Source organism: Lactuca saligna, chromosome 8, assembly GCF_052625555.1.
Source record: "Lactuca saligna cultivar CGN05327 chromosome 8, ASM5262555v1, whole genome shotgun sequence".
Taxonomy (NCBI): domain Eukaryota; kingdom Viridiplantae; phylum Streptophyta; class Magnoliopsida; order Asterales; family Asteraceae; genus Lactuca; species Lactuca saligna.
Window position 1 is genome coordinate 204,481,594 of NC_136424.1, and position 144,179 is coordinate 204,625,772.

The following is a 144,179-nucleotide window of genomic DNA, read 5'->3' on the forward strand; positions in this document are numbered from 1 at the left end:
CGGTAAAACCCAACACTCCGTAAAAAAAAAATGTCTTCGGGCCTTAAGATCAGGTCATTGAGCTAGCTAGGCTCAACGAACAAGATTTTACACTTGTGGGGCCCAAAGATGGTGCATAGACGTCTGCGCACACTCGTATGTGTATGTATAACCAAACGTTACTTGTATGAGTTGTAGTGTTAGTAGTTGTAGATTTTTATTGGCTCGAGACCGAGCCAATTCGTTTAACAACGACTTTTGGTATTGTAATGTTTTGTATTTCGTTGATAGTCGCGATGCCATTATTTGATCAAATTGTGTATATTGAACTAGCCTTGAAATATTTCTGTTTTCAGCCCCTCATCATTTGTAAAAATTACATTTTTAACCCTTTATATAAAATACTTCCCGGTTTAGTCCTTAAACTATTTTTCTTGACATTTTAACACCAAAAATTATTGAAATTAATATTTTTCAACATATTTTTCATAAAAACAGTTTAAGTTCCTGGAAATGCAGTTTTTACGGTTTTAACCCCTTCTTTTCGCAACTTTTACAATTTTGGCCCAATTTGGAAAATTTTTGCAACTTTGGTCCTTTTTAAATTTAAAAAGCATTTTTAACCTTTGAAAAGGAGTTGGAACACTTATAGTCCACTGTTTTACAGAAAGTTACAGTTTTGGCCCTCCAAAACAGAAAAATTTGCATAATGGGCCTTATTGGGCCGAAAATTACAATTTTAGCCCATTAAGCTTAAAATTTGTGATTTTAGTCCACTAAATGAGTATATTTCCAGAAATTTACTTATGAAAACTATTTTAGCACACTTCATCCATCAGAATCTGTGAAATGTCGTTTTGGACCCTTATTTTTGCATTTTTCACATTTTAGGCCCAAAATTTGTGTTTTTAACCCAAAGAAATTATCATTAACTACTTAGCCAATTTTTCTTGAAGCACTTAGTGTTTAGAAATATATTTGAAGTTAAAATCATGTAGCACAAGTTACATCTCGGTTTTGATGAGTTTTGAGGCTAGATCCAACATAAAAACACATAAAAGCATACATATAAGCATAAAAATCATACAAGGCACACAAATACATATAGATCTACACATATGACTTGTATTCTCCCCCCAAAAACAAGTAAAAACAGAAAAGAGGGGGTATGAAGCTCACCTTGGGGTGTTGGTTCGGTTTTTGCAAGGAAAATGGAAGGAAAAATGAAGTGTTTTTGGCCTTGGCTCCCTTTGATGAAGATCTCGAGTTTGAGATGGTTCTAGGATGCTAGATCACGATTTTTGCATAGATTAGGGAAGGATTTTGATAATAAAAGAATTTAAACCATAGGTCTATGCATAATCTTACCTTAGGAGATGATTTACTTGCAAAATCCCTTTGGAAAGCCTCTAAATTTCGAGATCTTTGGAGAGGGGAAGGAGAGAGCTTCTTGAGTGAGTCTAGAGAGAAATGAGAATATTTTGTGTGTGTGTGGTGATGCTCTCGGCCGAACAAGGAGAGAAGAGGGAGAAGAAGTGATTTTGATATGATGTTTGCTTGGAAACATGTGTGGCATGCATGGGAATCCAACATGTAAAAGTGAGGTGTCAACCCAAGGTCAACTCCCCCTTTTTCCTTGGGCTTGGGCCGAGAATGGAGAGAGGAGAAGGAAAAATTTGGGCTTTTGCCCCTAAGCCCAACATTAGAGGTAGTTTAGGGTATTTATTGGATTTATAAAATAAAATTGTGATTTTTATGCTTTATTAAGCTAGGTTAGGTTAAATTATGGATCAAAACTTGTGTTTTATTTCATCCTAGGTTCTACCTAGCCCAAATTATTGAAATAAACGAGTGTGGGTCTAATTAGAGCCCAATTAGGGTCCTAAACCTATGATAGTCCAATTGGAAGGTCATTGGTCCATTTGGATCCAATAAGGAAGTCTTAGTCCAAAATGGACTTAACAAGAGCTTCTAGAGTCTCCAATTGTTTGATGACTACTTATAGTACTTGTATTTGATTGAAGTTTTTGATTCACATTAGGTTGAATGCATAGATTACACGGCTCAAAATTTACAGTTGTGACATCATCCCCCCGTTAGAGGGAATTTCGTCCCGAAATTCTGTTTGAAAGCTAGATTTGAGAAAACTAGAATAGGTGAGGGTACTTTTGCTTCATTTGATCTTCGCGTTCCCACGTGAATTCTGGCCCACGCTTTGCGTTCCACCGTACCTTCACGATCGGGATGCGACTCTGCTTAGTACGCTTCACCTCCCTGTCCATAACCTCGATTGGTTCTTCGACGAACAGGAGATTCTCATTGATTTCGATTTCGTCGAGAGGGATGACAAGGGTTTCATCCGACAGGCACTTTTTCAGATTAGAAACATGAAACACGGGGTGCACACCATTTAGCTCTGGGGGTAGTTGTAGTTTGTATGCTACTGGACCTACTCGGGCGACGATTTCGAAAGGTCCAACGTATCGCGGGTTCAGCTTTCCCCGTTTTCCGAAACGTATAACCCCTTTCCAGGGTGAGACCTTCAACATTACTCGATCACCGACCTGGAACTCTAAGGGCTTTCGCCGTTTATCAGCGTAGCTCTTTTGCCGGTCACGCGATGCCTGTAGTCGAGCTTTGATCTGGACAATCTTTTCTGTAGTCTCGCGAATGATTTCCGGTCCCGTTAATGCTCCGTTCGACGTATGTGTTCCTGCCAGCTGGGTGTCACCTACTTCGGCCCAACATAACGGTGATCTACATTTACGCCCGTACAGTGCTTCGAAAGGGGCCACCTTAATGCTCGAATGATAACTATTGTTATATGAAAACTCGATCAACGGTAGGTGGGTATCCCAAGACTTTCCGAAGTCTATCACACATGCACGAAGCATGTCTTCAAGCGTCTGAATGGTTCGTTCGCTTTGCCCGTCCGTTTGTGGGTGATACGCCGTACTCATATCGAGATGAGTTCCCATTGCCTTGTGGAGCGACTGCCAAAAGCGTGACGTGAACCTACTGTCCCTATCCGAGATGATAGATTTTGGTACTCCATGAAGTCTTACAATCTCTCGTAGGTACAACCGCGTCAGCCTTTCCATCTTGTAAGACTCTTTGATTGGCAGGAAATGGGCAGATTTCGTCAGTCGGTCGATTATTACCCATATGGTGTCCAAACCGTCTGACGTCTTAGGCAGCTTGGTCACGAAGTCCATAGAAATCCCCTCCCATTTCCACTCAGGGATTTCCGGTTGTTGTAACAATCCGGAAGGTTTCTGGTATTCCACTTTTACTTTGGCACACGTAAGGCACTTACTAACATAAGTTGCGATTTCCGCCTTCATGTTAGGCCACCAATAGTGCTGCTTAATGTCCAAATACATCTTGTCCGAACCAGGATGAATGGAGTATCGTGTCTTGTGGGCTTCCTTCATAACGATCTCCCTGAATCCTCCGATTTTTGGAACCCAAATACGGTTCATGAAGTAGTATACCCCATTCTCTCTGACTTCCAGGTTCTTCTCCATTCCGCGTAATGCCTCGCTGGTTCTATTTTCCGTTTCCATAGCCTCGGCCTGGACTGATGCAATTTGAGCGGTCAGATGAGACTGGATGGTTATCGAGTGCGTTTTCGTACGGCGATTTGTGTACTCCTTCCGACTTAATGCGTCAGCTACCACGTTGGCCTTGCCTGGATGGTACTTGATCTCGCATTCGTAGTCGTTTAACAACTCCACCCATCTTCGTTGTCTCATGTTCAGCTCCTTCTGATTCAAGATGTGCTGGAGACTTTTGTGGTCCGTGAAGATGGTGCACTTTGTACCGTACAGGTAGTGCCTCCAAATTTTTAGAGCGAAGACCACAGCTCCCAGTTCTAGGTCGTGGGTGGTGTAGTTTACTTCGTGCGTCTTTAGTTGGCGGGACGCATATGCTATCACTTTTCCACGTTGCATGAGAACGCAACCTAAGCCTTGGTTCGACGCGTCGCAGTAAACTACAAAATCTTCCGTTCCTTCGGGTAGAGATAATACAGGAGCGCTACAAAGAGCTTGCTTCAGGGCTTGAAACGCAAATTCTTGCCGGTCTGTCCACTTGAATGGCACACTCCTTTGCGTAAGTAAGGTAAGTGGCTTGGCGATTTTTGAGAAGTTTTGGATGAATCTCCTATAGTAGCCTGCTAGGCCTAAGAACTGACGAATCTCTGTGGGCGTAGTCGGAGTTGCCCATCCTTCCACCGCTTTGACCTTAGAAGGATCCACATGAATTCCGTCTTGGCTTACTACGTGGCCTAGGAAATTCACACTCCGGAGCCAGAACTCGCACTTGGAGAGTTTGGCGTACAGCTTTTCCATTCGCAGGGTCTCTAGGATTTGTCGGAGATGTTGGCCATGCTCCTCTTTGCTTCGAGAGTAGACGAGGATGTCATCGATAAACACAATGACGAAGTTGTCCAAGAACGGTCTACAGATTCGATTCATTAGGTCCATAAATGCGGCGGGTGCATTTGTTAGACCGAAGGGCATTACGACGAATTCATAATGTCCATAGCGGGTTCGGAAAGCGGTTTTTGGGATATCTTCTTCTCGGACCTTGAGTTGATGGTATCCGGACCGTAGATCAATTTTAGAAAAATAGCTAGCTCCTTGGAGCTGGTCGAATAGATCATCGATTCGTGGAAGTGGGTAGCGGTTTTTAACAGTGAGTTTATTCAACTCTCTGTAATCGATGCACATTCTGAAAGATCCGTCCTTCTTTTTGACAAAGAGCACCGGAGCTCCCCATGGCGAGTAACTAGGTCGGATAAATCCCTTGTCCAGAAGCTCACTGAGTTGGCTGGACAATTCCTGCATTTCAGCAGGTGCCAATCGATATGGTGACTTAGCGAGAGGAGTTGCTCCTGGGACGAGGTCTATTCGGAACTCAACCTGTCTCTCTGGGGGTACTCCTAGAAGATCTTCAGGAAACACGTCCGGGAATTCGCACGCTACCGGAATGTCTTGGATGTTAATTTCTTCTTTGGCCTTGTCCACTATGTGGGCCAAGAACGCTAGGTTGTTCTTTCGCAGTTGTTTTTGTGCTTTGATGCACGAGATAAGACGAAGATTCGTGCTAGGTTTGTCTCCGTAAATTACTAGGGTTTCGTGATTCGGGAGACGAAGGCGAACGGCCTTCTCGTGGCATAAAACCTCAGCATGGTGGGGACTTAACCAATCCATGCCGATAATCACATCGAAACTCCTAATTGACACTGGCATCAGATCTACTCGTAAGACGTGTTGATTAAGGGTTAGGGTACATCCAGTGTAGATTTCCCTAGTGGATTCGGTCTTCCCATTGGCCATTTCCACCGTATAGGTTTCATTTAACTTTTGGGGTTGTTGTTTTAATAAGTGTTTAAACTTATCGCTTACGAAACTCCGCTCCGCTCCGGTATCAAATAAGATGCATGCATAAGTGTGGTTTAGGAGGAACGTACCGGTCACAACTGCGGGGTCCTGAACTGCATCACTCTGACCCATAGTCAACATTCTTCCTGCTCCTCTGTTTCCTGAGTTGTTGTTGTTAGGGCAATCTCGGCGGACGTGTCCAGTTTTCCCGCATCCGTAGCAGGTGTAACTAGGTCCTGCGCTGTTGCCGCTGGCATGAGGGTTGTTGTTGTGGCGAGGGTTATTGTTGTTCTGGTTGTTTCCCTGACTCTGGTTCTGAGAAGGATAAGTCCTGCAGTACTTTGCAGTGTGTCCCCTTCGGTTGCAACTGGTGCAATGGAACTCCCTACATTCTCCTTGGTGATGGAAACCGCACTTGTTGCATTTGGGATGAGTACCGGAATAGGGTCTTGAAGCATTTGTAGCAGCTGAGGCTGGAGCATGTGGTGTGGCTGGAACCGGTGCAGTGACAGCGTTAACTGCCACTGTTTGCTGCTTTTTAGCGGCCTCGGGGCCCTGACGCCCCTTTCTCTTGTTGTTCCATCCTTTCTTACCATCACCCTCCTTTTTCTTCTCAGTCTCTACCGGTTTCTCTCCCTTCTTGTGGTTATGGTCATATAGCCTCTTTGCCAGTCTCTTCGCACTGTCAAAAGTTTCAGGATTCGCAGCTATCACATTTCCTTGGATGGGGGATGTCAGTCCCCAAACGAATCGTTCAATCTTCTTTCCCTCTGATGTGATCATACCCGGGCACAAAAGAGATAGTTCGCTGAATCTCGATATGTAAGCATCGATGTTCCCATTCTGCACCGTGAGATTCCATAGTTCCTGCTCCATCTTCTGTATTTCGCCTCGGGGGCAGTACTCAGCCGTCAGCATCTCTTTCATCTCTGCCCAGGGAATAGAGTTGGCTATAGGGAGTGTCATAGCTTCCACATGACCATTCCACCAAGTGAGTGCTTGGTCCACCAAAGTGCAGGCCGCGAACTTCACTTTCATCTGCTCGGGGCACTCGCATATCTCGAATACCGATTCTACCTTCTCGATCCATCGCTTTAGGGCGATCACTCCTCCGGTACCGTTGAAAGTTCGGGGTTTAGCGTTCGCAAAATCCTTGTAGGTGCATGCTCTAGTGAGTCCTTGGTTCGTCCCGTTGTTCGAACTTCCAGATCCTTGCCCGTTACCTCCTCCGTTGTTCCCTCGGTGGAGTTGTGCCATCGCTGCTGTGACTGCAGCAGACACAGCTGCCTGGAAAGCAGTGGAATCAGCTTCGGGCGGGGTTGGTCCTGGGTTTCCGCGAGTAGTTGGGCGAGGCATCTTTCTGTCATGAAACGGAAAGATGTTGAGTGTTCGTGGTTTCTGAGAGATTGCGACCCTACTATCTAGGTGTATGGTGCGAACCTAAACATTACTATCATCAAGCATGCAATCATAATGTCTCAACACATAGCAACTAAGAATAATTTAGCAAAACACACAAAAGTTCATTAATATTATCCGCATTTAGTACAAGAAAATTTGCTCGTAGGAGCATACATAGATAACGCTAATCCGACAGCATAACGGCTCCATGAGTAGTGTAGTCACTTAATCATAGAGCCGGAGTACATAACATAGTTCCTAATAACCTACTATGATAAGTCTATTTCTAACCGCGATGAGCTGCGTCAGGAGGTGGTGCCGAAGATGTGGATGCTCCCTGAAGACGAGCAATCCAGCGTTCCGCGTCCCGGAGTCGAGACTCCCACCGAACCTGTCTCATGTGAAATTCTCGAAGGACGTCACGCGTCTCCTGTTCCGCACGTTCGACCCTAGTCCTCAATTGGTGTACCTGATCCGCAGTGTCCTGGGCAAGATCGCCCGTATTCCGTAACCGTTTCACCATGACTGGGAGGGCTCGATCAGCCGGTCCTCCATCCCTCAGGTCAAAGAACTCGCGTGACATGCCATACGGGGGTCGTTGTCCCTGCTGTCTGCTCCATCTCCAGAGGTCCATACCCCAGGGAGGTGTAGGGCCAGTGGGACCCACACGATATGCAGGCACTCGGATCGGGTAAGGGGGGTCGATGACCTCGGACTCTGCATCCGAATCACCCCCTTCGCTGTCATCGAGCTCCTCTTCGAAAGGTTCTTCGTCTTCTTCGGGTTCGACAGGCTCGCCCTCGACTTCTGCCTCCGGTTCCCCGTCAGGTTCCTCTTCGGAGTCCTCCTCGGGTTCCTCTTCAGGCTCTTCCTCAGGTTCCTCCTCAGGTTCCTCCTCGGGTTCCTCCTCGGACTCCTCTAGCCACCCGTTGTTTCCCTGATTAGGGAAGTAGGGGTCTCCCGAGTGATGAAAGCCAGTCATGCTGTCTGCGCGAGTACGTAAATATACTTCGTTATCCTAGGATGCCCTATCTATCATCCATACTAAGCAATATTCTCTTTTTGGGTGATAAGGGTATAGCTTTTGGTTACCTGACTATCCCGATCTCATCAAGACGTGTGTTAGTTTTACCTTGGAGAGAATGTAGTTGATCAGGTTACATTCACTCCTCGGTATCCCTAAGAACAGTCCCGATTTAACCAAGATACCAGTATTATTGTGTTTGATTCAGCGTTGGATCTTTATTCCTAATGCAAGCAAGTGTGTTTTATTTACTTGTTCTGTTCAGAGTTATGTTAGTCCCTCTTTTTGGTTTATAGTTGCATATCAATGTATGGCTCGACATGCTAGTTCACTATAAACAAAGCTCTGATACCAACCTGTCACACCCCCGAACCAGACGGCGGAAACGTCCGGGGGCTTGCCGTGACTCAATTGTATACCATAACATTGAATATATAGGAAACATAACAACATTCGTCACCATTCATCAACATAGTACAACCAGTAGTGTTTACATATCAAACATTGTTTAAACATTACATTCAAAAATTAAATTGTTTGATTCGTACATAAATAAACTGCAACCGTCACTGAATGTGATTTCCTTTGACTCACTGGTTCCCTGAGAATACAAGTATTTTGAAAAACGTCAACATATGAAATGTTGGTGAGTTCATAAGTAGTGTTTAAAATCGAATGTTTGCATTGTTTGAGAAACCACCAGAAAATCCGATATTTTCTGAAAAAGGAAAGCTTTCGAAAAAGGTTTGTGAAGATCCATAGGTATGCTTTGTTTGTTTCTATACAAAAAAAAATGTTCATTTAAGTTGTATGCCTTTCAAATTGTATGTGTTAAAAACCCTAGGAAAACCCGATGTTCTCCTAGTACTTTGAGTTACACGAAGTTACATTGAAACCATTGCATAGCGTAGAGTGTCAGTCCCGGGCGACGTTGGAAGGTTCTCGAGCATTGATTATTTACTACAAACCCGCGTTACACAAACACCCAGTTTGTAGTTATACTAACGACTCCGAAGGTGTCGTCAGTACTAATCACGTTATCCAATCGCCCTGACTATGAGTGGTCCCACATCCGAAGAGAAAGAGGTCACGAAGACCCCGGTAACTCCATTAGCCGGTTGGGGATAAAATGTACGAGGGGTCCCAGACCCGCCTCGCAAAAATGTAGACCTTACTAGCAAGACCAAAGGACCCTTGGGGACCGGTGGTAAACAAGCCATTGAAAGTCCATTTACGTTGTGTCGGATCGGTAAAACCCAACACTCCGTAAAAAAAAAATGTCTTCGGGCCTTAAGATCAGGTCATTGAGCTAGCTAGGCTCAACGAACAAGATTTTACACTTGTGGGGCCCAAAGATGGTGCATAGACGTCTGCGCACACTCGTATGTGTATGTATAACCAAACGTTACTTGTATGAGTTGTAGTGTTAGTAGTTGTAGATTTTTATTGGCTCGAGACCGAGCCAATTCGTTTAACAACGACTTTTGGTATTGTAATGTTTTGTATTTCGTTGATAGTCGCGATGCCATTATTTGATCAAATTGTGTATATTGAACTAGCCTTGAAATATTTCTGTTTTCAGCCCCTCATCATTTGTAAAAATTACATTTTTAACCCTTTATATAAAATACTTCCCGGTTTAGTCCTTAAACTATTTTTCTTGACATTTTAACACCAAAAATTATTGAAATTAATATTTTTCAACATATTTTTCATAAAAACAGTTTAAGTTCCTGGAAATGCAGTTTTTACGGTTTTAACCCCTTCTTTTCGCAACTTTTACAATTTTGGCCCAATTTGGAAAAATTTTGCAACTTTGGTCCTTTTTAAATTTAAAAAGCATTTTTAACCTTTGAAAAGGAGTTGGAACACTTATAGTCCACTGTTTTACAGAAAGTTACAGTTTTGGCCCTCCAAAACAGAAAAATTTGCATAATGGGCCTTATTGGGCCGAAAATTACAATTTTAGCCCATTAAGCTTAAAATTTGTGATTTTAGTCCACTAAATGAGTATATTTCCAGAAATTTACTTATGAAAACTATTTTAGCACACTTCATCCATCAGAATCTGTGAAATGTCGTTTTGGACCCTTATTTTTGCATTTTTCACATTTTAGGCCCAAAATTTGTGTTTTTAACCCAAAGAAATTATCATTAACTACTTAGCCAATTTTTCTTGAAGCACTTAGTGTTTAGAAATATATTTGAAGTTAAAATCATGTAGCACAAGTTACATCTCGGTTTTGATGAGTTTTGAGGCTAGATCCAACATAAAAACACATAAAAGCATACATATAAGCATAAAAATCATACAAGGCACACAAATACATATAGATCTACACATATGACTTGTATTCTCCCCCCAAAAACAAGTAAAAACAGAAAAGAGGGGGTATGAAGCTCACCTTGGGGTGTTGGTTCGGTTTTTGCAAGGAAAATGGAAGGAAAAATGAAGTGTTTTTGGCCTTGGCTCCCTTTGATGAAGATCTCGAGTTTGAGATGGTTCTAGGATGCTAGATCACGATTTTTGCATAGATTAGGGAAGGATTTTGATAATAAAAGAATTTAAACCATAGGTCTATGCATAATCTTACCTTAGGAGATGATTTACTTGCAAAATCCCTTTGGAAAGCCTCTAAATTTCGAGATCTTTGGAGAGGGGAAGGAGAGAGCTTCTTGAGTGAGTCTAGAGAGAAATGAGAATATTTTGTGTGTGTGTGGTGATGCTCTCGGCCGAACAAGGAGAGAAGAGGGAGAAGAAGTGATTTTGATATGATGTTTGCTTGGAAACATGTGTGGCATGCATGGGAATCCAACATGTAAAAGTGAGGTGTCAACCCAAGGTCAACTCCCCCTTTTTCCTTGGGCTTGGGCCGAGAATGGAGAGAGGAGAAGGAAAAATTTGGGCTTTTGCCCCTAAGCCCAACATTAGAGGTAGTTTAGGGTATTTATTGGATTTATAAAATAAAATTGTGATTTTTATGCTTTATTAAGCTAGGTTAGGTTAAATTATGGATCAAAACTTGTGTTTTATTTCATCCTAGGTTCTACCTAGCCCAAATTATTGAAATAAACGAGTGTGGGTCTAATTAGAGCCCAATTAGGGTCCTAAACCTATGATAGTCCAATTGGAAGGTCATTGGTCCATTTGGATCCAATAAGGAAGTCTTAGTCCAAAATGGACTTAACAAGAGCTTCTAGAGTCTCCAATTGTTTGATGACTACTTATAGTACTTGTATTTGATTGAAGTTTTTGATTCACATTAGGTTGAATGCATAGATTACACGGCTCAAAATTTACAGTTGTGACATATACTGTGATGCATCCAATCAGGGGCTCGGTTGTGTCTTGATGCAATGGGGTAAGGTTATCGCATATGCCTCGAGACAGCTAAAGACCCATGAGGCGAACTACACTACTCACGACCTCGAGTTAGGAGCAGTTGTCTTCGCACTAAAAATCTGGAGACACTACTTATACGGGACGAAGAGTGTAGTGTACACTGATCATAAAAGCCTTCAACACATACTGAACCTAAAAGAACTCAACATGAGGCTGCGGCGATGGGTCGAACTACTTAACGATTACGATCGGGAAATTAGATATCACCCGGGAAAAGCCAACGTAGTAGCAGATGCACTGAGTAGGAAGGAGTATACTGGTCGAAAGGCCAAGTCGTTGACGATGACTATCCATTCGCATCTATCCACACAGATCAAAGAGGCTCAGCTGGAAGCTTTAAAGCCTGAGAACGTGACGGGAGAATCCCTGCGAGGAATGGATAAAAATCTGGAGGTTAAGGGTGACTGAGCCTACTACTTCTTGGACCGAATCTGGACTCCACGCCATGGAGGTTTTAGAGATTTGGTTATGAGGGAAGCACATAACACTCGCTACTCCATCCACCCGGGTTCAGATAAGATGTATCTGGATCTCAAAAAGCTATACTGGTGGCCGAACATGAAAGCGGAGATCGCCACCTTTGTGAGTAAGTGCCTTACTTGCGTGAAGGTCAAAGTCGAATATCAAAAGCCATCAGGACTCCTCCAACAACCTGAGATACCAGAATGGAAGTGGGAGTGGATCACAATGGACTTTATAACCAAACTGCCCAAGACAGCGGGTGAATTAGATACCATTTGGGTCATCATTGACAGGTTGACCAAGTCCGCACACTTCCTACCTATCAAAGAAACGGACAAGATGGAGAAACTCACTATGACATACATTAAGGAAGTAGTATGACAACATGGAGTCCCTATATCTATTATCTCAGACAGAGATAGTAGATTCACCTCTAGATTTTGGCAATCGTTGCAAGAGGCACTAGGGACGAGGCTGTACATGAGTACATCCTACCATCCGCAGACCGACGGACAAAGTGAGAGGACGATTCAAACCTTAGAAGATATGCTGCGAGCTTGTGTGATCGACTTCGGCAAATCATGGGACACACACTTACCTTTTGTGGAGTTTTCTTATAATAATAGTTATCATACGAGCATCAAGGTAGCCCCATTCGAAGCCCTCTACGGCCGTAAGTGCAGATCCCCTCTGTGCTGGGCTGAGGTGGGCGACACTCAGCTAGCTAGAGGAAGAGTTCCTGATAGCTCTCTCACTGGTCTGGAGATCATTCGAGAGACGACCGAGAAGATTGTACAGATACGTGAACGACTAAAAGCCGCTAGGGATCGACAGAAAAGCTACGCCGACAAACGCAGAAGACCCTTGGAATTCCAGGTGGGAGATCAAGTACTGTTGAAGGTATCGCCCTGGAAAGGCATGATACGCTTTGGAAAGCGTGGAAAGCTGAACCCAAGGTACATAGGGCCTTTTGAGATTCTCGCCAGAATCGGCCCCGTAGCTTATAAACTCAACCTACCTCACGAACTAAGCAACATACACCCTACCTTCCACGTCTCGAACTTGAAGAAATGTATGTCAGACGAGACACTCGTAATTCCCCTTGACGAGATTGAGGTCAATGAGAGCCTCAACTTCGTGGAAGAGCTTGCGGAGATTATGGATCGGGAAATAAAACGAACGAAACAAAGCCGTATCCCAATTCTGAAAGTTCGGTGGAACGCCAAACGAGGACCAGAATTCACTTGGGAGCATGAAGACCAAATGAAACTCAAATACCCCTATCTCTTCGCGCAGTAGTATTGTAATTCTTATCTGTATGAATTCTAAATTTCGGGACGAAATTCCCCTAACGGGGGGATAATGTGACAACTCCAAATATATTGCCGTTACAAACCCTATTTTCACTAACGGAATACGTCACTATATGTTATTTTCGGTAATGTTTGGAGTTGTCAATAAACAAATATCTGGTTATTTATAGGTTCCGATATTATCATAAGTAATTATAACTTGTAAATTGTTAACCCCGTTTAACTAAATAGAGTTATATTACTTATCAACCACTTCACCCAGGTAAAAAGTTTTAACTCCGTTAAACTTTAGCATCAGGTAGCCGTGTATCGGGTGCAATACCCGAGACATATATAAACAAATAGACACTACAATTGAACTCTTTTACCACACCTTCACCTCTCTCTCACTACTTTCTCTCTCTAGACCCGAAATCGACCCCAAATCCGTGAATTTCCGGCTTCCAAACATAAGGACTCATTCCCTATCTTAATCTAAACATACTTGACTGTATTTAGAGGCCAAAATCATAGAAAACAAGGACCAAAAAGGAGTTTACGGACTAAGAAGCCCCTTAGGCCGTAAACCCCTAAAAACTTGCCAAAAACCTCATTTTTCCTTCCTTTAAGCTTATGGACTAATTAAGACATATACCTAAGAGATTTTGGACATTAAAACACAAGGATTTGAAGCTTAAAAAGGAGTTTACGGCCCAAGCTTATGCTTAGGCCATAAACACCCCAAAAACCCCAAAAACCCTTGTTAAAAGCCCCAAAAACTCATCTAGGGTGTTTGGTAATTTAGTCTTGACACTAGGGAATGTTTAAATGCATTAAACAACATCATTTGAGGAAAAAAAGAGGAGTTTACAGCCAAGGCTAAGCTTGGGCCGTAAACACCCAAAATTTTGTGTCAAACAAGTCCCAAAACTTATCTAATGCATGTAAGGAATTTAGCTAAGGCCCTTGGATGTGTGTTATACCATTAAACTTCCCATTTTGAGGCCAAAAGAAGAGTTTACGGCCAAGGATATTCTTGGACCGTAAACTCCCCAATTTTTATGCCAAAATGTCCCAAAACTCCATCTAAGGCCTTCTAGAATTTATCTAAGGTGAATGAGAGTGTGTTGTACCATTAAAACATCCGTTTTGAGGGATTAAATGGATTTTACGGCCGAAGAATAAGTCTTGGCTGTAAACTCCCCAAAATGTCACAAAATGAGGGTTTAATCCCTCCATACTAGTCCAAGACACATACCATTAAATTAAGGAAGTGAAATAAGGCCTTAAACATGCATTTTGGAAGACCACATGAGTTTACGGCCAAGCCTAGGGGGCTTACGGCCATAAACTCCCAAGGAGTGGCCTTTGGGCCTTAAACTCCAAGGAGTGAGCTCATGGACCCTCCCGTAAATCCTTCTTAGCCTTAAACCACTCCCGAGAACCCCTTCTAGGCCCTAAAACTACGAATTGATGCTAGAATGCCTCAATACTTAAACGGAAAGCATAAAATGACTAATTTCTTGTAAAAAACATATTTTCATATGACATTAGGGTCCTAAAAGGTGTACAAGTCATTATTTGGAACAAAACGCTCAACCGACACTTTTACCCAATTTACCCGATTCACCCGATTTACCCAAATTCAAGTGAGTTCATACCCCTTTAATGAACCTTTCAAATGTTTTATATGTTTTAGGGGGGAGATACAAGTTGAATATACATGTTTATGAAAAGTTATACAAGACAATTTTTCATATTACAGAATTAATCACATGTGATTCACTACCTGTAGTTCAAATCACATGTGATTTATCACTATGCCTTATAAATCAATCATTTGTTTTCAAAACTATTTTGAATAGAGTAACAAGTTTTAAATGTCTCTTTTGTACAATACTTTTATTTAATAAATCTCCTTATAAAAATGTAATCACACTGATATATTTATATAAGTAAGACTTGAAGGACTTAGGACCGATAGCTCGCCTTATTTCCTGTTCTTGTTTGATTGTGGGCTTAGGGTAGTGGTTATCCGTCCGACTGTCATTGATTTCTTAGTTATATATCTCGTATATTAGTACAGATTACGAGTACTTCTTATTTCATTAGATGCCTAAATTACTAACCTGACTAGAACCACATACACTAAGTTAACTATAATAGGTATAGTTAAGGTCTCTATCCCTTGTTTTAACTACTACTCTACACTACTATAATTCCTTCTATTATGAAACTATACACCAATAAGAGAATACAATACAAGTTATACAAAAGACTACTCCACTATAACACAAGAGAAATTACAAATCATAAGATAACTCATTTACCCACTACGAGATACTCTATTCGCTACACACTACGCCCGAAGTTTTCCGATAGGAAGACGACACTATATGTATAGATCTATACGGGGCAGACGCTATTACATCCCGACTGATAACTTCAGTCCGAGCCGCACAGGTCCAGGGATGCCTTTACTCCACTTCACTATACATGACCGGGAAGGTCATGGGGGTCCGCTATTACTTACACTATTGGCAACATACAATAAATACACTATAACCTTACTAAAACACTAACCAAAAGATAAAGTGAATATCCCGAAGTAAACAAGTATCTAATGCATAAAGGAAGCTGCACCACTATTATTTACTTCAAGTATAACTTACCATACTGCTTTACTTATTGGTGAGTCACTATTATACTTCTACGATAAATGGTGTTCAAAGATGGAAATATCATATTTCTTAAAGGTTTTCACTTACTATATATTTCTGGAAAATATAGGATTTTCTAGGTTTTACCACTACTTATGACTATAAACTTCAGCTTTCATACTAATGATTCTAATGCTTTTTATATAAGAACTCACACTAAACTCTTATGAACTCACCAGCTTTATGCTGATATTCTTTTCAAAATAACTTGTATCTTCAGGTCAAAGATAGATAAGTACAACTGCAACATTTTTGGAGAAGATGGAGCATGCAAGACCCACCTCTTATTTTTGTTTACTTTTGGTGTTTGTCAAACATTACAAAACACACTTGTAAATACACTTACTATGTAAATGAAATGGTTGTATGTTTCTTGCTTTTACTATTATGCAATTGTGATGATACCGTACACTACGTCATCCACCCCGAAACGTATTCCGCCGTTATCAGTTTTGGGGTGTGACACCCGGGGGTTAGCCCTAGGTACTGTTTGCTAGTATGATAGTATGATATTCCAGACCAAGGTTCGATAAAGGGCGGGTTCCCAAGGAATGGTTTGCATGATAGAGTATACTTGTTATCCGTGTGATGCATGTATGTGCCTGGTAGGAAGGTGAGTATGGCCGAGGTCTCGTATCTCACCAATAGCAGAGTACAGACGGTGTTCCATATCTCATTAGTAGTAGAGTATGGGCGAGGCCCGAGATAGACATGGAGTGAGTGTAGGCGAGGGCCCGTATCTCACTTACCGTAGGAGCTTGGACGAGGTTCCATGACTCACTAGTAACAGGATAGGGGCGAGGCCCAAGACAGGCAAGGCCTAAGGACAAGAATGCAGTAGGGTATGTTCAGTTATGTGTTATATGCTATTTTTACTATATGTGGTTAGTGGGCGGGGCCTAGAAACAGGCGGGACCTAAAAGAAGCAGATTTGTATCTGAGCGGGGCTTGAAGCCAGGCAGGGCCTGGAGCGGCGGGGTCGTTGTAGCGGGCGGGACCCGAGGTAGGGGCGAGGCCCGAAATAGCGGGTGTGTCCTAGTATATGTTGTATGTGTTTGTGCAGGGTATGTGGTAGGTTGGGGAACTTACTAAGCTTCGTGCTTACGGTTTTCATTTTTGGTTTCAGGTACTTTCGGTAACGGAGGGAAGAGCTCGGGGTGATCGAATGGCCACACCATTAATTAGTCAGCATGGGATGTTTTACTCTGATAATGGAATTATGTTTTAGAATTAATACTCTGAATTGTGTCATGCTTTATGATATGTTTTTATAAAAATGGTATTAGTAATGATTTAAAGAAAAAATTTTGATATGGATTTTTGGGATGTTACACCTGTGCTTCCGGTAGTATAGGCCTCTACTATCATTCACACCTACTCAGACTCATCCCAAGTATTGTCTCGGAGTTTTCCAAGTTACCATTTAAAATCATAAAGCAATTTATCACACATGAGTGTGTTCAAACAAGTGCGTACAACAATTTCTTTTAGGCTCAATTAAGGATTTCACATTTCTATCAAACATATCTTGGATTTCCAGTATTCGCCTTCTAGTATTCTTCTCATGCATATGCTTAATCTATCATATTTTAATACTTTTTCTAGATCAGTATGGATTTTACTTCCAATCTTCTTATAAATTCTTTCTCGGGTAATGTCTACTCTACTAGACATGCAATACCAAAATTTACTCTTGTAGCGTGATGAAAAACGGTTTCCAAATACCTGCATCATCTCCTAACTCATGTAATTCACCATGCACATTTCTTCATTTTATTATCCTTCCATGATATCGTGATTATTACATATGAGTAATTCTTCTTCTCATGAGTGTATCTTTTAAATCTACTTCATAGGAGCCTATTCTAAGAAGTCTGAATTATAGCTGCATCTTAGCAAGCTCCACTAGCTTCAACTTGGTTATGTGTCATTTCTAATTACAACATCTTTTCACATACAATACTATGAGTTTATTGCTTCCTCAAGTAAGCATTCTACCGTACTTAAACAAGTAAGTTGCTTAACCTTTTACTACTAAATGACTCAATTCACCATCCTAATCTTGTATGTTAAAGTTGGCTTAACACACAATGGCACTTCAATAAGGATGTGATAGAAGTCAATCATCACTCAGTATTATTAAATACTAAGTTTGAACATTCTCTATAGGATTACTACTTGAATTACTTACTACATCACATAGTTTAGCAAAGTTTTGGCCTATTGAGTCTGAAAACTTCATTAGCCTTTCCTTTGATCTTCATTTAATTCTTCTAAATATTGCACAACATTAATTGTGATACTGCCGAAATATTGATCACCATCTTTAGTTCTTCCAACTCTATTAATCAATCACTGCTTCATTATAGACAGCGGTGGAACAACTTCATCGATTGCATCAACACATTTATCTTGACCAAATGTGTTTCAAAAGCACATTATTGTTCCAAAGATGTTATTATATCATCAAAAATACTTTGAAGGTATAATACCACTCTATAGGTATAAATACACTATTTACGATAACACTTCATAAATATGATTCTACTATATCTTTTGATCATTTATCAACAAACTTACCAATATCGACTATCATAAGTCTCTTTATCACTTCGAAAAGTTTAACGTAAATTCTAATAAAGAAATTCTTAAAAATCTTCACTTCTAAACCAAGGTCGACATCAAATCTTAAACTTTCTCAAATAATAGCAATTATAGATAAGCACTCTAAGGCATGCTATGTTCATTTATCATTTAGCACATATTATAATATAAGGCATATATCTTCTTAATATTCTAGTGCTTGACTCCATTTAGGTATTCGACCTAAAATATACCGGACACATATCATATCATCTTCACTTAACAATTTCATGCTTAAGTCTAGAAATTATCAAAATTCCTAGTTCACTTAAACTAATTTTCTGAAAAATCAGAAGTAACTTAATATCTTAGAATACTAGGGTTTATCACTACCCAATACCCCACATAAGTATTTCATATGGTTTGTATCCATATATTTACTATGAATCCGTTCATATATTGAACTTCCAACAGGTTAAGTCTAAATACCAATATGTGATATTTAGTTCACTTAAACTGTTGCTCTGATACCATGATTGAAAGACCCTCACTTTTGTAATTCTGAAAGACCCAAACTTTCATACTATTCCAACATTATTCTTAAGTTATTTCCTCAAAACATGCTACATCCATATTTATTAAACAATATTTTATATTGATAAAGTGATTACAAAAGATTGGATACAAACCGACTAATTTTTATTACATTACATATCTACCCATGAATCTGCTATTCATATACATACATGAACATTAAATACAGAAAAACAGTATTAATTATTCTAAATCTTTCAGGAGTATAAAACTATACTGGATACTCATCACCTGCAATCGGTAAACATTCAGAGGGATAAGCGATAACGTTTAGTGTATTCAATAAATAGATACAATATAATCTTATGCCTTTTATATACCAATATGACAGAAGCATAAACGAACAAGAACAACAATAGCATATGTGTATCATATGTCAGACTTTCATATCAATCAAAGACTCTATTCAAAGATATACAGTCAAAGACACTTAACAATATCAATAATTGGTAGGCATCAATAACGCTTCGTCTCAAATGGCACTAAACACAATCAATTTTCTGATTGATACTTTGCTAGAATATACAAGCTTTCAGCCCTACATAGCCCTTTGTCAATACCGAAAGATACGTGTCTGGCTTTACATGGTCAAAGGTATGAAGTCGATATTAGAAGTTATACAAGCCATGAACTTTAATATAAATGTAGATATCAGGTATTCACGCCCTGTCTACCCTTCTGCCAATGCCATAGAATAAAGTCATTCACTTACGGGGGACATGCTCTACGTGGCCAGAGGCTACATACCAATACCACTGTGAATCTGAGTTCTTAAACTGATCACATGGTCAGAGGTATAGTTTTGCTATCAAAATAGCGGAAAATATAACATAGGAAAGCATCTCTGAATAACCACATGCTATTAAAATAGCAAATAAAAATTACACAGGAAAATAACCAAGAATAATATTACTAAAAAGCACATAGCATATATAACACATAACATACAATTGTTCCTATATATTGAACTCACCGTGAATTAATCGGGGGTTAAAATAATAATTTGAGCAGCACTTCAGCTCTAAATAAGACTTTCTTCGTTGAAAATCGGGAGATTTATTGAAAACTGGGTCTTGCGAAGGTAGAGCTTCAAACCGAAAAGATACATTTCTCAGGCTTCACGGGCACTTCGGGATGTGTTTCGGCTGTTAAAAATAATATCGGGGCTTCGGGGGAAGTGTTAATAACCAAAATATGGAATAAGAGGTGAAAAAGTGCTAAAAATCCAACATTAGCCGGGAGGGTTCGCAAGCCTCCTATTTATAGGCGAGGTCCGAAATCGGCCGAGAGAAGGGAGTCAGCACCGAGGAGGTGACAGCCAGATGCGACGCGTCTTAGGATGCATCTTAGACGTCGCATAGGATGCCGAAAGTCACGTCGGAAGCTTACTAGACCAAAGTTCAGTCCATTCGGAAGTCGACATGCGGCTACTGTTCATGCCAGGTGACATGGCTGGTTCTGGATAAGGCTTATCCATGCGAATTTCTAGGAAATTAAGCCCAAATATTCTAAAAACCATAACGTTCGCATACGATCTCCATTTTTGAGGTTCTTTATATGCACGTGTAGCTAAAATTATGCTCTACAACTTTCGTTTAGACTTCGTCGGCAAATTTTGATTTCAATTTTAATATTTTTATTTTTAACAGACCGGGATAGAAAAATCCGTTAAAAATACATAACTTCTTCATCCGACATGCGTTTTCGTCAGACTTTTTACCGTTGTACTACTAATGACGAGACCTTCAATTCTCGTTTAGGTTGTGTTGGCTAAAAATCACTTGATCTATAATTTGAGTTTTTAGCTATCTACTATTAAGCTTCAACTTAGAAAAATCATAACTTCCTCATACGAAGTCAGATTTTGGCGTTGTTTTTATCGAACATCTTGGTTTAACGAATACTACGACTTTCATTTAGATTACTAAGGCTAAAAAGTAGTTTATAAAAAACTCACTTTTTACGTCATTCGGTGCCGTGCTGGTTTTGTCGCGGATCTTTGATTGGTCATAACTTTTTTGTTATAACTCGGATTTCAATGAGGTTTTCGCCTAAATGTTTTTAAAGAGATTCTCTATAACTTTAAATAATAAAATTTCACTTATTTTAAATTTTATATTTTCACTAAATTTCACTATTTGACTTTTAACTGTAATCTCATAAGACTCCCAATATTTTATGAGTGATTGTAAACATAGTTTTACTTTATTTCTAGTAAAAACTATCTGTTAAAACTCAACACTCAATCTTATTCACTTTTAATAATTACATAACACGATAACAGAACGTGTATGTTACATTCGTCTTCTTCTTTTTGACCTAGATATGAGGAAGGACATACATGGGGCATGCATGTCGGTAGAGCTACTTTTTTTAGGGATCAATAGGACCCGTAAAAGCTTTCTTGAAAGTTTACGATAGTATCTCTTGTGATTAAGAACTTAATGGATGAGTTATACCCCATAAAGGACCTTTATGACCCAAATTATAAGATCTTGTCTTAATGGATAAATTTGGAGACTTTATCCTTCAAGGCGTTAGGAAGGAGTAGATCTGGGCTTTTGAGCCCGTAAAAATGAGTTATGATCAATTTAAATCGAATAAGCCATTCAGTTTGGTCCCTACGACATGGCGACCATAAACCAGTCGACAATTTCGTCTTTTTGTGCCCATGTCGTGGCAAAGGAAGACCACAACTGTTGGATTAGTGTCTAAGGATGTAACTATATTTGGTAAGTATTTGACCCGGTTGTGCATGGTCCTTTTGGGTTGCCTTCACCATAGCAACTTGATAGGGTGATTTAGAGAAAAGAGATATTATTATTAATGTATTATAGGAATAATAATAATATTATTTGATTAATATAAGTCATAAATTAATTAGGAATTAATTTAGTGACTTAAAGAGCTTAATTGAATAAAGGGGTGTAAACTGCCAAATGTGTGAAAGTTATATTTTGAGTTGATAACCCTTATTGATATGAGTTGGATGATTTTAGGGATGTGGATCACCTAGAAATCGTCCAAGGCCTAATCTAGGAAAGGATTTAGATTGCTTTGAGGCTAAGTTATCCAATTAGGGTTTTAAGGTGAAACCCTAGGAGCTTACAGTATAAATAGACCCATAGGGTTGAGGAAATCGGCTAACCTTGTGATTGGAGTAACCCTAGAGCGGATGTCCCTCTTCCTCATCTCTCTTAAATCATCTTCTTGCTAATTGGTGTTTGTAAGCCATTAGAGGAGTGACATTTGCGACTCTAAGCTCCAAGAAGAAGAAGATTTCCAAGCAAGTAACTCAAGGTATTATTCTAGATCTGTTTTCATATGTTTTAATCATTTGTTTACATTAGATCTAGCCATGAAAGTCTTGGATATGTTACATCTTAAATTAGTGAAACATAGATCCAAGCTATAGTGTAACGACCCAATTTTCACATCAAAATTTTTTTGTTTAAAAACGTTACTTTAGAAAATATTAATAACTAAAACATCATTCGACCATCCATAATATAAACTGAACCATGTCTGAAAATCAAAACATACAACTAATTAGAATATCAGAGTATTAATCCCAGAAAAGCTCGTAAATGCGGAAACCGGAGAGTGTGTGTGTGACGTGCTGCTACCGCACCGGCTCCTTTCCCCTAGCTGAGGAGGTACCTGAAACCAAAACTGAAACCGTAAGCACAAAGCTTAGTGAGCTCCCCCATAATACCCCATACCATGCAAGCATATAACAAACAACATTCAATTAGGAGATACGGGCCACACCCACACTCGTGAAGATACGGGCCCCGCCCACACTTCGCTTTCTGAGAGATACGGGCCACGCCCACACTCGTGAAGATACAGGCCCCGCCTACACTTCGCTATCTGGGAGATACGGGCCTAGCCCACACTCCACTCTCGGAGAGATACGGGCCTCACCCACACTCAACCGCCAACTCATATCATACAAGTATCGCACAGACAACAAGTGTAAATAATTCTATCATACTGGCATATATCATAATCAACTCAACTAAGAGATACGGGCTCGGCCCACACTCTAATACTAACGTCTCATCTATACGGGCTGGCCTTGGTGCCTTAGACCCGTTACTACTGGAAGGAAACTCACCTCGAAATAGCTGCTGGTCTGTGTGGGAATTGATCACCTACTACTGCTGCTGCTGCTCCGGAAACTCCCCGGCTGCAATTCCCACAATATACTTAATCATACACTGCTAACTGTCCTTTGGGTTAAAAGACCATTTTACCCTTGGTCTAGCCCTAAGTCAATTCGGAGTCAACTTTTAGTTGACCGACTCGCCGACTGGATCTCCACTCGCCGAGTCCCTGTCCAGACAATTGTCCTGGGTCCCTGATTCTACTCGTCGAGTTGGGCTATGACTCGACGAGTTCACCTTCTAAACTGACATTCAACTCCTTCATCCAACTCGCCGAGTTGTATGAACAACTCGTCGAGTTCATCTTCATCCGAAGAACACATATGCTAAGACTCGCCGAGTTGTATGAACAACTCGCCAAGTCTGTTCTTGATCTATGAAGATTGCCTTGGATTCGCCGAGTCAGGGCATTGACTCGCCGAGTCCTAACATGGGTGAGTTCAGCTCCCAACTCACCGAGTCACCCCCTGTGACTCACAGCTCAACTCGATACATCATGAAGGGACCAATTCGGTGACTCGCGACCAGACTCGCCGAGTCACCTGTACGACTCGCCGAGTCGCCGCCATGCATCCACCAAATACACCGATTTGCTCGATTTCAGTCCATGCCATTCATAGATCTGGACTTCTAGGACACGAATCACACGTAAAGTTTCCAACTTTACGTGTGGATATTCACCAATATGGATTTTAGGGCTCAAAATGCCTTAAAAGGGTAGATCTACGGCTAACAAGTAACATGGGTCATAAAGCTAACAGATCTAAGCTCCTGGAGCTCAATCTTGCCTAGATCCAGAGGCCAAACATCTTAATACGACATATAATGCACATACAACCATGGGGATTTGACCAACAAAGACCCAAATGAAGTTTTAAGCATAGAATCATGGGGAAAACGAGTTATTCCTCAAAGGAACTGCTGGAAGAACACAATAGTTGCTTGGTTGGCTTTCCTTCTTCTGGATCTACTTCTTTCCTCCTTCAAAACCTTCAAAAACACCCACAAAAGTCTCAAACTCTCAAGGAACGGCTTAAGACGAGGTATACAGGGCTCTAAGGGTGAATGGGGGCTGGCTTGGGGCAGTTAAGTCGTTTAAATAGGGTGCAAACCCCTGAAACTTAGGGTTTCATCCAACAGCGGCGACTCGCCGAGTCTAGGATATGGACTCGCCGAGTCGCCAACTTAAAACGTGACCTGGGTCGCGTCTCTACTCGGCGAGTCGGACCCATGACTCGCCGAGTCCAAGGCTAAAATGGGAAATGTTCGAATAAGATTTACATACCAGAAACCAGGTGCTACAAATCTCCCCCACTTGTTTTAGAGTTCGTCCTCGAAGTCTGCTGCTCGATCCTGAAACAGCTCGGGGTAATGCTCCATCATCTCGTCCATAGGCTCCCAAGTCCATTCTGAACCCTTGCGGTGCTGCCACTGCACCTTCACTAATTCCACTCTCTTGTTCCTCAAATCCCTCGACCTCCTGTCGAGGATTGCGACTGGGCGCTCAATGTAATTCAGGCTGTCATCAACCTGAATATCCTCCAAAAGGCACTACTGCTGAATCGTCCACTAAGCACTTCTGCAACTGTGAAACATGGAAAGTGCTATGGATCTGGCTGAGCTCGGCTGGCAGATCCAACCTGTACGCCACCCTGCCCACCCGGGCTACGACCCTGAACGGTCCGATGAATCGCGGGCCCAACTTGCCCCGCTTCCTGAATCGAATGACGCCTTTCCAAGGCGACACCTTCAGGAGAACCATATCCCCGACTTGGAACTCCAAATCGGATCGACGCTTGTCGGCATAACTTTTCTGCCGACTCTGAGCAGTCTGAAGCCTGCTCCGGACCTGCTGGATCCTCTCGGTCGTCTTGAGCACCACTTCGGTGCTCCCCATGACCCTCTGGCCAACTTCACCCCAGCATATCGGGGTCCTACACCTCCGTCCGTACAGCATCTCGAAGGGAGGGCAGTCAGTACTCGCGTGGTAGCTGTTGTTGTAGGAGAACTCGGCCAGGGGAAGATAGGTATCCCAGCTACCACCGAAGTCTGGCACGCACGCCCGCAGCATATCCTCCAGAGTCTGGATGGTCCGCTCGCTCTGGCCATCCATCTGCGGGTGAAAGGCAGTGCTAAAATGCAGACGAGTGCCCAACTCGTCATGGAATTTCTTCCAAAATCTGGAAGTAAAACGCACATCCCTATCCGAGATCACTGATACTGGCACCCCATGCCATGCCACAATCTCCCTGATATAGATGTCGGCCAATTTTTCGGCCGATATGCTCTCCTGAATCGGAATAAAGTGAGCACTTTTGGTCAATCTATCCATGATGATCCAAATCGAATCCACTCCACGTGCGGTCCTGGGAAGCTTCGTGATAAAATCCATCGTGATATCTTCCCATTTCCACAGTGGAATATCCAACGGCTGCATCTTGCCATGCGGTCTCTGATGTTCGGCCTTGACCTTCCTGTAGGTCAAACACCGCTCAGCGTACCATGCCACATCCCGCTTCATGCAGGGCCACCAGTAATCCGGACGAAGATCCCTATACATCTTCGTCACCCCGGGATGAATAGAGAACCGGGACTTGTGCCCCTCCTCCATCAAAATCTGGCGCACGCCTCCGCGATACGGCACCCACACCCTACGGTGTAGTGTCAAAAGTCCTCGGCCATCATAATCAAAGGAGGAAACCTGACCCACCACACGCTCGCTCTTCCGATGCTCCTCCTTGATAGCCCCCTGTTGAGCCTCCTGAATCTGCTCCAACAGGGGAGTCACCACGGTCATCCTCAAGCAGACGTCCCTGATCGGCGCCGCCTTGCGGATAAGCGCATCGGCCACCACATTGGCCTTCCCCGGGTGGTAAAGGATCTCGCAATCATAATCCTTCACCACGTCCAACCACCGACGCTGCCTCATGTTCAGATTCGGCTGGTCCATGAGGTACCTCAAACTCTTGTGGTCCGTGTAGATGGTACACCGAACCCTGTAGAGGTAATGTCACCAAATCTTGAGGGCAAAGACCACCGCCCCCAACTCCGAATCGTGCGTCGGGTAGTTCGCCTCGTGAGGCTTGAGCTGCCTTGAAGCGTAGGCAATGACATGCCCCCTCTGCATGAGTACTGCGCCCAACCCAGAAACGGACGCATCACAATATACTACTACAATATCCTCTACGCCCTCTGGCAGGGCTAAGATCGGCGCCTCACACAGTCTCCGTCTCAGCGTCTCAAATGCAGCCTGCTGCTCGAGTCCCCACCGAAAGACCACAACTTTCTTCGTCAGCCGTGTCAGGGCTACGGCTATCTTGGAAAAATCCTGGATAAATCTCCGATAGTAGCCCGCCAATCCCAGGAAGCTCCGAATCTCAGATGGAGACTTCGGGACCTCCCATCTCATCACGGCCTCGACCTTGGCCGGATCAACCAGAATCCCGTTCTGGTTGACGAGGTGTCCAAGAAATTGCACCTCGCGCAACCAAAACTCACACTTGGAGAACTTGGCATACAAGCTCTCCCTCCTCAGGGTCTCCAATACCTCCCTCAGATGCTCCTCGTGTTCCTCCCGAGTCTTGGAATAAACCAAGATATCATCGATAAAGACTATCACAGACCGATCCAGCATCGGTCTGCATACGCGGTTCATGAGGTCCATGAACGCGGCAGGAGCATTGGTGAGCCCAAATGGCATCACCACGAACTCGTAATGACCATAGCGCGTCCGAAATGCGGTCTTCTGCATATCCTCCTCCCTGACCCTCATCTGATGATAACCCGAACGCAAATCAATCTTGGAGAACCAAGATGCCCCCTGAAGCTGGTCAAATAGGTCATCAATCCTCGGAAGCGGGTAACGGTTCTTCACCGTTACCTTGTTCAGCTCCCGATAATCTATACACATCCGATACGACCCGTCCTTCTTCCTTACAAACAGAATCAGGGCTCCCCAGGGTGAACTGCTCGGACGAATAAATCCCTTGTCTAGCAGCTCCTGCAGCTGCGTAGACAACTCCTGCATCTCGGGGGGGGGGGGGGGGCAACCGATACGGCGTCTTGGCTATCGGAGCTGCGCCAGGGACAAGGTCAATCCTGAATTCCACCTGTCGCTCCGGAGGTATCCCAGGAAGCTTCTCTGGGAAAACATCTGCAAAGTCTCGAACCACCGGAACCTCGCTCACTGTCGCCTTACCCGCCTCCCGGGTATCCATCACATATGCGACATATCCTGCGCATCTCTGCTGGAGGTAGCGCCTAGCCCTCGCAGCTGAACATACAGTGGGTCCACGCTGAGGCCTCTCTCCATGAATCACCAGCTCTCCCCCGCTTGGGGTCCTGACTCGTACTAGCTGCTGCGCGCAATCTATCATCGCCCCATTGGGGCTCAGCCAATCCATGCCTATAATCACCTTGTTCCCACGCAACGGAATGGGAACCAAATCTACCAAATAGCGCTCCTCGAACAAACGCAGCACACAATCTCGGAATATCATCGATGCTCGCACCGATCGATCGTCAGCGATCTCCACTTCCAAAGGGCAATCTAACTCGCCCGATGGCTCATGAAACTTCTTGCTAACTGCAAGGGAAATGAATGATCGTGATGCTCCTGAATCAAATAACACTTGAACTGGGAGGCCGTTCACATGGAACGATCCTAAAGCATACATTTACATATAGAGCACATATCAATAATATAACATCATAATATAAAATAAAAAAAATGGGAAGAATCATACGCGTCACCACATCGGGTGCGGCGCGTGCCTCCTCGGCAGTCAACTGAAATGCCCGACTCCTCACCACTGGAGCCTTTGCCTTGCCCTACCGACCATCCGTGATCCGCAGGGTCACTGGAGCTGGCGCCTTCACTGGCACTGTAACTGTCAACTGGGGGCAATTGGCCTTCTTGTGGCCCCTCTGGTTGCAGTGAAAACACAGCAACTCGGATGTCTGAATAGCTGAAACTGGAGCAGTACAATCCCTGCTAAAGTTCCCTGTCTTGCCGCACTTGTAGCAGCCTCCTGATCCCATCCTACATACCCCCACGTGCGTCCTACCGCATTTCCCGCAGCGGCTCGATCCTGACTGACCTTTCGGCCTACCATCTGATCCCTTGGGCTTCTTCCCCGAAGCCCTTCCTGCCTGACTGTCCTCTAGTTTCCTTTTCCGGATGTGCTCCAAATCTATCTCCCTCTCCCAAGCCCTGGCAATCATAGAGTCCAGGGTAGGGCAAGCCGAAAAGCTAACATGCTCCCGGATGTCAGCTCGTAGCATATCATGGTAACGAGTCCTCCTCATGTCCTCGTCACCGGCATACTGGGGCACCAATAAAGCCCTCTCCCGGAACTTGGCGGTGATCTCCGCCACAGTCTCCGTCGTTTGTCTCATGTCTAGAAACTCCCTGGCCAGCTGCTGAAGCTCGACCGCCGGTGCAAACTCTGCCCTGAACCTGGTCACAAAGTCCGACCAGGTTATTGCCTCGATAGCTGAGGTTCCCAACGAGTCACCCACTGACTCCCACCAATCCCGGGCTCGGTCTCGTAAACACCCTGCTGCGTACCTCACCTTCGACCCCTCGGGGCAGAAGCTAGTCAACTGGGCAGACTCAATATCTGCAATCCATCGCCTGGTGACAATGGGGTCCTTCACCCCATGGAAATCCGGTGCACCATTGCCCCTGAAGTCCTTGAAGGACAGTGTGCGAGATCCTGACTGGCTAGAAGCTAAATCGCTCCTGAATGCTTGTAGGCGATCCTCCATCAACTCCATGATCCCTTCCTTGATCGACCCAAAGAGAATGGGGGTCGACTCAAGGATGCCCCTGGTGATCTCCGACGTGATGAACTCACGTAGCCTCTCATCAATCGGCTCGGAGCCTGATCCCGAACCTGACCCCTCTCCTGAACCGCCATCTGCCGGTCTCGATCGATGTACCACCATTCTGCAATACATCATAATAATCATTAGTGATACTGCTACTTTCTGAGGGATCTTAACTACTTACAGGTTCCCTGGTCTCATCTTGGCCTTCCTTGGTTCGGGTACGGATCCTCTGCTTTCAGTAGTATGAGCCCATACTACCTTCCACATCTATCCGTACCTTCTCCAAGGAATTCCTCGACTCCACCAAATCCCCTTCACTACTGCTGATCAAAGCTATACTCATCCTAGGCTTGCCCTAGGGAGATCTCTAATTCTACTCTAACCAGTCCTCAGCTGTTGCAGGCCTCATTACAATGCCAATTGGCCATTACCCGAATGCCATCACATGTGACGAGGCCCAGATAATCCTTCGAGTACCAGACTCGTCCCTACAACAGTTGGACTCAAACAAGAGCTGCGCAGTAGGATCAAATTCGGCACTCTAAGATTATCCAATCCTGATTACATGTGACGTGACGCATTCGACTAATGGCTAACTCCCATTATTCAGAGTCCCATGAAGCACAAAGCAAGCAGCATTCAGACAAGGGTAACAATCCCAATTAACTCTATCCACTTTCAGGCACTGAGCTAGCATATAGTGCTAAGCTCATACTACCAGGCATAACCTATTCAGGCTATCCTACTTACTGTCTACTCCGTAACTAGCATGCAATTTCTCATACAACTAAAACACGAATAGTAGGCACATAAGGCACCACTCCTAGATCCTTAGTCCTATTCTAGCATGCGGTTCTACGAAAGCTGATAAACATAACATAAACTTGTATGGGTACTATGGGGAATACTCACTTGAGCTCGGCCGTCGCGCACGTCACACACTTCGCTCTTTCTTAAGACTCTTTTCTAAATTTTTGAGAACATTTTCTTTTAGAAAATCTTTCAATCCCTCGATTTGAGTTCAGACACTCCCGAAGACGTGTCCGAATCCCTCAAACCAGGGCTCTGATACCAACTTGTAACGACCCAATTTTCACATCAAAATTTTTTTGTTTAAAAACGTTACTTTAGAAAATATTAATAACTAAAACATCATTCGACCATCCATAATATAAACTGAACCATGTCTGAAAATCAAAACACACAACTAATAAGAATATCAGAGTATCAATCCCAGAAAAGCTCGTAAATGCGGAAACCGGAGAGTGTGTGTGTGATGTGCTTCTACCGCGCTGGCTCCTTTCCCCTAGCTGAGGAGGTACCTGAAACCAAAACTGAAACCGTAAGCACAAAGCTTAGTGAGCTCCCCCATAATACCCCATACCATGCAAGCATATAACAAACAACATTCAATTAGGATATACGGGCCACACCCACACTCGTGAAGATACGGGCCCCGCCCACACTTCGCTTTCTGAGAGATACGGGCCACGCCCACACTCGTGAAGATACGGGCCCCGCCCACACTTCGCTATCTGGGAGATACGGGCCTAGCCCACACTCCACTCTCGGAGAGATACGGGCCTCGCCCACACTCAACCGCCAACTTATATCATACAAGTATCGCACAGACAACAAGTGTAAATAATTCTATCATACTGGCATATATCATAATCAACTCAACTAAGAGATACGGGCTCGACCCACACTCTAATACTAACGTCTCGTCTATACGGGTCGGCCTTGGTGCCTTAGACCCGTTACTACTGGAAGGAAACTCACCTCGAAATAGCTGCTGGTCTGTGTGGGAATTGATCACCTACTACTGCTGCTGCTGCTCCGGAAACTCCCCGGCTGCAATTCCCACAATATACTTAATCATACACTGCTAACTGTCCTTTGGGTTAAAAGACCATTTTACCCTTGGTCTAGCCCTAAGTCAATTCGGAGTCAACTTTTAGTTGACCGACTCGCCGAGTGGATCTCCACTCGCCGAGTCCCTATCCAGACAATTGTCCTGGGTCCCTGATTCTACTCGTCGAGTTGGGCTATGACTCGACGAGTTCACCTTCTAAACTGACATTCAACTCCTTCATCCTACTCGCCGAGTTGTATGAACAACTCGTCGAGTTCATCTTCATCCGAAGAACACATATGCTAAGACTCGCCGAGTTGTATGAACAACTCGTCGAGTCTGTTCTTGATCTATGAATATTGCCTTGGACTCGCCGAGTCAGGGCATTGACTCGCCGAGTCCTAACATGGGTGAGTTCAGCTCCCAACTCACCGAGTCACCCCCTGTGACTCACAGCTCAACTCGATACATCATGAAGGGACCAATTCGGTGACTCGCGACCAGACTCGCCGAGTCACCTGTACGACTCGCCGAGTCGCCGCCATGCATCCACCAAATACACCGATTTGCTCGATTTCAGTCCATGCCATTCATAGATCTGGACTTCTAGGACACGAATCACACGTAAAGTTTCCAACTTTACGTGTGGATATTCACCAATATGGATTTTAGGGCTCAAAATGCCTTAAAAGGGTAGATCTACGGCTAACAAGTAACATGGGTCATAAAGCTAACAGATCTAAGCTCCTGGAGCTCAATCTTGCCTAGATCCAGAGGCCAAACATCTTAATACGACATATAATGCACATACAACCATGGGGATGTGACCAAGAAAGACCCAAATGATGTTTTAAGCATAGAATCATGGGGAAAACGAGTTATACCTCAAAGGAACTGCTGGAAGAACACAATAGTTGCTTGGTTGGCTTTCCTTCTTCTGGATCTACTTCTTTCCTCCTTCAAAACCTTCAAAAACACCCACAAAAGTCTCAAACTCTCAAGGAACGGCTTAAGACGAGGTATACAGGGCTCTAAGGGATAATGGGGGCTGGCTTGGGGCAGTTAAGTCGTTTAAATAGGGTGCAAACTCCTGAAACTTAGGGTTTCATCCAACAGCGGCGACTCGCCGAGTCTAGGATATGGACTCGCCGAGTCGCCAACTTAAAACGTGACCTGGGTCGCGTCTCTAGTCGGCGAGTCGGACCCATGACTCGTCGAGTCCAAGGCTAAAATGGGAAATGTTCGAATAAGATTTACATACCAGAAACCAGGTGCTACATATAGGGTTCTATGTGCACATAGGGAAAGTTCTTATGTATAAAACTCATCAACAACATGGAGTGGTTCTGATGGCATTTTGACTTCCTTGCCTTTGATTGTTGACTCTTTGACACGTGTTGACTTTTTGTCAACTCTTAGTTTTGGAAAGGTAAACTAAGGGATTACCCCATATGAATGTCTGTGTGGGGTATAACACCTGTGATTCGGCGGTGAGAGCAGTAGCAGTTGATTTTCATCTAAGAGACAAGTCTTCTCACTATATTATGTATGATGCTAGTTATCTTTGTGATACTTCCATGAAAGACCATGGGGGTCGTCCATGACACTTGACTGTAAGAGCATGGGGGTAGCTGATGGAATTTCAAGGAAAGATCATGGAGGTAGTCCATGGCACCTGGTTGTAAAACCATGGGGTAGCCTATGGCATTCCAAGGAAAGACCGTGAGGGCATCCTATGCCAATGTATGCACAGTATGTGGTATTTTGGAGAACTCACTAAGCTTTATACTTACGGTTTTATGGTTATGGTTTCAGGTACTTCCAGTTCGAAGAGGGAAGGTTCCGACATGATTGCACCACATCCACCAATGTTTCGCATTCTATGATTTCGTTTTGTACTCTAATAACATTGATACAATTTACTTACACATGATTTTTGGAAATTTGAAATAATGAATGACTATTTTGGTTGACTCAAATTAAAATTTTTGTAATGTCTCATTTTCATAACAAAAAATTTCATTTTATTCATGTAAAACTTCCCAATTATAAATCCATCATTAAGAGAACCGTTTATCCCTAAATACATTTATTGAAAATCAGAGTATTAGAAGAAATGCGGAATCCTCAATGTTGCTGATCAGTGTGTACAGTCCGCCTTCACCTTCCTATGATCACCAATAATGCCTGAAAAACATAAAAAAAAACTAGGTAATCACAAAGCTTAGTGAGATCCCCCCAAAATACCCCATACGATAAACATACAAGCATGAAAAATAGCCTACAATCATTGAATTGGAATGTGAAGGCCCAATCAGTCCTCGGACTGGAATGCCAACATGCAACGACTGCAATTAGCCAATGGGCTAGAATAACCAGGTTTTGTTGGCCAACCCCCTCAACACGACCGCTCTTCTAGAGAGTCTGTGCCTACGTCTTACAACCGACTCGCACCGAGTATCTTGGCCTACAACAAAAAGCAGGACCGCCTCAACCTACGACCACCATATCTCAACATATAAATAATCAAGGATCATGTAGGCACATAATACAGACAAACATCAATCATACAACTCACTACCACCTACTAGTCCTCATACAACACATTGTCCCGCTACCACCTAACCTTCATGAAATACATAACCATAAGTAACTAGAGGTAAGATAGCCACCTAAAAAGATGATCTTACTCTAGAGCCACAACCAAAAATTGAACAGAAAAGAAAGCATAGATCAAGAGATCTCATGCTATCCTACATGATTACATACAACTCCTAAGGAACTCCACTAGATGATAACTAGTCTACTAGCACTCTAACCGACATCCTATCATATAAGGATGTATGTATAGATCTGGTAAGCCACTACAACACAACAACATACTATACATTAGGATACATAGTTAACAATCCAAGGAATGCATAACTGTATATACTCGGAAATGATATAGACACTCGGACAAGTGATCCTACTCTAGAGCTAGAACTAAACAAGGAAAATGCAAGAAATCCTAGATCAAGAGTCCTCAGTCTATCCTACATGAATACATACAATCCCTATGGCCTCCTTTTACTAAAAGATTACCAAATCTAATGGGTCGACATTGGTTCCATCAACCCATGGTACAATGAGGCTAGAAAAGTTCCAAAAGCCAAAAACTTATTAATCCATTAAGACATCATAACTCTTGCATGGAAGGAATAGAAGGACGAAGATTACATTTTTATGGTTCCTACTAACTCCATAATGGAGAGAGTTTCCAAATTTATCCATTAGAATGGTCCAAACAACCAAGATCTAGTCTTTAAGTCTCAAAGGGACCAAAAGTGCATATTTTTAAACTTAATCCATTAATTTCAAGTCTCCAACCTTTATATCTGAATCAATATGATGTTTAGATGGGTAAAGTTTCCAACTTTATCTATAACAAGGTCACAAACTTTCAATATCTAAACTTTATGCACTAAAGTGACCAAAAACTCATAAAACCCAAAACTAACTATATCTAATAAATACATCATCAAGATTGAAGCTTTATACCTCCTGAAGAAAGATCAAGGTGTACAAGGTTTGGATCTACAAGGTCCAAAGCAACCAACACTTCTCCAATGGGCTCCTTCTTCTCCAAGATGCACTAAGAACATTCTAAGCACTCAAAAACTCCTTCTTTAGCTTTTAAGGCTCAAATTAGGGTTAGGGTTTCAATGGAGGGTGTTGAAGGGATGCAGGCTGAGAATGGAAAGGGTATGGGAAGCTTAGGAGCTTAAATAGGGATCAAAACCCACAAATTAGCATTTGGGTTGTAATCACATACACCAAACGTACTCCTGGTACGCCCATCGTACCAGATTGAATCATGGTATTAGCCATGCATATTACACCTAACATACTCCCTGTACGCCCAACGTACTAGGCCAAACCCAAAACCTTCCTAACTTTTAACGATTGTAACTTCTTCGTTCCAACTCTGTTTTCGACGAACTGTATATCCATGGAAAACTATTGAAGATCCCTACGATATTATCAAAATATCTTGGACTAAAAGCTTCTCGAATGAAATTCCATATTTCTGTTGGGTTTTGAGCAATCTAACACTTCCTAAGTGTGCATGCAACCCTAATAAACCTTGGATCTATGTTTGTCTAAATACATGCAAAATAATAATTTTCCAAGGTTTATAACCTATCTAACATGGCATGGGGAACATTTCAACATAAAAGAGTTAGAAGAGATTACATACCTTTTGGTGAGTTTGGTTCTAAGGAGTTTGAGGGCCAAGCACCAATAGTGTGAATGCCTCAAATGGAATCACAAACACCACAAACTCTTGGAAAACTTTGAGAGAGTATACACCTTGTATAAAATCGGCCACACACATGCACACACACACTAGTTCACTAGTTTTCTCTTAGGCTCCATTTCATGCTCCATAAGCATGCTTATATAGTGTGCATGGTTAGGGTGAAACCCTAATAACCCATGTCTTTTCCTTTTCCAAGGATCCATGGGTTAAAAGCTCCATGGATCATCCATGGACTTCCACATAAGCCTAGCCCATTAACAAATGAGTATTAGCCCACACTATATAAAACAAATAGCCCATAATTTAATTAGTATTCCTTTTAATCTCTAAATTAATTCATAATTATTTTAATACTAAAACTAATTAAATAACGTAACTTCATATTAATATATTATAACTCATAATATATTAATAAACATATGTGTATAACTCTCATAAAATTATCCATAATAGTTTGGATGAGATGCAACCCAAATGGACCATGCCGGTCGGGTCAAGTATATACCAAATAAGTTATGGACTTAGACACCTTATCCAACAGACTCCCACTTGGATAAGTCTAATAACTATATTTGCCTATAACTTCAGGAACCAACCAACAATCGTAGCTCTCGAAAACTCCCTCGAACAATGAAGACTCTGTCGAACTATGAAGCGCCATTTTAGATAAGTGATCACATAATCCTCTGTTCTCATGATATCAGCCGGACAAACACATGGAACTATGTCTTGCTTATTGTCTAGCAGTTGTTTCTCGATTTTCCGATTTGTTTGACGAAGAACTTCACTGAACACATCGGTTTAGTTCTGACCAGGCCTGGTACATGGGTCAACACAAAATCATCGAGGGGCCTAGATATTGCTTCTATTTCTAGAAGGAACAGATAAACTTCGACTGATATGCTTGTTCTACTACTTATTGAATTGTACACAAAGGCACGTTTTATAACATCAAGTTACTGATGCGTTTACGTGTAATCAATGCACAACCAACTCATAGGTAACAACTCATATCTCTAGGTTTAATGATTTATATGATGTTATCGTCTCACGATCACTCGAGATAAATTCCATGAAGTGATACAAGTGAGCGTGGGTTTATACCAATACTCATAACTTATGAGTACTCATGAATGTTGCAGCAACCATTGCCATGTCTAAACACCTTTAAGGAGTCTACAAACCCAATTCATGACAATCTTGATTCATACCTACTTCCGACGTATGATCGATTGTGGAGGTTTGAATAAATTAATTATTCTGGAAGTAAAAACATGCAAAACTGAAACAATAGTAAATAATTGACAATGATAGTAACACTTTACTCATAAATAAATCACAAATTTTATTCATCATCAAACGTCGATTACATTTTACAAGTTTCAGGAAAACTATCTAATCTGTAAAACTAATATTGTCCCTCAGCCCGATGCGTCTTGCATGCTGAAAATGCTTAACCCTCGTCAGTCCCTTCGTAAGGGGATCTGCAGGATTCTCATCCGACGATATCCTCCTTGTCACAAGGAGTCCTTCTTCAATCTTGTGTCTTATGAAGTGATATTTTCTGTCAATGTGTCGGGATCTGCCATGATCTCTTGGTTCCTTGGCTAAGGTAACCGCACTATTGTTGTCACAGAAAATCTCTATAGGTTCCTTAATAGCTGGTACAACTCCAAGGTCTCCGATGAAGTTCTTTAGCCATATCTCCTCCTTCGCTGCTTCACTCGCTGCTATATACTCTGATTCACAAGTCGAATCAGCCACCGTCTCCTGCTTGGAACTCTTCCAAGAAATTGCCCCTCCATTTAAGGTAAAGATCCAGCCCGACTGAGAGCGGAAATTATCCCTATCAGTATGAAAACCAGCATCACTATACCCTAATATTCTCAAGTCATCACTGCCACCAAGGGTAAGGATCCAATCCTTAGTCCTCCGCAGGTACTTGAGAATGTTCTTTACCGCGGTCCAATGAGCCTTACCAGGGTTCCCCTGATACCTGCTGACCATGCTCAAAGCAAATGCCACATCAGGACGGGTACAAGTCATAGCATACATGATCGAGCCAACTGCGGAAGCATATGGTAATTGGCTCATCTCAGCTATCTCTGCCTCTGTACTCGGACTCTGAGTCTTACTCAGTTTGGTATTGCTTTGGATCGGTAAATCTCCTTTCTTGGAATTCTCCATGTGGAACCTTTTCAACACCTTATCCAAGTAGATACTCTGACTAAGTCCAATTAGTCTTCTACTCCTTTCTCTTAATATCCTTATCCCTAGGATATAGGTAGCCTCCCCTAGGTCCTTCATAGCAAAGCACTTCCCAAGCCAAGACTTAACCTCCTGCAAGGTTGGGATGTCATTTCCTAAGAGTAGTATGTCATCCACATACAGTACCAAGAAGCTAAGTATACTCCCACTAGCTCTGACATACACGCAAGACTCATCTTCACTTCTCAAGAAGCCAAACTCTTTTACCTTCTCATCAAAACAAAGATTCCAGCTACGAGATGCTTGTTTTAATCCATAAATGGATTTCTCAAGCTTGCATACTCTATTAGGGTACTCTGCATTGACAAAACCCTCTGGCTGATTCATGTACACATCCTCAGCCAACTTTCCATTAAGGAAAGCGGTTTTGACATCCATTTTCCATATTTCATAATCATGAAATGCTGCAATGGCTAACATAACCCTAATAGACTTAATCTTTGCTACCGGCGAAAAGGTTTCATCATAATCAACACCTTGAGTTTGAGTAAAACCCTTCGCAACCAGTCGAGCCTTATAAGTATGCACTTTTCCTCCCATGTATGTCTTCTTCTTGAAGATCCATTTGCACCCGACTGTTTTACGGCTTGGTACATTGTCAACCAAGTTCCAAACTTGATTGTCATACATGGACTGTATCTCGCTGTCCATAGCCTCCTTCCATTTAGCAGACTTCGGGCCTGCCATGGCTTCCTTAACACTGCTAGGTTCATCCAAATTTACTAGTGTACTATCACTAATAAACGTATCACCTTCCGTAGTAATATGAAAACCATAATAAAACGAAGGTGTGTTCCTAACCCGTGTGGAACGCCTCGGAGGTACAGACTCGTCAGTTGGATCAACAGGAGTTTCCTCCTCAGGTTGATTGCTAGTGCCTGAGGTTCCTTCACCAATTGATTCTTGAATTTCTTCAAGATCAATCTGCCTCCCACTGTCTCCTTGGCTTATAAATTCTTTCTTGCGAAAGATCCCTCTTCGTGCTACAAAGACCACATTCTCACTGGGTCTATAGAAGAGGTAACCGAAGGATTTCTGTGGGTAGCCGATGAAAATACACCTTTCACTTCGGGGTTCAAGCTTATCATGAGTTTCGCGCCTCACGAAGACTTCGCAACCCCAAATTTTGATGTGGTCCAAATTGGGAACCTTCCCAGTCCACATCTCATGAGGTGTTTTGGTAACCTTCTTTGTAGGGACTAGATTAAGGATATGGGCGGCAGTCTCTAAGGCATACCCCCAAAAAGAGATTGGTAACGAAACTCGACTCATCATAGAGTGAACCATGTCCAACAAGGTTCGATTACGCCTCTCAGCTACACCATTCAGCTGTGGTGTCCTGGGAGGAGTCAATTGTGAGACAATCCCACACTCCTTAAGGTAGTCAAGGAACTCAGTACTAAGATACTCACCACCTCGATCGGATCGAAGCATCTTAATGTTCCTGCCCAATTGATTTTCTACTTCCTGCTTGAATTCCTTAAACCTTTCAAAGGTTTCAGACTTATTTTTGATTAAGTAGACATACCCATATCTACTAAAATCATCAATAAAAGTCACATAATACCAATTAGCATCCCTTGTGGCGGTTTTGAATGGCCCACATACATCAGTATGTATTAGGTCCAACAAACCTTCACCCCTCTCACAAGTTCTAGTGAAGGGTGATTTTGTTATTTTTCCAAGTAGACAAGATTCACAACTATCATCTGATTTGAGGTCAAATGATTCCAAGACTCCACTCTTTTGGAGTTGGCCTATACGTTTCTTGTTTACATGTCCAAGACGATAATGCCACAATGATGCTTTATCTAGGCTAGTAGAAGAATCAATATACAACACATTATTTCCTAAGTTGTCCACAATCGACACAGTTTCATACACACCATCACAAGGTAATGCTTTAAAATAAAACACATTATTAAAGAAAGCATTAATACCACCACATTCATTATCAAACGAAAAGGTAAAACCTTGTTTGTACAAAGCATGAAAAGAAATAATATTCCTCGCCATTTCAGACGAGTACACACATTTATTCAAATCTAATTTTAACCCATTATTAAGCAACAAAGTATAAACTCCAATCTTGGAAACAGGTGAAGCCTTCCTATTCCCCATGATTAAGTTTATCTTCCCGTGCTCCACATCCTCACTTCTTCTTAGGCCCTGCATAGGTGGGTTTCACTTTCCCATCCTTTAGATCCTACAAGTACTTAGGGCAGTTTCGCTTCCAGTGTGCCTTTTCATGGCAATAAAAGCATTCAGCATCCTTGGGAATGGCAGAAGGAGTGACAGAACCGTTCTTAGTCTTTGATGAGGAGCCTTCAAGAGACTTTCCCTTGGTACCCTTCGAAGGGTTCTTCCTCTTTTTCCCTTTGCCTTGCCCAATAGGTAAAACAGGGGTAGAAGTTGGAGTAGGAGTAGTAGAGGTAACAACCGCTTTACCCTTAAGACCGGTTTCAGCGGTCTTCAAGAGTCCTTGAAGCTTGCTGAGGGTAACTTCCTCCTTGTTCATATGATATGTCATTCGAAAATGATCATAACAAGAAGGCAAGGAGTGCAAAATGATGTCAATTGCCAACTCCTCGGGGATGTTAACATTCAGCTTCAGCAAACGGTCCACATACCTTTGCATCTTTTGCATGTGGCCCGTGACGGATTCACCATCCTTCATGCGGGTAGTTATGATGGAGGAGATTATTTCATACCGCTCCTGATGAGCACTCTGATGGTACCTTTCCATCAGGTCTTGGTGCATCTCAAAAGGGTAGAAATCTTCATACGACTTTTGGAGCTCGGTTGTCATCGTGACCATCATGATACATGCCACCTTAGTAGCATCTCTCTCATGAGTCCTGAATTCAGCGATCTCCTCAGGAGTAGCAGTAGACTCATCAAGTTCTTTTAACTCCTTATCGAGGACATATTCCTTGTCCTCGTAACGAGTAACCATCCTGATGTTCCTAATCCAATCCATGAAGTTGGAACCATCAAAAATGACCCTCCCACAAAGATTCATGAGAGAGAAAAAACCAGTTGGGTTAGAGCCTGAAGCATTAGTGTTGGAAGACATTTGAAAGAAGAAAGTAAGTTTAGATTAGATATTTAGGATCCTTAATAAGACACCCTAATGTAATATTAAGGCTAGGATCCAATCACAATATATTACACTTAGAAGAGGGATGCCGTAATCTAAGTAATAATATATTTGAAAGGTAGGTGAATGACGATTCACCAATTTCCACCATGAAAACGAGATGATTTATTAGGTTTAATTGGATTTGAAATTCCAAGATTCTTTTGAGATTCATTGAACTTTTCAATGGCATGTTTCAATCTCGATTGTGCCCTTCAAGTTTTGTGACTGGGATGCCGAGGATCACAAAACAAGGTGTGAATAACCATGCTAATTCACTTGGTACTCTTAATATCATCACCTAATCAATGTGCCGGTTAACCACACACGCTCCATTGATCTATGACAAACATTAAGTCACCCTTCGTGATCCTTACTAGTCCTAGTTATTGTGCCAGTTAACCACACACGCTCCACCAACGACTTGGTAAGGTACAAAGTGTGAATTCCATGGACTAGCACCATGTTCACATTTTTCCTAAAATAACTAAGATTGGGAATTAAAAGAGTTTAGTTATTTTATAATATTCATTATACTTTTAATGAGGATTTAAAGTCATTGTTCTACCCGTTCGGCTAACGACCCTCCACCGATCAAGCAAGCGGTGGGTGAGAGTATACACCCATTAAGTCGCCATTTTATAGGCAACAACCTTATACCCACCTTATAGACCGGCTTCGTGAATGAGGCCTACTAACAGTAAAACGACTTATTCTTATACATATATATAATAATTAACCATTAATGTTATAAATAGTATAAGGGTTGAATTTTAACTATTAAAACTCTAAGGTTTGGAATTAAAGTTTATTAAAGTGTGTGAAACTTTACAAATTCCAAAACTTGAGGGCAAGTTTTGTAACTTTGCAAAACTCTTCATTTCATAACTTATGAATTAAAGGTTCATAAAAATGAAGACTCTTCATTTTCATGTAACTTATGTGTTTTAAGTGTGTGTTAAATGAAAGTGACCTTTGGTAATCCATAACTTGAGGACAAATTATGGACTCCATTAAAACACATAAATGATAAAGAATTAATCCTAAACAATTCAGCAAATAATTCCTATCATTTTCTAAATGCATAAGAACATGAACATGATCATCAAAAATTCAAGAATTATATGAACACATAAAATCATGGAATTTTGATATATGCTATTGCAAATGGATTAGAACAACCATTACACCAACTAAAATAAGTTTTATAACACCAAAACAGTTTAGGGTAATGTTTCTAGTCCATTTCCAGCAGCAAAAGTCGAGAATCTGCACTCTTTCGATCCTACTCGTCGAGTGCATGAACTTACTCGCCGAGTAGGTTGAAGTTTGCCTTGGACTCGTCGAGTCCCCCCAATGGACTCGGCGAGTCCACCATGCTGACAGCAATGATTTCGACTTTTTTCACTATTTTGCATCAAGTATCAAACAAGCAAGCCTAGGCTCTGATACCACCGTTGGGTTTTGAGCAATCTAACACTTCCTAAGTGTGCATACAACCCTAATTAACCTTGGATCTATGTTTGTCTAAATACATGCATAGTAATAATTTTCCAAGGTTTATAACCTATCTAACATGGCATGGGGAACATTTCAACATAAAAGAGTTAGAAGAGATTACATACCTTTTGGTGAGTTTGGTTCTAAGGAGTTTGAGGGCCAAGCACCAATAGTGTGAATGCCTCAAATGGAATCACAAACACCACAAACTCTTGGAAAACTTTGAGAGAGTATACACCTTGTATAAAATCGGCCACACACATGCACACACACACTAGTTCACTAGTTTTCTCTTAGGCTCCATTTCATGCTCCATAAGCATGCTTATATAGTGTGCATGGTTAGGGTGAAACCCTAATAACCCATGTCTTTTCCTTTTCCAAGGATCCATGGGTTAAAAGCTCCATGGATCATCCATGGACTTCCACATAAGCCTAGCCCATTAACAAATGAATATTAGCCCACACTATATAAAACAAATAGCCCATAATTTAATTAGTATTCCTTTTAATCTCTAAATTAATTCATAATTATTTTAATACTAAAACTAATTAAATAACGTAACTTCATATTAATATATTATAACTCATAATATATTAATAAACATATGTGTATAACTCTCATAAAATTATCCATAATAGTTTGGATGAGATGCAACCCAAATGGACCATGCCGGTCGGGTCAAGTATATACCAAATAAGTTATGGACTTAGACACCTTATCCAACAACTTCATGCAAGAACCTGGCCTATGACTTTCCGCTTTCTACCCTTTGGACCAATACACAGTTCAAGGGTTAAATCTTTTAACCATCATTACCTCCTTCCACGAGGACTAAACTTTACCTCCCTAAGGCCTAAATACTATACACAATCGACTTCTGGCCCACGACCCTGAAATAAGAAATGACCGGAAACAGGATGTTACAATTCTCACCCACTTAAAATAGAGTTTGTCCTCGGAATCAGTTCTTTCTTCCAGTTCCCGATGTGAGCTCTTGAGGGTCCTTTTAACATAACCCCAAGATCTTATTCATCTTCACTATAGCATCTGTATCAGTTGACCATCCTTTGACAATTCTGTCCATTGAGAAATTATGGCGATACCACACGGCCTGAAGAGATGTCTCCACACAACCTCCTTAAATCATAACAGAAAGAACCTCTTCCCTACTCGGTACCTGTCCTAAGTCTCAAAACTACCAAACTAACTAAAAACCTGTAGATTTGATCGTCCCAAAACCTTCTTGGCCAAACGTCGTCATGCTAATCCCGTACATAAGTGCACTATCACGATGAAAATATATAGTAACATACCAAACTAAGCCATGCGCCCACTCGACTCCGACAGTCCTGCTTAGCTATCTATTGGCAATACTCGGGCTTACTCCTAATATACTAAATAGTAAAAACACTCAAGCTTACCCCCGATCCAATAAACAATAACAACACAGGCTTACCCCTGATCCACTAACCGATAACAACACTTAGGCACAACAATACTTAACTTACCCTACCAGGTCTTCGGTCCAAGACTCGGACTTCCAAGTCCTAATCAAACAAGAACAAATAAGGAAGCCATCATCAAATCCCTCAACCTGAGCTCTTAACATCCTAGAATCTAAAGCACAATCACGACCTACATTAGCTATCACAACTAAACCAATACAACTCAAAAGGAAATCCAACAGCTGAAGATGATTCTGATGTGGAACCAGAAGGTTCAACAGCTGCACGAATGTCTTAAACTTGGAGAAATCCTAATAAAAAACAAACCTTGGGATAAGGTTGTCTTGTTGCGAGATTCCACTCTCCCCCACTTGAAATATGCTTGAATATGACAACTTCACAATACTCAGACCCACTGGAACTCACCTACTCGATCCCAATCACTGATATCCAGATACATAGGAGAATCTAAACCCACACAACATTCACAAATTCCAATATGCATAAAACCGAGGACAAAGATAATTAATCCATTCATAACAACAAATCAATTTAAACAAAGCTAAATAAGATAATTCCGTTCAACTTATCGTCCAAGATTACAACTGAACTTTGAAACATAAACAGGATTTATATATGAAAACCAATACTGCCACAATTCCTAAATAGAAGAACTGCAAACTCAGATCTTGGTCTCCAAGACTTTGTCCATCCCATGATGACCGTCGGGTAACTACCAAGCTAGGGTTGTAGGATCCAGCACCTCACCGAAAATGATAAAATGATAAAGAGCTCTGATGTGGCCTTCCTGGCGACAAGGGAAACAAACTCGCGTACTCTGCTCCAATCTCTACAAAAATGGCCCTCTTCACCACACATGTAACATACAAAAGATCTGCACCTCCCCTCAACTGATATCAAACTTCGGCCAACGGACTTGAACCACCTGGCCACTAGTAGATACTATCATGAAGTTGTCCCTCCCTCCTTCTTCTGAGTCTCTAACTCAATCTCCCTCCTTGTAGTGCTTGAATGCATCTTAATCAAGGTCTGATCTACAAACTACTGAATCTCCTTCTTGATCATACTCAAGTATCGTGACAACTGCGCCTGCTTTGAAGTGGCATACTCAGGGCAAAAAACAACTCTCTTTGTATCTCAGATGTCTGTTTGAGCAATAGGTACTCCTATGCCAATTGGTCGCGCTGCACAAGAGGAGCATACTTCTTTCAGAACATATCTAGAAGTTGCTCCGAACTCATTGCAGCTTGCTATACATGCGAAAAGTCATTGGTCACAAACTCCCACCAATCCTTCACACCCCAACGAAGAAGATTCAGCAAAAATTTCACCTTCTAGCCCTTAGGACATGAATACATGAAGAAACATCCCTCTACATCAGAAATCCACCTTGAAGCGATGATTGGGTCACTATCGCCTCAAAACTCTAGAGGCTTCATATAATTGAAATCTCGGTATTGCATCGCTTCGCATCTTTACGATCCATCAATGGCGAAGGCTGTTGTGGATGCAGTAGCAGCTACCTGTGTGATGACGGCATAGCACCGATCAAACTCCTCTATCAACATGGTCTTGACCGACCCAAATAACTTCGGAATCGCCTCCCTAATCGCCTCGGCCACACTGGCAACAATGATCATGTGGATCTCTTCCTCACTTAGACCTGCTCCCCCAATGCCACCATTTCCTGATCATCAATTTATACTGAAAAATACACCAAGGAAAGATCAGAAATCAAAACATAGTGATCAACACACCAAACCACCCTCCTATTAGTTCCTTAGTAACCTCAAGATTCTTCTAGAATCTCATACGGACCCTGTTCATTCAGTAGTACAGGCCCATACTACCTTACACACCTATCCGTAGTTGATTCAGAATTCATACTAAGATTCTAATTCACTAAACTAGACCACTCCTAGGTGTGCTAACACATACTTCTCCTATGAGATACAACTAACTTCATAGGCATTCCTCCTAGGATTATTCTCGTTTCCGCACTACTAGTTACTTTTGTGCATGCTTGTTGTACACAAGAGACCGAGCCCATGTCCCTAACCCAACCTTTTTTTGATTAAAACTTCTTTTTTGTTTAAAAAACATTTTTGTGAAAATTCTCGGATCCTAGTATGAGACTGGATTGACACAAGTGTTCCTCCAATTCGCTCAAAGCAGGGCTCTGATACCAACTTGTAACATACCATTTTCATAACCAAAAAATTTTCATTTTATTAGAGTAAAACTTCCCAATTATAAATCCATTATTAAGAAAATCATTTATCCCAAAATACATTTATTGAAAACCAGAGTAATATAAAAAAATGCATAATCCTCAATGCTACTGATGAGTGTGTACAGTCTCGCCTTCGCCTTCCCATGGTCACTAATATAGCCTGAAAGACATAAAAACCTAGGTAAGCACAAAACTTAGTACGTTTCCCCAAAAATTCCCTACACGATAAACATACAAGAATACATAAATGTCCAGGCCCAATCAGTCCTCAGACTAGAATGCCAACATGCGATGGGTCCAATCAGCCATCAGGAGGAAATATATAGGGTTTGTTGTCCTATTGACTCAACCCGACCACTCTTCCCGAGCCTTCGCGCCTACGGCTTACAGCTGGCCTGCAGTGGGTATCTTGGTGACAACACAAAGCAGGACTGCCTCAACCCACCACCACCATATGTCGATATATAAACAACCAAAGAACAAGTAGGCACATAATACATGAAAGCATCAATCATACATCTTACTACCACTTATTAGTCCTCTTACAACACAATGTCTCGCTACCATCTAACCTCCATGAGATGTGTAACCATAAGTAACAAGATGTGAGATAGCCACCGAACATATGATCCTACTCTAGAGCCACAGCCAAACAAGGAACATGTAAGAAAGCCTAGATCAAGAGTTCTTAGGCTATCCTACATGATTACACATAGCCCCTAGGGCACTCCACTAGATGAACCAATTTACTAGCACTCTAACTAGCATCCTCTCATATAAGGATATTGTTGGGTATATGGTGTTGCATTTTGGGCTCGTCTCTTAGCCCTATTTTGTATCCGGTATGGGCCTGTCCATCCGTGATTTGTTTGTTAGGGTTTGAGTATTAATAGATGCTTGCATGCATCTTTTTATGAAGTATTGAATATAGATTTTACGTCTTGTTTTGAGAAGATATCTTTTGTAACCCTAGAATCCTCTACAACGGAAGTTCTTAATCGAGCTCTGCTGGGGATTGAGTAATCTAATCATTCGACTCATTCGGATCCATACTTGTGTTTTATCTCATTGTTTTTACGTTCATTATTTACCTGTTACAAAGATCTAATCAATCAAAGAGTTTTTAAATCGCATCAATTGGTATTAGAGCAGGAGGCTGTGTAATTCATACACATCTCTTCTGTGAAAGACGTTATTAGGGTTTATTCCGCATTAACTGATATTCATTGAGCCGTCACTCCATAATTGACGTATCTCATTACTTATTCGATCTGCCCTAATATTATATATTACAAGTTTGATCTTTCAAATAGGTTAAACGATCAAGCATGGACGGTTCTCAATCTAATCCTATCAACATCTCAAACAGTATTGGATCAACAACAAAGATTCCTATTCTTTACGCTCAAGATTACGAAGTTTGGGCGCATCACTTTGAAGACTACGTCATCGGATCTGAAGACAATGGGTATCTTGTATGGGAAGCTATTGTGTCAGGACCATTCGCTCACTCAGGAACATCTAGAATTATTAAAACTCAGAAAGAGTATAATGATCTGTTAAAAGATGTTAAAGATGTGGCACAAGAGGAAAAGGAAAAGTTTCAGTGCAACATTAATGCATTGAGACTGATCCAATTCGCTCTTCAATCTGATACATTTAGGTTGGTAATTTCTGAAGTACCGCTAAAGAAATCAGGGATAGGCTGCGAGAGCTATATTCCACAGATGAAGATTTGGAGCATTCTATTCAGACCTTGCTTTTGTCTGAGTTTGGTGAATTTAAGCAGAATTTTGATGAAACTGTTACTCAGACGTTCAATCGATTCAATCATCTTCTTAGCAAGATGATCAAACACGATATAGAAAGGAAGCTGATTGAACAGAAAGTCACCTTTTTGAATGGCTTAAGATCTGAATGGAGATCTGTTGTGTCTATAGTCAAAGCTCACGAGCAGTTCAAGTCTTATTCGCTGGCAAAGCTAGTGGGAATTTTGAAATCCCAAGAAAAGATTGTCATGCAAGAGAAGAATGTAGTCTCAAGTTTGGGATCCTTGGCCCTCCTATCTTAAAGCAAAAATGTGGTAGAAGATGAAGATCTGGACCTAGAAGACTATGATCTTACCTCTAAATATTATGCAATGATGGTGTCTAATCCAAAGAGATTTATCAAGAAGAGATTCCCTACTAATAAGAACCGAAACTGGCAGGAAAGCTATAGTCCTGAAAAGGTTAGGGAGGAGCCGAAGACAGAGGAACCAAAGAAAGAGGGGAAAGTTGAAGGAGATTCAGGTGTGAATTGCTACTACTGTGGAGGAAAGAACCACTATGCCAAAGACTGCATTCTAAAGAAAATGACAGAGAAGGATCAGGAAAAAGATGAAGAGGCCTTGTTGATGAAAAAGCTGCAAGAGATCAAGAGAAAGAAAGCTACTGCTAACCCTTCAATGAATGCTTTAATTGTGTAGGGTTCGGAAGCGGATGATGAGTTCGGTGGCGTGCAGGTCTGGTCATCCGACTCGGCGGATGATGAATTTAGGAAACCATCTCATGGAGAGGCATACGTTGCAAGAGGTGAAGAAAGCGGTGGGAAGTGTTTGATGGTGACAGATGTATCTCAAATGAGGCGATACAATACGGATGGTGGGAATGAAGACTCCAAGGAGCGAGAGGACCTATGCTTCACAGAAAAACCTCTCAGCGTGCAGATCAATGAGCTAGATGAATTGATCAAGAAGGTACAATCTGTTTTTGTTTCATTTAAAGTCCAACAAAATTCGTATGAAAAAGAATTAAAAAGCTTAAATTCAAGAATCTCAAATCTAGATAGTAGTTTAACTCAAATACGGGTCACCAATTCTAACCTAACTGACCAAATAAGCAGGGTGTCTTCCAAGAGTGAAGAACGGAGGATGTACATAGAGCTGAAGGAGTCGGAGATGATTAAATCCAAAGATGAAAACATTTATTTGCAAAGAGACAATTTAAAACTTTTGAAACAGAGAAATGTTTTTTGTTTAATTGCTAAACGTCTTTATGCTAACATCACTCAACTTCATTTGAACTGTGAAATAGAGCAGAAAATTCATCGCATGATTTTGCACTTCCTTGAGTTTAAGGGGATGAAATCGATGCTGAAGCATATAATTGCGAAAGTGTTGTATCGTCTGATGATGTGAATCCCACTTACATGTATGGTTTGGACAAAATAGAATCTTTTATAAAGTCCAAGGACCATAAGGACATGCTAAAAAATCTTTTGGATGAAAACGATAGGCTGAAACTAAGGACCGAAACCATACAAAAATTTCACTCATTGAATGCCAATTTATGTTCAGAAAATAAAATTGATGTTAAAAACGCATCTGAACTTAATGAGGATGATGATATGAGTGTAATTTATGTAGAAGATGAAGTCGATTGTTCCGAGTCTGTCAAAAGCGAACACGAAAACCACAAAAATCTTATTTCCGAAAATTCAGTGGAGTTCGCTCGTCTGTCACAAAATAAGTCCCCGATTCTTAAGGAAATGGCTGTTGTGTACCAAAAGGTGAGAACAACACCAAATCAGGTATATAAAGTCAAAGGAGTATCCGAACATCAAACAAACGAACTCACTAGCATTGTAAACGAAGATAACGCAGATGGCTGCGATGAGTTCTTCTGGTCTGCTCCTATAGATAATGCCGATGAAACAGTTGGTTTATCAGAGCGAACGTCTTGGAAAACAAAAGGAAGATATATACCAGAGCCGCTGAACAAGCCAGATAACTTTGACGTGTCAAGTACCAGTGGCACTAAAGAAATTCCTGTAGAAGAAGTCACCTCCACAAACGAAACCTCATCAATAACGAGTGAACCTGTTGTTCAAAAGCCAAAACAGAAGACGAATATTCACAGGCAACCCAGACAGGTGAAAAATCAAAAGCAACAGAGAAATTTGAGATACAAGAAGAATCTCTCGGAGCGAAAACAATTATGGCGATCTGAAAATGCTCATTTTTCTGATCACGATAGAAAGTCAGAGAAAAGAGAAGTCAGGCCGCAAGAAAGTATTAACAACCGAAAGCATAGGTTCGGTTCAGAGAACACCAGCTACCGAAAGCATAGGTTCGGTTCAAAGAACACCAGCTACCGAAAGCCTAGGTTCGGTTCAGAGAACACAAGCTACCGAAAGCATAGGTTCGGTTCCGAGAGCAAAAGTTACCAAGGTTCAAGGTTCGGTCTCACTCATGACCACAAACAAAAGGGTCACCTAGAATCTCAAGTCAAGAAAACTTCTCAGTCTAAATTCTCTCATTCTAATTCTTCTCAACCCCATTCTAAATCCAATTCTGTTCAAACTCAAAATCCAAAATCTTCAACATATTTGAAAGGAAAATCGAAGGTTTCCTCGGTTAAGAGTGATCAAAATCATTCCAAACCGACTGTAACAAATCCCAATAAAATTAAAGTTTTCACTATTAAGAAGAAAGATGAAACAACTTTAGTAAAAAGAACGTATCTCGTTGACATTTCTCTTGCTATTCATGTTCCTGTGAAAGGCTCGCTGGACCCAAGAAACTTTGGGTTCCTAAATCTGCTTGATTTTTGCAGGTTATAAGTGACGAGCAGTTCGACGAAGAATGGTATATTGACAGTGGCTGCTCACGTCACATGACAGGAAGGAAGGAAGAGATGAGGGAATTTCGATCACTTCCAAACAGCGGGAATGTCAAGTTCGGGAACAACTCATATGGCACGATTAAAGCTTATGGGATGATAACAAATGGAGACTTCACGATTAGAAAAGTTGCATACGTTGAAGGACTACAGCATAATCTCATCAGTGTATCTCAGCTTGTTGGAGGTACCGGTCTTAAAGTTTCGTTTGATGATGAGGGTTCGAAAATAATAGAGAAGAAAACAAAAAGAGTAATTCTCAAATCAGAGCGCAAAGGCGAAATGTTTCCTCTCAATCTCAAACCTATCAAAGGAAACCCAGCTATCTGTCTGTTATCCAAAGCACATTCTGACGAAAGCTGGCTGTGGCACCGAAGGCTCTCCCATCTCAATTTCAAGGATATTAATAAACTCGTTACAAGAGGTCATGTTAGGGGTCTTCCATTGCTCAAGTTTGATCGAGAACATTTGTGTGCTGATTGTGAAATGGGGAAGCAAAGTCATCAAAGTCACTCATCCATCATAAACACTAAAGTCGTTGAACCACTTGAGTTAATTCACATTGACTTGTGTGGTCCATCTTCTATTGAAAGCATTGGCGGTAGCAAGTATATTCTTGTTATTGTTGATGACTTTTCACGTTTTACATGGGTGTTCTTTCTGAAGCACAAATTTGAGGCAACTCTCAAGCTGAAGATGTTTATTAAGCAGGTTGAAGTGCAGCTGAGGAAAGTAGTAGGCAACATCAGAAGCGACAATGGGCTAGAATTCAAAAATAAAGAATTTGAAGACTTTTTAGCGGAAAAAGGAACCAATTACAACTTCTTAGCTCCCTACACCCCTCAACAAAACGGAATTGTCGAAAAACGAAACCGATCTTTGTGTGAGGCGGTCCAAACCATGCTAAGTTTCGCTTCTTTACCATTATATTTCTGGGCTGATGTTATTTCTGCAGCATGTTTTACGCAGAACAGGTCCTATCTCAATAAGCGTTTCACTCTCACCCCTTATGAGATCATCAACAACAGAAAGCCAAATGTCAAATTCTTCCACGTGTTCGGCTCACGATGCTTTATCTTCAATTCTAAAGAACATCGTAACAAGTTCGACGTAAAAGCCGATGAAGGGATTTTTCTGGGATACTCTCTTACTTCAAAAGCATATCGGGTCTTAAATAAGCGTTCAAGGAAGATCGAAGAGACATATTATGTGACTTTCGATGACAACTTCATCAAAAGGATAAAGGCTACTGAGCAGTTTGTGGAGTTATTCGATGAACCTGAGAAAGCTACTCTCTCGGAAGCCAAGGCAGAAGACAACAAAATCAACCATCTAAAGCAAATCGTCGATGAAGCTGCCAAACGACTGGGTGAAGGAGAATTAGCTCCAAATAAACCTTCTCAGCACAGTGCTTCAGTTGAGGGGGAGAATTCATATTCTTCATAACAGTCAAGCTTACCAGTTGAGGGGGAGCACTCTATTCCTATAGCACCTGAAAGCTCTACTACACCCGAAGGTACTGTAGCACCCGAACGCTCTACTACACCCGAAGGTACTGTAGCAACCGAAAGCTCAACACTGTCAGAGAGCTCTACACTGCCCGCGAGCACAACCACACCCGAAAGTCCTGTAGCACCAGAAACACCAGCCACACTGGAAAGCTCATCACTCGAGGGGGAGAATCCCGATATGTTTTATGAAGAAGGCAGTCAATCTGAATTGGAAGAGATGGTGAACGCTGAATTGGATTCATCCTATGATCCATATTACCCTCCCCTTGCCAAATGGACTAGAGATCATCCTGTTTCACAGGTTGTGGGTAATGTCTCTGAAAAAGTGTTGACCCGATCTCAACTGAAGGCAAAGCAAACTTCTTCATTTTCAAAAGTAGAGTTTTGTATGTTTAACTCTTTCGTCTCAAAATTTGAACCAAAGACAGTAAACACCGCTCTTGATCACTCTGATTGGGTTAAAGCTATGCAAGACGAACCTAATGAGTTCGAAAGAAATAAAGTTTGGCATCTCATTCCAACTCCTCAAGATGCCTCGATTGTTGGTCTCAAATGGGTCTTTAGAAATAAAACGGACAAGGAAGGCAATGTTATAAGAAACAAAGCTCGTCTAGTTGTGAAAGGATACTACCAGGAAGAAGGAATTGATTACGAAGAGACTTTCGCTCCAGTTGCAAGGCTGGAATCTGTTCGAATATTTCTTGCCTATGCTGCGCACAAAAACTTCGAGGTCTACCAAATGGACGTAAAATGCGCTTTTCTGAATGGAGAAGTTGAAGGAACGGTCTATGTGGAGCAACCTCCTGGTTTTGTCAATGAGAAGTACCCAAATCACTGTTATATTCTGGATAAGGCAGTTTACGGCCTGAAACAAGCACCTAGGGCCTGGTATGAAACACTAACTAAGTTTTTAAAGATGTCTAAATTCAAACAAGGTTTGGTTGACCCAACCTTCTTTCGTAAGAAGGAAGGTAACCACCTTATGATTGTACAAATATATGTCGATGATATCATCTTTGGCTCAACGAATCCCAACTTAATAGCTGAATTCAGAAAGCTGATGAAGACTAAATTTGAAATGAGCTCAATGGGTCCGATTAACTTTTTCCTTGGTTTAAATATCAGACAGGGACCCGAAGGCATCTTTATCAACCAGGAAGCATACACCAAAACTCTTCTTGCCAAATTTGGCATGATGGGAGACTCAAAGGTCAATTTTCCAATGGCATTCGGCACCAAACTCACAACCTCCTTGGAAAAACCGGCAGTTGAAATTACGTTGTACCGCTAGATGATTGGGTCCTTAATGTACCTTACTGCTAGTAGGCCTGATATAATGTTTTCTATATCCTATTGTGCTAGGTTTCAGGCGAATCCTCATGAACCACATATGCTTGCAGTGAAAAATATAATCCGGTATTTGAAACGAACCACCTCTCTCGGTCTATGGTATCCATCAAACTCAGGCTTCTTCGTTCAAGCCTTCTCAAATGCAGACCTTGGAGGATGCGGTTTAGACAGGAAAAGCACCACAGGAGGCTGCCAATTCCTTGATGGGAAGTTGGTCAGCTGGCAGTCAAAGAAACAAACATGTGTTTCTCTTTCTACAGCCGAAGCAGAGTACATCGCAGCTGCCTCTTGTACATCTCAAGTCATTTGGATCCAAAGCCAGCTCCATGATTATGGACTCAACATGACAAAGATCCCACTATATTTAGATTCAGAAAGTGCAATTAAGATCTGTCATAACCCAGTGCAACACTCCAAGACCAAGCATATAGCACTGAGGTATCACTTCATTAAGGATCATGTGGAGGATGGAAATGTCGAAATTCACTTTGTTCAAACCACTGATCAACTGGCCGATATTTTCACCAAAGCCCTACCTGAAGCTAGTTTCAATAAAATCCTTCAAGGTCTAGGAATGATGGAATCAGAGTCGGTACCAAAAACACCATCTCAAAGTTAAAAGTTGGAAGCGAAATGAATCGAACGCTCGGTCTATTTCGGGTTCGGTTCACATGGGAACCGAAATGAACCGAACGCTCGGTCTATTTCGGGTTCGGTCCCATTGCACATGTCTTTGCTCAATCTCAAAAAGGTGTTGTCTACGGGTGTATACATATGTACAGTTGTTTTCCAAAAATCCAAAAATATTTTTTAGGAACCAAAATGAACCGAGCGTTCGGTCCATTTCAGGTTCGATTCAATTTTTTTTTGTTTTTGTTTTGTTTGGTTTTTCTCTTTTCAAAAAAATTTCAAATCTCCAAAAATATTTTTTTTCTTTTTCTTCTATTCTTGTTTAAATATCGATGGGACAGGTATCATTCTCACACTTTATACTAGTTAAGCGTCCCTAGAAGCGTGCTAGTGCATGTTGTCTAAAGCCTCAACTCATTTTGAATAAAGCCTTAATGACTAGGTATATACAAATCTTGTCTTCCCAATAAGGCTGCTACATTTATTCTAATCCTGAGCTACCTTACTCTTTTCTCATATGGGTTAAGAGTTTACTGCTTGGTCACTATTTTTAGCAGAGGTACTTTGGTTTCTTTTCACCACCTCAATATTTTTCTCCATCATATTTCGGTCCCATATAGTAACCCTTGAGACTCAGAAATAACCAATGAGGTTTATGGTTACACAATCTCTGTGTTTATGATCTTAGCCTCGTGTCACTACGTGCTAAGTGAAACCCTAAATTCAATACCTTACATGAATTGACGGTAAACAATTACATTTGTAGTTGTATCATGAAATCTCATTCCTTTGTGTGATTCTTATGAAATTGTTAATCACCATGACATTTCTTCCCTTAGAATCCAATTTTAATCTTTTGAGATTTCACAAACAAATATCTCCAACATGTCACTATTCATACATCCCAACCTACTTGTTCAACAAACCACATCGGTCTCACAGGTACTTCATTTAGTCTCGATCTTATGTCAAGGTCTGGGATTCTAAACTGAAATGAATGCCACCCTTTTAAGCCTTATCAAAAGATGCCTTTCAACATTTCTTAACAAGTGATTGATCGTAATTCAACGGGAATCCATACAGACACTTTAAAGTCTCTCTTGACTTTGAAGGAAGAGATTCGTGCCCGGGATCCACTGTTTTGTGTCTACATTGACATCACATATTCCCACATAGACGTTGTTCTATTTCTTTATCATTTGTCACTCTATGCACGAAAATATTTGATTTTCCAAAAGTCTGGTTCGGTTCCATCCTTATCTCTTGTTTGGGTGATAGCTATTTAACAGATAAGGTGCTGACTCAGCCGACAGAGTAACGACCTAAATAGTGAGTTGACGGGCACGCGTGCAAAAAGGAACAGTTTTTCTCTCTCATGCGTAATCATCGGGGTTGCCAACCATCGCGATTCAGTCAAATCCAGAACTGTTTCGTGTTTCAAGAAGATGTGGGGGCTGATTCTTCTCTCTCCTCTACCCACAGTATAAAAGCAACATTCTTAATTCCTTCCACATTTACAGCAATCAAAAATTACACTAGAAAAATCAGGCGATTCATTATCTACTGTTCATCATCTTCAACCTTGCATTCAACAATGGCGGACTCTTCCTCTGTTCAGGAAATCTCTTCTCGCATCAACATTCTCCCCATTCGCACTCAACAAAGCCTGGTGATCGATCTAAACCCTATCGTCTACGATAATTATATGTATCCCATTGTGGAGTGTCTCAAATACTCTCCACTAGTTCTAGCCCTATTGAAGGTTGAAATTGTGCCTATGGTATGTCTTTCCCAGGTCTTCTCCACTGCTCATTATGACAAATCAGTGGATCGAATCTACTTCGACCTCCTTTCTCACAAGACCTCCATCTCCAAGCAACGATTCTGCTGGCTTCTAGGGTTTGAACCTGATGAATCCAGGGTTAATCCCGACTCCATAATTGTGGGACATTTATTCTCGATGTTCTACAACATGGGCTACACAGAAATCCTCACAACTGTCACCAAGTTTAAAAAGTCGTGTCTTCCTCCTCCATGGAACGACTTCTTCACCATTCTATTCAAGGGGCTATCTGAGCGAAGTTCTGGTTCTGATGGTGTTAGTAAATTGTTCATGACCATTCTCTATCGTCTATACAATGGAATAAACCTCGACTATGGCTCGGTTCTCTGGCAATAACTCATTCAGAGCCTTGCCTCCTCCTCTTGCCATACTGAAGTGTCCTATGCTAGATTTTGGACACTGATCACCAAGTGGGCAATGGATAAACTTCATGTTCCCACCGTTGTCGATTCCCTCCTCTCCTCCATCAGTGTTTTCCACACCACCAAGATCATCATCACTGATCCGACCAAGTTCTCCTTCGTCGGATCCATTCCGGAATCCATGTCCGCTGGTGTGTCCAAGGAGAGTGTCATCATGAAGGCCTACAAGGAGTTTCGTCCTTCGGGTCCGAGGGAACTTTCTGCAGCAATGGTTCAGTCCATCAATGACGCAGATAAACCAGCCGCTACAGGGAAGAAACCAAAGAAAGGGAAGATTAAGAAAGCGGCAAAGGGAGCGAAGGGTCCTTCTCCTAAGAAGCGAAAACCCTCAAAGACAGATCTTTCCCCCCCAGCGAACAAGAAGAAAACTCAGCTGAAGAGGAAACTTGTTCTCTCTTCTTCATCAAGCGATTCAGAGGCTAACCAATCTGACTCAGAAGAGTCAGCTAGAGGCGATACTCCTCCTCACTCGCCTGCAAATGAGGTACCAGTTTCATCAAAACCCCCTTCTCCTTCTCCTACCACCATACCCTCCATTCCCACCATAACCTCCTCCATTTCCATTCCCCCCATAACTAACCCCATTTCGATTCCCACCATAACCTCCTCTATTTCTATTCCCCCCGTAACTACCTCTACTACCATTCCACCCACAACTACTCCTATACCACCACCTATTTTCACTGAAGCCACCAAAACCACCACCAGTAAGATTCAAACCAACGTATCTGATACGGGGGTTCGAACTTCACAACCCGAAACTACCTCTACATCCGAACCTACTTCAGCACCCGAACCCACTTCCACTACCGAACCATCCGCTACACCCTTATCTCCCACTCACTCTGCTGAAACCGAAACCTTTCTGGGAGGGGAGGATATGACCTTTGACTCCATCTACTACAGTGCCGACCAAGTCCAAAGTGATGATGATGATGATGATGCTCTTGTTACTAATAAGCACATCAAGGAACTCCACGAGTAGATTGATAATCTTGTGGCTTCCTTCTCTACCTCAACATCTCACATCTCGGAGGCCGCCATTAAGGGGATCGTGGAAACTTTCACCAAAGCACATGAAGCCTCAATTAGCTCCGCTACTGCTGCAATTGACAACTCTACAAAGGCGTGTGCTGCAGCGAGCGAAAAAGTCGAAAAACTATTTGAAGACGCTAACATTTTTCTTGAGTCTTTACAGGGGGCATCCAAAACCAATACCAAGAAGATTCGCACGGTTGTGGAGAAGCTGGTCCATTCCCTAGAAACAGAAAAAGACCACTTTGCCAGCTTTCGTCAAACCCTCAAAGAAGACAATCAGTCTTTTCAGTCTTCGGTTGCGGATCGTCTACTCAGCTTCCAAGAAACTCTTGCTGTCGATTCTACTGCAAAGGATGAGCTTGCTCGTAAAACTTCTGAGCTCCATCTTGCTAGTCATCAGCTCTCCCAAGCAGAGAAGGAGATCGATTCTCTTTGGTCTGAGAAAGATGTGGTTAAGAGTTGTGTTTCGGATGTTCACGGGGCTCTATCCAACATCATTGAAGCCCATGATCCGATTCTTAACTAGTCGGTGAGGTGCACTCTTGCAGAGAAGCTTTCTCCTGCCCTTGCCTTGCTTAGCCAAATTGAAGGGATTTGCAGGAGGAACATCCGAAACAAGGGGGAGAAGCGAAGGCCACAACTCAATCAAAACCGCCTCCGATTCCTAAAGCTCAATCACTCCCAGTTTCCTCACTAGTTCCTCCGAGAGCACCCAAACCAACAACTGTTCCTGCATTAGGTTTGAGTGCTCAAAGCAAAGACAAACAAATTATCGATGACAGTAATGAAAGTGAGGACCAAGAACCGATTGCCAGCATTCTGAAGAAACAGGCCAGTGAGAAGGAGCTTGATGAAAATGCTCGTATTGCTAGAGAGGCTGAAGCCAAAGAGAGGAAGGTAAAGGAGGCTCATGATCACCTTGAAAGCAGAAAAACTATATTTCCTCCTTAGACTCTTAAAGAGCTTGTTAAAGAAGCTATCGAGTCCCCCAACACTCTTTGGCTTGAACCAGTGATCTCCTTGGACTGGGTCAATTCGGTGGATTCCCAATTTGACATGCCCTTGACGAGAAAAGCTTTTATCTTCCATGCATTCGCCCATATAGCTGAAATCCCTCATCCTCACCCAAAGGTTGATAAGGAACTTATAGACTTCTATATGAGGACAGCTCAACCTCAGTATCAGACGTAGAGCGCACAGAAGGTCATCAATGTTCAGGTCCTCAAACCCGTTCGGGAGGGTAACTTCACCAATGTCAGATTCAAGGTCTTGAGGGGATCCGACTAAACCGAGCATTCCATCTCTCTAGCCGATCTTCCCAACTTAAATCCTCATGACTGGATAATCCTGCACAACATTCTTCTCGTTAATGAAATGGAATATGGTCCGATCATAGATCATTTCAAGAGGATGTTGGTGTGCTATATTTTGGAGGTTGCCAAGTTGGATCAAGAAGTTGCAAACGTTCTTAGAAAGAAGCCTACTATCACTCCAGTCGGTTATGCAAGTGATTTAAATAGAATGCAGATGGGAAAGATTGATCCAAAACGAAACTCAGTCATGTTCGCCAGGGCAGAAGGTCAGAAATGCTTATTTGCTTAGGCTGACAAACATCTTCACACCACTTCCTGCTTGGAGCATGTTCTGGGAATCATCAATCGGTGCAAACAGAACTCGGAGAGTGATAAGAAATACTTCAACAACATGATCAATTGGTATATTCACTTCCGAAAAACACTTCTAGCTATTATTCTTTGCCTGTTCAAAACCGTGAAGAAAGCCGGTGCCGCAGGTGCAAGCAAGCCAAAGTGAGGTCTCGCCCCAATTCACGCAAAGGGGGAGATTTTTGGGTATATGGTGTTGTGTCTTGGGCTCGTCTCTTAGCCCTATTTTGTATCCGGTATGGGCCTGTCCATCCGTGATTTGTTTGTTAGGGTTTGAGTATTAATAGATGATTGCATGCATCTTTTTATGAAGTCTTGAATATAGATTTTACGTCTTGTTTTGAGAAGATATCTTTTGTAACCCTAGAATCCTCTACAGCGGAAGTTCTTAATCGAGCTCTGCTGGGGATTGAGTAATCTAATCATTCGACTCATTCAGATCCATACTTGTGTTTTATCTCATTGTTTTTACGTTCATTATTTACCTGTTACAAAGATCTAATCGATCAAAGAGTTTTTAAATCTCATCAGATATATGCATAGATCTAGCAAATCATTACAACACAAAAACATACTATACATAAAGATACATAGCCAACAATCCAAGGAATACATAATAGTACATACTCAAAGGTGAGATAGACACCCAGATAGGTGATCCTACTCTAGAGCCACAACCAAACAAGGAATAGGCAAGAAAACCTAGATCAAGAGTCCTCAGTCTATCCTACGTGACTACATAAAGTCCCTATGCATCCCCCCTACTAAAACATAATAAAAAATAATGGGTCGACACTGGTGCTTTCAACCCACGATAAAATGAGGCAAAACTCACCTGAATCAAAGATCTTTGAAACACTGTGATACGATCCCTTTTCAGCAATGCTTACACCTGCAGATCCCTTAACACTAGAAATAAATAGAATCTTAATAAATAGCCAAAAATCCTCAAGTTTGACCTAAAGTCAAACTTTGTCAAAAAGTCAATGGTCAAATGAAATCAAAAAAAGTCAAAGTCCAAGGTAGCTAAGTACGCCTAGCATACTCCTCGTATGCCTAACGTACGTGATGTCTTCTTACTTCTCCATTAAGCACTGTATACATTAAGGCCTTTTTTCAGAGCTTAGATCTAGACTCAAAGCACCGACTTAAGTCATAAAGTTTGCACCTTTATGACTTTCCATGGCTAGAAAAGATCCAAAAACTAAAACCCTAACTTATTAATACATTAAGACATCATAACTCTTGCATGAAAGGAATATAAGGACCAAGATTACATTTTTATGGTTCCTAATAACTCTATAATGGAGAACGTTTCTAACTTTATCCATTATAATGGTCCACACAACCAATATTTAGTCCTTAATTCTGAAAGGGACCAAAAGTGCATATTTTTCACCTTAATCAATTAAGTCTAACTCTCCAAACTTTATATATGATTCAATATGATGTTTAGATGGATAAAGTTTCCAACTATATCCATAGCAAAGGTGACAAACTTTCAAGATCTAACCTTTATGCACTAAAGTAGGAAAAACTCTTAACACCCAAAACTAGCTAGATCTAACAAATGCATCATCAAGATTCAAGCTTTATACCTCTACAAGAAAGATCAAGGTGTAAAAGGTCTGGAGCTAAAAGATCCAATGCAACCGACACTTCTCCAATGAACTAATTTTTCTCCAAGATGCACCAGGAGCACTCCACGAACTCAAAAACTCTTACTTTATCTCACAAGTCTCAAACTAGGGTTAGGATTTCAAAAGAGGGTGTTGAAGGGATGGAGGTTGAGAATGGAAAGGATTTGGGGAAGTGAAGGAGCTTAAATAGGCTCAAAACCCTCAAATTAGGGTTTGGGTTACGATCTTTTACGCTCACCATGCGAGATTAAATCCCATGATTAGCCATGCCTACTATGTCTAACATACTCCATGTACACCTAATGTACTTCCTGTACGCCCAACATACTAGGCTGAACCGAAAACCTTCCTTTGACTTTCCCCTTTCTACCCTTTAGCCCAATACACAGTTCAAGGGTTAAATCTCTTAACCATCATTACCTCCTTCCACGAGGATTAAAGTTTGCCTCATTAAGGCCCAAAGACTTTACACAATTAACTTTCGGTTTAGGGCCCTGAAATAAAAAATAACCGGAAAAAGGATCTTTCAAATTGTTACTTAGTATGTTTGAGACATTACACAACAAGATGCCACCGCTCGGTCTGTATACTATTAACATTTTATTTTTCACACACACATTTATGATTAAAACAAATATATATATATATATATATATATATATATATATATATATATATATATATATATATATATATATATATATATATATATATATATATATACACACATTAAAATTGTGAAAAATTAAAATACTTTCAAAACTTGCACTTTTTTATAATTAAATATAAATAAAGTTATATTTATTAAATAATCGTTTTTTATTATTCATTATAAGTGTTGGAAAATAGGTTGTAACGAATTTCTGAAAATGGATTTTCCAATTTTTGAACACAAAATTTGAAATGTAAATATTGTTAAAATTAATAAACGATTATATGTTTGTGTTCTCCTTTGTATACTTCCGTTTTGGTATATCACACGTTCAAAACAAATTTAAAATTAATGAAATATTAATCCTTAAAGTAAGTGTATTGAAAGAATTAAATAAAATAAATTAATGGGAGAAAGAAAATAAAAGTTTAGAAACTTTTTTGTAAATATTCTTTCTTTTTGTAACCGAAAATACACATTACTTACTAAATTAATCTTGTGATTAATGTATGCATTTAACCTCCGTCAGTTACAAATCCGGCCTTTATTTTTTGTGTATAAATAGAGGTTTTTTGTGCTTGATTGAATGATCCCAAAAGCAACCAAAGTTCTCTTTTTCTCCGGTTCATCTTCTTTATTTTCTTGTTGCATAGAAGATATAATTCAGGCTTATTGAGAGTTCATGTGGTCTAGAAGAACGACTTCAGCCTATTATATATTGAGAAACAAACATTTGATAGCGGGTGATTTGTTTTAAGGAGAATGTGTTAAACACATGCCATAACCTTCTCACTTTTCTTTTTTGTTACCGTATATATCTGTAATATTATTCCTACAATCTTAAAACAAATTTGTTTGAAAGAAACGAAAAAAAAAATGTTTTGTGCTTTTTTACTGCTCGACTTTCATAGGAAATAAAAAAGAAAAAAATATATATATTTGAATCAGAATTTTGGACTCTAAATGTCAAAATCAGATTTTAGCATCATTTTTTTTTCTATCGAAAATTTGATTTCAGGAATTTAGTGTATTTTTTTCATCAAAATTATAATCAGGTTTGCATCAGAATTATCCATTTTCTATCTAAAACCAGTTTATACATTGAAATTATTTCTTCATCAAAAATTTATGCACTAGAATTCTTATTTTAGAATTTGGTTCCAGTTTTGTGTCTATAAAATTACAATAGTTAGTTTTCAGAAACATATTGATCATCATTTAATTTATTTTGTGAGGAATACAATTTATGATAAAGATGTAATATTTGTAATGGGAAATAAGTTAGTATTTATAGGTAACCGTTTTTAGTGAATTACAATTTTAGTCATTGTGGTTTAGAGAAATTCCAGTTTTGGTCCATAAGTGCAAAATTTCATAGGTTGCATCCATATGGTTTTATAAATTACAATCTCAGTCTATTTGTTCCTATAATAAAATACTATTTTCCCTTTTCTTATATCAATTTTATTTTGTCTATTATTAATTTATAATTTGTAGTAATAAAAAAAGACCCACTTATTTTCATCATCTTTCTCCTACCACCCATGTTTCATCTTCGACAACCATTGTCACTGTCTTCGGTGACGGTTCAACCAGTTTGGGCGCTCTAAGGGAACCAAAAATATAGAGCCCTATGGTCCTTAATATATTAATGCTATAAACCCTTATCTTTTGTCTGTGTTTGAGACAGACAATAATAAACTAAAAAGTTTATAAATTATAGAGTTAATTTTTTTTATTATGTATATGCTTTCTTTTTCAATCACCTAGAGAATTACAAATAAACAAAATGAGTACTAGAATTAATGGATTAATGGTGTAACATCCCAAGTACGCGGGGTGTACGTGTGTGTACACTCAATGTACTTATGTGCGTGTTTTTTACGCGGAAGCCACCTAGTACGCTAGGCGTACCAGAGGGTATGTTGGGCGTGTTGGGCCTAGAGTGAAAACCCTAATTTACTTTGTGTCCCTATTTAAAGGACATGATGGCCTCATTTTTTTCCACCATTCCTAGATATAAACCCTCTCAAACCCTAATTTCTCGTCCCTTTAGCTTGTGTTTCCATTTGTGAGCTATTAAGTGTTCTTGTGTTTCTTTGGAGTGAAGAAGGAGCTTTGAAGAGGAAGGAGTAGGAATCCACGATTTAGATCTGAGCTTATCTATGGTTGGAGCTTCAATTAGAGGTATAAAGCTCAAAGCTTTCTCACCCTTTTGATTTGTGCATCATTTTAGTTCATTTTAGGGTTTTGGTCCCAAAGTTGGATGCTTTTTGAGATATTGAGCACCAGAGTTTATTATCAGCCCCTTTGAGTGTTTTTAGTGGTGTAGAGTTATAAAAGTCGAGATTTGGATGTTTAAACCAACCAGTGCATGAGATATGAGCATTCTTGAGAATAGAGAATGAGAGTTTTGGTTTTTGTGACTTTATCAGCCATGCAATGGCTTAAAATCACAAACTTTACGGAGTATGAGCCTTTAGGAAGTCCAGATCTGAGATTTGAGCTAAGGTCTTAATGGATTAAGACCAAATGAGTAGGAAGAGCAAAACTGAAGCGTACGTTGAATGTAATCCCATTACGCGTAGCGTAGGGTCGAGAATACATGATGCATGCATGGCAAAAAGTACGACCAACGTAGAGGGCTTGTATGCGCAGCGTACACGCTGCTGTTGACTTTTAGGGTTTGGTAAATCTGTGGACTATTAAGGCCATGGAAGGATAAAACGGTCTTTTATCCTTCTGTGAGTTTGTAGAAGGGTTAGTCTAGCTTCTTTGAGATCTGTTATTAATTAGAGATAATTATCGTATGTGTTAGGCAGAGGGTATACCGGTGATTTGAGTACGAGGTTATCCGATTTCTTACGAGGTGAGTCTTCTCACTATACTTAGCAAGAGTGGTAATCTTTGTGTGATCAGAGGGTATGATGTGTTTATATTGATTATTTTGGTATCATGCATTATGTCTTCGTGATTTATAATGTGTATTATTCTGAGCTTACTGACTTAGGACTGGAGGGTCCACCAGAATTATGGGACCGGAGGGTCTTATTCGAGTATAGCCATGAGAGGCTAATGAGATATGTGTGGTATTTTGGGGAACTCACTAAGCTTCCTGCTTACCGTGTTATGTGTTATGTGTTTTAGGATCGCAAGAAGACACCAGCTTGATTGTACACATGAGGTGGAGTCACATTTTGAGGATCATGGATTGTGTTTAAAATAGTTTTCAGAATATGTGTTTTTGAAAACATTGTCATTTGAGGTTTTGTGAACAATGTTATGAGAATTATGTGATTTCTAAAATGAAAATTTTGTTTGAAAATTTATGGTGTTACAAATGGAAATACATGCTACATGATAGCCTTGACTCGCCGACTACTTCCTTGAGTTCGTTCCAACCCAAATTTGGAAATTTTGAAGGCAAAGTTCACACAAAAGTATTCAAGAGTTGGAAATTATGTATAACTGAAAATAATTTATCCTAATCAGATAACCCTAATAATTAATGAAAAACTTGAAAAGAAGTGAAACACATATCATTTGGCGTTGATGATTTGAACAATTGAGAATCGAGATAGAAGAATAGAAGATAAATGTGGCATTTCAGTTTTCAAGATCGCACTGATGTTCCCCACACGTTTTATTTTCAAGAATCAATATCGCTTATAGTCACGTAGCCTATCGAACAATTACTAATGGACTAATTGAGATTTGAGATATATTAATATTAAGTTAAGTTTTGAGAATTTGGGACCCTTTAGAATTGGAGGCCCTAAGCCCTACTTAGAAAAGTATAAGGTTGAGCCACCCCTGATAAGTCTTCATGTTTAACTGTATGTCCATTATCACATGTCATAAAATTACCAACGATGATCATCTTGACCATATTCACCATCATTCTCTAAGACCACCATTGCTAACCAACCCACCTTATACTTTTCAAAGAACCAATCCCAATCACTTATTGCATGTGAGTTCTTACTTTGAAATAGACCCTCTGTGTCCAGCTTCATGAACCTTGCTCCCCACACATTTCATTTCTTATGCTCTCTAAGCTTTTGACATCAAAATTAACGAAAGTGTGAATGAGGGATTGATTCAATGTTAGTCTAACTAAATGATATTTCATTCATTATTTTCAAAGCCTATAAGCCCAAATTGATTTCCCCCATATAAGGCACTCACTCGATGTACCTACCCAGTTTTCTGAAAACCTCTACAAACTAATATAGATTACAAAATCATCATAATTTCCTTCTTGATCTAGCTATAGAAAACTCAAAAACTCACCATGATTGGATTCTCAAAGGTGCCATTTTTATATCTTGATTGGAATCAAATTTTCTTTAATTACAACACTAAATCAAAATCAAAACAAACCAAATATCAAAAAGACAAATCCCAAATAAACCAAATCATAATCATAGGTGGTGATGCATAAAGAATCTATCATATTAGAAAACGACAATATTAAGTATTTTTTACTGGAAACTATTTCAAGATTTCATGTTTGGTGTGAGGAATTAATTTCTCAAAGATCTTGGTTCAAGACCAATAGCAAAGAATAAAGAGAAAGTGAGAATTACTCATCCTGCTTATTTGTAACAGTCCAAAAATCACCATAAATTAAAATTTTCGAAAATCAACCATTTATCAACATTGTTTACAAATAGTCATTGTTTCAAAAGCGTTAGTTCAAATCAGAGTTTTCCCCAAGACCCAGATATATAAAATACAAAGTTGTGTACGATCACACCTTCGCATTCTCATGATCCTCAGAAGCACCTGAAACCATAAACTAAAACTGTAAGCCAAAGCTTAGTGAGTTCCCTGAAATACCACCACACAAACATATAATCAAACAAATAATAGGTCCACAACCTGCTTGTTGGATTACCCCTGGCCCACAACCTTTCAGTTAGAATACCCCGGCCCACAACCCTTTCGTTTGTCTTTCTCAACACATAACGGGTCCACAACATCCTGGATGGATTACCCCCGGCTCATAATCTTCTGTTTGGAATGCCCCGGTCTGTTGGCTTACAGCACAAAGCAGTATAGTCTAAACCCTACCATCCATGTCAACATATACATAACAAAATATATATATATATATATATATATATATATATATATATATATATATATATATCCATTAACAGATAATCATATAAGCAGTTAACAGACTAGGAGATAGATTTACAGATCACTATTGTATAGCAACATGCTATATATCAGGATACAAAACTAAAGGGGCTGGCATTTGTGCTTTTAACCCACAAGCACAGTGAGGAACTCACCTTGCAGTCTGAAGAATAGTTGATAAGGTTTCGGTTCCGAATCTCATATCTACCCATCAACTATCCATCAAAAGTGACCAAATCTCAACAACAATCCAAAATACCTTTAGGTCGACTTAGTAAAAATCATGGTCAAAGTCAACCACCCCTAATGACAAGTATCTAACCTCACGTCGTGACCAGACCTTGGTTACGCCATGATCATCCAGTTTTTTCGATTCCAACTTGTCTCAACCCAACCTAGACAACTTAGTCAAAGAAATCACCTGAGCTAACATAACGACGTGAGCACCCACTCTCACATCTTGAGCTCCAAGGATCTTAACAGAAAATGGGGGTTATTCTAATCTCACATCGTAAGATCTTGTGTCTCACGTCGTGAGCATTGTCTAAAGCTAAAACTCACCATTTTAAGCCCTTATTTCGTTAGGTCCTCGAATCCATCTCATGCAGAAGTTAAAAGGGACTCTTAAAGACCATAAAAATGTTTCCTTTATGGTCATGCTTGCACCATGCATGATCCAATCCATTCTATATCAAAAGTGAAGAAAATATGTTTCAAACTCCCATGCATGCCTCTTATACCTTACCAACTTCCAGATCTGAACAATATGATGATCAAGGAAGTCTTAGAATCCATTAAGTTGCTAACTTTATGGATTTACTTCAGTTAAGCATGCTAAACATGAAAACAAAGTGGACAAAATCCTAGATGTACCCGTGAAATGTAATAAAGTTTGGATCTTTGATACTTACAATGGTCCAACAGCAAGAAGAGGTGATGATAATGTTGCTACTTTGTCCACTCCAACACTATATTACTTCTTTCCTTTTTTTATCTCCTTTTTCAAGCTAGAAATGGCACCAAAATGATTAAGAACTTCAAGGATGATAAATCTCAGGGTTCTCTGTGATAGATTTTGAGCAAACTACATCCTATGTGATCATGCAACCTTAATTGCTTTGGATCTAAGTTTTTCACTAGTTGAACATGCAATTGAATACCAAAGCAATAAACCCTAGATTTAGCATACAGTTTCCGAAAATCATATAACAAAAGGGTTTTGATGATTACCTTACTTTCTATGTAGCAATAACAAGAATTCCTTGTAGATCCATGACTCTTGAAAGCTTAGTGTCTAAATTGGTTCACCTCTAATGACTCACAAACACCACTAGCAAAAGGATGATAGGAGAGAGGATTCAAGCACTTAGAATTTCAAATAGGGTTCTCTTAGAAAGCCTAGGGCCATAAATCATAAGCCAGGGGTTCCTTATATAGCAGTGGGTTACTAGTGTTTACAGGAGCAAACCCTAATTTCCTGCTTAAGGCTTAAGCAACCCATGGACCTCCCATCAATAGGCCTTGGAAGAAATCTATACGACCTCCCTATATTATTTCTTCCACTAAGGATTCCATCAGCCCAATTTCGCAAGTATCAATGCGTAACGACCCAAAATTCAAGACCAAAAATTTCATTTAATAAAACATTACTTAAATCAAAATCATCAATCCAAAACATAAATAGAGTATTAATTTCCAAAACACATGTTCGTTATCAGAGTAAAATATTCCCATGCTGTCTAATCAATGGTGTATGCCATGCGATCACCCCAACCTCTTCCCTCCGCTACCGGAAGTACCTGGAACGAAAAATGAAAGTCGTAAGCACGAAGCTTAGTGAGTTCCAAACCCTACCACATACCATGCATCACCACATACTACACATACTGGGCCACGCCCTCTATCTTGGGCCTCGCCCCCTGCCTCGGGCCTTGCCCGCTACAACGGCCCCGCCGCTCCAGGCCCCGCCTGGCTTCGAGCCCCGCTCGGATACAGATCTATTTCACTTAGGCCTCGCCTGTCACAACGCCTCGCCTGCCAACAAATAATAACACATAAACATATCACAACACATAAGCTAAACTCATACAACTGATCTTGTCCTAAGGCCTCACCTATCCTGGGCCTCGCCCTTGTCCTGCTACTGATGAGTCATCGGACCCCGTCCACACTCCTACTGGTAGTGAGATAAGGGCCTAGCCCACTCTCACTCCTTCCCTAACTTGGGCCTCGCCCCTGTTATGCTACTAATGAGATGTGGAACACCATCCACACTCTGCTATTAGTGAGATACGGGACCTCGCCCACACTCACCTACCTACCAAGCACATACATGTATCACACAGACAACAAGTATAAACTATCATATAAACAAATCCTTGGGCACCCACCCGCTATTAATAGACCTCGTCCTGAATATCATACTAGCACACTGTGCCCAGGGCTAACCCCCGGGCCTTCTACTCATAACTACATGGGCCGACATTGTGGCCTTAGACCCATTCACACAAAAGGAAACTCACCTGCACTGGCTAAACTTGCTGATGATCTCACTAGCTGCTGCCCGGCAACTCTCCGAACTCCTGCTCCTGAACTACCAATATCAATGCAACACTGAGTCTAACTGACCCCCGAGAGACAACCAAGTCAACTTTGGTCAAAGTCAACCTTCCAGGTCAACCCTACTCACCAAGTCACCCTACTAACTCGCCAAGTTCATATGTTTAGAGTCCTTCCATTCGCGTCTCGACTCGCCGAGTTAGTCCATGACTCGCCGAGTCTACCGATTTCCAAGTCCTGACCTGTCCAACTCAACGAGTCTCCACTCGACTCACTGATTCAAGTCTCAATTCGAAGGGTTTGGGGTTTCACGACCTGACTCGCCGAGTCCAAGAGCAGACTCGCCGAGTACAAGGCAATCTTCATCTGACTCGACGAGCTGTTCATCCCACTAGTCGGGTTGCTCCTAATCCTCATGCTACTCGCCGAGTCCACTCAAAGGACTCGCTGAGTCCATTCAGATCTCCATACATGTAGAGGACTTTTGAGTCATGCATGGACTCCAAACTGTAGATCTACCCTTCCCAAGCCTATTCCTCACGTAAAGTTGCAAACTTTACGTGTAGAGAAGGAGATCTAGGCAAAATACACCATAAACTAAGGTTTAAGGCAAAGAGGCTCCATAATCAAGTCAAGGGCAGATACTTTATGCTTCTCAAGACCATATTATCCTTAGATCCGAAGTAGCAACTTCAGATCTGGCTTCTAACTCAAATGGATACCATTATGGCTATAAAGCCCCAACACCCACACATAGATCTTGGTGCAAAATAGTCCAAGAACTAGTTTATTACCTACAAATGCTCAGAAAAATCTTCCCAATCCCAGATCTATAGCCCCTTCTTCCACCTCCAAGATCCTTCTTCCTTCTCCAAGCTTTAATGCACTCTTCAAGGCAACAACTGGCTCAAACAATGGATATGGCGGATAGGGTTTGGTGTTCTGGGTTAGAGAGGCAGTAAAGGGACCCTAGGGAAGAGAATGAGGCGCTTAAATAGGCTCCAAGTCCCGAATTTAGGGTTTTCCTCGCACAGACCAGACTCGCCGAGTCCCCTTGGCCGACTCTGCGAGTCGGTCTCGTACTCCTCGACCCTGATCACGCTCGGACTCGCCGAGTTCCTCCTTGGACTTGCCGAGTCGCCCCTGAAAATTAGGGTTTTCTTTCCTTTCTTGGCCTTCCAGACTTTGGGTGTTACAACATTCCCCCACTTAAACTAAACTTCATCCTTGAAGTTTACTTTGGCCCAACGCCTGCGATCTGCCTCCAATACCCTACTAATTATTCCAACCCCGGCTACTTACCTTCGTTGGTCTTCCGCCCGGTCATTCAGACTAACATCAGTCCTTGCGAATAATAATCTCAGGTTAACCCTGACACTGAACATCCAGGAAACCCAAATTACTCAACTGACAATCCTTCTGGTACTCTCCGGGTACTGCAACTAAACCCATAGGGGTTTACCCCTTCTTTCATTGCGCGATTTCCTTGCCTTCCCAAGGCAATGCTCCATAACCAACTATTTCCTCTGCCACTGTAAAGATCCTATCTTCACCAAATCCATCACTCCCACTACTTCCAGTACGGGTCACTATCGCCAGTATCCACTGGGCATTTCTTTCTTCTATAAATTGGTGTCAAGCACCCCACGATCAACTAACTGAATTCCACCATACGCTGCATACCCGCACTGCTACCGACTGGAAATTCTACTATTCCTTATCTTCCTTCTAAATGAATAAGACCACCATGGTCCCTACCGTCCTACTGATATCTGGATTATCGGCTCCCCCGGTCGCTAGTCCCAACACAACTCCTAGTCGCTCCCAGCAACTTTTGAAGAAGCTTCGACCACCTATAACTGCTCAATCTATTCTGCCATTCAGGCACTACAATCCTGGGATCCTCGATCCCTATCCAGACGCTAAGATCCTTACCAGGTCCCACCTGTGCTGCTAAAACTCACGGGCCTCGCCCACGGGTCTCACCCGCCTCTATCCTTCTAGTCCCACTTGTCTAACCACTCTTGCTTGGGCCTCGCCCACGTGTCTCACCCAACCATACTATTGAGCAACCCTGCTCTCAGATCTCACCTATACCGCTACTCTCATATGGGCCACTATATCCTGGAGCGGCCTCTCCGAAGGTCTCACCTCTCTAGGGATATACAGGCAACTCCTACCATTCTCATCCACTACCCATTCCTAATCCCTATCTGATCACTAGGAGTTAAGGGCCTTGCCCCAACTCCGCCAGTGAAGCTACTATGGAATGCTACGGTTTCCCCATAGTCTTACAACACTTTCCACCACTGACCGCTAGTGAATGCTATGGCTGCCTCGTAGTCTTACAACACTTTCCACCACTGATCGCTAGTGAATGCTACGGCTGCCCCGTAGTCTTACAACACTTTCCACCACTAACCGCTAGTGAATGTTATGGTTGCCCCGTAGTCTTACAACACTTTCCACCACTGATCGCTAATACGAAAGCACCCCATGCTATCAGTTCTCAAGATCCTCCTTCTGACTCGCTCGAGTCCTACAGGTGGTCCTCCAACCTGAATTCCCAACCACATACTAACCATCACTAATACATGTACTGGTTGAGGGGGAGTTTCTCAAACTCCTAACCCTGAACTCCTCAATCCTTCAAACACTGTACCACTTCTTTTCCTTCTCGGAGGCTGCGCACTCATTCAGGATCTGTGTACTCTCACCTTTGCGCGCTCTGAGGATTCTCCCCCGCTTCGATCCTGCCTAACCCTTGCTGCTCAATGCTCGAAAAGAAATCCTAATCCTCGCTACCATTCTATAATCAACCTGCTGAGGAACCCCTAGCTTACCATAGCTAAGGATCTAACCAGTCCATTTCTACAATTATATGGTTCCAAACTAGCGAGACATACCAAATCCCTCCCAGGCATGCTACAATTACTGCATCCTAAGCAACCTTCCTCAATAGAGTACATCCCTTAACTACCATTCAAATTGATGGGTTTTGGTCATAAGTCATCCTATGTGCTCATACAAACCCTAATGCTTAGATCTAGGATTCTCTATTGTACATGCTTTGAATCCAAGACTATAAACCCTAATTCTAGCATACAAGTAATCATATTAATATGTAATTAGGTTTAAGATCATACCTTGATTGTTATGTAGCAATAACAATCCCAATTCCTCCTTGAATTGACTTTGGAAGGCTTAGAGTCACAAGTGTCACTCCTCTAATGGTTCACAAACACCATAAGCAAGAGGATGAAGAGGAGAGAGGTTGGAGGCTGCCAAAAATGTGTGTAAACCCTTACAAGAACCTTAGCCACGTTTTTTAGCCTTAAGGGGTCTTTATATAGTTGGGCTATTAGGGTTATCTAACAAGGAAACCCTAATTTGGATGCTTAAGCCCTAAGCAACCCATAGACTCCTTTTATTAAGCCCATGGACGATTTCCTTATGGGTTTCCCATTAGAATTCGTCCATCCCTTAATACAAGGCAATCCATGGCCCAAATTGCAATTATCTTATAATTACAATTCCAGTCCCTTAAGTTTAATTAATCTCTTTTATTCACAAAACTAATTACCAATTAATTATTGACTAATATTAATTAAACAATATGATTTCTCCTTTAATATATTATTCCCATAATATATTAATAAATCATATTTAATACTTACTCTCCATAATTCATCCTATCAAGTTGCTTTGGTGAAGGCAACCCAAAAGGACCATGCACCATCGGGTCAAGTACATACCAAAATAGTTATGGACTTAGACACTAATCCAACAGTCTCCCACTTGGATAAGTCTAACAACTATTCTGCGTATGACTTCAGATCCTGATCTGCAATCGTAGCTTTCCAAAGCCGCTGTCAACTTTGATCATATCAGATACGCGTGTCCTTAGATAAGGGATCATATATTCCTCCATCCTAGATATCGTATGAGATATGATTTCAAATCATTCTCTTTGTACTACTTCTCGATTTCTGATTTATGACGACAGACTAATTGAACAAATCAAATTAGTCCTAGCCCGGCCGAGCATTTACGTATGTCATCACTAAACCATCGAGGGTCCCAAAGATATCGCTTTTATCCTACCTTGGATAAAAGGAACGGATAAACTTTGATACAATGCTCGCTTGAACTCACTAATCAAATCACACACAACAATATGTTTTATAACACCAAGTTACTAGTGCGTTTACATATTATCAATGTACAACCAATTAGCAAGATACAACTCACACATCTCGGTTTCAAGAATATAAGATGTTAACGTCTCACTAATCACTCGAGATAGTGATCCAAGTGAGCGTGGGTTTAATCCAATGCTCAAATCATATTCATAAGCACTCATGAACGTTGCATCAAACATTTGCTTATGTCTAATACTCTTCTAAACAATCCACACACCAATTCACGACAGTCTTCATTCATATCTACTTCCAACATATGAACGACCGTGGCCCATTTGAATAATTCGATTATTCTTAATAAACTCAATTATTCTGGAAGTCAAAACATGCAAAGTGAAACACAAGAATAATACTAATCCCATATGGCCTCAAATTTTTGAGTATAAACAAAACATGTTTTATTTATCACCATATCGATTACTCATTATTTGTCGTTTCGGGTAATCAACTTCTTACTTGAGTTATTACACTTGTCCCATGCTCCTAGCATGCACACAATGTTTACCTATGGTTCTTACTTTTGTGAAATAGACAAATTGAACACATTTCCAATCATTCTCATTTTACAACTCCAAATCCATTTTCTTAAGTGTAAGAATATCAAATTCTCGCTACTTATAGAATATGCTAGATTCTAACACTTTATGCAACGATCCTTTCATAATGTCACTGCACCAAGGTCACAAAGACTATTGCCAATGATATTACAAAGTCCTCTATCGGAGATTGTTACAAGACAATTCCTTAGATACGATGTCTCTCACTCAAAGTACATTCCTTTGAACATCCTTTTGCATAAAGGTTTCTAATCTAGACATAGATTTTCAATATTTACTTCCCAATATGGACACGCTTATATATTTTCCATATGACAACTAATTTCTTAATAGAATCTTATCTATTCGTAATGATGTCAATATTGTCCATCCAATATGGAAAGATTTCCATAATTTCCAATACTATACTTCCAACTACTCACAAGCGACCAATCCTCGTCGAACTTTGGATTGTCCTTTGATAGTTGTTTAATTATTTTAGTCAAAACCGATTCTAGTCCCTTTTCCCTCTAAATGCGTTAGACATTTGGAAAATTTTAGAATGGTAAAACATTAAATCATTTGCAATCGATCCTGTACTCGAAGCGTATGGGACATGATGCATAATGTTTTATTTGCTATGTTCTCAAAATTCGAATTGTGAAGAGGAATGCCGTAATCATAATCAAAATTTTAAGAACACACTATGTACCCTTGACTAAATTTATTAACATTCCACAACCTAATCCTTTAGATTTGAAATGAAGCATAATATTCTCTCCCTTAATTATAGCAAAACAACTTTTCAACTCTTATAACTTTGCAAAGTATGACTCTTGTTTTCTATAATTAATATTGCCAACTATGCAATACGTGCCTTAATAATCATACAATCATAACATTTATGCTCCCACTATCATGATGATTATTATAAAACATAACACTTATGCTCCCACTAGCTTCGACATGTATTCATAAACATCTTAACTTTCAGAAAAACAATACTTATTGAATTTCTTAAGTTCATGTTTCTAATACTTAGTGCTTTGATAATCTTTTATCAAGGCTTCTTGAACTTGTACACCTTTGCCTTTGATAGTTGATATGTGTGTCTAAACAATTAAGACTAATTGCCACACTTCACAATTCAAATTATGGAAAGGGATATCATAACCATGATTGAATTCGAGAATGCAATTTTACAATCACTATCTTTTAAAATCTTTCTTAGTGAAAGCATTTCCTCACAATCATTTTCATGAAGGAGGAAATCTTATGACACTTAGATTTAAACGGTGTATGTGTTCCTATCCATGTGAATTTGTTAAAACTAAAGTTTACGACAAATTCAAACTCATATGGATCGAACTTCCTTAATCTTGATTTCTTGCCTTATGGTAGCACAGCTGCCCACCACGTCTTCCAAGTAGTTAAGCAGCTCACCTTTTCCTATCAATGTACTTTCCATTGATCAATGTCCTTGCCTTTTATGCATTCAAATGAGAACTCATAGGACTCACATGCATGATTAGATTGGCACAGAAACAAAATAATGTCTTCACGATAGGTTGTAAACCTCAACTCGTGTGCTAGTGATGATCAATAAGGCTTATTTGATTTGTTCTTGAAACTTTTCAAGACTATTAAGACTCCCACTGACTCCTTGACATATACGATTCTCTTATCAAAACATTTCTTGACAAACAAATATTTCAAGAGTTAGTGTAGCTTATATCAAAACAAAACACTTCATAATTTTGGTCTTAGTTGGTCTTTGTCTTATCCAAGACATCACAACTTTCCACAATTGATGAATGTTATAAACCTTCTTAATACTATTCACACAATGTCACAATCTTCACTTTAAGACTTGTTTTGGAACGAAGTATGATTGACTTCTTGATTTGACCATTTCTTCAATCTTTGATTCCTCTTCTTGGACATACAATTGTACCAAGACTCATTAGAGTATCAATTGAGATATGGTTCTTAATCATTAAGACCTATCATAAAGCATAAAAGCTACTCTCCCTTCTTCTTAGAATGGAGAAACTCTTATCTTTCTGCCTACTTGATTCTTCTTATTCGTTTTGCTATTGATCTAAACTCTTTAATCAATTCAAAATTACACTTAATCTTGTAATCATATTTACTAAGCCTTTAGTAAATCATGACGAATATCTTTGTTACTCTTATGGTGAACTTGATCAACACACAGCTTTGTGTACTCGATCTCCTAGTCCTTCACTTGACACTTTGTCAATGAATTAGTCCAATTTCCAAATATGAAATTTCTCATTCATCGTGCATCCACGTTGCATGATTCCAAGTTTCTGTCCAATTGAAACTTGGGCGATGAGAAACTCTCCCTATTTGGTAAATTCTTGACATTCCCATAAATAACATAACTAAGAATCACATCCATTCGTTGTAGAAATATTCAAACATCAATTTTCATAACAATTTCATTGCAAGGAAGTAAACAAATAAATAAGTTAAACAAAATTTGTTTTATTTATAAAATCAGCGGAAAAACATTTGTCCTTACAATGCAAAATCTATTGAAAACTATGTAAAAGGAAAATTTCTAACAACTCTATCATAACTATCTAAGCTCAAAATCCAATCTTCAAGTCCATGCGATCAAGATCCATCTCTTGTGATTAGATTCATCTTGCTCTCTCATCAAGCTTCCTTTCTTTTCACCGATCCTTCAAAACATTCAAATGCAATCTTATCACATCATGTATTAAGAATCAATGAATAGGAACTTAATGGAGTTAGATAGTGGATTCTTACCTAAAGCGTAGTCATACTTTTGACTCTCCCATCTCTTAGATCTCTTAGGTAAATAGGGCAACTTCGTCTCCAATGCCCCTTCTCTTGGCAATAAAAGCAGACTGACTCTTTTGGAACAACACATGGAACTACCTCAGACATCGCCTTTCTCTTATGATCAAACTTTTCAATCATTGCATGTCTTTCATTGCCATTGTCTATATCCATAGAGGTCTCGAAGGTAGATTCACCAATCAACTTTGCTTTTCTATTGCGCCAAATCATTGCAGATTCAGCAACAATAAGCATATAGGTGAGATTTATAAGGGTCATATCGTAGTTCATCATATAGTACTCTCTTACGAACTCACTATATGAGTTAGGAAGTGACTGAAGAACCCAATCAACATCCATCGCTTCACCGACAACGGATCCCATCATTCTTAATCTATCAATGTGTGACTTCATCCCTAAGACGTGTGCACACACTGACTTGCCCTCTTTATGTTTACTTGCCAAAAGGGTTTGAGTGATATTGAACCTTTCAATTTTACAATCTTGTGGGTTAGGGAGAATAATTGGAGGAGGAGGAGGAGGAAGTGAAGCATGATCTCTTGTTCCTCGATCGAATCGTGGAATATCATCTTCATGTGGAATGCTTGTTCCACGGGATTTGGGAAGACCATAGTTGTCGAACTTTGACTTCGGGAGAAAAACGAATTCAAGTTAGTTGATTGATTGAGTCCTTGGTAAATCACCCAAATGAAATTCCAAGGCTAGGACCCAACACAATATCCTACAACTCGGGAGAGGGATGCCGTAACCCAAATTGCAGAACATTTGAAGGTAAGTGAATGACGATTCACTAGTTTCCACCATGAAAAACGAAAAAGAAATTTAAGTTTTAAATCTATGAAAACTCCTAGATCCTTTGAGATTCATTGAACATTTCAATGGCATGTTTAAATCTCGATATGCCCCTCTTGTTTGTGACTGGGATGCCGAGGATCACAAAGCGGGTGTGAATAACCATGCAAACTACATGGTGCCCTCACATGTTACAATCATCTATTCGATGTGCCGGTAAACCACACACGCTCCACCGAACTATGACAAACATTGAGTCACCCTTTGCTACCTTTGCTTAGAACCATTTAGTGTGCCGGTAAACCACACACGCTCCACTAACGTCTTCGCAAGGGCACAAAGTGTAATTTCATGGAATTGCATCAATTCACTTTTGCCTAAGTAACTAAGATTGGGAATTTGAAAAACATTTACTTACTTTATAATTCATTATACTTATAATGGAAGGTTTCATCCTATCCTACCCGTTTGGCTAACGACCCTCCACTAGTCAAGAGTGCGGTGGGTAAGAGTGGATACCCATTCAATCGCCATTTTATAGGCAATTTCCTTAAACACCCCTTATAGACCAGCTTCGTGAATGAGGCCTACTAACGGTAAGACTGACTTTTACTCATACATATATATAATGTTAGACCTTTAATGTTATATATATAGTATAGGGTGTATTTTACACTTTTAAAATACTATATGGTTAACTTTAACAATTACACTTTTAATTCAATTAAATGGTTAACCTAAACTTTTATGGATTTATTAAACCTCTTTTAATTATACTCCTTAATTAATTAATAAAACCATAAGGGTGTGATTTGAACTTTTCAAAACTTTACTGGGGTTTTAGAATTTAACATTCTTAATTAAACTTTTAATCAACTTTTAAATTCCAAAACTTGATGGCAAGTTTTGAAACCTTTTTCAAAACATTAGGGTTTTAACTATTTAAATTTCAAAACTCCAAAACTTTTGGGTTCAAATTTAAACTATAAAACCTAAAGGGGAAAATATGAAACTTTTCATAACAACAAGGATCAAATAACAAATAATTTTAAATTAACATTTAATCACATAATTATCCATATTTGATTTATTTAATGATTTCTTGCAAAACAATTTATCAATTTACTCAAAATAATTAATCAATTATCTTATAAGGAAACAATTATCTTGTTAATTGATAATTATCTTTAATTAGATCAAGAATATAGTCATATATATCATAAAATCGGATTTATATTGATCTAACATGATAAGGTAACTATCCTAATCCAAAACAGCAAGAAATCCCGAGATAAGCATTATCTGACGAGTTGACTCGTCAAGTCAGGCATGGACTCGGCGAGTTCAGCCATGGACTCGGCGAGTCCAGTCTCCACAATCCAAAAAATCAAATTTTTCAGTTATACAATGCATCAATAAAATTGAAACCAAGCTAGGCTCTGATACCACTGATGGGTTTTGGTCATAAGTCATCCTATGTGCTCATACAAACCCTAATGCTTGGATCTAGGTTTCTCTATTGTACATGCTTTGAATCCAAGACTATAAACCCTAATTCTAGCATACAAGTAATCATATTAATATGTAATTAGGTTTAAGATCATACCTTGATTGTTATGTAGCAATAACAATCCCAATTCCTCCTTGAATTGACTTTGGAAGGCTTAGAGTCACAAGTGTCACTCCTCTAATGGTTCACAAACACCATAAGCAAGAGGATGAAGAGGAGAGAGGTTGGAGGCTGCCAAAAATGTGTGTAAACCCTTACAAGAACCTTAGCCACGTTTTTGAGCCTTAAGGGGTCTTTATATAGTTAGGCTATTAAGGTTATCTAACAAGGAAACCCTAATTTGGATGCTTAAGCCTTAAGCAACCCATAGACTCCTTTTATTAAGCCCATGGACGATTTCCTTATGGGTTTCCCATTAGAATTCGTCCATCCCTTAATACAAGGCAATCCATGGCCCAAATTACAATTATCTTATAATTACAATTCCAGTCCCTTAAGTTTAATTAATCTCTTTTAGTCACAAAACTAATTACCAATTAATTATTGACTAATATTAATTAAACAATATGATTTCTCCTTTAATATATTATTCCCATAATATATTAATAAATCATATTTAATCCTTACTCTCCATAATTCATCCTATCAAGTTGCTTTGGTGAAGGCAACCCGAAAGGACCATGCACCATCGGGTCAAGTACATACCAAAATAGTTCTGGACTTAGACACTAATCCAACACAAATATCCAAGGTATGCAGATAGCATATAAGTCGATCACAAGCAAGCCGCATAAAAATAAAATACTCATACCGATAATGATGCAGAACCATAACAATATAATCATGCACGAATAAAAGAACTGAAAACAGAATCGCATACCTGCAACGTCCGATGCTGCTCGCGCCTCCAAGGTAGTCATCTGAAAAGCCCTGCCTCCTACTGCAGGCGCCTCGGCGCGGCCTTGACGGCCGTCTGTGATCCTCAAAGTTGCAGGGGTAGGTGCCATCACTCGTCCTACTAAAAAACAAACTGGGGCACTGGGCCTTCTTGTGGCCCCGCTGATTGCAGTGAAAACATATCAAGTCGGATCCCCGAGTGGTGGTAATAGTACAATCCCTGCTAAAATGACTAGTCCGACCGCACTTGAAGCAGCCAGACTCACCACCGCTACCACTCCTGCACGCACCCCCGTGCCCCTGCCACACTTCCCGCATTAGCCGCGGTCCTGATAATCCCTCGATCTCGAATCCGATCCCTTGGGCCTTTTTCCCGAACTCGCAGCTACCTGAACCTCATCCGGCTTCCTCTTCCGGATCTGCTCCAAATCAATTTCCGTCTCCCTGGCCCGAGAAATCATATCTTCCAGCGTCTTACAGCCAGACTTGCTCACGAACTCCCTGATGTCAGCCCTCAACATCTCATGATATCGGGCCTTCTTCATTTCCTCGTCCACGACATACTGCAGTACAAGAAGATCCCTCTCCCTGAACTTGGCGGTGATCTCCGCCATAGTCTCAGTGGTTTGTGTCAAATCCTGAAACTCCCGTGCCAACTACTGCACCTCAATAATTGGCGAAAACTCCGCCCTGAACCTGGCCGAGAAATCGCTCCAAGTCATCGCGTCCAACGCGGCATCATTCCCCAGAGCATGACGAATCTCCTCCCACCAATCCCTCGCTATGTCCTTCAGAAGACAGGAAGCGAGTCTGACCTTGTCCTCCACAGGACACTGGCTCGTACGGAACGCGTTGGCAACATCAGCCAACCATCTGCTGCTAGCGATGGGGTCCCTAGCCCCATGATAATCGGGTGCCCCGCAAGCCCTGAACTCCCGAAATATCAAGGTACGCGCTCCCATCAATTCCATCATCTCAGTACGGAAGGCTCCCAACCACTCATCCAAAATCTCCAATATACCCTCCTTGACCGTGCCAAAGATCACAGGAGTCTGATATAGAATACTACGCGTAACCTCAGCGGATATCAACTCCCTCATTCGCTCATCGAGCTGCTCGGCCCCTGAACCTGAGCCTGATCCTTCTCCGGTGCCTGAACTGCCCGCTGGTCTCTCTCGTAACGTCATCATGCTGAAACATATAGCACAACCACTATCAAAATACTCATCACTGCTGCGAGACCAAACATACGCACTACCAGGTTCCCATTCTTGTCTCGGCCTTTCCCGAATCGAGTACAGATCCTCTGCTTTCAGTAGTACGGGCCCATACTACCTTCCACATCTATCCGTACTTTCCTCAAGAACTGCTTTGACTCTACCAGGTCCCTTTTCCACTACTACTTCTCCCAGCACTACCTCATCCTAAGCTTGCCCTAGGGAAACCTCTAACTCAACTCATACCAGGCCTCAGCTGTTGAAGGTCTCCTTGTGATGCCAATTAGCCATCACCTGGATACCATCACATGTGTCGAGGCTCAGATAATCCTTCAAGTAAAAGACTCGTCCCTACAACGATTGGACTCAAACAAGAGCTACGCAATTGGACCAAATCCAGCACTCTGAGATTATTCAACCCTGATCACATGTGACGTGTCGTATCTACCTAATGGCTAAATCCCATCACTCAGAATCCCACAATGCACAAAGTAAGCAGCATTCAGACAAGGAAAAATCTAACCATAACATACTCAAGCAATCATATCCAAATATCAAGAATCTGAACTAGCATGCAACACAAACTCATAGACTCAGGCATAACCTAACTAGGCTATCCTACTATTGTCTAATCAGCACTATCATGCAGATCAAAAGCACATATAACAAGCACATAAGGCATCATCCCTAGATCCTTAGTCCTAATCTAGCATGTTGTTCTATTAACTGATAATCAAAACATAAACACATATGGGTATTTTGGGGTGCTTACTTGAACTCGATTGATTGCATGCACCACACCGCTTTTCTCTTTTCAAAGTTCTTTTCTTTCTGAATTCTTTTTGCTTTTCTAAAACTGTTTTTCGTTCTCAAAATTCTTTTTACAAAACTGTCTTTTCATTTTTTTTTTGAAATTTTTTTTATACGACCCCCTTAGTTTGAGTTCAGGCACACCCGAGAGTATGCCCGCATCCCTCAAACCAAGGCTCTGATACCAACTTGTAACGACCCAAAATTCAAGACATAAAATTTCTTTTAATAAAACCTTACTTAAAGAAAAATCATCAATCCAAAACATAAACAGAGTATTAATTTCCAAAACACATGTTTGTTATCAGAGTAAAACATTCCCAGGCTGTCTAATCAATGATGTGTGCCATGCGATCACCCCGAGCTCTTCCCTCCACTATCGAAAGTACCTGAAACCAAAACTAAAAACTATAAGCATGAAGCTTCGTGAGTTCCCCACCCTACCACATACCATGCATCACCACATACTGCACATACTGGGCCACGCCCGCTATCTTGGGCCTCGCCCCCTGCCTCGGGCCTCGCCCGCTACAATGGCCCCACCGCTCCAGGCCCCGCCTAGCTTCGAGCCCCGCTCGGATACATATCTGTTTCACTTAGGCCTCGCCCGCCAACAAGTAATAACACATAAATATATCACAACACATAAGCTAAAATCATACAACTGATCCAGTCCTAAGGCCTCGCCCTTGTCCTGCTACTGATGAGTCATGGGACCCCGTCCACGTTCCTACTAGTAGTAAGATACGGGCCTAGCCCACTCTCACTGCTTCCCTAACTTGGGCCTCCCCCTGTTCTGCTACTAATGAGATGTGGAACACCATCCACACTCTGCTATTAGTGAGATACGGGACCTCGCCCACACTCACCTCCCTACCAGGCACGTACATGTATCACACAGACAACAAGTATAAACTATCATATAAAAAAATCCTTGGGCACCCGCCCGCTATTAATGGACCTCGTCCTGAATATCATACTAGCACACTGTGCCTAGGGCTAACCCCGGGCCTTCTACTCATAACTACATGGGCCGGCATTGTGCCCTTAGACCCATTCACACAAAGGGAAACTCACCTGCACTGGCTGAACTTGCTGATGATCTCACTAGCTGTTGCCCGGCAACTCTCTGAACTCCTGCTCCCGAACTACCAATATCAATGCAACATTTAGTCTAACTGACCCCCGAGAGACAACCAAGTCAACTCTAGTCAAAGTCAAAGTCCTGGTCAAAGTCAACCTTCCAGGTCAACCCTACTCGCCGAGTTCATATGTTCAGAGTCCTTCCATTCGCGTCTCGACTCGCCGAGTCAGTCCATGACTTGCCGAGTCTACCGATTTCTGAGTCCTGACCTGTCCAACTCACCGAGTCTCCACTCGACTCACTGATTCAAGTCTCAATTCGAAGGTTTGGGGTTTCGCGACCTGACTCACAGAGTCCAAGAGCAGACTCGCCGAGTACAAGGCAATCTTCATCTGACTCGATGATCTGTTCATCCCACTAGCCAGGTTGGTCCTAATCCTCATGCTACTCGCCGAGTCCACTCAAAGGACTCGTTGAGTCCATTCAGATTTCCTTACATGTAGAGGACTTTTGAGTCATGCATGGACTCCAAACTGTAGATCTACCCTTCTCAAGCCTATTCCTCACGTAAAGTTGCAAACTTTACCTGTAGAGAAGGAGATCTAGGCAAAATACACCATAAACTAGGGTTTAAGGCAAAGAGGCTCCATAATCAAGTCAAGGGCAGATACTTTATGGCTAAAAAGCCCCAACACCCACACTAGATCTAGGTGCAAAAGAGTCCAAAAACTAGTTTATTACCTCCAAATGCTCAGAAATATCTTCCCAATCCCAGATCTATAGCCCCTTCTTCCACCTCCAAGATCCTTCTTCCTTCACCAAGCTTTAACGCACTCTTCAAGGCAACAATTGGCTCAAACAATGGATATGGCGGCTAGGATTTGGTGTTCTTGGTTAGAGAGGCAGTAAAGGAACCCTAGGGAAGAGAATGAGGCGCTTAAATAGGCTCCAAGTCCCGAATTAAAGGTTTTCCTCGCACAGACCAGACTCGCCGAGTACCCTTGGCCGACTCGCCGAGTCGGTCACTTACTCCTCGACACGGATCCTGCTCGGACTCACCGAGTTCCTCCTTGGACTCGCCGAGTTTCCCCTGAAAAGTAGGCTTTTCTTTCCTTTCTTGGCCTTCCTGACTTTGGGTGTTACACAATGATTTGCAAAACAACCCCTGCTCTTTTAATCAGTTCCTTTAGTCCTAAAATTAATTCCAAATTAATTTCTGATTAAATAATAATTAATTAATATGATTTCTAATTAATATATCATTTTCATAATACATTAATAAATCAATTTATTATTCCAAATAATAAATTCAACTTCTCTCTCCAAAAGTCATCCTATCAAGTTGCTAAGGTGAAGGCAACCCAAAAGGATCATGCTACTATCAAATCAAGTACATACTAATTATAGTTATGGGCTTAGACACCTAATCCAACAATTTCCCACTTGGATAAGTCTAATAACTATAATTGCAAGTATGACTTCAAAATTTGAGCAGCAATCGTAGCTTTCAAAATCCCCTGTTGAGCTCTAACCTAGTCAGTCGTGTCTCCTTATGATAAAGGATCATATAATCCTCCGTTCTGTAAGATATCATGTGGATAAAGACATGGAATATAATTATTCTCATTTTCCAACGGTTTGTTTCCCGATTTCTGATATGTATGAAAAATACTTAATTCAACACTTCAACTCAGTACTGGTCGGGCCCGACATATAAGTCAACACAAAATCATTGAGGGGCCCAAGATATCGCTTTTACCCCTTGGGATAAAAAAGAACAAGTAAACTTTGACTTATATTCTTGTGCTATTTACTCATCAAATTGTAAACAACAATACGATTTATAACATCAAGTTACCGATGCCTTTATGCATTATCAATGCACAACCAACTTGCAAACAATAACTCATATATCTTGGTTTAAAGACTATATGATATTATCATCTCATAATTACCCGTGATAAATTCCATGAAGTAATTCAATGAACATGGGTTTAATCCAAAACTCAAATTCCCATTTCAGGAGTACTCATGAACGTTGCAGCAAACCACTGTTATGTCTAAACACTTAGACAATCTACAAGCCAATTCATGACAATCTTAATTCAATACTTACTTCCAAAGTATGATCGGTTGTGGATGATTCAAATAATCCAATTATTTTGGAAGTAAAACATGCAAAGTTGAAACACAAGATATACAATTACTTATAAATAAATATGCATTACTAAATCATCAAATGAAATTACATTTATATTGTTACAAGTTTCTAAAATGTCTATCTAATCACTAAAACTTATATCATCCTTCAGACCAATGCTCCTCACATGTTGAACGTGCTTAATCCTACTAAGACCCTTTGTGAGGGGATCTGCAAGATTCTCTTATGATGATACCCTCTTGATGAAGAGGAGTCCTTCTTCTACCTGATGTTTGATGAAGTGGTATTCTCTATCAATATGTCTGGATCTTCCATGACCCTTTGGTTCCTTATTCAAGGCAACCGCTCCTTCATTATGGAAGGAAATTTCAATAGGCTCCTTTATGGATGGCACAACTCCAATGTATCCAATGAAGTTCTACAATCATATAGCCTCCTTTGATGCTTCGATCGTAACTATATATTCTGATTCACATGTTGAATCGGACACAGTCTACTACTTGGAACTTTTCCAAGTCACTTCTCCTCCATTGTGTCTGAAAATTGGCATCACCATAACTAGTAACTCTCAAGTCATCACTGCCTCCAAGTACATAGACCCAGTCCTTGGTTCTTCGTAGATACTTAAGAATGTTCTTAACAGCTATCCAATGAACTTTACCCAGGTTCCCTTGATATCGACTGACCATGCTCAAGGCAAAAGCCACATCAGGGCGAGTACATATCATAACATACATGTGTTAGCTCCGATTCCGGATCTAAAACTGATAATCAAACAAACATGAATCAAGAGTAACACAGTAAGATGAATGAATTGATCTTGCACACGATTAAACACAAGAAATCATCAGGTACAAATCAAGAATGACAGGAAACTTCTAGAGCAACCAACCCTCCAAAAGACAAGATCCTACACTATATATATACCCATCAGGACTGCAAACTGAGTTTACGGCCGTAAACGTGTTTACGGTAGTAAACACAACAAAGTTCAAATTAACATAAAGTAAAATTACAGACATAAAACAAAACACATCCCATGCTAAGCCTAGCCCAAACCATTTACATGGCCCTTCAATCTCCCCCTTGGTTTGGAGTAGGCTTAGATTTAGTCTTTGTCGACAACCAGCACGTCGGACCTCCCCATAGCTCCATTCCATATTCTCTTGTCAATAATTGTAGCCACCATCCTTGTATATTCCTTTACAGCAGGCTCAAACAGCTCATCAGCAACAACAATTTGACAATTTGCAAGCTGATGAATGTCTCATTCACCAAACTTAAGTAGATCCCTTTTGTCATACAAGCGAATACAATCTTCCTTGAGCTTGATGACAGCAGCATCTGATGTTTCATCATACACCCAATAAAGCATAGAGTGTAGAGATCCATCAGGATAATTTTGAGGAACAGGGGTGTGTTTTACTTGAGCAGTTGCTGGCCACAATACTGCTCGGATAGGCTCGCTAGTTTCTTTATCCAATACATGCTTGTGAACTGCAACAAAGGACTCTACAGTTTTCATTGATGGAAATCCTTTAGCGACTTGATCTTCCAAAAATGATTTGAATTGACTGGCCTTGGGATTCATTGACGAATTCGAGAAGGGAGCTTTGGATAGTTCAATGAGATCAACCTTAGTAAAGGAGTTGAAATCATGAGCATCCTTGTACAGTTCTTTATTTCCACTCTTCCTTCGAACCATGAACATGGCTAGTGTATCATGAAATCCCCATGAAATATATCCTGACCTATCACCATACATGTCTCTGAAGGTTTGAGTGCTTAGGTCAGTGAAGATTACTTGAGGTCTGTCCCAAGGAGATTTATGATCCACACTTCTATTAAAGAACCATTTGTTCTTGTCAGTCATCTTATCAACAGCTTTCTTTCGTTTAGCTCCTTTTGCCTTTGTAGCTCTGTAAGCCTGTTCTGGATCCACGTCAAAATGATCAACAACGATGGAGGATCGGATTGGTTGAGAGGAAATGGGAGCATCGACATTTGGAGCGTCTGGAGCGGGGGAATTGACATGAGGTTCATCAACAATTGTCTTGAAATTATCACCAAACCTGTCTTCAAGCTTCTTTTGTAACTCCAGGAGATTTCCAGCCAGACTACCATATTGCATCTGAAGATCAGAAATCTGCTTAGTCTTCAAAGCATTTTCTTCTTTAAGTTCATCCATTTGAAGGTCTGCGATTTTGATTACCAGCTCAATGTTGATCTGGTCAAGCTCAACATTCTTTTGTTTGATAGCATCAATCTGGATTTGGAGTGAAGGGGAGTAATCTCTTGTGTTATCACCTTCGATGATAATTCCCTTGCCACGAGAAGGCGGCGTCGACAATTGTTCCTCAGCTAACAGATGAGTTATCTTGACTGAGGCATCATCTTTGTTTGGCCTTGGCGGTGAGAGATCCGCGTGAAATGAGGAACCACCAACATCGAATACAGTGTTGGGACCTTCACTTATGGGTTTGGCTGAGACAATAGTTGGTGTGATTCTTGGAGGAGCTATAACACTTTGTGTCGTTGAGCGTTGATTTGAAAATCTCAGAACGAGTCTTCATCGCTTTGTCGGAGGAGGAGTGGCTTGGATGGTGGTAAGATCTTCTTCCATTGGCGTGGATGTAGGTAACCCAGTGTCAAGAGGAGGAACTCCTGACACTGTCACCATAGGAGTTGCTGTTTCTACCTCTGGATTGGAAGTGGAAGGAGCGGTCACGAAAATTTATTCTTCTACCCTTGTCTCAGCAGTTACATGAGCTACTTCATCGACATCATTAAGCAAGTTGTCGAGGTTTGCATCTGACAAAAATACATCGTTGTTATCAAAGTTCTGTGGAATATCATCTTGATCAAATCCCAATAAATCAACATTCTCATCCTCATTGTCATCTTTTCTCGATTCCTCATTATAGTCACTCTGAACCTGAACAGATTGCAATTCAGGTTCATCATCAACTTGAATCACATGAGCAGGAGTTTAAAATATTCATGTTCAAAAGCAGTGATAATAAACTCAGAGGACACTTTTTCTGATGAAGTCGATTCTGATAAAGTCTTTTCAGAAGTTCCATGCGACTTAGAAGACTCATTGATCTCTATAAATTGTACGAACTTTACCAAGGGATGAAGACCTTGAAATACCACTTTACCCTTTTTGTTTTGTTTCATGAGTCCAACGGTGTGAGGACCCAAAGTATTTGTGTCCATCCTATCGCCAGGTTTAACCATGTCAGGAAACTGATCATCAATGAAGGTCTGAATGAATCAGGGATACATCAGAAAAGCATCTCTGTACCCCCGAGTTAGTGCACCAATGTTCACAAGAAATTCACCAAAGATGTACTTTGAAAAATTGAACTTGTTGCCAGCTGCCAAGGAAACGATAGCCCCTGTGTTCCTGATTGAGATCTCATCAGCTCCCGATCTCCTTCCTGACACACAACTAATGAACATGTGAGCCAAAAATCACCAGTAAGGAGGCAGAAGCTTTTTCACGGTTGGAGGAAAAGAGCCCTCATATCCCATTCTTTCAAGAATCTTTTGAATTTCTGCAGCATCAACTTCGGTTGGATAGTCAGAATTATCAAGAATCATCAAAGTTTCTCTGATATATTGCTCCGAAATCTGGATCTTGCAATTTTGAACCACAACTTCAATGATCATTTCCTTATTCTTCCCGGATACTTTGGCCGTTTTCCAGAACTCTTGAATACAACTTTCATAAATGATAGGATTCACCGTAATCGCATAAGCCAAGCAGCACTCTCGAAGACGGTACATCATAGACATGAAGTCTCTGTGAGTCGCTGGTGGATCATCCAACACAATTGAAATGTTGTGCATCTTGGCTGTTTTAAGATATGCCATTATCTGCACTAAACAAGCCAAGTAAGAAAAACAGAGTATTTAAAATTTACACACTTAATATATTTCTTAAATTCATCCCAACACAAGAGTTTACGGTCAAAATTGGTCAATGGACCGTAAACAGAGTTTACGGCCGTAAAGCCAAAACCGAGTTTACGGTCAAAAGGTCGAAAGGGAGTTTACTGCCTGTGAGTTTACGGTCTATGAATTTACTCCTTACGGGTTTACGGTCTACGAGTTTACTCCCTATGAACATTCAAAAACCGTAAACTCCGACAGCCTTCAAACCTAAATTATTCCTATGATTCTAAGTCGATTTTGAACAAGAATTACAGTTTCAGAGTCGGAATTTACATACCTTTGTCGTGGACTAAACGATTTTTAGAAAGGATGCACCTGATTTATCCAAAATTTAGATTTGGATAGTTTACGGTTTTGCAGTGAGTGAGGCGGTAAAGAGTATTTACTGCAGTAAACTCTCACTTTTATACTCTGACATTTTTTTTAGGACGCATACACTGTTAAACTTCCAGTCCAATTTTCAAGCAAGTCTTTTCAAAAATAAAACCTTTTGAGGATTATTAAAACAAAGATTTAAAAGTAAAAATTAAAAATAAAATTAAAATTAAAAATAAAAATAAAATTCTAACTAAGCAACATAAGTAAACTTTTTGACTTCATCTTGAGGCACTAGGATCAAAGTTGTTGGACAACCTTTATCCACTTGTCAGTACCTTCCATATTCGCATCTTTGTCTCGTCGATCGTCGATATTGTGGTCCACTTAAACACGAAAAATTATGACAGATTTAGGACATACTATTTGTTACAAGACAAGGTGAGCTTAAAATCCTAAAATTTATATTTGATCCTAATTCCTTAGATACTATATCTTAAGGACCATTCATCTGACGACGACCAGCGATATTGTCGTCCACCTAAATTGAGCAGCGAGATCTATAGACAATTTGTATGAGTTCAATTTTAAGTGTACTGGAACATGTTTCCCGCTTCCAGATATGCCCCAGCCATCAAGAACTTCTAGAGTACTCCTTACACCAGGTGATCAGACAACCATTCAGAGAGAGGATAGATTCAGAATTCTATTACTTATTACTTCATAGAGGTTGAGAAGTAGAAGGTTGCATATGCTGTGTACCAAGTCGGATTAGAAGTCACGCAGAGGAGACAGCATATGGCTAACAGATAAGAAGTATTTCACATATATAACCTGCAGAGAAATAGAGTTGCATATGTAGTGTATCAGGTCGGATTTGAGGTCACGCAATGGAGAAAACATATGACTAATAGACAGAAAGAAAGAAAACGATTTTCTACAAACCTAATTTATCGGAATTTACCAGTCGCCCCATCCAACCGGAATTAAGGACAAAATCCGCACATCGAGGAAAAGTTAAACCAGGGTTCCAAGTACGGGTTCAATTAATGTGACGAGTAGATTCTCATATATATCTCCCTGCTCAACTTATCCGAGCGTCGTATTGTTAGGCTGAACGGATCTAACTAGGTCAAACATTGTCAAGTCTATAAATTTCCTAAGTTCAACTCTGCCTAGTCAAGTTCATTTAGAATCTTTCGTGCCTACCGACGCATCAAACCAAAGCATAGACCCTTCAACTTTGGGTACGTTACGCAGACTCGGGTTGCATGTTATCACTTGATAATATCACTTCCCAAAACATCTCCCTCAAGTACATTTCATAACCAACATATATATATATATATATATATATATATATATATATATATATATATATATATATTGGATTTTCTGATTTTCTAATGTTTTTGGATTTTTGAAAATTTTCTAATTTTTATTTCAATTCCTCCCCCTAAATTTGTGCATAGGAGAGAAACGAAACTAAATGCGCAAATTTAAACTATCCTAAAAACAAAAATTAATCCTCAAAACGAATCATTTTTAAAAATCCTACAAGTACATCGAATCGAGCTTTGTTAAACGGCTTAGTGAACAAATCCGCCACATTGCCAGTGGTGGGAATCTGTTCTAGCTGGATGACCGAGCGCTCAAAACAATCTCTGATGAAATGAATTTTGATGTCAATGTGCTTGATTTTGGAATGTTGGACAGGATTTTTTGTTATTTGTATAGAGGCCTCATTATCACAGTGAATTGGCGTTTCTAGATAGTTCAGACCGTAATCCAGCAGCTGATGCTGGATCCAGATAACTTGAGAACAGCACGCCGAGGCAGCAACGTATTCCGCTTCCGCTGTAGAAATAGATACTGTATGTTGTTTCTTGCATTGCCACGATACCAGTCTATCACCAAGAAACTGACACCCTCCTGATGTTGACTTCCTGTCAAGCTCACAGCCTCCATAATTACTGTCAGCAAAAGCATATAAGTTAAATTTAGAATTTTTCGGATACCAAAGACCCAGTTTTGGACTGCCTTTGATATAACGAAAAATTCTTTTGATAGCAATATGATGTGAAAATTTAGGATTAGCCTGATAGCGAGCACATTGACAAACTGCAAACATAATGTCGGGACGACTTGCAGTGAGATACATCAAGGAACCGATCATCGATCTGTAGTGAGTTTGATCTATTGATTCACCATCAATATCTGCATTCAGCAGGGGTCTTTCAACCATGGGAGTGGAAGCAGGTTTCGCGTCTGAAAATCCAAACTTCTCAAGGATATCTTCAACATACATTGCTTGATGTAGCAGGATTTCGGTTGAATTTTGATTGACTTGAAGCCCCAAAAACATAGTCATTTCACCTAGAGAACTCATCTCAAATCTCTTCTTCATGATGCTTTCGAACTCTTTGCAAAGCTTTGAACATGTGGACCCGAAGATGATGTCATCAACATAGATCTGAACCAGTATCTAATCATCACCCACATGCTTGATGAATAAAGTTTGATCAATAGTACCGCGAGAGTAACCATGTTCGAGAAGGTGCTTTGTTAGGGTTGCATACCATGCTCGAGGAGCTTGATGTAACCCATACAATGCTTTGTCCAACTTGTAGACACGATTAGGGAACTTTGAGTCAACAAACCCAGGGGTTGATCAACATAAATTTCTTCCTTCACCTTGCCGTACAGGAAGGCAATCTTGACATCCATCTGGTAGACCGTGAAATTTTTATAGGAAGTATACGCGAGAAAGATTCGAATAGCCTTTAGACGAGCCACGGGAGCATACACCTCAGTATAATCAATACCCTCGATCTGTCGAAACCCTCGGACCACCAATCACGCTTTATTTTGAACGATTGCACCAGAATCATCTTTCTTATTACGATAGACCCAACGCGTGTCAAGAGACCGTTTTCGTTTTGGTAACTCAACCAGTTTCCAGACCCCCAGTTTGTCAAATTGATTTAGCTCTTCATGCATCGCGTCTACCCAGCTGGGATCATTTAGAGCCATTTCAATATTTTTGGGCTCAATTTGAGATATAAAGCAAGAGTAAAAACATTCATTAACGTCCCCACTCTGACTTCTGGTTTTAACTCCATCACCCAGCCGGCCAATGACATTTTCGATTGGATGATCGCGCTGAATTCGAGAAGGTATGCCTTGGCTAATCTCATTGATAGAAACAGGAAGAGTGTTAATATTGAAACCTCCATCATCTGCTGATTGAGTCCGATTAGAAGACTCTGCTACAAACTCATTTGCAATTTCTTCAGGAAAGAGGAGTTCCATAAATGTTGTATTGACAGCGGAAGCATCTCTAGACATGAACTCTCTTTCGATGGGTGTTAGAGGTGTAGCATCAACATTAAGAGTTGCAGTTGGAATCTCAGACATTGAACTAGTCGGTTGTACATATGACTCCCCCTCAGATTGAACAGGAAGCTCCCCCTCAAGTGAAGCAGAGGATTCCCTCTCAACCGTTGGGGGTTTGTAAACAACCTCTTCATCTTCATCTTCAATTACAGAAACATTCTTCAAACCCAAGGAAGATCCACTTAAATTATTCGAAGACACATTGAGAGATCTGAATAGGGATGTGTAATCAAATAACCAGTCGGGACGCACTCTAGCGTCAGTTTTATTCTCCTCCAGCCAGCGCATGTCATAAGATTCAACGATCTGCTTACTCCTTTGGTTTTAAACCCTATATGCGGTGCGCGCAGCATACCCCACAATGTAGCAATCATCAGTTTTGGCATTAAATTTAGGGTTGGAATCTAAGTGAAGAAGGGTGCAAGGACAGCCAAATACACGGAAGTGGCTTACGGAAGGCTTGTGTCCATAAAGAATCTCGTATGATGTCTTCATATGTCCTTTATTGGTTAGAACACGATTCTGCACGTAGCAAGTAGTGTTAATCGCCTCGGCCCAAAAGAAGACAGGTAGCTTGGAGTCACAAAGCATTGTCCTTGCAACGTCTTTCAATGTTCTGTTCCTCCATTTAGCAACACCGTTTTGTTGAGGCGTGTGAGCAGAACTATATTGATGCACTATCCCCTTTTCTACGCAAAAATGATCAAGAACCAAATTCTTGAATTCAGTTCCATTATCAGTGCGAAGCGCCTTCACTTGATTGTTAGTCTGCTTTTCAATCATCACCACGAACTTCTTTATCAGATCAGCAATCCCTGTTTTGTTGGATAAGAAGAAGACCCACATAAATCTAGAGAAATCCTCAATCACAACAAGACAGTACGAGCTTCTGTTGATGCTTAGGACGTTGACCGGACCAAATAAGTCCATATGCAATAGTTGAAGCACTTGATTGATTGATCTGATTTGTTTGGGCAAATGTGATTTCCGATGATGTTTGCCTTGAGCACAGGAAACACACTTTTCAAACGTGATAAATTCTCTGACAGGAAGGCCTCGGACCATCTCATTTTTCACAAGACGATTCAGGTTTTTCGCATTAGCATGACCAAGTCTTCAATGCCATAACATTGCATTGTGTTCGGAAACCTTTGAGAATAAACAAGTGACTTGTTCAGGTAGGTTACTGTTCATATCAATGATGTAGGCATTCTCATCCCGTTTTGATTTGACTAGAATCCATTCTTCTGGGATGACGATGCCAGGCTTGACAATCATACACTCTTTATCAGTAAAATGAGTTGAGTAGCCTTTATCACATATCTGAGAAATGCTCAACAAACTATGCTTTAACTCGGGCGCAAAGTTGACGTTTTCAAAGCTCAACACTCCATTCGTAATAGTTTTGCGTTGTGTGATCTTTCCACCGTCTCCGCCTGCAAAGGAAACATAACCCCCATTAAAAGATTGAATTTCGCTCAGTTGGGAGATGTCTCCAGTCATATGCCGGGAACAGCCGCTATCGACGTACCAAGGACGCACGATATTCCTCCGCAACTGCCCCTGGAAAATGAGAGGAATCATTTAGACTTAGGAACCTAGGTCATCACTATCATGGGTTTCCTTTTCACCTTTTTTGATTTAGATTTTAAAATTTGCAAATTAGGATCTTCATTTCTAATCACTTCAGAGGGAGGTAACGATGAACTAGAGAGTGATTTGGGCTTCCATTGAAGCTTAGGTTTTACAACAGTCTCTGATGATTTTGAAATAAACTTCACAGGAGTTTTCATAGACCTTCTGGATTTTCTACCAAAATTAGTAGAAGATCTTGAATTGCTTTTTGACGAAACCAATCTTGGCTGAGCCTTGTTCAGTTTTGACACCCTGTTTCGAGTTTTGTTAGTAAAAACCTTTTTATTTGTTTGAAAAACAGCCCCTTTTCTTTTCTTACTATCTTTCTGATCCTTACTTTGAGAGCGAGTTCTTGAGCATTTTCTAATTAAATACCTTCCTCGAGACTCATTCTCCCTTCTTGGTGACAGATAGTTTACAAAGATCCTATTTTGACAATTTCTAGCTATGTGACCACCAACTCCACAATTAAAACAAATCTGTTTATTATTTGAATTTGTACTACATTTTTCAGATTTATTTTCTTTACAGACACTCTTACTCTTCTTAGAAGAAGATGTATGAGAATTAAGTGAGGGTGCCTCATTTGATTTGACTTGTGGAGTTGATGATTCCTCATAAGAATTACAAGCATCAGAATTACCAAACAATTCATCAAACATATCGAAAAAATTAAATTCAACATTATCCAAAGATGAGCTATCACAAGGAGCTTTTTTAGTCTTATCATTAGAAACACACTCAAATTTGTTCACAATAGAAAAATCATAATTAAAAACAGAAACAGATTCTCCCGCTTCACACTTGGCCTTATCTAAGGGTGTATCTGTAGAGGAATTAGAAACATTAGTACTTTCAATGTTAATAAAACCTCTTGAAACAAAACCAACAAGTTTGCCATATCGAAGATGTGACTCCCTGTTAGTTTCGTCCTGTGTCAAAGGGATTGATGTCTAGTTATCATTAAAAGGAGGAGGAACACAATCATACCCTAAACCCTTATTTTGATTTTCCTTAAATTTCAATTGGGTTTCATACAAAGACTCAACTATTATGCTAGAAGCAGAATAATTTTTGAAACTCACATCTGTTTTTCCACTTTTAATTTTTAACTCATCAAGTTCTTTGGTCACAGCATCAAGTTGTCTCTTAGTATAATCATAAATTTCACACTTTTCACTGAATTCTGATTGAATTTTTCTAAAATCTTTTGTTTTGGCTTCCAGTTGGGCCTTAAGTGGTTTCTGTCCCTTCCTAAGTTGATAACCCTCATATTTAAGGTCCTCTACTTCCCTACGTAAAGTTTGAATTTCATTTCGAAGAAGTGTAACAAATTCTTTGGAAGCAAAAGAACAAGATAGTAGATTTACCTTGCTTTTCATGGGCTCAAAGGAGGTAGAAACCATTAGGGCAGAATGCAGTTCCATCATTTCTACCTCGAGATCAATATTATTTTTCTTTGAAGCACCATCATAAATCTGAGCTAGATGAGCATTTTCTGACCCTGTGATGTTTAAAGCTTGAATTTGATCCTCCCAATCAAATGATTGATCTTAGCCACCAATGAGAAGGTCTCATCATAGTCAACCCCTAGGGTTTGAGTAAAGCCCTTAGCAACCATCCATGCCTTGAACGTGTGTACCTTTGCATCCATGTCGGTCTTCTTCTTGAAGATTCATTTGCACCCAACTGTCTTACAACCTGGTACATTGTCAACTAAGTTCCAAACTAGATTGTCATACATGGACTGGATCTTGTTGTCCATTTCTTGTTTCCATTTAGCAGACTCAGGGTCCGTCATGGCTTACTTGTAGTTAGCAGGTTCATCCAAATTTATCAGTGTATTGTTACTGATAAACGTATTATCTTCTGCACGTATATGGAAACCATACAAGACAGCCAGAATGGTCACTCGAGTGGAACGCCTAAGAGTAACGGCTCGTTAATTGGTTCAACAAAAATTTCTTCATCGGGTTGAGCGCTAGTGTTAGAGGTTCCTTCATCGCTTGACTCTTGAATTTCTTCCAGATCAATTATACTCTCATTGTCCTCTTGGCAAATGAGTTCCCTCTCGCGGAAAACTCCCCTTCATGCTACGAAGACCACGTTCTCACTAGGTCTGTAGAACAAGTATCCAAAGGACTTCTGTCCTCTTGGCATACGAGTTCCCTCTCGCGGAAAACTCCTTCATGCTACGAAGACCACGTTCTCACTAGGTCTGTAGAACAAGTATTCAAAGGACTTTTGCAGATAGCCAATGAAAATACATCGCTCACTTCGAGGTTCAAGCTTTTCATGAGTCTCTTGTCTAAGAAAAGCTTCACAACCCTAAACCTTGATATGTGCCAACTAGGGAACCTTCCCTTTCCACATCTCATGAGGTGTTTTGGAAACCTTCTTTTTCGGGACTAGATTAAGGATATGGGGGGTAGTCTCTAAGGAATACCCCCAAAACAATATCAGAAGCGAAGCTCGACTCATCATGGAACGAACCATGTCCAACAAGATTCGATTACGCCATTGAGCTACACCATTCAGCTGCGGTGTCCTAAGAGGTGTTAATTGTGAAACAATTACACATTCCTTAAGATAGTCATGGAACTCGATACTAAGAAACTCAACACCCCTGTCGATAAAAGTTTCTGAATTATGCTTAATTAAGTAGATATATCCATATCTGCTATAATCATCGGTAAAATTCACATAGAAGTTGTCAACATCCCTTGTGGTGGATCTGAAGGGCCCATACACATTTGTGTGTATTAGATTCAACAATCCCTCACCTCTTTCACACAAACCTGTGAAAGGTGATTTAGTCATCTTTCCAAGCAAACAAGACTCGCATATATCATCCGACCTTAGGTCAAATGATTCCTGTCACACCCCAAAACAAAGAACGGCGGAAACGTTCTGGGGCGGAGGACGTCATGTACAGTATCACAACAATGAAAAGTAGTAAACAAGCAACAACATCATCCATTGCATTAAAAATATAATTTTAATACAAGAGTGTTCTGTCAAATTTTGATAAACACTAAAGCATAAATCAAAATGAAAAATGAGTCTTGAACGAGCTCCATCTTCCTTTCTCCTTGCATCGGTGTCTGTCTATAGATGACCTGAGGATACAAGTAATTTTGAAAGCGAGTATCAGCATTGAAGCTGGTGAGATCATAAGTATTTTAGTGTCTTAATTTGTATGTAAAAAATTGTTTGTAAATGAACTGTGAGTATAGAAAAATGTAGATGAACTGTAAGTATAAAAATGTTTGTAAAACAACTGTAAACGTTTGAAAAACCCTAGAAATCTTTATGATTCCTACTTTATATAAAGGTGTCTTCTACCAAGACTTAACTGTTCTAAATGTTCGTTTCTTGTAAAAGTGTGTAATTTTCCCAAGTGTAACTATCAATATCAAAATATAGTTTTTACATTAAATGTTTAAGTGAAATGATCACTAAATATATGAAAAGGGGAAATTAATGTAGTACTGTAGTGTTGTATTATAGGAACTACTGCTGTACTAACTACCTTAAACCGGATTTATATTAAGGTATTATGTGTTTAATTGCACCATACTATTTACTGGTAACAACGACATACGAACGGTCGTAAAACGGAATGACGTTTGGCACCCACAGACCGGCAGGTCCGGCTCTAGCTAGCAGCAAGGTGTAGGATATTCAATCAAGTATAGATCTATACGCAAACTCACGCTCTCCCTCCAAGAGAATTCTGGATACAACTCGGGTCATGACATTTAAGGCATGCTCCGATACAGTGGATCACAATTGTTAACGTATTCATGTATATGTAATGTAATGTTACTTGTTTTAGTATCGTTGTATATGTTCTCTTCCTAGTATAGTTGTATATGTTCTTCTCTAGTATAGTTGTATATGTTCTTCTCTAGTAAGTTTTGACTCATGAATGATCTGACTCATAGTATGATATTGTGTTCTAGTAATTGTTTTAGTATCTTCCTAAACTACCCCTATGGTAGTTTACTAGTAATCTAACTGGTACGTATGGACATGGATGTATACCCTTGCTACCCAAGGTATTGAATGAACTGGAAGAACCTTTATGACTATATATGTACACATGATATATAACTAATATTTAAACGACCTTCGGACGGGTACCCGATATCCCACCAGACCACATCTCAAGCGCGAAAAGGAAATAGGGTGGATAGCCTTCCTAAGTCTTCTAAACATTACTCATATAAATATACATATATAGGCATGCAATTTATAACATAAAAGCATAAAGTAAGTTTTGTAAAACCTTTGAACATAATTATTATCTTAAGAAAAGATCGACTTGATGTCAATCTATAATACGGTTTGAAAGCATGGGTTTGATAAAACAGTTTAAAGTATAAAAGAACATTTGTTTGAAACACAATTGTAATTGAGTTTGAAATGAAGCGTACAGAGTAAAGTGTACAACTTAACAAGGAGTTTTAATCATATAAAATGTTTATGAAAATCATTCGAAGGAAAACTGTTTGGTAAAATGGCTAATCAGTAGCCAATCATTTGAATGCTGCTTACTAATCACATGTGATTGATATAGTAACTAGCATAATTCTAATTGTGTCCCCCCCATAAAACATTTAAAAATAGTTAAAACATTGATTAAGGGGTATGAACTCACCTGCAGTAAGTGACTGGAATTGAACGGACTATTATCGTAAGGAAAGATTGGACAAGTGCTTGGTGTCAAGTGAAGACTTTAAACACACACAATGATCCTAATTACATATGAAGACATATGTATATAAATAATTAGTGATTAAATTACTAATTATACAAGTATAAGCATTTTAATGCAAGGAAAACGCTTTTGGTCAAGTGTTAGGAGGCAAATGGGTTGCAACAAAGGAGTGCAAGACCTCTAATGGGAGTTTATGGCCCAGGGGAGTAAACTCCTGGCCGTAAACTCTCAACAAGGTTCCTAAATGAAGCCTATCATTTATACAACTAGTTTGGTGAATTGTTTCAAGGCTAAATCAAGTGTTTGGGCTTCCTATTAACTCCTTTGAGGAGTTTACGGCCATGGGACCATATCCCATGGAGATTACGGCTGTAATTTCCTTTGGGGGAAAGTTTATGGTGCTTTCAAGTCCATATATTATCAAGGAATGCATCAAGGAAATTGTCCATGGCTTTAGGGGGATTGATGGCACCATTTGGCACCTTTTAAAGGAGTTCACGGCCCTGGAACATCTTGGGCCGTGAACACCCTTTCCTTGGTGTTTTAATGGTGTTTGCTTGCTCCAAACACACTAGGGTACTTTTCCTAATTTGTCTCTTGGCTTAAGGAAGATTTTCTAGGCATTTTGACACCTAAACATGGAGTTCACGGCCCAAGAATCTCCTTAGCCGTGAACTCACTTTCATCATTGATTTTAATTGCTTTTGGTGTCCTAAACATGCAATGGTGGGTTCTAGTTCGAGTTCTAAAGCTTTTAGGGTCATTGGGACTCTTTAGGCACTTAAAATGGAGTTTACTCCCCAAGTGTTCTTGGGCGGTAAACTTCCAAATCTTGGGGTCTTGATCCGATTTTGATGTTTTCTAGTCATATACACCCTAGCATACAAGCCTAAGGTAGTTAAAATTCACGGGGAAAGGACTAGGTAGCGTTTAACCCACCTATAGGAGTTTACTCTCCAAGAACGTTCTTGGGCGGTAAACTCCCGAATCTAGTTGTTTTGTTATTAAATCGATGTTTCTAAACACAATCTAAGCTATATAACATAACTAGATCGAAGTACTCACAATTTGGGATAAAAACCCGAAAATCCGTGAGAGATAATTTTGACTTTTCTCTAAATGGAATGTAACTAATGAACCAATTTGGTTCAGAATTCTATTTATAGTCCTGAGATATTTTTGGCAGAATATATTTTTATTCCTTAAATGAACTCTAATGTCCTAGAGTATTGGAAATAGCAGTATTGCACAAAACCCTAGTGCATCCACTCTCCTAATATCTCCTTAAGTGTAAAATCCTGAAAACTGCCAAACTTATACTCGAAGTCTGAGTTTTCACTGTAACTATTCTACATCTATTGGCTTCAAATGGTTTGTACAGAATGGAAATTTCGGGTTGTCACATCATCCCCCTGTTGAAGGGAATTTCATCCCGAAATTAGAATTTAGGTAAGGAAGTAGGTACGAATGATCGAGTTGTGAGGAGTAAACTTCCTAATCGATTGGTTCTAGCGCTCCTGAGTGAAAATCGGGTTCTCAGTTGGCATCCCAACGAACCTTCACTAACTGGCGTACGCGTTGCTTCGTCCGCTTGACCTCTCGGTCAAGGGTCACTACGGTTCTAATACGAAGGCGAGGATCTCAACGAGTGGACTTACAAGAGTCCTAACGGAAAGGTATGGTTTCACGATCGAGATGTGAAGAGTAGAATGTACGTTACTGAGTTCGTGGAGTAGGTCTAGTTTGCGAGATATAGGACCGATTCTGGTAAGAATCTCGAAGGTCCTAACTATATTCGATTCAGCTTTCCACGCGATATGAAGCGTATTAAGCCATTCCTAGAGTGAGTTCTCCTAAGGAACTTGGTCACACACTTGGAATCTCCAAGGTTTCTTTTTCTTGTTTAACTTCCCAGTCAAGGTCCACCCCTCACTGGGTCAGAGTCGAAAGGGTTTCTGTGGTTTGCGGGGAGTTATGAACGAACTATGACAGTAGGTCTGTAAGACCTACAATTTGGCGAAAGACTGCCGGCGTCTCTGGTGTCGACAATGCTCAACGATTTTGACAAATTGAAAGAGTACTCAAAATTTCCCATATTACTAACAGTGTTTCATAGAAATTCGACTCTTCAATTTCAAACTCGTGCCTAGAGAACTTTGCGAAAAGTACCTCTGAAGGTAATGTTTCCATGGTTTTCTTCTTACTACGAGGGTAGATAAGTAAGTCATTATATAGAGAAATGAAGAACTTATCCAAGTAAGAAAGACGTACCCTATTCATTTAGCTCATGAAAACTATGGGCGTATTGGTCCTATCCGAAGGGTATCACCACAGACTAGAAGTGTCCGCATCGAGTTTGGAAGATAGTCTTACGGACATCGTTCCCCAACACTCAAACTGGCGATATTCGGATCTCAGATCCATTCGTGGAAGTAGTTTCTTTCCTTGCGTTTGCTCAACCATTTCATCTACACGAGGCGGATATAATGATTTCTAATGAAAATCTTGACGGAGTCCTCGATATCCGAGGCACATACGATGCAATCTGTCGATCTCTAGGAGAATAAGATTGGGGTTCTCCAGGGTGAGAAGCCTAGTCTTCTAATTCTCTTTATGTGTAGTTCGTTAAGTTGTCTGTACTGTTCTAGTATCTCCGTAGGTGTTTAGACTATAGGGCGATCTGTTTACAAGGGTCCTAATGGGTTCTAAGTTTGTTCCCATGTCGATGTGATTACTCGTAGACTTAGGCAGTTCTCCATGCTAAAGTTCATATTAGAATTCATACATGGTTTCAAAATCACAATCTCGTGTACACGAGTCGTATATAATTAAGATTGAAAAGGTAGTCGAATAACTGGTTCTTCTTTAAGCTCACATCCCATCGAGGGAAAAGAAGCTAAAGTGGAATCATCAATTCTAAACCTGTAGAACCTTGATTATATATCACTCTTATGCATACATTCCTCAGTGATAGATCAATCGCATGAATCCCTGGATTAAACTTGACGTACAGAATGAATGGTACTTCGGGGGTTTCTTCGGAAAGAAAGGAACTATGAGGTACTCTTGGCATGAGTACTTCGGTGTTATGATATGACGGTTTCGCTAAAAGACGTTTACTGAAAAGGAGACGTATGTATGAAGCTGTTTTTTTTTGTCAGGATCAAACTGAATCTAGTCGTATGATAATGTCGAAATCATACTGAAACTTAAAGACATTAGATTTGAACATAAGATGTTTACAGACAAAACACAACCGTGCAACCATGAACAAAGTTACAGTACTTTAGACTTACAACAAGACCATTGTTGCGAATTAGGTATACTACAAAAGCAAGTATACACAGCACGAGCATCCCTATACAGACAGGATCTCGTAAAAGGTAAGACTCTAGTTGCACAAGTTCTGGATAGTTTATAAGTCTGTTACAACAACACGCCTAAATTACATTGACGAGGGGTTCCAGATGACGATATGATTCTGTAACACGAAAGATAAGGATTTTGTGAGCGATTCTAGTTGACCCTAGACGTAGTTCAACTGTTTATGTAAAGAATAGAAGTATGTTCTTGAAAGTTTGACCTACATCCCTATGATGCAGTCCTAGTACGGAATGGAAGTGTGTTCGCGAAGGTTTGACCTACATCCCTCTGATGCAGTCCTAGTGATGAGTGGAAGCAAGTTCGAACACTGGTCTCAAGACGTTTATCGTTCAAGCCAAGGTATTGTTGGTTGGTGAATAACAGGATCCAACCACTAAAAGAGACTTGTAAATGTCTTCGGAGCTAAATTACTATAGTCCAATGACTTGACTAAAGCAAGTTTCAGATAGACTCCAATGAATGTATGATGAGAGTACTTGAATAACACAGAAGTTAGCCGACTGTCAATATCTTTGATATTCACGACGTAAAGGTTATGGAAAATGACCTTGTAAAGGTCTTACATCATATCCAGAGAAGATAGTTCTTGACAGCATAAAGACCTAACCAAAAGTACTTACGGTACACGATAATTTCATAGAAAATGCCACTTCGGGCATAAATAGGAAAAAACATTCCTTTTTAACAAGGAAAATAAAGTAAAACATTTATTACTGGTGACGGTAATCCCTCTGGTGAACTCTTAGTTCAGCCAGTTGATGCTCTACAACGAGTAGGTGTCTTTCGTACACCCTCTATCGTACTCAGAGTTCTATGACTTCGGCTGGGAATTCAGTTAGTGCCTGTAGCAGGGTTTCATGGTTTCTCTCAGATCTCTCACGAGCATCTTCTAGACGAATGGTGCGGAGGGTATGCATTCTCGCATTGGCAACAACTTCAGTGATCTGATGTAGGGTTGTCCTGCCTTGAATCTCATTTCGGGCCACTCTGCGGACTAAGAATGGCAAGATTCTGCATGCTGAGCCCCCATTGCTCAGGTCGTAAAAGCTTTAGTCGCCATTAAATGGCATGGGTTGATCTTGTCCTTGGCTCCATGTTTCCAAGCATTCCACCCACTCAGGGGTCGGGACATGAAAAGTCGGACGAGGGTTAGGAATTGGAACGGGAGCTGCCTGGGGTAGGTTCTCAACCTCTGGTTCGGAATTAGCATCGTCCGAAAGGTCTTCATCATGGTGATCATTCACGGGGATAGGATGATCACTCCCTGGTTCTTCTCCAAACCAACCAGCTATGACCTCATTTGGAAGATACTGGTTGCCATGGGGATGAAGTCCAACTATGTTTTCTATGCGAGAATGTAGGGTAAGAGAATAATTATTAGACGAACTATCTAGATAATTATTTAGAAAACCTTCATTAGTTACATCGCTATTTGTGAAGTGCATACCGGTTATGTGTAATCTAAACAGGATAGACTTTCGAATAAGTGACCTTAACTCCGTATTCACATAGAATAGGGGCAAAGTAAAATTTTCATAGATTCTAAGTCTATAACATCCTAATTACATATAGCCTTAGTGTGTCCACTTAGCAACTATCAACTTAGTAATGAAGATCCCGTTTTAGTTCTCAAGTATAAAGTACTTATAGTAACACCAAATACTCCTATAGTATTTTAATTTTAATGTTATGTTCTATTGTTCTCATTGTGGTAGGGTTGGTAAGATTTTAGACTTGTTGCAACCACGCAATTAAACTTAGGCACATGCTAGTCAACCCTCGGATAATATAGGTGATCAGGCTATATCTTCCCAGTTTTGACCATATATCTCTAAGCCCACTTGTGTTGTCCAACAATCGTAATTCTTTTGTATTGTCCTGGTGACACTGATTTTAGTATGAATGCAAACTAGTATACTTAAGTAAATATTTTAATATTTAAAGTATAGACTCTTTGTCAGAGTGTTTTAATCCCTTATGTATTTATAGTTAGTATATCTTTTATTGCTTGATATACTTAATTCACTATAAACAATGCTCTGATACCAATCTGTCACACCCCAAAACCAAGAACGGCAGAAACGTTCTGGGGTGGAGGACGTCATGTACAGTATCACAACAATGAAAAGTAGTAAACAAGCAACAACATCATCCATTGCATTAATAATATAATTTTAATACAAGTGTGTTCTGTCAAATTTTGATAAACACTAAAGCATAAATCATAATGAAAGATGAGTCTTGAATGAGCTCCATCTTCCTTTCTCCTTGCATCGGTACCTATCTATAGATGACCTGAGGATACAAGTAATTTTGAAAGCGAGTATCAGCATTGAAGCTGGTGAAATCATAAGTATTTTAGTGTCTTAATTTGTATGTAAGAAATTGTTTGTAAATGAATTGTGAGTATAGAAAAATGTAGATGGACTGTAAGTATAAAAATGTTTGTAAAACAACTGTAAACGTTTGAAAAACCCTAGAAATCCCTATGATTCCTACTTTATATAAAGGTGTCTTCTACCAAGACTTAATTGTTCTAAATTTTCGTTTCTTGTAAAAGTGTGTAATTTTCCCAAGTGTAACTATCATTATCAAAATATAGTTTTTACATTAAATGTTTAAGTGAAATGATCACTAAATATATGAAAAGGGGAAATTAATGTAGTAATGTAGTGTTGTATTATAAGAACTACTGTTGTACTAACTACCTTAAACCGGATTTATATTAAGGTATTATGTGATTAATTGCACTATATTATTGACTGGTAACAACGACATACGAATGGTCGTAAAACGGAATGACGTTTGGCACCTGCAGACCTGCAGGTTCAGTTGTAGCTAGCAGCAAGGTGTAGGATAGTCAATCCAGTATAGATCTATACGCAAACTCACGCTCTCCCTCCAAGAGAATTCAGGCTACAACTTGGGCCATGACATTTTAGGCATGCTCCTATACAGTGGATCACAATTGTTAACGTATTAATGTATATGTAATATCATGTTACTTGTTCTAGTATCGTTGTATATGTTCTCTTCCTAGTATAGTTGTATATGTTCTTCTCTAGTATAGTTGTATATGTTCTTCTCTAGTAAGTTTTGACTCATGAATGAACTGACTCATAGTATGATATTGTGTTCTAGTAATTGTTCTAGTATCTTCCTAAACTACCCCTATGGTAGTTTACTAGTAATCTAACTGGTACGTATGGACATGGATGTATACCCTTGCTACCCAAGGTATTGAATGAACTGGAAGAACCTTTATGACTATATATGTACACATGATATATAACTAATATTTAAACGACCTTCGGACGGGTACCCGATATCCCACCAGACCACATCTCAAGCGCGAAAAGGAAATAGGGTGGATAGCCTTCCTAAGTCTTTTAAACATTACTCATATAAATATACATATATAGGCATGCAATTTATAACATAAAAGCATAAAGTAAGTTTTGTAAAACCTTTGAACATAATTATTATCTTAAGAAAAGATCGACTTGATGTCAATCTATAATACGGTTTGAAAGCATGGGTTTGATAAAACAGTTTAAAGTATAAAAGAACATTTGTTTGAAACACAATTGTAAATGAGTTTGAAATGAAGCGTAGAGAGTAAAGTGTCCAACTTAAAAAGGAATTTTAATCATATAAAATGTTTATGAAAATCATTCGAAGGAAAACTGTTTAGTAAAATGGCTAATGAGTAGCCAATCATTTGAATGTTGCTTACTAATCACATATGATTGATATAGTAACTAGCATAATTCTAATTGTATCCCCCCCCCCCCCCCCATAAAACATTTAAAAACAGTTAAAACATTGATTAAGGGGTATGAACTCACCTGCAGTAAGTGACTGGAATTGAACGGACTGTTATCGTAAGGAAAGATCAGACAAGTGCTTGGTGTAAAGTGAAGACTTTAGACACACACAATGATCCTAATTACATATGAAGACATATTTATATAAATAATTAGTGATTAAAATACTAATTATACAAGTATAAGCATTTTAATGCGAGGAAAACGCTTTTGGTCAAGTGTTAGGAAGCAAATGGGTTGCAACAAAGGAGTGCAAGACCTCTAATGGGAGTTTATAGTCAAATGACCATATGATTTGGAGTTTATGGCCCAGGGGAGTAAACTCCTGGCCGTAAACTCTTAACAAGGTCCCTAAATGAAGCCTATCATTTATACAACTAGTTTGGTGAATTGTTTCAAGGCTAAATCAAGTGTTTGGGCTTCCTATTAACTCCTTTGAGGAGTTTACGGCCCTGGGACCATATCCCATGGAGATTACAGCTGTAATCTCCTTTGGGGGAAAGTTTATGGTGCTTTCAAGTCCATATATTATCAAGGAATGCATCAAGGAAATTGTCCAAGGCTTTAGGGGGATTTATTGCACCATTTGGCACCTTTTACAGGAGTTCATGGCCCTGGAACATCTTGGGCCATGAACACCCTTTCCCTGGTGTTTTAATGGTGTTTTTTTGCTCCAAACACACTAGGGTACTTGTCCTAATTTGTCTCTTGGATTAAGGAAGATTTTCTACGCATTTTGACACCTAAACATGGAGTTCACGGCCCAAGAATCTCCTTGGCTGTGAACTCACTTTCATCATTGATTTTAATTGCTTTTGGTGTCCTAAACATGCAATGGTGGGTTCTAGTTCGAGTTCTAAAGCTTTGAGGGTCATTGGGACTCTTTAGGCACTTAAAATGGAATTTACTCCCCAAGTGTTCTTGGGCGGTAAACTCCCAAATCTTGGGGTCTTGATCCGAGTTTGATGTTTTCTAGTCATATACACCCTAGCATACAAGCCTAAGGTGGTTACAATTCACGGGGAAAGGACTAGGTAGCATTTAAGCCACCTATAGGAGTTTACTCTCCAAGGAACGTTCTTGGGCGGTAAACTCCCGAATCTAGTTGTTTTGTTATTAAATTGATGTTTCTAAACAAAATCTAAGCTATATAACATAACTAGATCGAAGTACTCACAATTTGGGATAAAAACCCGAAGATCCGTGAGAGAGAATTTTGACTTTTCTCTAAATGGAATGTAACTAATGAGCCAATTTGGTTCAGAATTCTATTTATAGTCCTTAGATATTTTTGGCAGAAAATATTTTTATTCCTGAAACGAACTCTAATGTCCTAGAGTATCGGAATAACAGTGTTGCACAAAACCCTCGTGCATCCACTCTCCTAATATCTCCTTAAGTGTAAAATCCTAAAAACTGCCAAACTTATACTCGAAGTCTGACTTTTCGTTGTAACTGTTCTACATCTATTGGCTTCAAATGGTTTGTACAGAATGGAAATTTCGGGTTGTCACAATTCCAACCCTTTATCCTTTTGGAGTTGGACAATGCGCTTCTTGTTGACATGTCCAAGATGACAGTGCCACAAGCATGCTTTGTCTAAACCGTTAGACGAATCAATATGCAACACACTATTTCCTAAATTATCTACAACCATCACAGTTTTATATACACAATCACAAGGCAATGCTTCAAAATAAAATACACGATTATAATAAGCATTAATAGATCCATTCTCATTATTAAAAGAATATCTAAAACCTTGTCTATACAAACCATGAAAAAATAATATTCCTCGTCATTTCTAACGAGTAGCAACAATTGTTCAAGTCTAAACATAATCCACTACTAAGCTTTAAAGAATAAACTCTGATCTTGGTAACAGGTAACGATCTTATATTGCCTATTATCAAGTTCATCTTCCCAAGCTCCACATTCCTACTTTCTCTTAGTCCCTGCAAGTCAGAGCAAATGTGAAAACCATATCATGTATCAAGGACCCAAGAATTAGAATGCGATGAATTTTTAGACAAAATAGGGTAAATACCTGCCGAGGTAGGCTTGATCTTGCCATCCTTAATGTCCTACAGGTACTTGGGGCAACTTCTCTTCCAATGCCCCTTGTCTTGGCAGTAGAAGCACGTTGCATCCTTTGGATCTGAGGCAGGGTGATCAGAATTGGTTTTTCCTTTGGGTCCACTACTAGAAGACCCATCATGAGACTTTCCCTTCTAATTTTGCTTTGAGGGAGCTTTCCTCTTTTTCCCCTTCCCTTGTCCAATAGCCATGATTGGAGCAACAGTACTAGGAGGAGTAGATTTAATAGCTTTTCCTTTCAATCCATTTTCAGTAGTTCTCAGCATGCCTTGAAGTTTACTCAAGGTGACTTCCTCTTTGCTCAAATGATAAGTCATTTTGAACTGATCATAGCAAAAAAAGTGCAAGACTATGTCAATAGCCATCTCCTCGACGAAGTTCATGTTCAGCTTGCGTCGATCCACATATCTTTGCATGCGTTACAGGTGGTTCGTGATGGACTCTCCGTCCTTCATCTTGGTGGTAATGAGTGACCTGACTATCTCAGACCTTTCTTGACGTGCTCTTTAATGGTACTTCTCCGTCAAGTCCTTGCATATCTCGTAAGGCCAATAGTCCTCATAGAACCGTTGTAGCTCGGGAGTCATAGTGGCTACCATAATACAAGACACTTTGGTAGCATCCTTGTACTGAGCCCTATACTCAACTATTTCTTCAGGAGTAGCTTGTGAATCATCTATCTCATTCAGCTCTTTGTCGAGGACGTATTTCTTTTCCTCGAACCGCAAGGCCATTCTGATATTACGAATCCAATCATTGAAATTGGACCCATTGAATGTCACCTTGGCACAGATGCTCAAGAGCGAGAAACTGTTGGAGGAGTTGTTGGAGGAACCGAAAGCGTTGTTTGAGGTAGACATCTGCAAAAGAAGAAGGACAAGTTTTAATTAGATAACGAATCCTTAATATAACACCCAAAATGAAATATTAAGGCTAGGACCCAAAAGAGTAATTCACAATTCATAAGAGGGATGCCGTAATCCAATTGTAAATTATTTGAAGGTATGTAAATGACGATTTACCAATTCTACCATGAAAACGAAATTTTAAATGAATTAGTTTTGAATGAAATGAAATTCCTAGATCTTTTGAGATTCATTGAACTATACAATGACATTTTTAATCTTGATTATACACTTTAAATTTGTGATTAGGATACTGAGGATCACAAACAAGGTGTGAATAACCATGCAAATTAGCTTGATACTCTCGATGTCATTTACCACCTAATCAATGTGTTGGTTAACCACACACACTCAATTGATCACTGATAATTTATGAGTTACCCATTGCCACCCTTTGTTAGTCTAAGCTAGTGTGCTGGTTAACCACACACGCTCCACTAATGACTTGACAAAGTGCAATTTCATGGATTAGCATCAAATTCACATTTTCCTAAAGTAACTAAGATTAAGAATTTATAGAAACATTTAGTTACTTTATATTCATCATTATACTTATTAATGAGAGATTATTGACATATACTACCCGTTAGACTAACGACCCTCCACCAAGGAAGCGGTGGATGAGAGTAGACACTCATTCAACCACCATTTTATAGGCAGTTTCCTTATACCCCCTTATAGACCGACTTCATAAATGAGGCCTACTAATGGCAAGACTGACTTTCTTATACATATATATATATATATATATATATATATATATATATATATATATATATATATATATATATATATATATAAATTAAACTTTTAATCTTATAATAGTATAAGGGTGTATTTTAACTTTTAAAGTACTAGGGTTCTAGAATTTAAGATTTCAAAATTAAACTGTTAATTAAATTTTAATTTCCGAAACCAAATAGGTACTTTTAAAACTTTTTAAAATTACTAGATCAAATTCTAAATAATTAAATTCATTTCTCTTATTGGCCATTTTTCAATTAAAATATCTCTTGATTTAATATCAAGAGAATCCCAATTTTTAGGGTCAAAAATATCTATAGATTCATTTAAATTAGTATTTTCTTCATTTATATTAGTATCATGTTCATTTAAATTAATATTTTCTTCATTCAAATTATTATCATGTTCATTTAAATTAATGTTTTCTTCATTAACACTAGCAACATTTTCATTTAAGTTAGTATCATGTTCATTCAAATTAATATTTTCTTCATTAGAATTCATTGGTTTTAAAAATTTAACCATAGACCCTTTCTCTTTTTGTAAATAAGCCTCAACAATTTTTCGTTTTTTTCGTTTTTCACTACCGGATAAGTGTTTTTTATAAAACATTTTATGATTGACAAATGACAATAAAGTAAAAAATACTTTAAGAAAAGAATACACCTGGGGTAGATACGCAGGTCTTCTTTTTATACTTTATTACTAGGTATGAGACCCATGTATTACATGGGTTTAATTAAAAAAATAAAAAATTTTAACAATTTGAAAAGTTTGAATTTATAAAAAAATGGAAAAAAAATTGAATTATTAAAATTATTGAAACTTTAATGTATTTAATACATTACATATATAAACATGTTCTAATAAATACCTTACATATATATATATATATATTACCTTACATATTAAATGTGAAATTTTAATTTAATAAAATGAAAAATACAATAAAATGACAAGTGGAAAATAGAAAATTTTAAAAATTCTAGAAAATGTCATGTGTCCAAATGAAAGAGAAGATGACATGTGGCAAAAAAACATTCATTTATTATAGTAGATTACCTTACATACTAAATGTGAAATTTTAATTTAATAAAATGAAAAATATAATAAAATGAAAAGTGGAAAATAGAAAATTTTAAAAATTCTAGAAAATATAATGTGTCCAAATGAAGGAGAAGATGACATGTGGCAAAAAAAACTTTCATTTATTATAGTAGATTACATTATATATTAAATGTGAAATTTTAATTTAATAAAATGAAAAACACAATAAAATGACAAGTGAAAAATAAAAAAATTTAAAAAATTCTAGAAAATGTCATGTGTCCAAATGAAGGAGAAGATGACATGTGGTAAAAAAAACATTCATTTATTATAGTAGATTTAATTTAATAAAATGAAAAGTGGGAAATAGAAAATTTTAAAAATTCTAGAAAATATCATGTGTCCAAATGAAGAGAAGATGACATGTGGCAAAAAAGCCTTCATTTATTATAGTAGATTACGTTACATATTAAATGTGAAATTTTAATTTAATAAAATGAAAATTATAATAAAATGACAAGTGAAAAATAGAAAATTTAAAAAATTCTAAAAAATGTCATGTGTCCAAATGAAGGAGAAGATGACGTGTGGCAAAAAAATCTTCATTTATTATAGTAGATTACCTTACATATTAAATGTGAAATTTTAATTTAATAAAATGAAAAATACAATAAAATGACAAGTAGAAAATAGAAAATTTAAATAATTCTAGAAAATACTATGTATCCAAATGAAAAAAAAGATGATATGTGGCAAAAAAACATTTATTTATTATAGTAGATTATTATTTCAAATTATAAATTAATGATAGGCAAAACAGAAAAGATATAAAAAAGGGTTCGGTACACTTTATATGGACAAAATGATTGGGATTGCAATTTATTAAAACCATAAGGATCTAACCTATCAACTTTTATACTTACTGACCCAAACTACGAATTTGACCAAACTATAGGGACAAAAACTATAATTTACTCTAACTTCTTTATAGGTAGAACGGTCAAAAGAGACCCGTTGTTTTCTTGTTTTCCTCCGGAACTTAGCTGGTGCCACGATTAACACACCTAAGCTTCATCGGAAATTATGTTCACATATGGTAAGGGTGCCAAATCACACTTATGGAGTGGAGACTTACACGAATATACCAAGAAGTCTTATCATGGCATGTATTACATGCATGAATTATTGTACTTTGCATTTTTTTTCTTACCATCTTATAAGCCGTACGTCGTGCATTATCATATGTACTGACACTGACCAATATACGTACGCTTAAAAAATTCCTAATTGAAGCCAAAGTATTCCCTAATTTAAGTCAAACTACACTTTCATTGCATTATGTTTATGTGTATAAAGATCATGTACTTAATACCGAAAATTTCAACACCGGCAATCCAAAAAAAAAAAAAAAAAAAAAAAAAAAAAAAAAAAAAAAGAAAATCAACATTCGCTAAATTAATTACATAAAAAAAAATAAAAAAAATAAAAAAAAAAAAAACAAATCTAACAAAACTTAAGTCGACAAAATCAAAGCCATAAAGCACCGGCTTGTTTAAGCACGGGGATCAATTCACCGGTGATATGCGTCGCCATCACCCGATCTAACCCACCGAACATCCGTCCACCGATAAACACCGCCGGAAACTGCAAACTCCGGCTATCCTTACCGTCGTTTTCCGCCTCGATCATCTCAAGTTCCTTCACGACATCATTCTCCTCCCCTTCATCAAACTCAAACACGCTAGGATTCACACCGTGGCCGTTAAGCAACCGCTTCACGACATGACTCATACAGCATCCACGACGAGCCAAGACGATGACGGCGTTTTCCGACACGGCGTCTCTGACAGCGCCTTTTGCAGATCCGTGAAATTGGGTGGTCAGGTGGTGGTTTAACGGCTGAGATAGGCCGGAGTGAATCGTCCATGGTTTGTAAGGGATTGCTTGTTGCATTTTGATTTTTGAAGTGGTGTGGGTGGTGTGGTGTTGTGTGGGGTTTGGATTTGGTGCGAGAGGGATTTATAGGAGAAATAGAGAGGGTTGCGTTTTGGGTGACTTGAAAGGGTCAGGCGTCAACGGCAGTTACGCGTTACAAAAGTATAGAGGTGACGAAAGGATAACGTCATATGAATTGCATTTTTCTAATTGTAATTTGTAATTTTGTTGGGGCATCCCACGTTTTACGTACCCCACTCTTGACATCATCACCGTCCTCTTCTTCAAACCCCCTTTTGGCTCTCTCCCATTCTTGTATCATATATATGCGGCCTCTTGTTTTCAAATATATTTAAATCTTGCTTACATCATTTTTTTTTTTTTTAATTTTAGGTATCGTTTAAACGACAAATGACAATATTTTATTATAATTATTATCTATTACTATAATTATAATATAATTAAAATTAAATTAAATCAAAATCAAAAAAATACTTATATCCTAAGATCAAGAAACCCATGACCCAAAATGCTTCATAACCCTTCATGGTCTTGTCGTCGTTCCACAAAGTATCATAATTAGGAACCCTTTTGAGTGAAGCACACTATTGAAAATAGTGGTACATAATTCCATCATGTTACAAATCTTATTTTATCACCTCCGATATCGTTTCATAACCACCACTACTATCGAGAGGTTAATTTGAGGTTTGATTTCTTTTTACAAATGATTGAATTTCAATTTCTTCAAGTGTGAGGATGATTTACCTACGATGACTGGACTTTGCTTCACTATAGGTTTAATCAAAGGTTGATTTAGGTTGTTCACCACCACTGGAAACTGTGGCTCTAAAACTCTTATCCCAACCATCAATCACCGTCCATAAGTTTGATTGGAAACAAATAGTAGTTTATACTTGTTGGTGCGTAAATCTTGAATACTTATATGTGTGTAATATTAGTAAATTGTGGAAGAGTAAGAACATACAATTCGACAAATAAAATTTATTTTTATCTTTTTAGATTCTAGTTTATTGTTTAGATAACACTAAAATTCTATTTGAGCTCTATCTAAAACCATATATATAAACTCTTAGAGTTCTCTCTATAATAACAATTTTGTCTCACTCTAATGATTATATAAATCATTATATATATATATATATATATATATATATATATATATATATATATATATATATATATATATATATATATATATATATATATATATATATATATATAAAAGTTTAAGTAAGATCCCACCTAATTTTCTAATTTATCTAAAATCTCTATAAAAAAAATTTTAAAGCGACCTACATTAAAAAAAAACTTTAGGACCTACTTTACCCATAAAATCTTTGAATTTGTAGAAAGTTTTATATCAAAAAAATTAATGAACTATATCGTTTTTTAATTCTAGACTATATATATATATATATATATATATATATATATATATATATATATATATATATATATATATATATATATATATATATACACGGAAATCTCCAATAAAATCCTAAAATTTTAACCCGGTTTACGTTTTAGTCCTAAACTAATTTTTGTTTACGAAAAAGTCTTAAAAACCGGCAAAAGTATGCATTTTTACCCCTTTTGACCGGTTGGAAGCGGCAACAAATTAATTTGGGACCATTTCAAAAACTAATCTAAAATTTTTGGACTATTTCACAAAATGACCTAAAATATTGGGATTTTTTCTGCAAAAAAAAAAAATATTAGGACTTTTCTGCAAATAAAAACTTTATTATTATTATTATTACTATTATTATTATTATTATTATTATTATTATAAACAAGTATACTAATTTTTAAATTCATTATTATTAATATTTTTAATAATACATATAAATACACTTAAATAAAAATATATTAAAGAAATTATTTAAAGGTGAAGGTGGTGGTGATGGTAATGCTTTAAGCATTGAAATCACTGTTTGTATGTCCTCACTATATGTATGATCATTTCACATTTCTTATTATTGTTTTCAATTCAAAATATTAACACTTAACAATTTAAAAGAAGTTGCCTATTTGTAAAATTATGTATAAATAGTTTAAGATAAAATGATTTCTCACTTTGTATATAAAAATTCTCAAGGTAGAATGATTTCTTTTCAAATCCAACAGATCCACAATAAATATTAACATTGGTGGCCCATATCAAAATTCGAAAATATTAATTAAAATATCTTATATAATAGAAAGTAATGTGATTTATTTTGCTTTATCACACTATATCTGCTATGTTTCCAAAAAAACCACAAGGATAAAATAATGAAAAAGAGCAACACACATGTTGGTAATTCAAAAATACTTACACACAAGACATACACGCATATCACATGCTCACTATTTGTAAACAATTTGAAAAATCAGTAGCTTCTTTTAAATTGTTAAATGTTAATATTCTGAATTACAAACAATATTACCAAATGTGAAATGACCATATACAAAGTTAGAATATACAAAGAGATATTCATGATTTTAAAGCTTAAAGCATTACCATCCGCTCAACCTTCACATTTATAAAATATCTTTAATATTTTTTAATTTAAATGTATTTATATGTATTATTAATAATATTAATAATAACAAATTTAAAAAATAGTATACTTATTTATATTTTTAATATAATAATAATAAGGTTTTTGTTTGCAGAAAAACCCTAATATTTTTTGTTTTTGCGGAAAAGTCCCAATATTTTGGGTCTATTTATGAAATAGTCCTATATTAATTTGTTACCGATTCCAACCTGTCAAAAAGGGTCAAAATACAAACCTTTGCCGGTTTTTTGGACTTTTTCGTAAACAAAAATTAGTTTAGGACTAAAACATAAACCGGGCTAAAAGTTTACGACTTTGTTGGAGATTTCTCATATATATATATATATATATATATATATATATATATATATATATATATATATATATATATGTATATATATATATATATATATATATATATATATATATATATATAAGTTCCACAAGGAACCATGTTAGACCATAAAGAACCATTATTTTTTCAAGTTTTAGTTCTTATTATTTATTGAAAAATATTCTAAAAATATAGAAATTCATAACTTTTTATCTTCTTTCCATTGATAACAACTTTAATATATATATATTTTTTTTATCTGTTCAAATTCACATTATGAATATGTACTATAAATCATTAATTTTGTATAAATTCATTGTATGAATCAGAACAGATTCACTCTGTGAATCTGAACAGATTCACAATGTGAATCTTAACAGATTCATAGTGTGAAACTTAACAAATCAATTTTTTTTTATCAAAGTAGATAACAATGGATGTAGGATAAAAATTTATCAATATCAATATTTTTAGTTTTTTTCTGATGAAAAATTTGCTTTAAAAGTTGAAAAAAGATTGCTTCTTTGGTTTTAAGGTTTAAAATAGTTCTTTGTTGAAGAAATTATTTAAAGGTGAAGGTGGTGGTGATGGTAATGCTTTAAGCATTGAAATCACTGATTGTATGTCCTCACTATGTGTATGATCATTTCACATTTCTTATTATTGTTTTCAATTCAAAATATTAACACTTAACAATTTAAAAGAAGTTGTCTATTTGTAAAATTATGTATAAATAGTTTAAGATAAAATGATTTCTCACTTTGTGTATAAAAATTCTTAAAGTAGAATGATTTCTTTTCAAATCCAACAGATCCACAATAAATATTTACACTGGTGGCCCATATCAAAATTCGAAAATATTAATTAAAATATCTTATATAATAGAAAGTAATATGATTTATTTTGCTTTATCACACTATATCTGCTATGTTTCCAAAAAAACCACAAGGATAAAATAATGAAAAAGAGCAACACACATGTTGGTAATTCAAAAATACTTACACACAAGACATACACGCATATCACATGCTCACTATTTGTAAACAATTTGAAAAATCAGTAGCTTCTTTTAAATTGTTAAATGTTAATATTTTGAATTACAAACAATATTACAAATGTGAAATGACCATATACAAAGTTAGAATATACAAAGAGATATTCATGATTTTAAAGCTTAAAGCATTACCATCCGCTCAACCTTCACATTTATAAAATATTTTTAATATTTTTTTAATTTAAATGTATTTATATGTATTATTAATAATATTAATAATAACAAATTTAAAAAATAGTATACTTATTTATATTTTTAATATAATAATAATAAGGTTTTTGTTTGCAGAAAAACCCTAATATTTTTTGTTTTTGCGGAAAAGTCTCAATATTTTGGGTCTATTTATGAAATAGTCCTATATTAATTTGTTACCGATTCCAACCTGTCAAAAAGGGTCAAAATACAAACCTTTGCCGGTTTTTTGGACTTTTTCGTAAACAAAAATTAGTTTAGGACTAAAACATAAACCGGGCTAAAATTTTAGGACTTTATTGGAGATTTCTCATATATATATATATATATATATATATATATATATATATATATATATATATATATATATATATATATATATATATATAAGTTCCACAAGGAACCATGTTAGACCATAAAGAACCATTATTTTTTCAAGTTTTAGTTCTTATTATTTATTGAAAAATATTCTAAAAATATAGAAATTCATAACTTTTTATCTTCTTTCCATTGATAACAACTTTAATATATATATATATTTTTTTTATCTGTTCAAATTCACATTATGAATATGTACTATAAATCATTAATTTTGTATAAATTCATTGTATGAATCAGAACAGATTCACTGTGTGAATCTGAACAGATTCACAATGTGAATCTCAACAGATTCATAGTGTGAAACTTAACAAATCAATTTTTTTTTATCAAAGTAGATAACAATGGATGTAGGATAAAAATTTATCAATATCAATATTTTTAGTTTTTTTCTGATTAAAAATTTGCTTTAAAAGTTGAAAAAAGATTGCTTCTTTGGTTTTAAGGTTTAAAATAGTTCTTTGTTGAACCCCCCCCCCCCCCCCCTCTCTCTCTCTCTCTCTCTCTCTATCTCTATATATATATATATATATATATATATATATATATATATATATATATATATATAGATGTTAGGTGCAATTTGTGCACCTTTTTGCACACCTTTTAGTCTCATTTCATGCATCTATTTAGCATAATTGTCTGTCATTTGTCTTGCATTTCATCATATTTCATGTTAGTCTCTAGAAGAAACTTATTTGCACATTTTCATGTCTTTTTGAGGTAAACCGGAGGTTGGAACGCACTTTGGGAGGTGTCGGGAAGCATTGGTGAAGATTTCAGGATGATCGGGCTAAGAATGAAAAAGTTGGAAAAATCAAGTTTGGATTCGGAGTAAAAGGGGTACACGAGTTGTGTTGGATTTACACTGCAAAATCAACACGGTCCTTTTTGACCAAAATGGGAGTTGTTGACCATGCTGAACACGGGTCGTGTCAGTTTTACTCTATGTCCAACACGGGCCGTGTTGACCAAAATGGGAGTTGTTGACCAAACTAACACGACCCGTGTTCAACATGGTCAACAACTCCCATTTTGGTCAACACGGCCCGTGTTGGACATAAAGTAAAACTGACACGGCCCGTGTTCAGCTTGGTTAACAGCTTCCATTTTGATTAACACAGCCCACGTTGATTTTGCAGTTTAAATCCAACACGACCTGTGTACCCTCTGACTCCGAATCCAAACTTGATTTTTCCAACTTTTTTGTTCTTCGCCCGATCATCCTGGAATCTTCACCAATGCTTCCCAGCACCTCCCAAAGCGTGTTCCAACCTCCGGTTTACCTGAAAAAGACATGAAAATGTGCAAATAAGGTTGTTCTAGAGACTAACATTAAATATGATGAAATGTAAGACAAATGAAGGACAATTATGCTAAATAGATGCATGAAATGGGACTAAAAGGTGTGCAAAAAGGTGCACAAATTGCACCTAACAAATCTCCCCAAGCTTAGACCTTTCTTGTCCCCAAGAAAGTACAAGAATCAGATAAAATAGGATGATTTCTAGATGGCAAAAAGAAACATAGAGCAAAAAGGGACAGAACGATCCTAAAGGCTAGGAATGAATGCATGCAATGAAAACCATGAAAAATGAAAAGAAAAATATGTACAGAAGCACTAAAGAAACAAAATGTATCAAAAACAAATTTAAAGCACAAGTAAATAATCTATATAAGTACGATCAGACTTTACATCAATATGGCTCCAATCATTAATACCTAGGAAATTGTCTTGCTTCCTTCCATGTATCACAGACTCCCAAAGTGAGGAAGACCCGAAACGGTGTAACCCAATAAACCAACTCTCGTTTTATTAAAACTTTATACCTTACTAAGCTTTATGGGCGAAAATAACATAGTCCAGATCTCATGTCCTTAGGACTAGATGGCCAATAATTAGAATCAACGCATCCTTAAGAACCCGTCACGGCGAATCAGCTTTTGCTGAAACAGCGAGCCAACCCGAAGGGGACCAGCTCCTATGCTTTCACTTTTTCGAGAGCCACAAGTATCATATCACATAGTTCTTCATTCGCCATTTGACTTTGAATTGGCTTTTGATTTGATTGAACTCTGAGTTGTACTTCGTTTTGAACTTGGATTCTTCAATCTTTATTTTTGGAATTTCTTGAGATTTCTTCGTTTTGGCACTTGAAATTCTGATTTGAGTGCTAGATATGACAGTTGTACCCTTCCTTCTTTCTTGACTGTGTGGATCTGATACTTAAGCTCTCTGTTACCATGGGGGTAACGCGTGTTGTAACACCCAGTTTCCAAGTATATTAATTTATGTTGTATTTCTTTAATTATGTGAGGTGACTCGACGAGTTGGTGCTTAGACTCATCGAGTCTGCTCGCGAATGGATGACGTGGTTAATGAAGGGACTCGACGAGTCAGGGGAGTGACTCGCCGAGTCAAAGCTGGCGAAAGAAACCCTAGTTTCTCGGGTTTGGGACCTATTTAAAGGCCCTTGTGGCCTTCATTTGCGGCTACCAGTCCATAGAGAGAAACCCTAGAGTGCTTGAGCATTTTAAGAGATAAAGGAAGCCATTCTTGAGCTTTGTGGTATTGTCTAGCAAGAAGAAGGAGGTCCTAGCCAAGAGGAAGCAAAGGAGATTGCTATTCTATGGATTTAAAGCTAAGATCATCGCATTTGAGGTAGTAATTCGACCCTTCTTCTGTTTTATGATGAATATATGGACTTAGGGTTTCTTGGGACCTTTGTTAGGTTTATTTGATGTCCAAATAGTCCCTTTCTGGTGATGAGGCTTTGGATCTGGATCCATAGAGGTCCAAAGAGTCGTACGCATCTAGCTTTATGAAGAACAATGGAGGTTATGACCTTGGGTTATGGTATTTGGGGCTAAATCATCATATATGGTCATATAGATGTTGCATGTGCATCAAGATAGAGACTTTACGTGATTAATGAGCTTGGGAGGTAAGATATAAGGATTTGAGGAATAGATCTGACCTCAGAAGGTTGTTTGAGGTTGTGCATGAAATGAACTCGCTGAGTCCATGAGCAGACTTGACGAGTCGGAGAGGGTTGTCCCATGACTCAGATCAGTGGATGACTCGCCAAGTTGGGTAAGTGACTCGGTGAGTCAGAAAGGATTCAAAGGAGTCAAGATCATGTATGGACTCGACGAGTCTATGCAAGACTCGACGAGTCTATGCAAGACTCGACGAGTCAGGTCAAAGGTTGATCGTTGACCAGGGTTGACTAGTGTTGACTTAATAGTGTTAGTCAAACTAAGTCAGGAAAGTATTAATTAGACATGTACTTATGATATAGGAGGACGACAGGTCGGGGAATCGAGCACGAGTGATTATCTGACATCAGCAAGGTGAGTCTTCTCACTATGCCATACCCAATGGGGTAATTATGAGTGACCGGAAGGTCTTATGTATATGATGTTTATGTGATGCATGTTAAATATGTGATATGTTATGATATGAGTATGATGATATGGACCAGAAGGTCAACAGAGTATGGGCCGGAAGGTCAACAGAGTTATGGGATGGAAATCCCCTGAGACACTTGGATCGGAAGATCCTATAGAGTTATGGCTTGGAAAGGCGTATGTGTTGTATGTGGTATTTTAGGGAACTCACTAAGATTTTATGCTTACAGTTGTGTGTTATGTGTTTCAGGTACCAGTGATGATCGCAGGAAGGCGCCGGCATGATCAGTACACACTTGTAGATGATATGTTTTTGAGATCTTGGGATATGGATTATGTATTGTGTTTTGTGGAAATATTGGATACATGATTTTGGAATGATTTGGAAATGAAATGTTTTTATTAAAAATTAAATGAAAATTTGTTCGAAATTTAACGGTGTTACAAATTGGTATCAAAGCCTTGGTTTGAGGGATTCGGATCCACCTTCAAGTGTATTTGAATTCAAATTGAGGATTTGAGATGCATGCTAGATTAGGCTAGGTATTCATATTAGGACTAGAGTGGCCTGATTTGTGATGCCTTAGCCTAGGAAGATTTTTGCTGTGATGGGATGCTTTAGAATGAGTAGGTAGCAGTGATGTGCTATGAGAGTCTACCGAAGGGTAGTTTATGTATGGAAAGAGATAGAGTACTTGTGAATTGGGATCCTTGGAGGGTGACTTGGGATGAATGCTGGTACGGTGTGGAAGGTAGTATTAGGCCCATACTACTGGAGACACCGGATCAGTGTACAGTCCAAGTAGGAATCCTTAGGGTACTAGGAATCAAGTGGGGTACGGTTATCGAGTGCGAGTATACTCGAGTGACTCCCTAATATTTTTATGTTGTATTTTAGAGACATCATGGTTAGGACGTGCCACAGACCAGAGACCAGCGAGAGAGGCGTGAGCGATGAGGAGCTCCGCCAGATGATTCATGAGGAGGTGGCTGCTGCCATCTGAGCTGAGATTCCAGAGATGTTCAGGTCTATTAAGACCACACTGATTGAGACCTTTGATGAGCGGTACACTGCTCTTACTGATGTTGCTGTTGCTGCGGCCACTACAGCTGTCGTTGCCGCCAGGCCACAGGGGGGTGACTCATTGTTGTACCGAAAGTTCAGCAACACGAAGCCACCAGAGTTTGACAGGACGCAGGACCCGATTGCTGCGATGGGATGGATATCTGACATTGAAGGATGCTTCTACACCTGTTTGTTTCTAGAGCATCTGAGGGTTCAGTTTGCGTTGAACCAACTTCACTTGGGAGCGAAGGATTGGTGATGTTTGTGACTGCGCATCTTAGTTCTATGGAGATTCCAGCGGTGACCTGGGAGAGGTTCACCACCCTGTTCAGAGAAGAGTACGTTCCCCCGATGGAAAGGGAACGGTTGGCTCAGGAGTTCTTGACCCTCAAGCAGGGTACTGAGTCAGTTACTATGATTACCAGGATGTTTCATGAGAGGGCAATGTTCTGCCCTAAACACGTGTCGACCGAGCAGGAACGTATGAGCCAATATATGAGCGTTCTGAGGAGAGACACTCGTGAGGTCGTGGCAAACTCATCATACCGGACATTTGCTGAGCTCCAGGAAAATGCCCGGAAGAGGGAGATAGAGCTGGAGACTCAAGCCAGGGAGGAGGTCGGGTATCAGAGCAGGGATCGCCGACCGGCACAGTCTCAGCCGACGGCCAAGCGGGGAAATCCCGCCGATTCAAGATCTGGGGGCCAGAAGGACCGCACTTGCGAGAGGTGCGGCAAGGGTCATGATGAGGTTTGTAGATCTGGTGCTTGCTAAAAGTGTGGCAAGGAGGGGCATATCGCCAAGGATTTCCCCAAGGGCTTCATGGTTTGCTTTCATTGCAACCAAACCGGACATCGGAAGGCCGAGTGTCCATAGTTAAGGGGGACAGCACAGGGGACGCTGCAGGGATCTGCCCCTGCTGTTATGCGAGCTATAGAGGGTCGGCTGGTGAAGGCTGAGGCACCGAAGGCGCGAGGGAGAGCGTTCCAGCTGACAGCGGAGGAGGTCCGTGCAGCACCCGACATCGTGGCTGGTATGTATTATGTTCATATTTATTTATGCTGTAATGAGTTCTTGTGTTTATATTATGTTATGCATAGGTACTTTTCTTGTGAATTTTGTACCTGCTTTAGTGTTATTTGACTCGGGTACGAGTCTGTCTTTTGTGTCATTAGCATTCAATAGGCACATCGGTATTCAGCGAGAGGTGATGAGTCAACCGTTGCGAGTTTCTATAGCTAACGAGCGGGCAATGTATGCCACAGATGTGATTCGGGGGTGTGTACTCGAGATCTTCGGCGTTGGGTTTCCGATAGATCTGGTCCCGATCGCGATGGGGGGGGGGGCGTATGTGTTATCGTGGGCATGGATTGGTTGAGCCGATTTGGGGAAGTAATAGACTGCGAGCAGCAGCTGGTGATGATCTGAGATCCTAGTGGGGGAGTGCTGACAGTTTATGGTGAGGGGACTCGTAGTGGGTCAGCATTCTGTTCGGCTGCCATGGCGAGGCAGAGTTTGCGGCAAGGCTGTAAGGGGTTCATAGCCTATATGATGGACACACGGTAGGCCTCAGGGAGACCAATTTTGTTTGGTGATCTCCCAATAGTGCGTGAGTTCCCAGACGTATTTCCCTAGGAGTTGTCGGGTGTGCCTCTAGAGAGGTAGGTGGAGTTTTGCATCGATTTGATTCCCGGGTCCGCGCCAATTGTTAAGGCGCCTTATCGCCTAGCATCGCCATAGATGCAGGAGTTATCCTCAGAGCTGCATGAGCTATTGGGGAAGGGGTTTATTCGTCCGAGCAGATCGCCTTGGGGAGCATCGATCCTCTTTGTTAAGAAGAAGGATGGTTCACACCGGATGTGTATTGATTATCGGGAGTTGAACAAGTTAATGGTTAAGAACCGTTATCCGTTGCTGAGGATTGATGACTTATTTGATCAGCTGCAGGGGGCATCTTGGTTCTCCAAGATTGATCTGAGGTCTAGATATCATCAGATGAGGGTGTGTGATGAGGATATCCAGAAGACGGCATTCAGGACGCATTATGGGCACTATGAGTTTGTGGTGATGCCTTTCGGGCTCACCAATGTGCCAACAGCATTCATGAATCTCATGAACAGAGTATGTAGGCCGATACTGGATCGATCGGTGATCGTGTTCATTGATGATATTCTGGTGTATTCTAGATCCCGGGAGTAGCATGAGGAACACTTGAGAGAGGTTCTTAAGGTGTTGAGATCGGAGAGGCTTTATGCCAAATTCTCCAAGTGTGATTTCTGGTTATGAGAGGTCCAGTTCCTAGGGCATCTCATTAATCAGGATGGGATATTGGTTGATCCATCCAAGATTGAGGTGGTGATGAGTTGGGAAGTGCCAAAGTTTGCTACCGAGATCAAGAGTTTTCTGGGGTTGGCTGGTTATTATCAAAGATTCAATCAGGATTTCTCCATAATTGTAGTGCCACTCACTAGGTTGACTCGGAGGGGTGTTTCCTTCTCATGGGGTCCAGAGCAGCAGACCTCGTTTGAGACCCTTCGCCATAAATTATGCGAAGCCCTGGTGTTATCCCATCCAGAGGGAGTTGATGATTTTGTGGTTTACTACGATGCATCGATATCTGGGTTAGGGGCAGTGCTTATGCAGAGGGGGGCATGCGATAGTGTATGCATCGAGGCAGCTGAAGCCTCATGAGGTGAGGTATCCCACTCATGACCTGGGTTAGGTGCCACTATCTGTATGGGATTCGGTGTACCATATACACGGACCACAAGAGTTTGAAGTATTTGATGGATCAGCCCAACTTGAACATGCGGAAGAGGAGATGGTTGGATGTGGTATAGGATTATGATCATGAGATCCTGTACCACCCGGTCAAGGCGAATGTAGTAGCTGATGCCCTGACTCGGAGGGCAGAGAGTCCCCCGATCCGAGGTATGTGTATGAGGATGACTGTGATGACTCCGGTGTTGGATGCCATCCGAGAGGCCCAAGCCGAGGCTGTAAGGCCGGATAATCGTAAGAAAGAGCGAGTGATTGGGCAAGTATCTAAGTTTGTGACTGATAGCCGAGGGCTTATGACATTTCAGGGTCGTATTTGGGTATCATTTATTGGTGGGGCATGTAGCATCTTGATGGAGGTTCTCGATCCATCCCGGGCCCACCAAGATGTATTTGGATCTGAAAAAGAGAGATTATTGGTCGTCATGCATGAAGAGGGATGTAGTGTGGGTTGTAGAGAGGTGCTTGACTTGTCGTCAGGTTAAGGCCGCGCACCAGCATCTGTATGGTAAGTTGCAGCCACTCGAGGTTCCCTAGTGGAAGTGGGAACAAATCTCCATGGATTTCATCACCAAGTTACCTAGAACCCCAAGGGGTGTCGATGCGATTTGGGTGATAGTGGATCGACTAACGAAGAGTGCCCACTTTCTTTCTATCAGTGAGAGCTCTTATGCGGAGAAGTTGGCGGAGATGTATGTGGGGGAGATAGTGTCTCAGCATGGGGTACCGATTTTGATTGTGTCGGATCAGGATGTACGTTTTACTTCCAGGTTCTAGAAGAAGTTTCATGAGGAGCTGGGTACGAGATTGCATTTCAGCACTGCCTATCACCCTTAGAACGATGGTCAGAGTGAGTGGACTATTCAGACTCTTGGGGATACGCTTTGTGCATGTGTATTGGATTTTGGAGGGAGTTGGGACACGTATCTGCCTTTGGTTGAGTTTTCCTATAACAACAGCCATCATTCGAGCATCGGTATGCCTCCTTTTGAGTTGTTATATGGGAGGAGGAGTCAGACTCCCATTTGCTGGGGAGAAGTAGGGCAGCGGGTGATGGGTAGCACATATATAGTGCTACAAACCACCGAGCAGATTCAGCAGGTCAGACAAAGGTTGTTGACAGCCCAGAGCCATCAGAAGAGTTATACAGATAGACGACGGTCAGAGCTCAAGTTTCAGGTGGGTGATTTCGTTCTCCTAAAAGTCTCACCTTGGAAAGGTTTCATTCAATTCAGGAAGAGAGGCAAGTTGGATCCTCGGTATATTGGTCCTTTCAGGGTGACCGCCAAGGTGGGCAGGGTAGCATATCGTTTGGAGCTACCTGCGGAGTTGAGTCAGATCCATGATACCTTCCACGTGTCTCAGTTGAGGAAGTGTATCGCCGATGAGTCAGCAGTGGTTCCATTAGAGTACATTCAAGTGGATGCGAGCCTGAACTATGTTGAGAGGCCGATCGCGATTCAGGATAGGAGGATCAAGGTTTTGAGAAACAAGGAGGTTTCATTGGTTCAGGTCCAGTGGCAACATCGGAAGCGGTCCGAGCTGACTAGGGAGCCGGAGTTAGAGATGCATGAGCAGTATCCAGAGTTATTTGCTGAGCGAGACTTCGAGGGCGAAGTCTGATTCTAGTGGGGGAGAATTTTAACACCCAGTTTCCCATGTGTATTAATTTATGTTGTACTTCTTTAATTATGTGAGGTGACTCGACGAGTTGGTGCTTAGACTCGTCGAGTCTGGTCGCAAATGGATGACGTGGTTAATGAAGGGACTCGACGAGTCAGGGGAGTGACTTGCCAAGTCAGAGCTAGCGAAAGAAACCCTAATTTCTCGGGTTTGGGACCTATTTAAAGGCCCTTATGGCCTTCATTTGCGGCTACCAGTCCATAGAGAGAAACCCTAGAGTGCTTGAGCATTTTGAGAGAGAAAGGAAGCCATTCTAGAGCTTTGTGGTATTGTCTAGAAAGAAGAAGGAGGTCCTAGCCAAGAGGAAGCAAAGGAGGTTGCTATTCTGTGGATTTGAAGCTAAGATCATCGCATTTGCGGTAGTAATACGAACCTTCTTCTATTTTATGATGAATATATGGACTTAGGGTTTCTTGGGACCTTTGTTAGGTTGATTTGATGTCCAAATAGTCCCTTTCTGGTGATGAGGCTTTGGATCTGGATCCATAGAGGTCCAGAGAGTCATACTCATCAAGCTTTATGAAGAACAATGGAGGTTATGACCTTGGGTTATGGTATTTGGGGCTAAATCATCATATATGGTCATATAGATGTTGCAAGTGCATCAAGATAGAGACTTTACGTGATTAATGAGCTTGGGGAGGTTAGATCTAAGGATTAGAGGAATAGATCTGACCTTAGAAGGTTGTTTGAGGTTGTGCATGAAATGAACTCACTGAGTCCATGAGTAGACTCGATGAGTCGGAGAGGGTTGTCCCATGACTCAGATTAGTGGATGACTCGCCGAGTTGGGTAAGTGACTTGGTGAGTAAGAAAGGATTCAAAGGACTCGAGTTCACGTATGGACTCGATGAGTCTATGCAAGAGTCGACGAGTAAGGTAAAAGGTTGACCGTTGACCAGGGTTGACTAGTGTTGACTTAATAGTGTTAGTCAAACTAAGTCAGGAAAGTAGTACTTAGAAATGTACTTATGATGTAGGAGGACGACAGGTCGGGGAATCAAGCACGAGTAATTATCCGACATCAGCGAGGTGAGTCTTCTCACTATGCCAAACCCGATGGGGTAATTATGAGTGAACGGAAGGTATTATGTGTATGATGTTTATGTGATGCATGTTAAATATGTGATATGTTATGATATGAGTATGATGATACGGACCGGAAGGTCAACAGAGTATGGGTCGGAAGGTCAACAGAGTTATGGGATGGAAATCCCTTGAGACACTTGGATCGGAAGATCCTATAGAGTTATGGCTTGGAAAGGCGTATGTGTTGTATGTGGTATTTTGGGGAACTCACTAAGCTTTTATTCTTACAGTTGTGTGTTATGTGTTTCAGGTACCAGTGATGATCACGGGAAGGCGCCGGCATGATCAGTACACACTTGCAGATGATATGTTTTTGAGATCTTAGGATATGGATTATGTATTGTGTTTTGTGGAAATATTGGATACATGATTTTGTAATGATTTGGAAATGAAATGTTTTTATTAAAAATTAAATGAAAAATTGTTCGAAATTTAACGGTGTTACACGTCTCAACAAATAGGTTCGTGTTCTGTGGGTCAAGTGTTGCCGATAAATATTCTTTTTAAACATTCAGAAGCAAATCATCCTAAAGTTGTTATTACCGCGCACATAAACGTTTCGGTATGCTATTTTTTTTATTATTTAAGGCTGGGGTCTTGAATCATGGTGTTTGGGTCCCCTAGTTATGATAGTTGATTCTACGCTTCCGATAACTATCCGGTCGCGTCAATATTTTTTTTTTCATTTGAGTTCTCGATTTCCTACTTCATGGAGCTATTGTATGTAAAGAATGTCATCATCTCGTACACATTTTGTTATTTTGAAAATGCATGCATGAATATGAAATGCAAAACTAATAAAATGCAAAAACTTGAAATAAAAACTCTTTTTTTAATGATGATGATGATGCATGAAAATGATATAAAAATGAAAAATATTAAATGCAAAAACTTGAAATAAGAACTATCCTTTTTTTAAAGAAAGGTATGCATGAGTATGAAATGCATCTAATGTACAACTCTACCCCTCCCCAAGCTTAAAGATAAGCATCGTCGCCGATGCTTGGAGAGGGCGGAACAACCTATTGCGGACGAGGAGGAGGATAAGGATAGTAATTGGAGTTTCGGGTCCAAGCCCAAAAGTCCTCATGTTTATGCTGGCGCTCTTGATCCCCAGTGTATTGAGTGGAGAAAGAAGAGAAAATTTGATTCAGGCTCGCGATATCTTGATTGTAAGTGTCGAGGCAGTTATGGATCGATTGAAATTGATCCATATATTGCTGGTGATAAGATGGGTGTCCAGCCTGATGGGATGAGCTGGCACCACCCATGGGAGGAGAATTTTGTGGTGCTGCCCCGCCACTCTCGTCGCTGTCTCCATCTTCATCTTCATCTTCTTCCTCTTCGAAGAAGGAATCGGGAAAGAGATATAGTGTGATTTTCCAGTCGGTGAAATTGTTGGGTTGCCTGAGGGCAAGGATATCCCGATTTTCTGGGGGTGATGAGGAGCCGTGGATCATGGTTTTGACCCACGGTCCAATTATGGTTCCCGTCCTCCACCCGAAACATTCTTGTAGACTGAAGGATTCTCGTGGTAAGGTAGGTCTCACCGAGAAAAGGTTGGTGAATTTTGGGGTATCGGGCCCGAAACATTCTCATAGACTCCGTAATTGTTTTGTGAATTGAACTAAGTAACAAGCATTAAATTGATTTCTTATGAATGAATTTAGTGTAAATCTTTTCACACATTCTTACACTCCTGAGCTTGTGAGGAGTATTGGGTGTTGTTGGGAACATTCACAATAAGCTTAATGTAATCTTTTAATCTAATTCTAAGAGCTTGTTTAGATTAGGTTAGTAAGGTTAGGATTAATCAAAGAGCTTGTTTTGATTGATTAATGTGGTGAATCGAAAGTGTTAGAACTTGTTAACACTTTCAAGTACCAGCTTAGATAGAATGAAACAAATGTCTTGTCATCCTGTGTCTCTGTGGATCGACCCTACTTGCCTTGTACTACCTTTTAGTGCAATATAGTGGGATTCTTTTGGAGTATATCGTACCCCTTTATTTGTTGGGTTTGACACGCCTAACAATATATATATATATATATATATATATATATATATATATATATATATATATATATATATTGAAATAAATTATTTACACCTATCGCTTAGCGTAGGTAAACGGCTAGTGTGTATGTGTGTGTGTGTCTATATATATAGACACACACACACACACACACACACACATATATATATATATATATATACACACACACTAGGTGTGAGATCCGTATACTACACATGTTGATTAAAATAAAAGTAAAATATCAAGGTGTAAATATTAAGTATTTAAAAAGTAAACCAACATTCAAACTTTTCAAAAGAATCATCATTAATCATAGAATTTCAAACAGTTGTTTTTATACAAAGTTGGATGATTTGTCCATAATTGTGTAATCGTTAACCTAAATTAACATGTGAAATAATTTGAAGATATGAGCAACGTTGTTTAGGTCTAGACTTATGATAAAGTTATCATGTTATACAATGAAATGTACACTTTAATAAATAAAAAAACAAAGACAATCAATAATGAAAATGTAACATCCTATTTCGAGATGTTTCTTATTTCAAGATTGTGGGTGATAAATGGGTCAAGTAAAGGTATTGGACTTCAATGGAATAATGTTTAGACACTATTAGATGGTGATAATATTGGTTGTATGATCTAAGATCTTGATTGCATTTGGAGTCAAAGGGTAAAATGGTAAAAGTGATGTTTGAGACTTCTTTTATGAATTTAGGATTTCAGTTCAGAAGGTGTTAAGGTGAAGGAGAGTTGATAGCATTGTAGAGCTTCTCATTACCTTTTCGTGGATATAAATATCGCTATAATAGGAGTTGAAGCGAAGAGGATATGACTGTTTAAAGTCAGGATGGTTTTGGGTTAAGCCACATATGCTGGGCATACTAGGGTATCCTTAAGTATACTGGGTCTACCAGAAAACGTTGGGAGTATGCGATCAGTGCTCAAACCATATTTTTGTGGTTTGATCCCTATTTAAGCTACTTAACTTCCTTAAATCCATTCCATTCTCAGCTTCCGCCTCTACAACACCCTCCCTTGAAACCCTAACCATAGTTTGAGCCTTGTGAGCAAAAAGAAGCTGTTTTTAAGTGCTTTCAAGTGTTCTTGGTGCATCTTGGAGAAGAAGGAGCTCATTGGAGAAGTGTTGGTTGCATTAGAGCTTGTAGATCCATACTTCGTTCACCTTGATCTTTCTTCTAGAGGTATAAAGCTTGAATATTGATGATGCATTTGATAGATCTAGCTTATTTTGGCTGTTATGAGCTGTTGGCCACTGTAGTGCATAAAGTTTAGATCTTGAGAGTTTGTGACCTTGTTATGGATATAGCTTGAAACTTTATCAATCTAAACATCATATTGATTTAGATCTGAAGGTTGGAGATTTAGACTTAATGGATTAAGTTGAAAAAGATGCACTTATGGTCCCTTAGAGACTTAAAGACTAGATATTGGTTGTTTGGACCATTCTAATGGATAAAGTTGGAAACTTTATCCATTATGGAGTTACTTGTGGCCATGGAGGTTCGCCTGCAGTGACTCCAGGGCATGAGGCAAAGCTTCATGTTTGCAGCAGGGAATTGGTCGGTGCGCGAAAGCTGGCCTGGAAACCCTCGTTAGGGAAGTTCCATTTCCATAAAAAAAATGTGATCTTGGACCTCGTATCCTTTCCATACTAAAGTTAAGATGTCTTAATGGATAAATAAGTTAGGTTTTAGCTTTTGAACCTTTTCTAACCATGGAAAGTCATAAAGGTGGAAAGTTTATGACTTAAGTCGATGTTTTGAGATTAGATCGGAGTTTGGATGTTTTGGTCTCAAGCATTAAGTCTTTAAATGAGAAAATGGTCACCAAGGGGGTACGTTGGGCGTACATATGCGCATGCTTAGTGTAATACATGCTTTCCCCGATATCATATGGTGGCAGATTGTACATTAGGCATCAACATGTAGTATGTGGGGCGTACTCGTGAAACCCTCTTTTTGGGCCTTTTGGGCATCGGGTCTTTTGGGAGTTGGACCATGAGTTGTTGTGTCAAATATGGGAAGGGTAAAATGGTCTTTTATCCTGGGCGTTGGACAAATAAACTAAATTCTTGGTTTTGGTTTATGGCCCAATTATTAATTGGGGTGTTATTTGATTGGTTAGTGCAGTGATTCTTTGATTCAACAGCTCGAGCATCTGTTTAACTGACAGCAGACTGAGGTGAGTTTGTTCACTATACTGTAGGACACTAGGAATTGTATGTACTTGTAGTCTTTATGACTTATGTTGTATGTGTTATATGCATGTGTGAATGTTTACTATATGAAAGTGGGGTGAAATAGATCTGGCACAACCTTGTGCTGACATATGAGTTGAAATAGACTCATAGGTGAAATAGACCCGGGATTGAAATAGACCCGGTACAATTTTGGGCCGACACATGAGCTGAAATAGACCCGGGGGTGAAATAGATCTTACAAAGCCTTGAGTTGGCATATATGTATCGTATATGATATTTTGGGATAGCAGCGCATCCAGCCATGTTTCCACACTTTATGATTTTGGAATTGTATCCTGATAACTATTTTTACTCTGATATATTTTGAATGACTGAAATGATTAAATGATGTTTACGGTTGAATAAAAAATGTAATTTTTACCTTAAATTTTTTGGGACGTTACTTTTAATATCATTGTTTATTTAAAATTAGAAAGTAATGTAATGTAAAAATTAAAAAAAAAAAACATATGTCAGCACACAATGACAAACTAAATTACAAATCTGAATGATAAATATGTATGAATTATAAATAATAAATAAAATATATTATAAAATTAATAATTGTAATCATTAGATGTGACATCCCCATTTTCACGGAAAAAAAAGACCAATTTTGTTTATGCTTTATAAAAATCAGAGTACATCTTTTAATAAAAATGTTGTGGAATTTGTTCCCAGTAAAACATGATAAATACGTTATCAATTTTAACACATTCAACTGTTGCGGAATTTGTTCCTCTACTACCTTTCACACCTACTCATACACGTCCCAAGTATTGTCTCTCAGTTCACCAAGTCATTATCACAAAATCAATTTTAACACATTCAAACGTGTCCAAACAATCATATAATTTTCCATAGAATCTACTAGGGTTTCTTCCATGTGTATCTTCAATCATCATTTCTGCTTTAACTCGGTTGGTGATGGTAATGTCAGACGACGGGATAACTTCATGGATTATACCAAAAATCTTTCTTTCTACTAATCGAGCGTGTACTTCTCCTATCCTAGACGTATTATTTATTAGATGCATTCTCAAGGCAAGATATCACTCTTAAGATATCTTCCGATAGGTATCATTCACTATCGTAAGCTTTTTCATTTCCTCCATTTACTCAATTCACTACGAGTCTTCACCGTGATGTTATGCACACCAAATCAGTTGTTTGGTGTATCGAGACAATAATATAGAGAAAGGAAGGTTTAGACATGTATTCTTCCTTTTTACTTTGAGAAATTACATGCCAGTTGTAATATCGTAATTAAACGCATAGAAATCTGAACACATAAAGTTTCCAGGTCCGGTTGGCAACGAACCATAGATCCGTTGAAGCGATAGCATCATAAATAATCGCAAATCATTTAGCACATAAAATAAGTTTAGGTATCTTCCATAAATGAGCTAGTGCTCGTGTCTATTCAGGTGTACTTCCCAAAATATATTAGAGACACTCCTCACAATCATCGTTTAGCATTCTAAGTTTAAGTCTAGAAATAAATCCAAATTCCTAGTTCGCTTAAACTAATGCTCTGATACCAACTTTGACATCCCCATTTTCACAGACAAAAAGACTGATTTTGTTTACGCATTATAAAAATCAGAGTACCTTTTTAATAAAAATATTGCAGAATTTGTTCCTAGTGAAACATGATAAATATGTTATCAAAGCATTTCTGAAGAAAAGTATTTTTATTCATTATAAAACTTTTGGGATGTCATCGTCAATACATAAACATAAGCATAAACAGAACTTACATTCATATCACTAATGATTTATATCTCCTTAATCTCTTAGTGTAATTGGACTTCATATCAACACCTGCGATATAAATAAACTGAGTGGGTCAGGTTGGGAAACCTGTTGAGTACATAGGGTGTTCAACCCACCATAAATAAGCTTATTAACTTTATCAAACCAAACAAACCCAATTACCAGTTCCCGTTATACTCACTTTACGTCCCTAAAACATCTAACATAAGGTATCTAGTCTAAGGACTTTCAACGGGGTGACAACACATGCTTCGGGGGTTCCTCAACAATTCATGTCAAATAAGGCAACCATGTGGGGGATGGAGTACTACTGGTGAGCACACAGTTCAAATAAACACCTACAGGTTACGAGCCTACTAGCGTTCCAGTAAACTGTCTAGAATAGTCTTTGGTCATCGTCTATACTCAGCTAGATGACTGGATCATCAATAGCATCTATATCGAGGCCTCTCATTATTTTATTTTGTCACACAACAACTAACCATTCACCCATACTTACCCAACACATTTTGTAGATATAAAATACATATACAGTTTAAATCATTTAAAACATGTATAAAATCGTTCATCCAACATAGATAGCAAGTATACAGATAATATGCAAACATAGCACGTAATTTATATAAAATACTTCATATCTATGTGTAAGATGAAAGGGACCATGCACTCACTTGAAAAGGTGGTGATTCTGAACTCAGACAGTGCTTCGCTTCTAAAAAATAATTTCCTTCGACGAAACCTAGTTTTATTACCACTAGAGTTTAGTATATTATTCGCCGAGACTAATTAATAGTCTAGCTATTATTACTAGTATATAAGCGTTAAACAATACTTATATAACCCATAATATAGGCAAAGTACTTATTATAAGTTCCTAATAACATTACTATAATAAATAAAAGTTATATTAAAAATAGCGTAGGTGTAGCTCACTTACAACGGGTTTTAAAGAAAACCGGGATTTTCTTGGAGCAGCGTTCCCGAGCCGAAAAGCTCTTCTTCTCAAAGTCGTCGAGCACTCTGGGGCTTCCGCCTCGTGCTAGGGAGGTTCCTTAGGCTTCTCGGGGGGTTTCGGGGCTAGAGAGAGGTTCTAGAGAGAGAGAGAGAGAGTAAAGAGAAGAAAGAATGGGAAAGGTGTGAAGAAATGGACGATGGAGAGGTTCTATTTATAGGGTGAAAAATGGTTGAACTTGCTGCCACATGTCACCATCTAGTGACAACACATGGGGAGAAAGCAATGGCCAAGATTGTGATACATGACCCATTTTCGCACAACACATTTCTGACTTCTAAAATCCGTAACTTTCACATACGACCTCTGTTTTTGAGGTTCTTTATATCCACGGGTAGGTAAAAACAAGATCTACAACATTTATTTTGACTCCGTCGGCTAATTCTTGACCGATATTAAATTTAACAGTACGAGGAGATTATACTGTTAAATGTCTGCGTAAAATTCATAACTTCTACATACGGACTCCGTTTTCGTCTGTCTTTTTACCGTGAGTTCCTATTAATCAGATCTTTGAATTTCATTTAGGTCGCGTAGGGCAAAAACCGCTCGAAATAAAATTTGAGTCTTGGGTCGTGCACTGCTATGCTAAATCTTAGAAAAATCATAACTTCTTCATACGAAGTCAGATTTGGGCGTTCTTTTTATGGACGCTCTAAGATTATCATATTCTATGACTTTTGTTTAGATTACTAAGGCTAAAAAGTCATATACCATAAATTCACTATTTTCGTCTCCTAGTGTCATGCCGGTTTTCCCGTAAAGTTCGACGAGCCATAACTTCTTCGTTATAACTCGGATTTGGCGTTCTTTATATGTACGGAACCCTTGTAACATATACTACAACTTGGTTAAGATTAATCCTTCTAAATAATATTCCATCAAAAACTCATTTTTTATGTTCGTCGTCTCTAAATTGACTAGCCCGGATTTGCGGGCGTTACAATTATCCCCACCTTAGGATGATTACGTCCCGGAATCATCAACGAAACAGGGTTGTATATTGACTCCGTATATCTCTTTATACTAGGTAATAATCGTAACTTCTATGTTCCTTCGAATGAGTATCTAATTCTTGGACTTCTCGACTGCAAGCGGTGCTGGATCTTGCACTTGCTCCCTATCTCACGTTAGACTCCAAATTATGACCTTCAAGGCACAATCTCAATCTTCACTGGATACGAACTTAAGATAAGTTCTTTTATTACGACAATGGAACGATGTGTCATATTCTAATGACCTATCATCGTATGTTGCAATGCTTAGACTCAGGTCTCTTAGAGTCATCCATAACAGACTATACTTTCCTTCATGTTTTAATCTCATCTTAAAGGTAGCATTTCTAGCTACAAGAAACTATCACGATACGTCTACCGATCACTTTGATTATCTTTTATTTCAGTCTTCCGGCTTAAGTCAGATGCTACATCAAACTTGGTTCTCTGAACCACATAACATATCCATCGTAGTCGCACTCAATTCGATATGACCACTAGGGTCGAAACAACAATCATCCATTTAGTCATTACCGAAACGATGGTAATGACATAATTGAATAAAACAGCATCAAGTACTAGCTTCTTGGTAACCTTGTGACTTTCCCTGATCCAAGCGTGAGTCCTGTGCTTCCGGTAGTATAGGCCTCTACTACCTTTCACACCTACTCATACTAGTCCTAAGTATTGTCTCGCAGTTCACCAACTCATTATCACAAAATCAATTTTAGCACATTAAAATGTATCTAAACAATCATATGATTTTCCTTAGGCTCTACTAGGGTTTCTTCCATGTGTATCTTCAATCATTATTTCTCGTTTAACTCGGTTGGTGATGGTAATGTCAGACGACGAGATAACTTCATGGATTATACCAAAAATCTTTGTTTCTGCTAATCGAACATGTACTTCTCCTATCTTAGATGTATTATTTATTAGACACATTCTAAAGACAAGATATCACTCGTACGATATCTTCCGATAGGTATCATTCACTATCGTAAGCATTCTTATTTCCTCCATTTACTCAATTCACTACGAGTCTTCACCATGATGTTCTGCGCACCAAATCAGTTGTTTGGTGTATCGAGATGATAATATAGATAGAGGAAGGTTTAGGCGCGTATTCTTCCTTATTACTTCGAGAAATTACATGCCAGTTCTAATATCGTAATTAAACGTTTAAAAATCCGAACACATTAGGGTTTCTAGATCCGGTCGGCAATAAACCATAGATCCGATCAAGCGATAGCATCATAAAGCATCGCAAATCATTTAGCACATAAAAGAAATTTAGGCATCTTCCCTAAATGATCTACTGCTCGTGTGTATTCAGGTGTACTTCCTAAAATATATTAGACACACTCCTCACAATCATCTCTTAGCATTCTAAGTTTAAGTCTAGAAATAAATTCATATTCCTAGTTCGCTTAAACTAATGCTCTGATACGAACTGTGACATCCCCATTTTCACGCCCAAAAAAGACCGATTTTGTTTATGCTTTATAAAAATCAGAGTACCTTTTTAATAAAAATGTTGCAGAATTTGTTCCAAGTAAAACATGATAAATATGTAATCAAATCATTTCCGAAGAAAAGTATTTTTATTCATTTTAAAACTTTTGAGATGTCATCGTCAATACGAAAACATAAGCATAAACAGAACTTACATTCATTATCACTAGTGATTTATATCTCCTTAATCTCTCAGTGTAATGTGACTTCATATCAACACCTATGATATTAATAAACTGAGTGGGTCAGGTTAGGAAACCTGGTGAGTACATAGGGTTTTCAACCCACGATAAATAAGTTTATTAACTTTATCAAACCAAACAAACCCGATTACCCGTTCCCGTTATCCTCAATTTACGTCCCTAAAACATCTAACACAAGGTACCTAGTCTAAAAACTTTCAGCGGGGTGATAACACATGCTTCGGTGGTTCCTCAGCAATTCATATCAAATAAGGCAACCATGTGGAGGATGGAGTACTGCTGGTGAGCACACAGTTCAAATAAACACCTACAGGTTGCGAGCCTGTTAACGTTCTAATAGACTGTCTGGAATAGTCCGTGATCACCATCTATACTCCGTTAGATGACTGGATCATCAATAACATTTATATCGAGGCCTCTCATTATTTTATTTTGTCACACAACAACTAACCATTCACCCATGTTTTACCCAACACATTTTGTAGATATAAAATACATATACAGTTTAAATCATTTAAAACGTGTATAAAATCATTCATCCAACATAGATAGCAAGTATACAGATAATATGCACACAGAGAATGTAATTAATATAAAACACTTCATATCTATGTGTAAGCTGAAAAGGGACCATGCACTCACTTGAAAAGGTGGTGATTCCGAACTCAAACAGCGCTTTGCTTCTTAAAATTAATTTGCTTCGACGAAACCTAGTTTTATTACCACTAGAGTTTAGTATATTATTCGCCGAGACTAATTAATAGTCTAGCTATTATTACTAGTATATAAGCGTTAAACAATACTTGTATAACTCATAATAATAGCCAAAGTACTTATTATAAGTTCTTAATAACGTTACTATAATTAAATAAAAGCTATATTAAAAATAACATAGGTGTAGCTCACTTACAACGGGTTTTATAGAAAACTGGGATTTTCTTGGAGTAGCGTTCCCGAGCCGAAAATCTGTTCTTCTCGGAGTTGTCGAGCACTCCGGGGGGGGGGGGGGGGGGGGTCGGGGCTAGAGAGAAGTTTTAGAGAGAGAGTAAAGAGAAGAAAGAATGGGAAAGGTGTGAAGAAAATGACGGTTGAGAGGTTCTATTTATAAGGTGAAAAATCGTTGAACTTGGTGCCACATGTCACCATGTAGCGGCAAGACTTGGGGAGAAAGTAATGGCCAAGATTGTGTCACATCACCCATTTTCGCACATCACACTTCCGACTTCTAAAATCCGTAACGTACACATCCGACCTCCGTTTTTGACGTTCTTTATATCCACGCGTAGGTAAAAATAAGATCTACAACTTTTATTTTGACTCAGTCGGCTAATTCTCGACCGATATTAAATTTAACAGTACGAGGAGATTATACTGTTAAATGTTCGCGTAAAATTCATAACTTCTACATAAGGACTCCGTTTCGTCTGTCTTTTTACCGTTGAGTTCCTATTAATGAGATCTTAAAATTTTATTTAGGTCGCATAGGTCAAAACTCGCTCGAACTAAAATTCGAGTTTTGGGTCGTGCACTGCTATGCTAAATCTTAGAAAAATCATAACTTCCTCATACGAAGTCAGATTTGGGCGTTCTTTTTATGGACGCTCTCAGATTATCATATTCTACGACTTTTGTTTAGATTACTAAGGCTAAAAAATCATCTACCGTAAATTCACTATTTACGTCTCCCGGTGCCGTGCCGGTTTTGCCGTAAAACTTCGTCGAGCCATAACTTATTCATTATAACTCGGATTTGGCGTTCTTTATACGTACGGAACCCTTGTAACATATACTACAACTTGGTTAAGATTAATTATTATAAATAATATTCCATCAAAAACTCATTTTTGATGTTCATCGTCGCTAAATTGACTAGCCCGGATTTGCGGACGCTACATTAAAACTCTTAAACAATACAAAATATGTAAAAATAGATCGTCTGATAAACAAAACCAACATTAAAAGTTTTAATGATACAAAATGATAAATATTAATTGCCATAAAGTTTTATTATAAATTGATATTGGAATTAATGCAACTACGTACAAGAAAAACCAAAAATGTAGTGTGTTTTAAAAAAACTAATGATGATGAAAACAAGTTATTTATCTTTGTGTTGTAGAATAGACCTGAAAGCATATTTAGTATGGTCTAAATAAATAATTAATATTTTATGAAACAATATGTATGATAAAAAAAATTAAATTACACAAATCTTATCTTTTATATTTTAAAAACCGGTTTGAAGCGTCCGCTTGAATCGAATGGACCGAAAATCGAAAAAGGGAGGGCTACAACTAGGACTGATTTTATGTTTATTTTCTGAACCAGAATGAATCTGCCAATTTTTACAAAATTCCGGTTGAATCGGTTAAAATAAAATAAAAACACATGAAAATGAATCATTTTCATAACAACTAGTAAAGATTCACTGACGTTGTAGGGGCTGGAAGGTATTGCTTTATAAATTAAAGTAACATGTTGAATTGCATTGAGATAATCTAGTAAAGGAATATAAACAATGTCATCTAATTACATAAGTAAAGAAATCTAAATAATTATTTCTTGCAATAAATAAGGAAAATAAAGAAATTGTCTCACAAATTGAACTTTATTGTCATGTATGGTAGCGGTCGAAAAACCAATCCGGAAAATATAAACCGTTGTTTTTTGTCTGTTAATGTGAGGATAATTTGGTCTTTTAAGGTAGTGAGGACTGAATTTGTGATGATATGTAAACCATATGGACAATTTATGTAATTTTAGTAGTGGTGGTGGTGGTGATGATGGCAGCTAGTGGGTGGCTTTATGGTATTGTGTGAGTATTTTCTAATAAATAAAACATTAATTTAAAACCAAAAAGATAAATATAAATTGATAAAAAAAAAATCGGATTAGGAGTAAAAGAATGATTTTGGTTTCCATTGATGTCCTCAATGTGTTAAATCTGGTAAACCACAGGAACCAATCATGTAATGTTTAACAATAATAATAATAATGAGGGACCATTTCTGCCAAAAGACTAAAAACTAATAATATGTAATAAAATGCGAGGGTTATGAAAAATTCAAACGAAAGTGAAAGGGTTGTTTATGAACAAAAACATAAAGGTGTAGGGTCAATGTTGTAAGTAGATTTTTAAAACCAACATAAGTTAGAGGACCAAAAATGACAAAAAAAAAGGACAAAAAAAGAGGAGCAAACATACATAACCTTAGGGATCAATCTTGCCAAACACTTATAAAGTTTACTATTCCTAACTTTCATATCGATAATGAGGGACCATTTTTGCCAAAAGACTAAATACTAATAATATGCAATAAAAGACGAGGATTATAAAAAATTCAAACGAAAGTGAAATGGTTGTTTGTGAACAAAAGCATAAAGATGAAGGGTCAATATTATAAGTAGATTTTTAAAACCAATATAAGTTGGAGGACCAAAAGTAACAAAAAGAATTAACAAAAAAGGGAGCAAATATATATAACCTTAGAACCAATCTTGTCAAACACTTAGAAAGTTTACTATTCCTAACTTTCATATATATATATATATATATATATATATATATATACATATATATATATATATATATATATATATATATATATATTATCTATGATTTTTTATTTCACATTTATTTAGAACTAGATTATGACCAGTGTATAACGCAGGGATATATAAATACAAAACTAATCCTAATAACTAATCAATGTTTTCAAAAAAAATTATTAATTTAAAAAGATAGATGTTTTATTTGTAAAATTATAATGATTAGTTAAAATTAATATATAATATCTGATCGACATTCTGTATGTGTGAATATTTGGTATAATATAAGTGTACAATTGTTAATTTAAACTAATCATGCAAAATGTTATGAAGATACGAACGTTGTTTAAAAATTGTAATCTTAACCATATATATGTGCTAATATTGATTCTTGTAATTGTAATTTACACGGTATAGGCAACATCAATACTAATTTTTTTTGTTTTAATTTTGCTAAGTTTTTTCATTTAATAATACTTATTATATGTGCTATTATGCCTTTAAAACCTGAAAGAAAATTCTAAGTAAAATAATGACTATAACCAATAATTACTTAAAATTTACATCAAGAGACATTCAAACGATAACCAATTCCAACACTTGAAAAAGCTTCAGTATCATCAACTAAATTGTTGGGTAGAAACTATAAAAAAAAATAGTCAAACTTTTGAAAAAAAAAAAAACTAGAAACTAACATTTTTAGCTTTCTTTGGAAGATAAGATACTATATAATGGATAACAATAGTATAGAGTGAGTACCTTCTTTGCCAATTTTCTCCATAGTGTTAGCAATAAGTTCACCGGTCTCCCTTTCTCTACACACACACACACACTCCCTCTCTCTTCTTTGAGCTTTTTTTGTTCATAGACGATAACTGAATGATCGTTTATTGTTTATATAATGTTACTATCATGAAATATGGATGCAAAACTTATGTTGCTTCCATCATGTTGATTAAATCTACAAATTTGATTCATACAAAAAAGAATCAAAGAAACATCCTAGTTTTTCAGATGTTGTTATTTTCCACGTTTAATAAACATTTGAATGAAAGCACATAAATATATTATGGTTAGGGAGGATGGAGTCATGGTAAAATTGGGAGGTACCACTAGTACCTCCAAGACACCACTCCAACTTAAGTGGGCTAGGAGGAGTGGGTTATTTATGTAGCTTCACTAACCCGTTTCATCATCTTCTCTCTCTCTCTCTCTCTCTCTCTCTCTCTCTCTCTCTCCCTCTTCTTGTACCATGTGTCTTAAAACTTATATCTTAGTTTTTTTGTATTTTTTTTAGTTGAGTGGGTTAAGTGGATTGAAAAAGATAAGGTTTTCATGTGTTGTAGGTTGGGAAATATGAAAGAGATAGGAGACGGAAAAGCTGATATGGTAATGGGTTCAGAATGATGGTTTCCATATTGAATGATAAAGATAATGTTATTAATTAAAAAATAATGTTTCAATATGATAATCAATAATCTAAAAAATCAACCCCCTTTAACTACACTATCAAATATAATCAAAAACTTCGATTGTCCATCTAAAGCACTTACAGCTCAAAATTTATTGAAATAATCGATGACGTTAAAAAGTTGAAAACAGTCTCTGATTCTTACAATTCGAGACAATGAAAATCATAAATTTAGATCAAATAAAATATTATGACATAATGAATAAGCATAATCAAAAGATGGTAATTATGTTGTAGACACAGAAGGTAATAAACAATAAAATAAACAATTTATATTAAAATGACCATTATACCATTGCCTCTTTCATAAGGAACCAAAAGTCAAAACTACTCATTTGTACTCTTTAATAAAGTGTAATATTTAAAGATTTACCAAATTACCCTTGATCATAGATAGAGGTGATCATACCTAGTAGCCATCACCTGTGGAACATTTAAAAAAACAAGAAACGTTATATTAATTACATTAGAGTTCTCATATCTCTTCGGGTACATATGATTATTGAAATTAATGCCAATAAAAATCTTCAATATTTAAGTGGTTTTGAATACAACTACCCTATAGTTTTAGGGCTTTCGACTTCACCCCAAACCCAAGTAGAAACTATCCCTCAAATACTCTAAAAAAACTTGAAAGATTAAAATATACACAAGAAAAAGTTGAAAATGGGAAAATGAACTTTCAAATATAACAACAATATTTTATAGACAATAGTACGAACAAGCTAGAAACATGCAAATAGAGATGAAAAAACATCATAATTAGATTAACACCATACACTCATTAAGTCTTATCTTTTTTCTTCTCTTATAGGAGTTTATAAAACATTTATATTTTGTGATGGAATTCAAAATTACTTTTTTTGAGATATGTGAGATTGCAAAGAATAGAACAACAAAGAAATGGAAATGATAGGTAATTGTAAAAGCAGATAATAGAATGAGTAATTCCGTTCCAGAAACATGTTTGTGAGGCATGGAATGGAACATAATAAAAGTTTAATACGATGTTTATGTTATATATTACAATTTAAATTATAAAGATAATCATTAACATATCTTTGTTTAGTTATTATTATGTAATTAAAAAAGGTTAATACTGCAACTTTTATGCTAATGTCTTATCTTATTGCTGAGAAAACCTAGATAGTCACAATGTTCCCAACCCTATTTTCAAGAGTGTAGGATATACCCATTTATCCTTAAGAAATCAAACTCAATAAGAAGATTCAAACTAGTTAAACGAAATAATAATGTTGTGCAAGGTTCTTATTATACTTTTCAGCATGCCAAGACAATGCAAGTATCTGATGCTATCATCAAGTTCACTATTAAAATGTATTCCAAAAACACAAAATAAAAATTAGCAATCTGAGTTCTATGTATCTCTCATTTGAAAAAAAAAAGTAGAATAATATGTAATAGATAAATTAGAAGACAATTTTCCCAAAGAAAACCCTACTCAGTAACCAAAAGTAATAAATCATAAACATTTTCCAATAAGGTTTATCGAGGTAATCTATTTACATGGTATATTAAAACTTTGTATTTTCTTTGCTATTGAGTGTAAAAGATGTTTTATAATATTAAAAAGGGACCGGTGAATAACTCATTTCTGAGAACCCAATTTGTGTTTTTATGAAAAGATGTTTTTTTTACAATAAATCATAGCAAATATCACTACTGGGTTTTGCTGAGTTGTAGGATATGTGGATCACTCACTGGTATAAGGGTTTGAATTCCATCTCTAAATCTAGGAAGAGATCAAATAGGTAAAGCATTATAGACATTTACTTGGATATATCTTCCATTTACGATTTCGTAAGCCACAAAAAAAAATCATTGATTAAACACATATACAAAAAATGTAAAAATAAAAAATAAAATCGACACATACAAATTCACTACCTAGTGGACATCTCTTCCAAATCGAAACAATGGATGAGAGGTAGTGGTGCTATTGTGTCCATATTTTTGCTCTAAGATACCTATAACTTAAAAAATCAAAATTAACAATACAGATCATAAGAAGAAAAATCGAAGC

General features: G+C 39.0%; 1 protein-coding gene across 1 annotated transcript; it reads right to left on the reverse strand.

The window, feature by feature from the left end:
• Positions 1–112,250: 112,250 nt before the first annotated feature.
• On the reverse strand, positions 112,251–112,839 carry LOC145013391 (glutaredoxin-C9-like). The gene has a single exon (XM_078972183.1). The coding sequence runs from the start codon at positions 112,777–112,779 to the stop codon at positions 112,354–112,356; it is 426 nt and encodes a 141-aa protein (XP_078828309.1). The 5' UTR covers positions 112,780–112,839; the 3' UTR covers positions 112,251–112,353.
• Positions 112,840–144,179: the final 31,340 nt, after the last annotated feature.

What these genes read in the sequence shown, in the direction of transcription:
- LOC145013391 (XM_078972183.1), bottom strand. Translation starts at nt 112,779, where the DNA reads ATGCAACAAGCAATCCCTTACAAACCATGGACGATTCACTCCGGCCTA.